This window comes from Mesoplodon mirus, assembly GCF_964341445.2.
Source record: "Mesoplodon mirus genome assembly, chromosome: 14".
NCBI classification, from domain to species: Eukaryota; Metazoa; Chordata; class Mammalia; order Artiodactyla; family Ziphiidae; genus Mesoplodon; species Mesoplodon mirus.
Window position 1 is genome coordinate 28,783,358 of NC_138990.1, and position 144,179 is coordinate 28,927,536.

Sequence of the window (144,179 nt, forward strand, 5' to 3'; positions counted from 1 at the left end):
GCTGTCCCTCCTGCCTGGAGTGCACTGCTGCCTTTCAGTGTGCCCTGCAGGGGCTCATGCTCTCTGCCTGCCTGGGGGGGTCTCTTGTGCCAGCTCCCTCCAACCACCCTCCTCCCACTTCCTCCCCTAGTGACAGGTCTCACGTGACTTCAGCATTTCCCTCCAAACTCATATGGCTCTATTCCCCCAGAACTTAAGTATGTAACTAGCCAACCCAGCCAACAAATTTGATATTTAAATTCATGTTAAGATATAAACTGGTCTTGCTTTTTTATTTCACTATCTGTTGTTGATATAGAGCCTTATTTAACAGCCTTTTGTTGTAAGGTTCCTTAACTCAATTTCAGGTACGGGAGGCTATAAATGTATCTAGTAAATAATTAAATAGATGCTGAAGGGTGGCAAAAGCTTGATGATGTACTTCAATATCACAGAGCGTTAGAGCAGGGAGCAACTTTGTAAGCCATTTAGTTTGACTTTCCCCGCATTGAGTTTCACATGACGTTAACAGATCATTGATCAATGAAGTATTCTGTGAAACACACACCCCCCCAAACATATGACAGGTTAAAAGTTATCTATAGAAAGATTATCAGAATTTTTATGGTGAATCACTAATATAGTGTTAATCGCTTTCTAAATGTATATATAAAAATTCTTGGTCACAATATAGCTATTTTATTTAAGATATTTTATTCCATAGAATTATAATTGGAAAATGCTATTCTAGTCCAACCCTTTATAATTCAGGTGAGGAAACACCAGAGAAGGGAAGTATTTGCCCAAGATGACACACTTGGGATCAGAGTTCAGATTTGAGTCCAGATTATCCATCAAGTAGAAGTCCCATTGTTCCATCCAGCTTCCTTTCCCTTTAATTTGTTTTATTTGAACAAGGGATTTGAAGGTCTTCATTTAAAGTACATATTTGTGACAATGGTTGACACTTGTGCCCTGAAATCCATTCTCTCTTACTCACATGGTAGAGTAATTTTTTATTTGGGCCCATAGCCACCTTGGTAAAGGCCACATTTCCCAGCCATCTTACTATCAGGTACATCCTGTGACTAATCAGACTGGTTGTGACCAATCAGATGAGAATGGAAATAACCTGCCTGACATTGGAGTCACTTCCCTAAAAGGAAAAACTATGTTTTCCCTTTTTCTGCTCCTTCTGAATGCTTCCTGGAATAAGGATCTATTGGTAGAGGCTGAACCAAAATATGGGACATGTGTAGAGAATACAAAGGAATAAAATCCAAAAAGCCCATGTCCCAACAGTTCATGTGTATTGTCTAATTCTGGCTGATTTTGAGCAAAATTGTATAAGAGTAAGAGAAATTCATGCTAAATCTAGCTAATCTCTATGCAGAGATGAAATACAATGAAGAAAAATTTTGAAGGTTTCCGTGCAAAATTTGCTGCTTCAGATGGTCCCAAGGAAATCACCATATAGTTATAAGACAATGGGTGGTTAGAAATCAGAGACCAGTAAATAAAATCAGGCAGTCTTCAGGCTTAAGAACTGCCTTCATATCTATCGATGTGTTTTGACGATGATTACTGACATATGGAAAATACCAGAAGGAAAAAGTCCAGAAGATTCTGGTTATGGGTGTGCCCCTACAAAATTTTCATATATTGAAGTCCTGAGCCTTGGTACCTCAGAGTGTGACCTTATTTGGAACTAAGGTCATTGGAGTGATAATTAATCTAAGATCATGTCAAAGTTGGGTGAATCCTTAATCCGATATGATCCATGTCCTCATAGAAAGGGGAAATTTAGACATAGACATGCATTGGAATGGAGCTAAGTTGCCACAATCCAAGAATCTAGAATAGATCCTTCCCAGGAGTCCTGAGTGAGCATGGTTCTGCAGACAACCTGATCTCTGACTTCTGACATCCAGATATGTGAAATAATAAATTTCTGAGTTTTTAAGCAAGTTTGTGATACTGTGTTATGGCAGCTCTAGAAAATGAATAGTCCAACTGAATTTTTTTAACATCTTTATTGGAGTATAATTGCTTTACAATGTTGTGTTAGTTTCTGCTGTATAACAAAGTGAATCAGCTGTATTTGTACATATATCCCCATATCCCCTCCCTTATGCGTCTCCCTTCCACTTTCACTATCCCACCCCTCTAGGTGGTCAAAAAGCACTAAGCTGATCTCCCTGTGTTATGCAGCTGCTTCCCACTACCTATTTTACATTTGGTAGTGTATATATGTCCATGCCACTCTCTCATTTTGTCCCAGCTTCCCCTTCCTCCTCCCCTTGTCCTCAAGTCCATTCTCTACATCTGCGTCTTTATTCCTGCCCTGCCCCAAGGTTTTTAATAACCATTTTTTTTAGATTCCATATATATGTGATAGCATATGGTATTTGTTTTTCTCTTTCTGACTTACTTTACTCTGCATGACAGACCCTAGGTCCATCCACCTCACTACAAATAACTCAAGTTTGTTTCTTTTTATGGCTGAGTAATATTCCATTGTATATATGTGCCACATCTTCTTTATCCATTTATCGGTCGACGGACACTTAGGTGGCTTCCAAGTCCTGGCTATTGTAAAAAGAGCTGCAATGAGCATTGTGGTACATGACTCTTTTTGAATTATGGTTTTCTCAGGGTATATGCCTAATAGTAGGATTTCTGGGTCGTATGGTAGTTCTATTTCTAGTTTTTTAAGGAACCTCCATACTGTTCTACATAGTTGCTGTATCAATTCACATTCCCACCAATAGTGCAAGAGGATTCCCTTTTCTCCACACCCTCTCCAGCATTTATTGTTTGTAGATTTTTTGATGATGGCCATTCTGACTGCTGTGAGGTGATACCTCATTGTCGTTTTGATTTGCATTTCTCTAATGATTAGTGATGTTGAGCATCCTTTCATGTGTTTGTTGGCCATCTGTATATCTTCTTTGGAGAAATGTCCATTTAGGTCTTCTGCCTATTTTTGGATTAGGTTTTTTTTTTTTGATATTGAGCTTCATGAGCTGCTTGTAAATTTTGGACATTAATCCTTTGTCAGTTGCTTCATTTGCAAATATTTTCTACCATTCTGAGGATTGTCTTTTCATCTTGTTTATGGTTGCCTTTGCTGTGCAACAGCTTTTAAGTTTCAGTAGGTTCCATTTGTTTATTTCTGTTTTTATTTCCATTTCTCTAGGAGGTGGGTCCAAAAGGATCTTGCTGTGATTTATGTCATAGAGTGTTCTGCCTATGTTTTCCTCTAAGAGTTTTATAGTGTCTGGCCTTACATTTAGGTCTTTAATCCATTTTGAGTTTATTTTTGTGTATGCTGTTAGGGAGTGTTCTAATATCATTCTTTTACATGTAGCTGTCCAGTTTTCCCAGCACCACTTATTAAAGAGGCTCTCTTTTCTCCACTGTATATTCTTGCCTCCTTTATGAAAAATAAAGTCACCATATGTGCATGGGTTTATCTCTGGGCTTTCTATTCTGTTTCATTGATCTATATTTCTGTTTTTGTGTTAGTACCATACTGTCTTGATTACTGTAGCTTTGTAGTATAGTCTGAAGTCCAGGAGCCTAATTCCTCCAGCTCTGTTTTTCTTTCTCAAGATTGCTTTGGCTATTCAGAGTCTTTTTTGTTTCCATACAAATTGTGAAATTTTTTGTTCTAGTTCTGTGAAAATGCCATTGTTAGTTTGATAGTGATTGCATTGAATCTGTAGATTGCTTTGGGTACTATAGTCATGTTCACAATGTTGATTCTTCCACTCCAAGAATATGGTATATCTCTCCATCTGTTTGTCTCATCTTTAATTTCTTTCATCAGTGTCTTATAGTTTTCTGCATACAGGTCTTTTGTCTCCTTAGGTAGGTTTATTCCTAGGTATTTTATTCTTTTTCTTGCAGTGGTAAATTTGAGTGTTTCCTTAATTTCTCTTTCAGATTTTTCATCATTAGTGTATAGGAATGCAAGAGATTTCTGTGCATTAATTTTGTAATCTGCTACTTTACCAAATTCATTGATTAGCTCTAGTAGTTTTCTGGTAGCATGTTCAGGATTCTGTATGTACAGTATCATGTCATCTACAGTCAAGTGACTGCTTTACTTCTTTTCCAACTTGGATTCCTTTTATTTCTATTTCTTCTCTGATTGCTGTGGTTAAAACTTCCAAAACTATGTTGAATAATAGTGGTGAGAGTGGACAAGCTTGTCTTGTTCCTGATCTTAGAGGAAATAGTTCCAGTTTTTCACCATTGAGAATGTTCTTGGCTGTAGGTTTGTCATATATGGTCTTTGTTATGGTTAAGTAAGTTCCCTCTACACCTTTGTACTGGACGGTTTTTATCATAAATGGGTGTTGAGTTTTGTCGAAAGCTTTTTCTGCATCTATTGAGATGATCATATGGTTTTTCTCCTTCAATTTTTTAATATGTTTTATCACATTGATTGATCTGTGTATACGGAAGAATGTTTGCATTCCTGGGATACACCCCACTTGATCATGCTGTATGATCCTTTTAATGTACTATTGGATTCTGTTTGCTAGTATTTTGATGAGGATTTTTGCATCTGTGTTCATCAGTGATATCGGCCTGTAGTTTTCTTTCTTTGTGACATCTTTGCCTGGTTTTGATATCAGGGTGATGGTGGCCTCATAGAATGAGTTTGGGAGTGTTCCTCCCTCTGCTATATTTTGGAAGAGTTTGAGAATGATAGGTGTTAGCTCTTCTCTAAGTGTTTGATAGAATTCACCTGTGAAGCCCTCTGGTCCCGGGCTTTTGTTTCTTGTTAGATTTTTAATCACATTCTCAATTTCAGTGCTTGTGATTGATCTGTTTATATTTTCTATTTCTTCCTGGTTCAGTTGCAGAAGGTTGTGCTTTTCTAAAAATGTGCCCATTTCTTCCAGGTTGTCAATTTTTTTGGCATGTAGTTGCTTGTAGGAATCTCTCATGATCCTTTGTATTTTTGCAGCATCAGTTGTTACTTCACCTTTTTCATTTCTAATTTTATTGATTTGAATCTTCTCCCTTTTTTTCTTGATGAGTTGGTCTAATGGTTTATCAATTTTGTTTATCTTCTCAAGGAACCAACTTTTAGTTTTATTGATCTTTGCTATTGTTTCCTTCATTTCTTTTTCACTTATTTCTGATCTGATCTTTATGATTTATTTGCTTCTGCTAACTTTGGGTTTTTTTTTGTTCTTTCTCTAATTGTTTTAGGTGTAAGGTTAGGTGTTTTTTTTTTTTGAGATGTTTATTTCTTGAGGTAAGATTGTATTGCTATTAACTTCCCTCTTAGAACTGCTTTTGCTGCATCCCATAGGTTTTGGGCCATCGTGTTTTCATTGTCATTTGTTTCTAAGTAATTTTTGATTTCCTCTTTGTCTCCTTCAGGATCTATTGTTTATTTAACAGTGTATTGTTTAGACTCTATGTGTTTGTATTTTTACAGTTTTTTCCTGTAATTGATATCTAGTCTCAGAGCATTGTGATCTGAACAGTTACTTGATATGATTTCAGTTTTCTTAAATTTTGCCAATGCTTGATTCATGACCCAAGATATATGATCTATCCTGGAGAATGTTCCATGAACACTTAAGAAGAAAAAATATTCTGTTGTTTTTCGATGGAATGTCCTATAAATATCAATTAAGTTCTTCTAGTTCAATGTATCATTTAAAGCTTGTGTTTCCTTATTTATTTTCATTTTGGATGATCTGTCCATTGGTGCGAGTGGGGCGTTAAAGTCCCATGCTATGATTGTGTTACTGTCAATTTCCTGTTTTATGGCTGTTAGCATTTTCCTTATGTATTGAGGTACTCCTATGCTGGGTGCATAAATATTTACAATTGTTATATCTTCTTCTTGGATTGATCCCTTGGTCATTATGTAGTGTCCTTTGTCTCTTGTAATAGTCTTTATTTTAAAGTCTATTTTGTCTGATATGAGAATTGCTACTCCAGCTTTCTTTTGATTTCCATTTGCAATGAATGTCTTTTCCATCTCCTCACTTTCACTCTGTATATGTACCTAGGTCTGAAGTGAGTCTCTTGTAGACAGCATATATACAGGTCTTGTTTTTGTATCCATTCAGCCAGTCTATTTCTTTTGGTTGGAGCATTTAATTCATTTAATTTTAAGGTAGTTATCGATATATATGTTCCTATTATGATTTTCTTAATTGTTTTGGGTTTCTTATTGTAGGTCTTTTCCTTCTCTTGGTTTCCTGCCTAGAGAAGTTCCTTTAGCATTTGTTGTAAAGCTGGTTTGGTGGTGCTGAATTCTCTCAGCTTTTGCTTCTCTGTAAAGGTTTTAATTTCTCTGTCAAATCTGAATGAGATCCTTGCTGGTTAGAGTAATCTTTGTTGTAGGTTTTTCCCTTTCATCACTTTAAACACGTCCTGCCACTCCCTTCTGGCTTGCAGAGTTTCTGCTGAAAGATCAGCTGTTAACTTTATGGGAATTCCCTTGTATGTTATTTGTTGTTTTTCCCTTGCTGCTTTTAATATTTGTTCTTTGTATTTAATTTTTGATAGTTTGATTAATATGTGCCTTGGCGTGTTTCTCCTTGGATTTATCCTGTATGGGACTCTCTGTGCTTCCTGGACTTGATTGACTTTTTCATTTCCCATATTAAGAATTTTCAACTATAATCTCTTCAAATATTTTCTCAGTCCCTTTCTTTTTCTCTTCTTCTTCTGGGACCCCTATAATTCGAATGTTGGTACATTTAATGTTGTCCCAGAGGTCTCTGAGGCTGTCCTCAATTCTTTTCATTCTTTTTTCTTTATTCTGCTTTGTGGTAGTTATTTCCACTATTTGATCTTCCAGGTAACTTATCCATTCTTCTGCCTCAGTTATTCTGTTATTGATTCCTTCTAGAGAATTTTTAATTTCATTATTGTGTTGTTGATCATTGGTTGTTTTCTCTTTAGTTCTTCTAGGCCCTTGTTAAATGTTTCTTTTATTTTCTCCATTCTATTTTCAAGATTTTGGATCATCTTTACTATGATTACTCTGAATTCTTTTCGAGGTAGACTGCCTAGTTCCTCTTCATTTGTTTGGTCTGGTGCATTTTTACCTTGCTCTTTCATCTGCTGTGTGTTTCTCTGTCTTCCCATTTTGCTTAAATTACTGTGTTTGGGGTCTCCTTTTTGCTGCAGATTTGTATTTCCCATTGTTTTTAGTGTCTATGCCCAGTGGCTAAGATTGCTTCAGTGGGTTGTGTAGGTTTCCTGGTGGAGGGGACTGGTGCCTGCGTTCTGGTGGATGAGGCTGTATCTTGCCTTTCTGGTGGGCAGGACCACGTCCGGTGGTGTGTTTTTGGGTGTCTGTGGCCTTATTATGATTTTAGGCAGTCTCTCTGCTAATGGGTGTGGTTGTGTTCCTGTCTTGCTAGTTGTTTGGCATAGGATGTCCAGTACTGTAGCTTGCTGGTTGTTGAGTGTAGCTGGGTCTTAACATTGATGTGGAGATCTCTGGGAGACCTTTTGCCATTTGATATTACATGGAGCCAGTTGGTCTCTGGTGGACCAATGTGTTGAACTCAGCTCTCCCACCTCAGAGGCACAGGTCTTACACACAGCTGGAGCACCAAGACCCTGTCAGCCACATGGCTGCTAGTGTTGGAGGGTCTTCTGTAGAGGTGGGGGATGGCTGTGGCTCACTGCAAGGACACTGGCAGGAGAAATTCTGGGAAGTACTCCTTGGCATGAGTCTTCCCGGAGTCCACAATTAAACCCACCACAGAGCCTGTAGCCTCTTACTCAATTTTTGAGAAAATAATATTTCAAAAAAAAAAAAAGGCTTACCCAACTTTCACAAATCTGAGACTATTTGATGTTGCACCTCTGAGCTGCTGGTGATGTTGATGCACCAGTCTGCAGGGAACACTGTGCAGCCCCTCAGATGAGCAGAATTTCCAGTGAGGTTGTGATGAAAGAGGAGAACCTCCCTGAGGGGTAAGCTGGGGCAACAGAGAATGATGGATGCAGGAGTTCCTTCCAGGGAAGCATTGGCACCTGTCAGATGGGAATACTAGCGCTTCCTTCACTACCAAGTCAGATAATCACTTTCAAGAATGTTCCAACTTAAACTGATTATTGTTAAGGAAAATGACTGCTGTGTGGGTTTCTCATTTTTTTTTTTTCTTTTCTAAATGGCATTTTATATTGTGGCTCTCCCTTTTATAACAGATAATGGAATACTGGGTATAAATGGTAGATAACATAGTTTAGTTCAAAGCTAGCTGAACTGTTCAAAGCCACGTTCAAACTTGATGTAGGGGATGGTTCATCACCAAGATCCTGGCATTCAATCTAGATGATGTAACGGAGTAGCTGGGTGTTCTTTAGAGAGAGTGTGTCTTACATGGAAGAGGGTGAGCATAGTTATTGGGTGGATGAAGGTGTGGACTGTGTTAGACACTCCTGGTTGTCCCCTAGAATCCTCAATAACAGATGCCAGTGGAGCACAGGCAGAAGAAACATATGCAAGGTTAAGATCATGCCCACAGCATCCCCTTGTACCAGCCCCTTCACTGCCGTGTGGAAATGCTGAGAGATGCTAGAGCTGTCAGTCATCTTGGACCACGAGGTAGAAATCAAGTGTTGAGGCTGGCAGATCAACACAAAGTGAAAGGAAGCCCAGATAGAAGGGTCCTATTCTAAAGCAATAGTCTAGAGGAGAAAAGATGAGTTCAGGTGTCTCGGGGAGGTTAAATAAATTGTCCGCACCAATCAGGTTAAGTAAATTGTCCACTAGTTCTTTCTCTTATTGATTCTCTTTCCACTATACAAAGCACCTACCTCAGAATAAAAGTAAAAAAGAACACCATAATAAAACTAAATTTAAATGTGGATACTAGCTTTTAAGAACAATGGTCTTCAAAAAAAATATAGGAAGTTATATGACCGACCAATGGTATATATCCAAGGAATTTATACACATCGATATGGAAAGTACTAGTTTTCTATTAGGTAAGTGAAAATAGAAATGCTTGAATAAGTAATTAACCAAAAGAGAAATACAAATAAACAATAAACACTTGAACTATATAAAACTCTATAAACACAAAGATAAACAGTAATTTCATTGCTATTTATATTGGCAAATAAATCCAAAATCATCTAAATGTCACAAAAGTGATGTAATGTTTAAGTCATTTGTGATTCATAGATGAATGCAACAGTATTTACCTATTAAAAAATATGGTCATAAAGACAAAGTAATAATACAGAGATTTGATTGTGTTATAGTTTTAAGTGAAGACGCTGAAAAATAATGTGTTATGTATGATGTTAAGTCTTTCAAAACGTCGTGGAATAAAAGACACAAAGGGAAATTCTCCAAGTATTTTATGTCTCCTGACCATGTTCTTAGAAGGGGTTTTTATTTGCCCATGTCTGTGTTTTTCCTCATTTGCTGTAATAGCACATGATCAATTCACAGTCAGTAAAACAATGTTTAAAATCACCAATGCTTCCAAATTCAGAGCAAAGAGAATGTCACCCTGACATCTAGAGCTTTCACAGTGTGTCCCCCACATGTTTCTCCCAGACCTGTAGCAATCTCTTCCAGAACTTTCCATCCCCTGGCAATTACAGGATATTTGATCCTCCCTCAGTCTGAACTGTCCGTATGCTCTTTCCTACATCACCCATCTTCCCTCCTCCTCTGCTGAGCAAACTCCTTACAGACTAAAAGTTGCCTGGAAGGAAGAGGTAACATGACCTATGAGCGGCCTGTGCTCTGCTTCACCCGGCAGTACTCATGGCCTGGAGCAGGGGCCCTGTCTGCAGATGCAGGCTCCTCAACACAGCAAGTAAGGAAACAGAAACGACAGATTAATTTGTCTCTTAAATCTAATAATAATGATGGTGAGGATGATGTTAGAGCTTGTGTTTTTCATAGTATTTAAATCTTAATTTTCAATACATTTTATTTTGATTGTATTTTACAAATAATATCTGTCCACACAGATTGGAAATTAAAAAAAAGTAACAAAAGACTAAAGCAAACCCAGATCTGGTTCCTCACCACAGATACTTTGAGAAGCAGAGTGTTGCGGACCAAATCTCTGCAGCACATGAGAGAGAACGCCTTCTGATTAGATGGCCCTGAGCCCAGAGGAAGCTGCAAGGAAAACATGGGCAGGAATGACTGGAGACTGGATGAAGATGGCTTTCTCCGGATTGCCTGGTGGGGAAGGGAGCTGGGAAGGACGATTCCTGTTGAGAAAAGTCCATCCAGAATAAAAATCCACCAGCAACCAAGGGAATCTTTGTTTCCCTGGCTCTTCCAACCATGTCTTTCTAAAAGCTCTCTTTTGCCCTGTTGTAGGAGTGAAGTGAGTGCCCAGATGTGCAGGGAGATCAGGTTACCCTCCCAGCCCCCAGCACACACCCTCTCCCCTGGAAAAATGATACTGGATGCAGTTTGGAGGAAAATGCATGAACGATTTCACGTTTATGTCCCCAGGGCACTGGTAGACTAGGTGCTTCCTATTTGTTTGTTAAAAAGAACCTTATGTTTTTATAAAAAACAGAACCAACAAAAATCCCCTCAGTGCAACATCGTTGTTTTCCTTGTGCTGCATCATGGCTCGGCTCAAACAGAGGTAGGATTATGTTTGCCAAATTAAACTAGGAAAGTTTGTAAAATTTGATATTGATGAATAAGAGCAGAGAGTTATTCATTTCAATAGAAGTCACCCCAGCCCCTGAGATTGGAGTGATCCCCCTACTTTGTTATGGGATTAGATGTGGAATCATGGTTTTGTTTCTTTGAGAGTCCTGAAGTATCATGGTTCTCATTTTTATTACCTGCTCTTATCAGCTAAGAAGTATTATAATGCTTTCTACATTTTTCCATCATGCTGTCACTTTATTGCAGTGAATTTTGAATATCCCTGAAACTGTCTGGCAAACGGGAATATACTTCAGATTACACACACAAGTTGGGCCCCAGTGTCTCTGACCCCCAGAAATACAAAGAAAAGTGTGCTAACAAAGAGTGCCTTATAGCTGGTTTGTCCCTCTCACCAGAGGATGAAGTTAATGAGCCCAAGGTCAGGAGATCAATCACCATATGAGCCACTTAAGCCGAGGCTGGAGCAGAGCTCTGTCCGCCAGCCAAAGCTGCACCCTGTCATAGCCATCTTGTAAATGTCAGCCATCAGCCACAAATGGAACTAGAAAAGAAAAAAGCAGGGGTAGTTCTAAACAGTTTCTAACCAACAACTACAAAATAATTATAAAATAAAACTGTCATCATACTTGCTGTGATAAGATGTCTCCGTTTTTAAATTATTTGTGTACACATTTCTTCATTGTCTTTTAAATATTATTTATCACATCAGCCCTTTAAGGAGGTAAGTTAGGTGGTGTTGTTTCATTTTAGAGATGAAAAAACACACAAAAATGTTATTCAAGTGATAGATCCAGGACCTCAGTAAATATTATCCAAAAATGAATATTTTAGCAACAAAGAAAAGATACATAAAAGGTGAAACTTCCTTTTTGGTACAGTTTTATTGCAAGGACAGTGTATATTATCACAGAAGGTAAGAGCAAAATAAGTTTGGGGAAGGTCCTTCGGGCTACATGGAGACCGTCCTAGATATTTGGGTGGGCAGGCTGTGCTTGTGGGCTTGGAGGGGATGTGAACTTGCTGCTTTAGCACAGATAGATAAGGGCACACGGCAACTCTGTCCTGGGTATCACCTCAGGGCCTAATATTTTATGAGGGGACCTGGAGAAGTTGCTCACACTAGCCACTTGTCCCTGAGAAGTAGCTAGGGTCCTATTTCTAATGTCCTAATAGGAACAACAGGCCTGGCGTGGACGAAGATTCAATATTAGGAGAACATGATCCCAGGCTGGGGTTCTCTGGAAGCCAACTCAGAGTTTGGAGGACAAGGTATTTGTTAGGGATCAGTACCTCTCAAAGAAGGGGCAGGGGCATACCCTGGCCAAGGAAGAGTGTTACCCCCAGGCAGGCACGTGGCATCAGCAACCCTGCAGGGCGTTATGGACAATGGCCCCCATTATGCTAACAGGTCTGGGCCTTTACGGGTGACCACCAGCTGGGTTGCCCTGGGAAGGACCAGGCGAGGAAGCCATCCTCAACTCTGTGCTGAGGCTCTGTGCTGACCACAGTCACCACAACGGCAGCAGGATGGGGTATAAGTCAGCGTGTCTAGAAGTCTAACAGGACCCATCCCTGGACCTGGTGGGCTGGCACCCAGTGTGCACACAGAGGAGACAACTCATTCAAGCTCATGTAGGGTTGGCACAGGAATTTGAAAGTAAATCCACTGAGCAAGATAATATCTAGACACATAAATCCAAACAAGAAAAAAAAAAAAAAAAAAGGCTAGATTTAATGGCCCCAGACAAAAGGCCAAAAAGCAAAGCCTGAAGCTAAGTTGTGGACTAAGGCAGCAAGACAGAGCCTCCACATAAACACTCAGGGCTTATCCTCAATACAAAGACACCAGGACGTTTGTGAAAATAAGGCTAATTTCTAAGCCCAATGGCCATAGGGGCTAAAACTCCTAATCTCCTCCTGTCCTGAGACTGGCTAAATAATAGAGGTGGTCAAACTTCATAAAGGAAGACCCAGGTGATGGAACCCAGGAAAAACTGCCAAAAGTTGTTTCTTAAGACAATGGTGGAAGAGCCTTTATCAAAGTCTTCTTTATAAGCTCAAAGTCTCCTGACCTCCTCATACACATTAATGACATTTCCTTTCTTCCAAGGAATTAACAAGTGATGATTATTCTACTAAACTAAAGTGAATGGCACTAGGATCCTGTGTACATTTACCAGAAGGTTCTTTTCACAGATGCACCAAGTACAGTATCTACCATTGGCCAAGGTTCTGTGAGAAAAGTCTGCCGTACATGTGACAGCTTGTTGTTTACTGTCCATTGTTATGAAACAGAGTAGAATCATGGTAGGTGACAAAATGAGGCCATCAAACTGTATTCACCCCCATCTAATTGGACCTCATCACAGCCCATCATTTTCATCCTCAAAGAAATAAAAAATGGGTTGGAAATGTCCCCGTCCTCTTCATGAAAATCATCCAGTGCTGAGAAAAGTCCTGCATCCACTATTCCTCCCCCAACTAAGAAGTGGAGCGTGCAGATTGTCTAGATTTTGAGAGAATTCATCTTACTCTCAGGAGGGCTGAAGTCACACAATCTGGGAGTGGAAATCCATGTGAGAAAAACCAAACACAGCTCTACATGGTTTCAAGCAAAGGATCTGTGGTCAGTGAAATAGCCCCTTGATAGGTCTCTAGTCTCCTCGAATCCTAGAATTTCAACTCTTTGCCAAGTAAAAACAATAAACTTTAGCCTCAGTCTCTGCAAATGGTCATCCTTGGATTTGTAATCATCTAGGAAACTCAGAGTACATACAAGGAGAAAGCACGTTCCCGCAGAGCGCCAGCTGATCAGATACCCTTCACAATGCATCAATTCATTTGAGGTGACCTTGAAAAAGGATTTAACTCCAGTTGCTCTAATTATCTATCGATCAAAGAAGCTTTTCATTCTTGCTTGTGTTTTTAAGCAGTATTTTTCTACTGAGAGTGCATATGCTCAAAGCTTGACATAAACATGCTGCTCATTTACATTATTCATATTTAGCTAACACAGGCAGAATGCCTTCTAAGGGTGAGGTACGAAGACAGACGCTTTTACACTCACTAACACCAGGACCCACCTTTTGATACCTCAAAGCCTTCGGGGCTCTGCACCAAAGAAAAGATGATGAAGACTAGTGTGCCTCAAAACCTGAGTGGATCGGGACACATGCTGATTCACGCAAGTGATCACACAGGTACATTCAGGTCCAAGTTTTTACAAGTCCCCAAATGCCTTCTCCCCTTGTAGTATTTCACAGCCTCTCCCTTGGGTAGTCCTCTCCCTTTGCCATAACAACTCACATCACATGCAGTTGCCATGGCAAGCAGAGGAGGCATTATTAAGAAAGATAAGAGCTGAGACCTTAACTTCTAATTCAACCTTGGTAGTTTATTTTTTCTCTTGAGTTCTTCGTATTTTATGACCGACTTCATTTGCCTATGAACTCCAAATGGTTTCCAGATGGATCTGGACTTTATCAGATGTGTAGGCAGCAAAAGTCCTCCTCATCTTCCCTCTTATGCAGCAGCAAAAGATAAAAGTACCAACACCATAGAATCTGTGGGCCAATTATGACAGTGTGATGCAAAATTATTCTAAGACAAAAGAGCAACATATTTAGCACCGCTGACCTTATAAAGGGTTGTAAAAATGTTTAATAATGGAGAAACAAGTAAGAAAATCACAAATGTTAGTCAATGAAGCCTTGACTCCAGGTTTAAGTAGGGAATTCCAAATAATTCAATTCCAATCAAAAGCACTTTGTGCATTTGAATATGTCAGCTTCTTTAATAGGATAAAATAGCAACCATGTAACAAGCCTGGTACTGTCACATCCACCTTACAGGTAAGAAAGCTGTAATTCACAGTCATCAAATTACTTGCTCAGGACTGTTCCAAGTGATAAACAATAGACACAGATCTCTAGACCTTGATTCTGCCACACTTCAAGGCATTCCCCACTGCTTCAGCAATACTCTTCTTCATAGATGAATGCTTTGCATTTGCTGCAAGGTGGTCTTTTGCCAGTTTAAATAGCATGAGCAAGACTTATTGTTGCAAAGCCACCCCTGGGGGTGGCCCTGCCATGCAGAGCTGTGATATCACACCCTTAATCCAAGCTTCTCTAAGTGCCGCCAGAAAGAACCCTGAGCCTTGAACATTTTACTCCAAGTGAAAAGTGGATCTCACACTTGCTGCACATTGGAAACACCTACTAGGGTCTAAAAAGAGTGACTTCTTGATCCTAACCTCTTAAATTCACCTTTAATTGGTACAGAGTGTGGGTTGGGCACCAGGCTTTTAAAATCTCCCCAGATATTTCTAGTATGAAGCCAAGTTACAGAACCACAGCTCTGAAAGTTTCAAGGCAGGTTAGATTCTATAATGGTTTTCTCTAAACCCTGTAGTGCATGAGAATCACCTGGATATCCTGGTAAAATGCACATTCCCAGGTCCATCCTGTGATACTGATTCAGTGAGTCTGGGATGGAAATCCAATGGTTCTGATGTAGCTAGTTGATAGCTGGTGATCTTTGGCTCCTAAAATGTGGACACATTAGACACATGGCTTATCTCAGGCTCTTGGAATCAACTGAGCCCTCTTAACTATTATGACTTCCAGGTAGGTTTATTTCTTAAACTCAGTAACAATTACACATACTTTCCTCATCACAATTTGGCTGATCTCTTAGAGAGAAGAACACACTAGTCCCCAGTCCCCACCAGCCTATTTGAAGAGGACCATCCTATGTTGGCAGCTGTCACGCAGTGATGCCTGGTTCATCCAACCCTGGACATCTGCACTGAATCCACATCACTGTTTAGGAATTGCTTTCTCTCCGAAATACCTGTTAATTTCATTTTTTTTCCCTCAGTTGCTTCTTTATTCTCATTATTTTGACAGGAGGACTTGAGATATCAGGTTGATGCAAAACTTTTGGCAAAGCTCCTTATCTGCTTACAGAATCTTCCAAAACAAGAATCAGTGACTGGCTTGCTAATAAAATGTCATTGGAGATGTCTATCATCAGCTACTTCTCTATTTGTGTTATTTGTTTTTAATTTTTGGAACCACCTGTGCCCTCCCCTTTCCGCTCATGCCCCACCCTTAGGAGCCTGAGGCTAAATTAGCTTACTTCCCTCATCAAATCAAAACCTATTCTACAGAAAGGGCCTAAAACTCATTAGCTCCTTGATATGAGATCTTGAGAATAACTTAAAATGCTACCTCTCTTATGAAGTTCCTATTTATGCCTGACTACAAAAAGGTGTGTAAGAAAGTAGAACCCAAATTGAATGTTTATTGGACACCACCATGTACTCTGTGAGGAGCAGGAAGAAGAAGAGTGTGACAAAGCCCTGATTTTAAAAGCTTGCAACTCTGTGGGAGATACATATTAAGCCAAGGCATGTCCTGTGGTGAACTTGAACAGCAAAAGCTTTAAGAGCCATTGGTTTTGTCAGCCACGTCCCTTGTTTGCTTTCCCCTTTGGGAATTGTTGGGTCCACACTGCCTCTGATCCTTTACCCCAGATGAACAAGTTTCTTTCTTTCCATCTAGCACTCAGCAGTGGATAAATCAAGCTATGTTTGCCTAAATGCTGCTTAGGGTCTTGGGCCTGTTCTCATTTCGACTTTGCCCCACTTACCCAGATTTTTGGATTCTATTCTCCCACCCAAACTCACCCCTTGATCTTGTGGACTTGATGTCAGCAACTGGTACCCTCTACTTCTTGCCCCTTGACTCCAATTAATCCCTCATGGACTCTGCTGGGAATCCTCCTGTCCCTCCTCCCTTTCCGTCCTCCCCAGCGCTTCCTTCAAGATCTGGTCCCACAGCTTTCTGCAATGGTCAGATCTGAGCAGCTACCATCTGGGGGATTGCTTGAAGGGGCTAGATTGACACTCATTACAGAGACTAATTATAGGTATTCCTCCTTCTAAACTCAACTTGTAAGAGAGGATTATACTGAGTGTCCTGAAGGAGGCCATTCAGATCAGGAGGACCTGGGTTCTAAGGCAGATCTAGTGGCCAACAAAGCAACTTATTTCAGATTCAAGTGATGTCTGCCAAAAACACACCACAGATTTTCCGTGAAACTCTAGATGCATTGTCACCTTAATGCTTTCTTTTGGATTCAGGACATTAAGGCTGTATTAGTATATCCTATAGCTTAGGAATATAATGACAATTGTAAAGTACTGATAAATTATAGCTAAAATCAAAATATTTTCTGAGCTATGAAAGTTGCTATGAGCTGAATTGTGCCCCCTTCCCCCAAAATCATACATTAGAGTCCTCATCTCAATATGATGGTGTTTGGAGAAGGAGATTTTGGGAAATAATTAAGTTCAAATGAGATCATGAGATTGGGGTCTTCATGATGGGATGGGTGTTCTTATAAAAAGAGATACCAGAGACCTTGCCCTCTTTATCACCTCCCTCATCTCCATCTGTGTGTGTGTGAGTGTGTCTGTGCATGCTCACACAAACACAGAGGAAAGACCATGTGAGGACAAAGCAAGAAGATGGTCATCTGTAAGCCAGAAAGAGAGCCCTCATCAGGAACTGAATTGGCTAGCACTTTGATCTTGGACTTCCCAGCTTCCAGAACCGTGAGAAATCAATTTCTACTGTGTCAGCCACCCAGCCAATGGTATTTTGTTACTGTAGCCTGAGCTAACTAGCATAAAAGGTGATAAGAGCCCTGTCTTTTATAATAGGTCTGACCCGATTTTCAGTATTCCCACTTACTGGAATTATGTAAAAATAGACCCTTTGGTTGTTCTTTTGCTTTAGAATATTTCTTATTTGGGAACCAATGGACCTCTGCTCAGTCATAGCTTACTGCATTCATTCATCACCTGTCCTTAAAGAAAAAATAATAAGTTAACTGAATGGTGAGGTGTATTAAATTATTCTCTAGAGCTGTGGAGGGTGTTTCATGCTCCCTAGATGGTATATAAATGCCTGAACATTTGTATACAAATTGAGGAAACATGCAAATCAGTAATCTGAGACTAAAAAGATACAGAAATGATCTTGCAAATTGCATTTAAGAAAAAAAAATGGCAGTATCCAGTTGATAGACACAAAAGAACTTTGATGAAAGCAGCTGTTAAATTGTTAATTTAACATAAAGATGGAGCTGATGATTCAAAAATGATCAACTAGGTTGAAGATATTCTGTACTCTGAATAGCATAGACTGTGCAGCATTCAGCCTTATCCACTGCAATAATTGGGGGTTGCATTCTATCTGCATTAGCAGAACTGTTAATAAATCACAGAAGCAAGAAATGAGGAATTGAAAATCTCCAGGTGTTTGATAATGCCCCAAATATCCTCCCCACATGTTCCATAGAAGTCATGTGAGTTCATAAAATGACGTGGTGATCACTCACTCTGGATACAGCCTCACTTCTACAGGATAAATTAAAATACAGGTTAGGATCATTGCAATGATTCCTCTTGCCTAACCCTCAGGACTTTCTTAAATCCTTTGTATACATTAGGTATATTTGCCCCTTGGTCATTCCTTCTCTGACACTTCTTTTTCATTATGAAACACACACACACACACACACACACAAACTTGCACAGAGAAGATCTGAGCTGTGACTGGAATGGTAAAGGAACTAGTTATGAGAGATGTGCTTGTGTGATCTCCATGCTTCATGGAGAAGCTATTATTCAAAGGACTATGCTTAGTGTGATGACTGAGAAAGGATGAGCTGAAGGCTGTGATTAGAATGTAAACTCAAGCCTTGGCACCTAATAGTAACTGAGTAATTGAGCATCAGAAGTGAAACGGCTCATCAGAACCAATCTTACAAAGCACGTATAGTTTTCTGTGAGATAATATGCAAGACAGGGGACCTGGGGACATTTAAGATTCAGGTCTTGAGCTCTTGGGTTTTTTGCCACTGTATATGATGCCTTTCAATAATCCTAGGAACAAAACATTAAAAGGGCAGAGATGAACTGGTCATCACACACAGGTCGCCTGACCATTAGGACAATGCCCTTTATTCTTATCCAACATGATGTACAGTAAAATCTTCCTTTTCTTTTTCCAATCAACTTCTAAATAGAGGTAATCTAACCCTGATTTGTAAGTGTGTTTTCCAATGGGTTTTATAATATAATCTGCAAATCATCAAGAAATGGAAAAACCCTTGATACTTCTCAAAAAATGTGAAGATACATAAATCAACCCTCTTGACAAGATGTTCTGTACGCAATGCTTTCTACCCAAGAAGGATCATCATGTGACATTAACACAGGGCTCTTCCTGCCTTTGAACAGAGAGGGCAACTGCCAAGTGTTTTGTTTTGAGAAAGCACCAGAGTCCCACCAGTCCACAGCTATTCGCACCAAGTTGAAGATCTCAGTTTAGATTTTTCCTCTTAAAAAATTCTAAAAGTTACAATAGATCCAGGAAGGAAGGGGGTTGTCACCAGAAGACCCTCTACATTAAGTAGAGATGAAAGGAGGGGCCCTTCCCTCTTCATGTGGCACAGTTTCGGGGCAGAGCACACGCACACACCTCTGTACACATTCCCAAAAATATCTGATTCAACTAGCCATTTTCCTGGTGTCATGATGTTTATGCAACAACAGATGAAAGGCAAACATATTTTGACTCTAAGAGCATCTTATCAGGCAGAGATATGATTGTGAAGAAGTTGTTGGGGGTCCAGGATTCAGAGGCAAACTGCTAGTTTTATCTTCCTAATCCTCGTTACCCTCATTTACTCATTTTATAATCAGGCCAATAATAGCTTTTGCATTATGAGGATTAGATAGCACATTAAAGGACCTGTTGCAAAATAAGTACCCCGCCAAAAAATTATTAACTGTTTCTATCTCTCTCTCTATCTATCATCTTCTATAAACTTATATTAGAGAAAGATGTAAAATCCCCTCAAAAATTACAAGAATAAGATGATAGTGAGAAACTTGGATTTCTATTAAAAAGAAAATAATTCTTATTTAACTTGAACAGGTGCTTTTAAACGTAGTCAAGTATGTGTGGATAGTATTACTAGCATTTGGTAGAAAAATTGTATTACAGCAATAGCAATGATAGTTCTATTTACTTTAGCTAAACAGATCATCTCGGAGGACTACATCCAATTTTTATTTCTACTTATTAATATATATGTAACAGAGAGGTACAAGAACATACTCAAAGAAGAGCAACCAGGATAATTAAATTTCCAATCAAGATATGGAGAAACAGGTGCTGAGGATAAGGGTATAAAAAACATTCAGATGCATAATATAATTATCTTCAAGAATTTGTTAGACTGACATGGGAGAATGGTTAGACATACTTCAAATAGTTTTATGTAGTAAATGATCTGGAGGAAGATAAAAGAAACAGAAATGACCTCAAAATAGGGAGAGCATTTCTAATAGTTGGAAATATTTACATAATGCAGGACTCCTTGTAAGATATAAAAACTGTTCAGTGTCATTCTATTCAACAAAAGTTGTCAGATGCATATTCTTCACAAGGCACCCATTTGCTACTGTAAGGATTCAAGAAATCTACAAGGTATTGTTCCTTTCCTCGGGAAGTTTGTAGTCTTGCAGCCAAAACAAGTACTGAATAATTATGTGATTCAGCAGAACATGGTGCATGATGGAAGCAAGGTAGGAAGACAGTGTTAAAGGAGAGAAAGGGAAAATGTTTCTTCTGTATTCATTAAAATGGTAGATTTCTCTCCCTGTTCCCCAAAAGAAAAGTCTCTGAAGTTTAGGTGATGAAAAAAATGTTTTATTTAGGATAGAAAAAGATAAATGCTGAAGTCAGATGTAAGAATAAGACTTGACAATTAACAAGGAGAGAAGAAAGATAAGTATTTTTTTTTATTCTACATTGTTCACTATGCATTCTCAAAGAATGCCTTTTAAAGGATGTAATTAGGGGTAATGAGGTGCAAAATTTCATGTACAAAAATGATCTTGTTAAGGAAATTTTAGGCAGATAGTGCAACTGAAAAAAATTGAATTCTAACTCTCTATTAACTCAATGTCAATATCATATATCCCTGACTCTTCTTTATATCTAATTCCAGTGGAGTTTTAAGAAAATCGGGAATTTAAATAAATTTGCTATGCAAATCTCCCTTTGATCACTATTATTTGATTGCCATGTTTTTTTTCTCATTTAAGCAGTGGCCAAATGTTATCACAATCTCGAATAATCATAATTATGAATAATCCAACGCCTCTTGTTTGATACTTATTGATCAGTCACTTTCTTACCCATATTTGTCAAGTTCAAGAACTTGGACGAAGTAAGTGCTCATCACAGAGATTCTTTTTCCCCAACTGCCATCATGGAAGGAGTCAACCTGAGTGCTAACAACCTAACCCTCCATATCAAAGGGCAGAATACTACGTGGGCTGACACTCAGACATGGATGGTTCTGGGACTCTGTTTGCAAAACCTGTTTCTCAACTCTAACCTTTTAGTTTCTGTCAGTGGAAAGCTAAATACCCCAACATTCAAAGTCAAATTAGTATGCATGGATTTTGAACCATTATGGGGAAGCAGTTATCAGAGTAACATATATTATAAACCTAGAAAAGTGGAAAATATTCCAAAATGCCTCTAGAATTATCTTATTAAACTTGGTCTCTATTTGTGACAAGTCCAACAAAACTCCAGGTTATTCTTATTTTGGCATTCTTTTCAATAAGCATTTTATTGAATGTTTTCATTGTGCCAGGATTTGCCAGGCAATAGAAAAACTCCCACAAATACTTCCAGACTATGTGGGAGAAACATACAAGGACAAGGACATCAATGGCCCCCCTACGGCATGGTAAGTTCTGAAATCGAGATAGCATAGGGTGATGGGGTACCCTACCTAATGGGTCTCTAAATCCCATGGGACATGCAAGGTAAAACTTCCTGAAAGAGGTTAGACTTATACTAGATTTAGGGGGGAAAAGAGTTAGCAAGATTTAAAAAGAAAATATATATATAAAAGGAGGAAGGACAATCCTAGCAACTCTGTTATTCCATCATAGGCTATAGCAATTTATGACTCAGAATGTACATTTGCAAAAACCACTGTTTACTCAGAGCTAAGACACATCTCTGTCTGTTAGAATGCACAGTTAAGCATGGTAACAAGGGGGCAGGGGTCATTCATTCCACAGGTGCAGGCTGATAGTCATTGCAGGCTTTTGTTCATGGGAGAACCCATAGAACAACTGAGATGTAAGAAATTTATTTTATACTTAGAATGCTTCTTTATGATCAGAGTCAAATATGTGCGGAAATGACAAGAGAAGAGATTAGGAAGGTAGTAAGAAATGAGACTGTGAAGAGTATTGTGAATTAAGGATTCAGACTTTATTCCAAAAGCTATGGTGAGCTAACGAGGGGAGGTACAAAGATGAATAACGTTGCGTTGCTAGTAGAAATAACATCAAACTAATGCAAAACCATGCAGACAGTAAAAAGATCAGTGGTTGCCAGTGGTTGGGGCTGGATAAATAAGTAGAGCACAGAGGATTTTTAGGGCAGTGGAAATACTCTCTATGATACCATAGTCGTGGATACATGTCATTATTCCTTTGTCCAAACCGACAGAATGTACAACACTGAGAGTGAGCCCTAAGGCAAACTATAGACTTTGGGTGATCATGATGTGCCAGTGTAGGTCCATCAGCTGTAACAAATGGACCACTCAGGTGTGGGTTGCTGATGGTGGGGAGGCTGTGCATGTGTGGGGCAGGGGGTCTATGGAAACTTACCGTACCTTCCTCTCAGGTTTGCTGTGAACCTAAACCTGCTTTAAAATAATAATATCTAAAAAAAAAACAGATTGCCTTTCTGAAATTAAGAAAAACAGTGACATCGAACTTATTAGAATGTGTGCCCTTATTTTTGTCTCAGAAAGTCTGAAGAACATAGCTGTTCTCCCTGACTCTTCATCATATGATTCCAGCTGTCGTCCTGCTCTCTGCTCTCTTGGGAGACAGGTGCCCACTGAAGGTGGCACTGTCCACCCACCAGTGGGTGCGTGACCAGGGTCAGTACAGGTGAGTTATTTTTCCCTCCACGAAATTCTTTCCCTTCACTAGGTTCAACTGATCATATTCTTCATAAAAATACCTAGATATAGTATTACATTATTTTTTATAGCAACTGAAAACTTGGTAAAAATGTGGCTCTCTCTACTCAAGTAACCTGTAAACATGGTGTTGGTGGCCTGGGCATGAAGGAGAAGAGATGCAGATGCTGAGGAGGAACTAAGGTAGAAGAAAAGCATCAACGATGTCATTCCAGTAATAGCGACATCACATCGATCATTCTCTCCCCTTGCTCCCCCTTCAGTGCAAAGTGGGATGGGGCTGGAGGGTGGGAGGTGGAAACATCGGAGGTGTTAGGAGAGCTCACCTGCCAGGGTCACCGGATTTTCACAAACTGAAGCAATCGAGGAACATACAAGTTTACAGTAAAATATAACTATCCCGAAAAAGAAGGAAGTTGACAACCAACCTCCTGGCTGTGCTCACTGCCTGCAGAGCTGTGCCTGCATGGCTGTGTCCTGAGGACCTAGAGAGTGGAGGATGAATATGAAAAGATAATGACCTCATATCCCAAGGAACTAGACTCACATGAGGTGTGGCTCCATAGAGACAGGAGTCACACAGCCTGGAGGCTCTTGGAACCCACCAATACCTGAGATAGGCAGAGGCCTGGAGTGGGGACCTTCTTCAGTGTCTTGTTCTCTTCTCTCATGTTCAAGTAGAACATAGAGAAAGCAGTGTGAGCTTGAGTTACAGATCTGGACTCAAATAAAAATCTGCGTGGCATTTTGCAAATTGTTTAACCTCTCTGAGGCTCAGTCCCCGATCTGGGAGACAGAGATTAGAAAACTTTTTTCAAAGTGTTGACATAAAGTAAAATAGAGAATGTAAGGAACTTAACGCAGAGTCTAAACTATTCCAGGTGTTCCAGAATTTTAGTTTCTATCCGTTTCTCTATCCCTTCCTCTTCCACGAGAACTGGAAACAGAAAAAGTGCAGGTTTTAGCGTTAGAACCCATGCTTTTGTGGCTATTTTTTTTTGGGGGGGTGTTTGTTCTCAGAGAGATAGATTAAATCTCAAATTTAGTTCTACTGTATGCTTCCCTAGAAAATAAAACATTAAAAAAAGGTAGTTTTCTCTTCACAGGCAACTGAGGGGGAAATATCCATCAAGTTCTTATCTCTCGGAAAAATAGGTAGATCCATGATAACCCAGAGTGGTCTGGGCTGAAGTGGGATCCTTTTCTGATTACCCACTGCCTTATAAGCCATTACTGATCTTCAAAATGCTGCATCCTGTGAAATAATGACTACATTTCTGGAGTTTCAAAGAAAAATTCAACAGAAACAGTCCTGGATATATTGCATCATTTTAAAGGAAAACTGCACTTTTTTAAAGTTAAGACATTGGTTAAAAAGTACTATTAATTATATTTTTGGTTAATCGATTTACATTAACTTGCATATATCATATACTTACCTAAATTTTGGTCCAGTTGCCTGATACCATCTCTTTGGTTGCCCCTTTTAACTGTATAAACTCTTCAGCTTTAATATTCATTTCCTGTTTTGCATGTATTTAATATTACAAACCCTACAAAGTCCTCTTTTTAAAAAGAGTGAACATATGAACACATGTATCATTTATATTTATGACTGGATTTTTGGGGGTCATATGCATTATTTTTACTCCCTGCATATCTGGAAGAGGAAAGTGTGCCCTATTTCATTCATACACGCAGTGTTTTATTCATTACTATAAACAACGTTAAAAATAAGTACCTATTGTTTAAATATTGTTTGTTCAATGAAAAAATGCAGTGAAGTGAAAAGCCAAATATCTATAGAACCCAACAGTGTTATAAAGACAAAGTATGATAAGTATACAAAGAGTGTAGACCTTCTAAAGTTGCCAAGTTCTTCTAGAAATAGTGTACTGTGTACACCTCTCAAGACCCTAAGTACCACCACTTACTCACCATCCACTTCTTTTATTGTTTCTAACTAGCAAACATCAGAGCTGTCTTGGTAAGAACTCTGGGTAAAGCTAAAGGTATTTCCCATTATATACTCTGCTTTTCTTCTCACACAAATCTCCAGAAACACAAAAATGCTAGTGTGAACTCTGTGACTTTGAAGTGCTGCGGTCAGTAGCTATAGGTAAAGCTGTATTTAATAGTTAACCTTGAGTTAATAACTTTAGGTCACTAACCCTTGTTTGAACCATGTCGTGCCAACTGTTTCCACTTAATCATTTTCTCTCAAACAAAGGCACATCAGACTGATCGGTATTGCGGGTTAGTATAAGATGTACAAATAATAAATTGTTTTTGGCATTCTGGGTCTAGATTCACAGTGATTTTTAAACTTGGCTACCCATCAGAATTACCAAGGTGATTCCAGCATATAGTCGACTTTGAGGACCATTGATTTAGAGAAAGGAGGATAGAAACAAGCTGGAAAAAACCTTCTACATAGTGGTTCTGGCCATTCATGGCACCACGTGAATCCCAAACATGAAGACTGAGATACTTCTTTTAAAGAATTTTCTCTTCTGTATTTTTAGTTTTCCAAAAGATTCCATTTTGAAACCTAACCATAAGTATCACTTTTTGTCATAAAGCTGAATTTGCATTTTCCAAAGGGAATATCATGAAAGCATATGGATAGTAGTAGGTATAAAATGAGAAATTAGAAAAGCGAGGAAGATTCTCTTGGACTACGCTTCCTCGATAGACCAAAGTTAACCTAGACACTGAGGGACATAGAAAACAAACTGATGGTTGCCAAAGGGGAAGGAGGGGAGGGGGATGGATAAATTAGGAGGTTGGGAGTAACATATACACACAACTGTATATAAAATAAACAACCAGGACCTACTGTATAGCACAGATAACAGTACTCAGTATCCTGTAATAACCTATAAGGGAAAAGAATCTGAAAACTAACATATATTCTATTCTATTCTATTCTATTCTATTCTATATGTATGTATAACTGAATCACTTTGCTGTACACCTGAAACCAACACAATGTTGTAAATTAACTATACTTTAATTAAAACAAAAGGTCAGAAGATTAGTGGAATCACTGGCCTCACTGAGAACAAATAAGGTAAAATAAGTTTAAAAACAAATTAAATTAAGTTGATTAAAATCACATTGAGTCCCTGGTGGCTGTCTCCTGGCCCCAGAATTCCAAGGAGAAATTCCTGCTCCAGCCACAAGGTGGCACGTGGGCTTTGCACGGAGTCTTCCCAGAGGCCCCAGGAACACCCCTGGCCTGAGAAACTGGCAGTTCACTGAAAATTCAAAGAGGCCCCTAGCAAATCCCAGAGTGGGTAAACCGAACAGGGAAACAGAAACCCTACCACTCTGCAAAGCAGGACTGAGATTTAGAGAACAAGGTCTGAGCATTTTACATTGGGGGTTTAGATTCTTTGACAGAAACAACTTCAGTGGAAAGCTGGGGATGGTGCTGGTGGCCCTGTGATGGACTCCATCTCAGGCTCATGGTGTATTTAAAGAGAGTAAAAAAAAACCAAAAACAAACAAACAAACAAAAAAAACAACCCAAACCAACCAGTTCTAATTTTACTTTTAAAATAATAATAATATTAAGTAAATCTAAGTTTTTTTTAATTCTTTAAAATTTCATGGAAGAAGAGATTGAATCTTGATTACTTGCCATGTTTTCTCCAAGGATTACATAGTAATCAGCACACAACCAAAGTCTGATTTGTATTTGTGCTTGAGTGAAAATAGCACTCGAAATACTACTGAAAAAGAAAGAATGGCAAAGATATCATTTGAGTTGCCTCAGGAGGGCCTGGAATGTAATAAAAGCATAATCTGAATTTTGACCTAAGGTGGATCTGGGTTCATATCCATACTTGGCCACTTATCTTGATCTTGGACAAGCTATACGATCACTCTGAGTGTTTATTGAGCTTTAGAATGAGGGCTGGAATGTGTAATAATGCTTCTGTCTCAGGGTGGATGCAAAGATTAAAGAAAAAAAGAAGTAACATACATACCAAGTAGTAAGTGCTCAAGAACCAATAGATACCTCCTTTCCAAAATTTCAATCTGAGAAATACATTCTATGGTGCTAAACAACCAATTTTGACTTTGAGGCCAGAGCCATGCAAAACTGTTCTGTGACCTGCAAATAAATTTCCAGATGGCGGGAGTCGCTGGAGCATATGCTCTGACCATCTGGCAAGTTCCCATTGTGCCACTGCCAAGTGAGTGCCCCTTTCCTGTGCCTCTGAGAAGCCCTGGGACTTGGATTCACATACATTGCAGAGTAAGTGTTCCCTGAATACAGTGGAGCTGGGGCATTCTGTGAAAAGTCATGGTGTCCCAGCAGTTTGCCAAGAGTTAACCTGAATCTATCTCATACCAAGCCTCCTTTAATCTCACGTCGGAGTGAGATGATTGGACCTGTCAAAAGTATAAATGTTGAGAATCTGCTATGAATAAAATATACCTTTGATAGTTTCCATCTAATATAATGTTACATTCAAGAATTTAGAGGCTCCTGCATAATTTATCATTTTGCAAGTATAAGTGATCACTAATAATACTGCATTGTTATTTATTAACATTTATGCCCACCACAATTCTATTATGTAACTAATATAACAGATTGTCCAATTACATATTTAATACTTTGGGTGTTTATTACTAATAACTGAGCATATAGGACTTGATGCTTGGTGAAGAATGAAGATGAATAAAGAACAAGTCCAGTGAATGTTTTATGGATGGAATGTACATTTGGTATTTCAGGAGACATGTCCAGGCAAGATCAATGCTGGATGTCATTTTTCCAGAACAGAAGTAAAAGACAAAGCATGGCTTTTTAAGAGTCATAACTGGCTCTGAAAATACACAAGAGGCACTATTAAGGCAAAATATGGACTTTAGTCCATCGGTGCTACTTAACTGTCATTCATTCAGGAAATGCTTATTTGTTATGAGTGAGGCACTAAGAATATAATAATAACCAAAACAGACATGGTCACCAGCAAATACTGAACAAAATACTTACACAGTAGCAATGAGGGTAATGAAGAGGGCGGCCAGGGGAGCTATGGAAGGTCTTTTTAAGGAAGTGACATGTGAGCTGAAATTGGAAGGATGGCTGGAGATTAAGTAATCAAAGACTTGGAGAATGCATGTTCCTGGCCTGGGGTTGGACACAGTGTTCTTCATGTTTATGAGATGGATTCAGACAGACTTGTCCAAGCATTATATCCATCACTTATTAGCTCTGTTTGGTTTTCTAAAGTGTGTAGCCTCTTCCAACTCTATAGAACAGGGAATGTGGTCTCAGTCTTAAAGGACATTAGGGGGCTTTATAGAAAATAGGATGTATACATTTGCCAAGTATAACGCCTGGTGCAAAGTAGGTCATCAGTGTTGATTTCTTATATATCTTTTACTTCCTAATTTCTACTTATCCTCCCCGAAGCCCCTACTCCACACCATCCTCCTTTAACCTAGCTTCTCCCATATATGACCCATGTGCACATTTTCCAGTGTAGAAGATACGGATTTTTCTCCTATCTCCATTTTTCTTGGGTTTCAGATTGATCTAAAAAAGACAAGGTAACAAACAAAAATTCTTGGGGTAAAGGAGAGAATTCACTAATGTAAATGACAATACCTTTTGGAAGTTCACCTCCCCCGATATGAATAAACCCTCCACGTGATTTGTGAGGAGGTCTGACTGCAGGATTTCATTTTAGAGCAGGGGAGATTCGTGCTCTAAAGCCAGAGGGAATTTTCCCATCAGCTTCCTTCTTCAGGCCATTCATCACCTAAATGGCCCTCACAGGGCTTCCAAGGGGCTGGAAGGGACATCTAACCTTGCCAGCCTCCATTCAGGAGTGTTGGGTGCTGAGTGTCAGCAGCCTCCATCTGCCTTTTTGGTCCAGCACTGGGTCATCTGCATGCTGGCTGGAGCAAAGTCATTCTCAGTGATAGCATCTCAGTGATTTTGATTTAAGATGATCAGATCCACACACACTGTTATCTCAGCGGTAGACAGGGGCACCACCTTCCCCCAGCCCCACTCCCAGGCTCTGAGAGTGACGGTTGGAGGACCCTCTCCCTTGGACACTTCCCTCACCTCCTCCTTGATGGCCCCCAGCCAGCTCTGCCATGTCAGGTGAACACCATTAAGCTTGCTGCTCAAGGACCCTCCATCACCCAAGCCGAGGAGAGAGAGGCTTGGCAGATGCTTTGGCAACAAGCCAGGCCCCTACACACTTGAAGCCCCTGAAAGAACCAAGGCTCTGAAAAGGCAAAACACACAATAGGCTGAGCCTGGGTTCTTCTGCATTTGATTTGTTGGAGAAGGACATCTGCTGGTGGAAGTCAAATTCTGTGTTAAAGAGTTCCCTTCTCCGAATCTTGAACACATCAAACCAAAGCTTGCTGCACAGTAAGATAGCCTTTCTCTGGCCTGAAAGGAGAAACTGAGGGGGCTTTGGGTGACCCGGTATTCAGGTTGGTGGTCTCCGTGCCATCCCACTGCGTTGGACAGTGATTTTGATGAAAGGCGTCTCCGTGTGTCCTCGGGGACACTCATCTTGATGCTGCGTCCCCAGTGCTTCAGTGTTACATGTCGATTCATGACTTTTTAAATTCCCTTTGCTGTGCTTTTCCAGGACCTGATACAGTGTCTTTAAACATTTTTTAGTGATTTTTTAAATTGAAGTATAGTTGATTTAAAATATCGTGTTAGTTTCAGGTGTACAGCAAAGTGATTCAGCTATCTATCTATCTATCTATCTATCTATATATATATATTCTTCTTTAGATTCTTTTCAATTATAGGTTATTAAAAAATATTAAGTATTGTTCCCTGTGTTATACAGTAGATTCTTGTTGTTTATGTTATATATAGTAGTGCATATCTGTTAATCCCAAAATCCTAATTTATCCCTCCCCCCTTTCCCCTTTGGTAAACATAAGTTTGTTTTCCATGTCTGTGAGTCTCCTTCTGTTTTATAAATAAGTCCATCTGTACCTCTTCTTTTTAGATTCCACAGTGTATTTAAACTTTAAATAACATGGTTGATCCCGCCATCACTTTTTTCTTGTTCAGACTTTGAAGTTATCTCACTGCTGTTTGTGGTCCTTCTCAGATCGGCTCCAACTTATAACGGGGCATAATCGGTGTCACATCCCTGGGCACGTGAACACTGAGCAGGTACCAAGACAACCATTCTTGTCCTGTGCTTTCATTCACCATCTTTCATTTAGGGAAGTGACGAAAACACGTATCATGCCATAAACCCCATCCGAGGTGGAAACCTGAGAGAGGCTGCATACAATTTGGCAAACTCGACTGTTTGAGGAGGGGAGCAGGGCAGCGGTTCTCTGACACCTGCCCACGTGTGGCCTCCGACCACTGGGCCTCTCCCATTTCCCACTCAAGCACCCCCTCCCGTTCACTTCAGCTCTTTCCTCCCAATCCTCACTCACCCACAGTTTCTGTGGAGCCCGGCCGAGCACTTTTGTTATCAGCTCCAACGTGATTTCACTCCGTGATGCCCTCATTCCGTTAGTCACTCTAATCCCCAGGGCCTTTAATTCATTTATGAAACTGAACTGTATAATAGCATTTTCTCCTCTTATTATCCTCGGAGATTTACAGATGTCCGTCCTCTTCTTCAGCCCTTACTGGGTCTTCCGCCTCCATCTGCTTTTCTCATCATTTGCCAAAAATCTTGCAATTTCTCACAGACTTTCCCACTGTTTGGGATTTTCGAAAATTCACAAGTTAATGGCCTGACTTGAGAATGGGAAGCAGGACAGGGTTGTTCCAGGGGAAGAAGAGGTCTGTAAAATGCTGACACATGGACGTGACCGTGAATGGCATAGGGCTGTGCTGTCTAATACAGTAGGCTCTGACCATCATGTGGTTTTCCAAAGTAAATAAATTAAAATTGAATACCATATAGAATTCAGTTTCCTAGTCACACTGGTCACATGTGGCTAGCTATTATAGTTTTGGACGGTGCAGATCAAAACATTTCCATTTACAAATGAACTTGCTTTCAAAACAGAAATAGACTCATCAACATGGAAAACAAATTTATGGTTACCAAAGGGGATAGCAGGATGGGGGGAAGGATAAATTAGGAGTTTTGGATTAACATATGTACACTACTATATATAACTAAAATAGATAAACAACATGGACCTACTGTATAGCAGACAGATCTATACTTAATATCTTGTAATAACCTCTAATGGAAAAGAATCTGAAAAAGAATATATATATATATATATATAATATATATGTATATATATATATGTATATACATATATATATGTGTGTGTGTGTGTATAACTGAGTCAACTTGCTGTACACTTGAAGCTGACACAACATTGTAAATTAATGGTACTTAAACTTAAAAAATAAAATAAATGTACCACAGCTTCTTTATCCATTCCTCTGTCGATGTACATTTAGGTGGCTTTCATGTCTTGGTTACTGTAAATAGTGGAAACAGAGAAAGGCAGATATCATATGATATCACTTATATGTGGAATCTAATAAAAATTATACAAATGAACTTTTTTACAAAATAGAAGCAGACTCACAGATTTCAAAAACAAACTATGGTTATCAAAGGTGAAATGTGGGGAGGGATAAATTAGGAGGTTGGGATTAACATATGCACACTACTATATATAAAATAGATAACTAACAAGGATCTACTGTGTAGTACAGGAACTCTACTCAATATTCTGTAATAATCTATATGGAAAAGAATCTGAAAAAGAACCGATGCAGGTATATGTATAACTGAATCACTTTGCTCTACACCTGAAATTAACACAACATTGTAAATCAACTATAATCCAAAAAAAGTTAATAAAATAAAATAAAATATAAATTAAAAACTAAAGTACATCAAAATAACTTTTCCATCACCACAGAAAGTCCTGTTAGACAGCCCTTGTCTGAAGAAACTGCCCAGGTAATACCACTTCAGGGAGGTAAGGACTCAGCGGCTGGGCAGGAAGTTGGGACGGCAGCACAAATGCTCAGATTGCATCCCCAGGCTACAGCAGGCCCAGGGATGCTGAAAGGATGAAGGCAGGAGGATGGAGGCCGAGTCCTGAGCCAGTGTGGGAGCCGGAAAGGCAGCTCCGCAGCGTATAGGTTTGGTACCCAAACCACAGCCTCCTTGTGTGTACATGTGTATGTGTAAGGCAGAGGCACACATGTTGGCAAGGTGTTTCAGAATTCTGTCTGGCACATAGTGGCTGCTCAAAAAATGGATATTAAACAGAGAAGTGGCTCAAGTAAATGGATTAAATGTTTTTATTTGCACAGAAATCCTGAGACCCTGGGAAATTTTAAAGTGTAAAAATCCATCCTTCCTGACTTTAAGATCCAGGCAGCATAAATGCCTACCTGTTGCTTAGTCAGGATTAAAAATGCTCAGCTGGGCCCACCTTACCTTCAGGAATTGCCTTAGGTACTGGGTGTTCCTCCTTTGCAGTTCTCACCCTTGACTTGTTTTAACTATTTGGTTGGTTTATTCATTGATTCTTATATCCACTCCATAAGTAAGTAAGTACTGCATATTTATTTATATAAGATAAAACACAAGGCATAGGCTTTCTGTTTCCTCTGGGCTCACTGGGTTTCTGTTTTCTGCTCCAAGTCTCTCTCAGAATGTTGCCCACCTCCGTTATGGCATCGGGGTCTGCTCCCCAGCTCCTACTTTGGTGTCATACAGGGGTTCATTAGAAAGCAGAGTCTGGGGAGAGGAGAGTCTGGGAGAGAGGTAGCATGGTTTTAGGGGAGAAGTCGAGGAAGAGAAGTGAAAAATGAGGGTGTGCTGTTACCTGGAAGCCACTGCATGTAAGCTGGGGCTTGTTGCCGTGGGTACTGAAGCAGTAGGGAGTGCATCTCAGGACCACCCATCTGCAGAGAAAGAAGGAAGCATTTACCTGCCTGGTGCCCCTCACTTCGGAGTTGTACGTCCCTGAGTGCCATGCAGGGATCCCTTGGAAGCCACGCTGTACCAGCAGGAAGGAAGCCATGGGCAGGAGGTGAGAGGTACCATATGTTGGGAAGGCAGGGACTGTTGGGACACCCGCAGGAGCCGGGTGATGGACCTGGAGCAGCCACTGCTGGGGATTCCTCACTCACAACAGAGACCTCAGCATGACAGCGCCCTGTGAGTGTTGCTCCAGTGTTGGGGACAGGACCACCCATGGACCTGGGCAGCTGGTAACTGAAACTGGCCTCCCTCCTTCTCCTCCACTCTGGACTCAATATCAGGGGGCTGTGTCCTCCCCTGAGGTGCTCAGATGAGCATTCCATGCTTTGCTTTGTGGCTTCAGAAAGTTTTTTGTCATGGAATTCATGATATGAGGCCATATATAAACCAAGACACCTGTCATAGTGTTAACTGACTGACCCCCAGGTCAGAGTTGAAGTTAGCTTTGACAGGGATGAAACACACCATGAGAAGGAAAGAGAGGTTAACAGGGTGTTCCTGCCCCTTCTAACTCTGACCTGCCTATAATCCCAAAAGTCAAAGGGCAAGCCATGCTCCTCATTTGCCCCTTTCCGCCATTTGCATTTTTTCAAAATTTGCATTTTTGATGGTTTCTTGCCTAAGGAAGATTTGATTTACAGTGTGTGTCAGTAACATAAGAAAAGTGCAATCTGTACCTTTTAAAATAACCTTTTCCCCCATACTGAGTTACATGAGAAGTTAAAGAAAGTTCACTCCAAAATATAGTGAACTTCAGCATCATTGAAGAAATGGTTAGATCTGTGTCCTTTAGGTGTAACCACACAGTTTTATCATCACACCAAGGCTTGTGACTGCATGGTGGTTCCATCGCAGCAGCCTGGGATGTCCTGTGTCACTCTGGTTCATGACAGAACACCCAAGCCACTCAGAGCTGGCTGCATCTTCTCATCTGGGCTCAGTGCAGATTGTCCCCCATCCTGAGGATGCATACTGGCATGCAGGGGTAAATTGAGAGTGTAGGAAATCACAGTACCCAGAGTGAGACTTGTCAATGGAGAAACAGGGCTCTTGGCCTCTGGGTATATAAACAGAGAGAAAGTTCACACACACACACACACAATCAGAAATCTTGCAGATGACTCACCATATCATTGACAAGACTTTATTCCCCCAATAAGGTCACCAAATTTGTTAGAAATATGTATTATTTTAAGTTTTGTGAAATGTTAGCACTGAGGAGGGAATTGGAGCTTCCATCTCCCTCATTTCCTAGTCAGGGAAGCTGAGAGTCATCACAACAAATCCTCCAAGATTTCATTACAGTTCTTCAATGGATCTTCAAGCATCAGAGTTAGATTTCCTGTCTGATGAATGGGGAACACAGATTATGATAAGTACCCAAGGGGTTGAGTAAATCCTTCTGATTCAAGTTTTCTAAAAGTAGTACTATTAATTGCTTTTTATGTCACAACATATTAAAGTACTATAAATTCATTATAAAAGTATTGGAAGATATAGAAAATTATAAAGAAAATATAAATGATCTATAATCTCACCACTAGGTAAGTATGCAATTTTTTCCTTTCATTTAAATGTGTGTGCATAAAACCATGTTATATATACAATTTTATGTCTTGTCTTTTTCACTTAAAAATAATATCGTTAGCATTTTCCTCTTAGACTAAAAATTGAAAACCTCATTTTAATGTCATTATTATATTAAATATTTTACTTAGCTATAAATATGGATCATGAGATTGGTGTATATATATGTGTGTGTGTGTATAACTGAATCACTTTGCTGCACACTTGAAGCTGACACAACATTGTAAATTAATGGTATTTAAACTTAAAAAATAAAATAAATGTACCACAGCTTCTTTATCCATTCCTCTGTTGATGTACATTTAGGTGGCTCCCATGTCTTGGCTACTGTAAATAGTGGAAACAGAGAAAGACAGATATCATATGATATCACTTATATGTGGAATCTAATAAAAAATGGTACAAATGAACTTTTTTTACAAAATAGAAACAGACTCACAGATTTCAAAAACAAAGTATGGTTATCAAAGGTGAAATGTGGGGAAGGATAAATTAGGAGGTTGGGATTAACATATGCACACTACTATATATAAAATAGATAACTAACAAGTACAGGGAACTCTACTCAATATTCTGTAATAATCTATATGGAAAAGAATCTGCAAAAGAACCGATACAGGTATATGCATAACTGAATCACTTTGCTGTACACTTGAAATTAACACAACATTGTAAATCAACTATAATCCAAAAAAAGTTAATAAAATAAAATAAAATATAAATGAAAAACTAAGGTACATCAAAATAACTTTTCCACCACCACAGAAAGTCCTGTTGGACAGCCCTTGTCTGAAGAAACTGCCCAGGTAATACCACTTCAGGGAGGTAAGGACTCAGCGGCTGGGCAGGAAGTTGGGACGGCAGCACAAATGCTCAGATGGCATCCTCAGGCTACAGCAGGCCCGGGGATGCTGAAGGGATGAGGGCAGGAGGATGGAGGCCGAGTCCTGAGCCGGTGTGGGAGCCGGAAAGGCAGCTCCGCAGCGTATAGGTTTGGTACCCAAACCACAGCCTCCTTGTGTGTACATGTGTATGTGTAAGGCAGAGGCACACATGTTGGCAAGGTGTTTCAGAATTCTGTCTGGCACATAGTGGCTGCTCAAAAAATGGATATTAAACAGAGAAGTGGCTCAAGTAAATGGATTAAATGTTTTTATTTGCACAGAAATCCTGAGACCTGGGAAATTTTAAAGTGTAAAAATCCATCCTTCCTGACTTTAAGATCCAGGCAGCATAAATGCCTACCTGTTGCTTAGTCAGGATTAAAAATGCTCAGCTGGGCCCACCTTACCTTCAGGAATTGCCTTAGGTACTGGGTGTTCCTCCTTTGCAGTTCTCACCCTTGACTTGTTTTAACTATTTGGTTGGTTTATTCATTGATTCTTATATCCACTCCATAAGTAAGTAAGTACTGCATATTTATTTATATAAGATAAAACACAAGGCATAGGCTTTCTGTTTCCTCTGGGCTCACTGGGTTTCTGTTTTCTGCTCCAAGTCTCTCTCAGAATGTTGCCCACCTCCGTTATGGCATCGGGGTCTGCTCCCCAGCTCCTACTTTGGTGTCATACAGGGGTTCATTAGAAAGCAGAGTCTGGGGAGAGGAGAGTCTGGGAGAGAGGTAGCATGGTCTTAGGGGAGCAGTGGAGGAAGAGAAGTGAAAAATGAGGGTGTGCTGTTACCTGGAAGCCACTGCATGTAAGCTGGGTGTTGTTGCCATGGACACTGAAGCAGTAGGGAGTGCATCTCAGGACCACCCATCTGCAGAGAAAGAAGGAAGCATTTACCTGCCTGGTGCCCCTCACTTCGGAGTTGTACGTCCCTGAGTGCCATGCAGGGATCCCTTGGAAGCCACGCTGTACCAGCAGGAAGGAAGCCATGGGCAGGAGGTAAGAGGTATCATATGTTGGGAAGGTAGGGACTGTTGGGACACCCGCAGGAGCCGGGCGATGGACCTGGAGCAGCCACTGCTGGGGATTCCTCACTCACAACAGAGACCTCAGCATGACAGCGCCCTGTGAGTGTTGCTCCAGTGGTGGGGACTGGACCACCCATGGACCTGGGCAGCTGGTAACTGAAACTGGCCTCCCTCCTTCTCCTCCACTCTGGACTTAATATCAGTGAGCTGTGTCCTACCCTGAGGTGCTCAGATGAGCATTCCACGCTTTGCTTTGTGGCTTCAGAAAGTTTTTTGTCATGGAATTCATGATATGAGGCCATATATAAACCAAGACACCTGTCATAGTGTTAACTGACTGACCCCCAGGTCAGAGTTGAAGTTAGCTTTGACAGGGACTAAGCACGCCATGAGAAGGAAAGAGAGGTTAACAGGGTGTTCCTTCCCCTTCTAACTCTGACCTGCCTATAATCCCAAAAGTCAAAGGGCAAATCATGCTCCTCATTTGCCCCTTTCCGCCATTTGCATTTTTTCAAAATTTGCATTTTTGATGGTTTCTTGCCTAAGGAAGATTTGATTTACAGTGTGTGTAATCAACATAAGAAAAGTACAATCTTTACCTTTTAAAATAACCTTTTCCCCCATACTGAGTTACATGAGAAGTTAAAGAAAGTTCACTCCAAAATATAGTGAACTTCAGCATCATTGAAGAAATGGTTAGATCAGTGTCCTTTAGGTGTAACCACACAGTTTTATCATCACACCAAGGCTTGTGACTGCATGGTGGTTCCATCGCAGCAGCCTGGGATGTCCTGTGTCACTCTGGTTCATGACAGAACACCCAAGCCACTCAGAGCTGGCTGCATCTTCTCATCTGGGTTCAGTGCAGATTGTCCCCCATCCTGAGGTTATGTACTGGCATGCAGGGGTAAATTGAGAGTGTAGGAAATCACAGTACCCAGAGTGAGACTTGCCAATGGAGAAAGAGGGCTCCTGGCCTCTGAGTATATAAACAGAGAGAAAGGTCACACACACACACAATCAGAAATCTTGCAGATGGCTCACCATATCATTGACAAGACTTTATTCCCCCAATGAGGTCACCAAATTTGTTAGAAATATGTATTATTTTAAGTTTTGTGAAATGTTAGCACTGAGAAGGGAATTGGAGCTTCCAGCTCCCTCATTTCCTAGTCAGGGAAGCTGAGAGTCATCACAACAAATCCTCCAAGATTTCATTACAGTTCTTCAATGGATCTTCAAGCATCAGAGTTAGATTTCCTGTCTGATGAATGGGGAACACAGATTATGATAAGTACCCAAGGGGTTGAGTAAATCCTTCTGATTCAAGTTTTCTAAAAATAGTACTACTAATTGCTTTCTATGTCACAATATATTAAAGTACTATAAATTCATTATAAAGATATTGGAAGATATAGAAAATTATAAAGAAAATATAAATGATCTATAATCTCACCACCATGTAAGTATGCAATTTTTTCCTTTCATTTAAATGTGTGTGCATAAAACCATGTTATATACACAATTTTATGTCTTGTCTTTTTCACTTAAAAATAATATCGTTAGCATTTTCCTCTTAGACTAAAAATTGAAAACCTCATTTTAATGTCATTATTATATTAAATATTTTACTTAGCTATAAATATGGATCATGAGATTGGTGTATATATACGTGTGTGTGTGTATAATTTTTCTACAAGCATATAGTGGTTGGTCAACGACACTGGTCATGATGCTCCTTCTGTTTTTGGAGGAAAGTCTGACCCAAACAAGAAAAGGCAGCAGGACTCCCATTGGTGTGAAATAAGCAGGATGCCTTTTCTTCCCAGAATGAACCTAGACAATCCATCTGAATTTGGGAGTAGCACCAAGCAGAAGCTGATCCTTGGCTGATACAAGGCATGGGGAAAGCAGCGAGAGTGGGTCTTATTCAGCATTGCAGGCACCTTGGTTCTCCCTGTGGACCCTAAATCACAGGAGAGCTGGGAGCAGAGCTGCACAGAGGCAGTGACTAGAGGTGTAGGGTTTCCAGAGCTGGAGCGGGTCAAATCTTTAATTCTAAGACCCCAGCAGAGAGGGATGGAGGCTAATCTTCATTCACTTTGACTATAATCAGCTTTGAAAATATAATACTAATAAAAGCAAATAATTCTATAGTTGTGACAGTGTCCCAGAAACTGCTCTAAGCTGACTTACAGATGCTAGCTCATTTCATCCTCATGACACTCCCCTGAGGAAAGTGATGATACTATCCCCAAATTACGGCTGAAGAAACTGAGATACAGAGAAGTTGAATAATTTGCTGAAAGTCACAAGGCAAGCACATGAGGGAGGTGGGAAAGACACACAGACAGGACCTCTCCTCTCTCCTGACTCCACCCCCAACCTATGCCTACGATGTGAGGCAGAAGGGGACAGTCCGAGGTCTGGGGACCATGAGAACTTGCAGAAAGCAGAGGCAAAAGTAGAAGAGATGGTTCTACAGCAGCCAAGGGGGAAAAACAGCTTTCAAAATAAAATCTATAAATATCACTGCTACAATTAGGTTTAAAAATATTCCCGTTTCAGTGCAGGTTTGTGTAAGTGCCTGTAGGGGAGGGAAAGCGGGTGCCCTCTTATTATACTCTGAGAATAACACTGAGGAAGGAAGGAAGGTGTCAGGCCCTGTCCAGTGCTGTCCTTCTGGGTCAGTGTGCTCTCTCTGGCAGCCCCAGGCAGCGCTTTCTTATTCTCTGTGCTCACGTAGCTCTGCCTGCTTGCACATCTTCACACTGGGCCTCCAGCCATGTTGTATCTGTGGACTAACAGCAGGAAGGCAAAGCTTGTCTCTTACTCTCCTCAGCTGTGGGAGCCAGGAGCACCAGGCTGTACTCAGGCTCCTGGAAGACAGACAGCTGCAGAAACCACACACAGCTGGCACAGCGACTCAATCTTGTCTCCAGAGAAAGCTCCTTGCCTTCTCATCTGCAGTGGTCCAGGAGGAGAAGGACCCAGGAAAGGATAGAAAAAAAGCAAAATCTCCCCAGACCTCAAGCCCACCTCAACCCTCCCTTGTCTATGGAATCATTAAAGAAAATCCTCCCAAACCCTCCCTCTTAAGGGCAGAGATGCTCACATTTCCTGACCTCAGAGCACAGCCGCTGTAAAGTGATGGAACAGCTCTGCTCTTTTAGCATGCCAAGGTCATGGCCTGAGTTATAGGTGCTCTTTTGAAATTCAGCAAAAAATATTGTCACCAAGCTACTCCCAGGAGACAGACAATTCTCAGTGACAGCTAATGGAGAAGCACTTTTCTTCTAGGATTTTCTGCATGGAGGTATAAAATGATTATACCCCATCCTAATCCCACTCCCCACCTGCATCTTTGCCAGGTCATGAGACCAGTCTTCTCCTTTGGGAGTTCTTATTTTTATATACTACTAATTACATTGTCAGCACATCGCCAAATGAACAATGCCTGGAAGCATCCAGAGATTTACGATCAGTTTCCATAGCTTTCAAGAACGGAGATTCTTAACCACTGAAGGCTGAGCTTAATCTTCTTCCGAAGTTCATCCCATGAAAAAATATAAGAATACATCAGCAACGTTGCCATCAGCAGCATTTATGTGGCTAAACCCTAATTTCAAGGGAAAATAACAGTACTGGAGAAAATCAGCAAACTAATCCAGGTAGACTTTATTTTTATGGAATTACAGAAGGATACATAAAACACAAATTCACAAAATCCTTTGTAACCACGATGGTGATGATGATGATGTGGAAAACAATGATTTTTTTATGCTCCAGCTGCAGGAAGCTGCCTGGACTCCCAGGTAAATGTGTCACCCACCTTTGGGACAATAGCATAGGTGAGGAATCGAAGAAGGATATTTAAACCTGGGAGTCTTCAGAACACAGACAGCATAGGCAGCAAAGAGTCTGGATAAGATCACTGAGTAAATCTGCATAAAACAGAATTATTCTCAGATTTTCTTCCCATCTTCATTCTCATTACTCTTTCAGGGGTTGTATAACATGTATTTATGACACATTCTACAATTTCATATCATTCACTTATTCCACAAATATGCCTACCAAACCCATGGCATTCACATATTTAACATTCCCAATTCAGTCTTTATGAATATCTGAAGGTCCATAATGTATAGAAATGTGTCATTTTCCTGAGGCCTAAAAATGAATCATGTATGTAAGTTTCATGTGTAGAAACAAGTCATTTAGCAGCTGAGGAAACCTGGTTAATCCATGCCCTTCTGAACCCACTTTGTGTTTGGGTCCTCATATACCTTGGTAACTCTGGTTATATCAGTGTTAGTAAAACTGCCCATTTCTGAACTTTCAAGATGTTTCCTCATGAATATTAATGTTCTACTCCATTTTGGGGTAGAATGATTGGGAACCATATTCTGGATCTCCACCAGTTAGAAATTAAGTCCTGGCAACCAATTCCAAAATTCTTCCCAGTATTATCGTATACAGGGAGCTGGGCTAGGTATTTTGCAAGCTGCAAAGATAAGTAATTTCACTTAATTTGTTCTCAACTAATTCACAATCTAGTAGAAATAGGGCAGACATATGAATATACAAGGTGGAGAGTGAGAAAGGCCATCAGGAAGAGTGCTACACCTGATGTAGCTGGGTCCTGGGTGCTACCACTGATGCACCATCCAGGACCCTAGATTGGGTGGCTGTACTCTCTCCTCCTCCAGGGAAGACCCTTCAGTGAAATGTCCTTCCCAGGAGCTTAGGCAGAGCCCATAGTCAATAGCTGACTGGCCTGAGGGTCTAGAGGCTGACTTCCTGCCTCAAGGCTGGAGCAGCTCAGTGATACAGTTCATGCTCCAGAGTATCCTCTGTGGGCAGGCCAGAGCTGGCCAGAGGTGGAGTCCCGGTGAAACCATACCTGTCCTTGACTCCTCTCCAGCAGATCCCATCTCCCGACACCCCCTTCCTCTTGCTGGGTCTCCCTCAAGGAATCGCAGGCAGCTGAATTTCTACCCCAGTTTCTTCTTCTAAGGATTCTGTCCAAAGATACACACAGGTAAAACATAAAGGGAGTTCTTGCAAAATATTTCTGCCAGTGAGATGAACCAGGGACAGTGGTGATCATGGCAGATGTGGTATTTGGACTTTCTAAGATAAGACGATTCGGGTATGAAGGACGAATCCAAGAGGCCTACCTCATGTATGTCAATAGTCAGAAGTACACTTCAATCCCTCTAGAAAATGATGACCATGTGCACTTTAGTGCCAATAAAGCCAGGCTCTGCATAGGTCAGACCCAGGGTGGTGCTGAATTCAAAAGAACATATTCTACACTTTGCTGTACACCTGAAACTAACCCAACACAGTAAATCAACTATACTTAAATTAAAAAAAATAAACTGAATGTTAGTATAAGAATCTACTTCCCTTATCCTTGATTTCAGATTTTTGTGTTTATCAGAGGGGCGCTTTTTCCCTCATTGATTGATTTTATGATACATATGTAATGATTTTTAACTTAGAAAATAAATTCATGTTAATAAATAAAATACCAAAAGAACATATTCGAGGAACTAAAAACACTTTTCCAATAATTTGCCTTTCACTTACTTTTTTGCAAACACCGTGAAGACTCTGAGACCTGCAGCCATCCTGCTCTTCTCTCACCATCCCCATATCTAATTACCTCATATATGGCTCTTAATGCCTTCCATGTACCCCAGTAACCACAGCCTGCCCAGTCCCGGCTCTTCTCCTCTCCCTGTTTCCAGGCATCTGTATTAAAATCCTTCACTTGGCCATGTCTGGCAAGACAGAGGCCTCTGTCAAGAGCAAGGGAGGGAAACAGGCCCCAGAGGTCAAGCCAGAACAGTTGTTACTGGCCAGACTCAGGGAAAAGAGTAAGAGCTGTTTGATATGAGTCGTGTTTGCCTTATTGTCATTTTTAAGGACCTGCTAGATGCCAGGCACAAAGCTAGGTAATTTATATTTGTTGCATCTGTGCTTCACCCTAACCCTGTCACTACCTCCATTTTGCACACAAGTAAACAGAGCCTCACAAAGATGACTTGACTTTTCTAGGCCTTTCAACTCACACTGGCTCTTCCCTCTACACCATTCTACTCACTGTTTCTTTCTTGTTCTCAAACATCCCCAGGGAAAGCAACACCAGTTTCACTTGGCTCAGCGAGGCTTGAGTAGTTTGGGGCTGAATTTTTGCTGCAATTGAAAAAGAAAACAACAACAACAACAACAAAATATGTTAACATATGCATATTAATCTGAATAATTTCCATGTTTTAATATCTCCAAGTTTTTCATCATCACCATTAAGAAGTTTTGACTGTGTGCACATGACAACTTAGTGAGCAGAAAAGTAATTTAACCCTTTCCCTGTGGAATTTAGGCATAACCTAACAGTGCTTATTATCATTAAGTATGTAATTCAGTTTTATCCCATGATATCTATGAAAATATGGTCATTAACTATGACATTTTTATAGAACCAACAGATAGAAAGCAAATGTCTCTGTGTGAAATCAGAAAGACATTCAGGTGTGATATTTGATATTTTAAATGGTGCATTTGTGCTTATTATTCTGCATCTTGTTGATGTTTTATTAATGCTTCTATTTATTGATGCCTATACTGTCCCTTTTACTATATATTTCCACAAAATAAATTCATGTTTCACAATATTCATGTTTTTATCATAGAAATAAGACATTAAATTACAAATAAAGTATTTTATTATTTACTTCAACATTATACTTACTGATATTTTTCAATGTATTTAAATGTATTTTTATAATAAATATTTGTCCAAAATTATTTTAACTTGTTTCAGTTTTGTTTACACTGTTACATACAATTTTAAAAATTATTTGGGGAATTTTTATGTCATCATCAACTAGAATTTTTTAACCTGTTTTGAACAATAAACATGTTGTTATCTGCATACAGAAAAGGCAATGTAAAGGAGAAAACGGGTAATTTGTTTATTGTTTTATGGAAATCTGTGAAACAGATTGCTAGCTGTATTAGTAAAGAATTAAAGAGTTGAGATAGTAAGCTAATAAGTACTGTTTAAGCCATGCCTTTTTATCAAAATATGTCTTGTTCAAATTTAGAAATTATTTTATGATTAACTTACATTTTGTTCACCATGAGCCTCTGACAACGGATAATAATGACCTCACCATTTAAGTGAAAAAATTTTTAAAAAGTCTTGCAAATCTCTCCTGCAGAATATTTTGGGTTAATGAGATTTAAAAATAAAATAAAATAAAGTTTAAGCCAGCTATAGAATAGGTCTAGAACTGTCATGGGGATATTACTCACATTTGCTTCTAATTAATTTGGATCTAATCGAAGGAATTTCAAATGCTTGAAACACACTTAGAGGTCTGAGAAAACTGCATTTCTAAACTCATCCTGGACAAATTTAATTGTGTTATCATTAGAGCCTTGCCTTGTGACATCATCCCCTTGCCCACACCTCAGGGATGACTTCTTTCTCCTTGGAACCCAGCCTGCCAACCACACGACTGTGTGCCCTGGGTTTCCTGGGTGATGGATCAAGGCAGCAGCATCTATTCAAGGGGTCACTGAAAGACAAGGGTAGACTGGTGTGAGACGGACAGCTGGCATGTAGTAAATGCATTTAGGAAGCTAATAAACCGCTCATTTTGAATGACTCCTGAAATTGATTCCAATACGAGCAGTTGGGAGAGAAATAAGCTTTTAGGAAGGTCATTTGGTGTCATATAGAGTCTTTCTCTATAACCCAGTTAAACTGTTTAGCAATTTACAAAGCAAATCCCAGCCCAATTTTGATCTGGTAATTAATCGAGCCTTCTAGCCAAGCCAAGGCTGTACATAGGAACTGAACGTAGCCACACTTCTTTAGCCTTAATAATTCAGGACTTGAATTGCCAGATGGGATTTGACACAAGATAGCTGCTGAAAGAGAAGTTGAAATCATGTCACACATATAAGGCTTTTTAGGTTTCTCAGAAGCAACACATCAGCTGAGTATATGTCGCTTCACCCCCCTGCAAGTGTATCTTGTTAAATTCTCATATTAATTTTACAAACGTATTCTCAGGATTTGGTAAAGACTAAGGACATGATTAAAAGGGAATCTAACATTTTTTTCCAGGTCTTGCCTTTGGGAGAGAACCAGATTTCTTTCAAAAGTTTAGTGGAAAGAGCTGCATATCTGCACATGGAATGAGTGAAAGCAGAGGTCCCAGGGACACGCCAGCCACACAAGAGAAAGTCAGGGACAAGGAAGCGACAGTCACTCCAGTGGTGATACTGGTAACGTGATGCTGTTCACATCTGCTTAATGTTTATTCACACATCTTAATCTTTGCTGTTGCTTTTTTCTTTTGTTGTTGTTTGGCTTATTGTTGCAACGACAAAGGAGATATTTTCTGTGTGTAATATTGTTTAATGGAAAGTGCACTAGAACAGCATCCTAAGATCAGACCATCGAAACCTCAGGACCTACTGAAACAGGGGTGGCTATTTAGAACAGCAGTGGTCAATCATTCAGTAGTATGTGTTCTAATCATTTATGAATTGATCTGAAAAATCATTTAACGAAAATAGTGAAAGAACTGTTTACAAATGGTTAAACAATATATTAGTGTCATTGTCAACTAAAATTTTTGAACCAGTTTTGAACAATAGTTATGCTGTCATTTTGCATATAGAAAAGGCAATGTAAAGGAGAAAAAGGATCATCTGTGTTTTTGGTTTTTGTTTTACGGAAATCTGGGAAACATTGCTAGCTGTATTAGTTAAAGGATTAAAGAGTTGAGATAATACATTAATAAGTACTGTTAAAGCCATACCTTTTTATCAAAATACGTCTTGCTCAAATTTAGAAATTATTTTATGATTAACTTAACAGAGGCCGTAATCTTTGACAAGAAATGGTGGGAACTTCTTTCTGATTCATCCACTACCAGAAAGTCCTTAGCTTTCCCAAACTGTTGAACAAAATTCTACATCCTTGGTAGTGGATGACCTCAGAATGACCACTTTTTATGATGAAATAAGGTTATTAAGCAAGGTCATTCTCTCTGGAGCCATAAAAAGACTGACAAGGGAAGATTGAACCATGCTTTGTTTCCAGCAGGGATGCTGTGTGTCCCTTGTGCTCCCTGGGTCTGGGTCCAGGCAGTGGTCATTCTAATAGTGCTGTCCATTAGAGCTTCTGCTTGGATGTTTCTTCCTACTCATGTCTAATTATAAAGCTGTTTATCACCTCATTATCCCAGTTCAAGTGTTAATAACAAAATGCAACTGCAGATCAGCTTTAGAAACTGAGAATTGACCTTGGAACCTTGATGCTGCTTTGTTTCCTGTGCTTAGCACTTAGTTTCAAATCCTTCATTGATATTTTCATTTAAATATTTTGCACCTTAAAACTAACCATTTGCCTATATGTCTTTCGACCGTTATCAATAATGAGTATATTCAGTTCTAGTAGAATAATATTGCAATTTAAATACTAGGAATGCAGGTTCACATATTTTTTAAAAAATATTTTATTTATTTATTTATTTATTTATTTATTTATTTGAAATTTATTTTTGGCTGCGTTGGGTAAATATGAAGTAAAAAGACAAAATGAGGAAGGTGTTAAGAGGAAACAATAGATTTGGAGACTGAGATCGATGATTTAATGTAAAAATTGAAGTTTTTGCATTAAATGCTGGCACATGAAGAAGTGAGGTGAGAGTCAAGGGCATGATTGAAAACATTCACAAGTAAATAACAATGAGGGCTCAGTAAGTGGATAGAAATGGTTCATTGCATTTTGGAGAAATTAAGTAAAAACAAAAGCACTCCATCAGACCCCATGCCCCCAGTGTCTTACACAATATTCCCGAGGCCCCATTCACTTCAGTCTCACAGAGAGCGGACAGTTCTGTGCAAGCTCAGTGTCCAGCCTGATCAACGCTCCTGCCTCTTGTGGGTCTGTCTGCTTTTCCCTTCTCTGACTGCCTACAGTGCCTGAATGTGAGGAGGTTACACCCTCCCAGGGCAACTTCAACCAGTGGGAGATAGGAACTGTGGTGATGACTCCTGTCCATAATCCCAGGCACACAGTATTGAAAAGCCTCCAGAATGACTCATTCTGCAGAAAGAGAACAATCTCTCTCCAGTATGTGTCCAACTTGGGGAATTTATCCTAACTGGACCCAGTACAAGGTTTGCCAACCCAGTGCCAGGGGCTAGTACTTGAGATTCAGGATTGGCATCACTCAGCTCCTGAGGTCTGGCCTTTGGTCTCAAGTCATTTTTCCACTGGTGAGTTTGAGGGTTGAATGGCAGTTAGGACTTGATGACTATCCAGGTTTTATCTTAGAATGCAGGTAAACTTACACACAATTACATTCATTGAACATTTTTGGGGGTGTATTCTTGTAGATTGGCAGACTTATTAAAATCGTAGGAAACTAAGAGGTGGTGGATACTGTAAGCAAAATATAAATCAAGAAGATCTAAGGGGGTTCTCTGTCCCTATTAATGTCAGAATCATAGCAGGCTCTGTTCTCAAACAAACCTTAGGCATTTCACAGAACCACAAATCACATCTTCCCCTTTGAGTCCTTTGAAAACAGCTAGTAATAAAATTGCTTTATTGTACACTTTTAGACTGGGATCAGGATTTATAATTTAAACAAAGAAAGTCATCTATGCATACACATAATAAAAAGGAGTATTCTTAAATATCAAAGCAGGCATCTCACAAATTTCCTTTACAACAAATTTTTTCTGGCCTCATGGAGATTGCTGAATTTGCCATTTTTCTAAAAATCAAAGAGAATGGTATATTTCAGGCAAAGTTAATTTGATTTCAAATGCTTTCTCACTAGCCAGATTCTTTATTGGCATCAGATACAGGAGCATCTTTAAATTTCCCAGTTTTATAAAGACACACCAAAGCCCTGGTTGTTTTTGCCGAGTGTTAAAGTATGTGACAGCTGGATGGCCATACCTCACAGCTTTCAGCCGACTTTCCAGCCAAATACTTTAAGAGGGTGAAAGAGAGAACGGCTTCTATGACTCACAGGGCTTTCTGATGCTGCCTACAGTGGTCCCCAGCTCTCCTCCTTGTCTCCCTGGGAATGCCAGAGCCATCAGGTGTGCTTTGTCTCTTACAGTTCAGCTCAGCCCTAGTCCTTTCAACTCTGCACCCTTTAGACTTTCCCTAAATTGCATATTTATTGTTTTCAAGTTCCCTACTGAACTACTTGGACACAAAGATGTGTTTCCTGCCTCCATGTTCACCATCATTAAAGAAGTATTTTTTAGCAAATCAGCATCCACAGGACAGTTTGTATTCTTCATGGTTTTGCCCGTGCAGGCTTCTAGACTATAACCTCCTTGTCTCCTAATCTCTTCTTACAAGTATCCTCACCCTCACGCCGACACCTGCCAGGGGCAGGTGCCACACCTTAGCCTAGTCCCCAGTTCTGTCTTTTCCACACCAAGAAGTCTGCACAGCACCCACAAAGCCCGGAGAATCCCCTCTCCAAGGGGATCACTTAAGCTCTTTTGTACGTGTTATCAAGCCTGCAGGCTTGTCCACGCTCACAGTTTTACGTTACCTCTTTATGCTTTTAAACTGCTCCTTTACCCTTTTCTCATATATTTTACTTTCTTTTTTTACTTGCACTGACCACAGGTGGCATTCTGTCTAGTTACCATATCCCTGTTGCACTTTTTTTTTTTGTAAAGAGAGAATTTGAATTAAATCAACAACAATTAAAAATTATCTATCTCCCCTTTCACAGCCATGTGTTATCAGGCTTCCCTCCCTCTTGCCTATATATTGAGAGGGTTTTCCTGCTGGCTCAGCTACGTTTCCATGACGTATCTCCTTTCTTGCTTTAGGTCGCTCTTTCCCCTTTACAATGGATTTAATTATTTAAGCCCATTCCTAGGAACGAGGCCTGATTTCTGCCTTTTAGAGATCATTCCCATCTGTCTTTCACATGTCGGGACAATCCAGGGCTCACCCACCCGGCATCCCCTTACACTTCCTGCCCTTCCTCTGTGGAGCCGACTTTGTTTTGGTGCCCACAGATTTGTCTGATTAAAATGCACTCAGCTCTCCTTGTTTCCCAGATTTTCTTCACTGCAGGCCTCCTCACCAACGCCCTAGGTATTCCAGCATCTGATTTCTTATACTGTGAACTCAATCCTCCTAAGTTTCCAAATCCTTTCCTTCAGGTGTCATGGCCACAGAGGTTTCTTCAACAAAATCTTTCACACCATGAGAACCCATCATTCACCCTTCTGTTCCTCTTCCCTTTATCCAGAAATCAACTATAAAAGATTCCTTCCTCATGTGATTTTCCCAAGAATAAAGGTTACTTTCGGTCTCAATTCTGCATGATGATGAGTCCCTCTTGCTTGGAATTCTTTTTGCTCTTGACCTCCCCCCACCAAGGTCTTTCTCCTGGGTCTTCTCAACCTCCCCATCCAGGTTTTTACTCTTTCTCTACCACTGCTGTTTCCTTAAATGTGGGCTTTTATCCTCTTTGTGTACTTAGGTAATGTATTCCCCAGTGGGCAATCTGCCGCATCATGGCAAATTCTATCAATTCTCCACCAGCTTTCATATCTAAATCTCCAACCTGAACGAATGTTTTTGACAGTGAGCTGCACAGGTCCACCTCAATATGTCACAGGTTCTCAACTCAACACCTAATTTTACTAGCTAGTTAGTTTTAGTATGTAAGTCATAACTTTTCTGAGGTAGACCTTACAGATTATTTATCCCCTAGTCTTGGTTAGTTTGCCATGTTTAGCTCACCAAAAATGGTTCATATCACTGAATACTTGATATTTTACCTGTCACAGCCTACCCAATAGACAACCAAACAATAACAAGATGTCCAGAAATCACTCAAAGTCACAAAAGAGGCTTCTTGTTCCTATATATCCATTAAGTTCTCCACCTGACATAAGAAAGTTCTGTAGGCCAGCGGCTGTGCAGACACCGGAGAGATGCAAATTTGAGTCAGACCCCATCGTTCCATTTCAGAAGCTCACACTCTTCTAGAAGAGGCAGAATATTATACACCATAGATTGTGCTCTGACATAGGGCACAGTTTTAGAGGATGCCTTTGGGTTTTTATGAAGGGAGAAACATGGATGCCAACTGGGCACCTGCATGTCTCCAGCCTTGCAGTTCTCCACTCTGTACAAGTCGGCATGTACAGAATAGAGTTTATGTCTGCCAGCTTCTTATAAAATCCTGGAGGTTCAGATGGTTGTCTCAGATACGGTACAAAGCAAGTGATTAATAGGAGCATCCATGCACATATTAGGTATGGTTGAGACAGATAAATAAAAGAGGTATAGGAAGATGTTAGAAATTCTAGAATGGGTTGTCTAGGGAAAGAAGAAAGTTGTTACTAAACCACCGACTAACATGTATGGAACTGGAACACAAGCCTTTGCCTCCGAGAAGATGCTCCCATTCACATCTTTAGGCCCAACTCCTCTCTTAGTATCTAATGCCATGGACTTTCTCACACTAGGAGTTGGACCTTGGATATCCCTGAAAACATATAGTAATAATGTTTATTTTTTAAATGCAATATTTTCCGTGGAAAATATTTTTACCTTTCCTAAGTTTCTATTCACACAAGCAAAACCACCCCTGGAGTCTGTGTCAGGTGTGGAACCCTGAACTTATTTCCCTTTGGCCCAATAAGCATTTCTCAGATACATTCCTTTTCCTCAAGAAACCATCCTAGATCCTCACAACTAAACTTGAACTCTTTCCCTTTGTTTATTTCCCCCCATGGTTCCTCTTGAACTTGATTTTCTTCTTCTGCCCATGAGTCAGTCTCTTTACTGAATAACTTCTGGAAGAAAGGGACCATGTAAAGCTCTCTGGATATGAAGTGGCCCTTGCCTAAAAGAGCATAAAGTCTCTTAGGAAAGGTAAGATATGTACATGACGAAGTGTAGAAGAGTACTCTGTTTGAGAAATTCCCCAAGAAGAGTAAAAGCCAAAGTTCTAATTGATAAGATGAAAAGTTTACTCCTGAGCAGGTAAAGCAGATTTCACGGAGAAATGGCATTTTAGTTTGGTTTTGAATCTATTAGAGAAGGCAAAGGAATGGGAGCCATCGGTTAAAGGGAAAGCATAAGCAAAGCATCATAGGTAGAATAACTCATGCTGTCACGCTGTGGTAAACATTAGGATAGAGAATCGTGAGTCTATGAAGGATTAGATGAATGGGGATAGGAATTAATGGTATTTGGAGGGACAGCTGGAAAGAGCATTCATTCAATACTAGGCTAACATGTTTGAATTACATTTGCATGAGAAGAGAAGTTATACTTTCATTAGGGCAAAAATATGATCTGATAAAGTTATTAAGGCAAAAATTTGCCCTAATCCATTGTTTGTATTTTTTTTTCTAATTAAGTGTTTTGAAGTGAAATTAAAAAAAAATTTGAGGAGATCTAATTTATCATATTTTTCTTTTATACTATGCCTTTGGGATCGAATCTAAGAAATCCTTGTTGAACCCAACATCTTGAAGATTTTCTCCTATTTTTTTTCCAAAAGTCCCGTTGTTTTAGCACTTTCATATAATCATGTGGTCAGTTGTGAGTTAATTTGTGTGACTGACATGAAGGTCCACATGAAGGTCCTTGTTTTGCATGTGGAGACCAGTTGCCCCAGCACTAGTTGTTGAATAGACTGTTCTTTCCCTGATAATCACCTTTGTGTCTTTGTCAACAATCAATTATCAATATATAGATTTATTTTTGGACTCTCAATTCTCTTCCATTGATATCTCAAATTCTGCTCCACTGATCTATACATCCTTATTTTAGGACCACACTATCCTGATGACTATAGCTTTATAAGTTTTGAAAATGTGAAGTGAATGTGCTCTAACTTCGTTCTTTTTCAAAAATGTTTTAACTACATCAGGAACTACGTTTTTGAACAGAAATATGTATCTCTGTGCATATACATATGTATAGATTTTTCGCTGAGAGGATTTAAAGAGAAATTATCTATACTTCATTTTAGAAAGTTATTGGAAAAGGGAAATAGAATTAAAGAGATTTTTATTCAAAATATTCTCTGTGTTTTTCAAGAAAAACTAAAAACCAAAAATCTTTCCCAGCTTATGTTTCTGAACCCAGAAGTCAGCAGACATGACTTTCTTCCCTAAACCTTGAACTCTTAGCTCATGCATGGACCTCAGGAGGACCATCCTCTCTCCTCACAGGTGGTGCTTCAGCACTGACCAGAAGAAAACAGACTCTTGGGAGGAAGTCAAATTGACTAGAAAAATAAATAAACATTATTAAAACAAATAGACTCATACATACCCTGGAGATAGCTCTGTGCCCCTGTAGTTACGAAAAAGTAATGATACAAAATTTAACCCCAAAATTCAAATCAGTTATGTAATTGGAAGAGCACCCCAACCTCTGAGCTCATTCTTCTTGTCAGATCTGAGGCCCAAATATTTCTTGATCTAGGATCATCTAGGAGGTTGGTCTTTTCTCGTGTGTGTGGCCAGATTAGAGCTTGATTCCCCTGCCTCCACCCCCCGACATCTGTTTCTTCACATCACCATCTGTCTTACTATGAGAATGACTGAATTGTTCCGCAGGATCCTAAACTATCAAGCTCTAACCATTTCTCCCCATGATCCTGTCCTCTTTAGACCCAAATACTTTTTCCTTTAGATGCAGATAACAACTAATTTAGAGTATTTTTTTTCCTCCAAGATTGAAACTGTCCCTGTGCATCTGCTTTGATGGAGGAACTATTCCTTTCCTTCTTTCCCAAAGGAAAAGGCAGACCCTAGTCTTATGAGGCTACTAGAAGTCTTCCCAGTATCTTTATTCCTAATCCTCCCATAAGTTAGGCACAAAGAGACTGTCTAAAAAGTCAACTAAGAGCACATTGTGCCACAGGAAAGATTATTCCTCTTTATTGGCCTCTCTAATCTTGTTCACCCACCAACAGGTACCCAGGTAAAGAGGGGTGTGTGTGTGTGTGTGTGTGTGTTGGTAGGAGGGGGAAGTTTGGGAGGGAAAAGTAATTTGAGTGGAAATTGCCAGTAAACAGTTGGAGATGTGATATTGACACACACTCCAACTTTTTAGGGATAGAGTTGGAGTTTGCCAGGAGGTGATCCTATAGTTAATTGTTGTAAAAGAAAAACAACAAAAAAAAGCTGAGTAAATAAAGGAAGAAGCATTAGAGAAGTCTGGTGAGCAGTGACCCCTGGTGAGAATGGGAACACAATTCAAAGGAGTAAATCATCAACCAAAACCAAGACAAGTGCTCAAAGGAAGAGCATGGGGGGCACAGATCCAAAGATAGTAAGAACTAAAAAAAGCTATTTGACCTGGCAGTTCATCCATCATTAGTGCCTGGGGAAGGCAGACGCTACCAACTCGTGGGTCTCCCAAAGACTCTTCATGCAAAATGCACACTTGTCCCCCAGAATTATCAATGAGGTAACCAGCATGATAGTGGTGGAAATCATACTGCAAGGAATTCATTGTGAAACATGAGTAATTTATGTGTGGACTATGGCTTGCAGACTTTGGGTGATTCTTTTTTAAAGAAAACTGGCTGGAAGCAAGAAGAAGGGAAAGATGGCTCTCAGGATAGAGAATACAAAAAGCTTTTAAGCTGTGTGGAAAGAAGTGCAGAGTTAGACATTAAGTACTTAAGAAGAGAGAAAAAAATGTGTAGAATTTTCAACATAGGTTCTAATGTAAGGTGATTTTATGTATATGTATATAATATTTTGATGAATATATATATATATTATAAGTTATATATATATATATATATATATATATATATATATATATAACTTATATTCATCAAAAATATTTCAACATATACAATGTTCCTTTGAAAAGTCTTGTTTCTAGGTAGGATTTCAGGGTCCTTCACTTTCAATATTATAAATTCAAGCTGTTGCCGACATCATGGCATAAAGACCCAAATGTCTACAAAAAAAAATCATGGAGAAAACTATGATGGTGAAGAATTGCCCTTGAACTGAAATGTTATTTTTGGATTCATTTTCTAATTAATAATCAGCATAAAAATTAACTCAGATGTATAGGGCAACTCACCTTTCCAAATACTCAGAAATTCTATAAAAACACAAATATATGAGTATCTTGAAGGCCAGTACATTTCTGAGTTTCAAATGAATCATGTCTGAACAGAATGTGGAGGACACGTATGCACTGAACAAGGGCTACATTATTAGATTTTCTGAGTCTTCTTAATTTGATCATGCCTTTATGTCAGTGACTATAAGACACTAGTGCATTGTGTCTTTGATCCCATTGTCAGGGTCTAAAAGGTCTATGTGGTCTTTACTTTTAGAAAAGAGTAAATCTCTTCCTGGGTAAAGGTATCCCTGTAAGCCAGCTGCCTTTCAAGTCAAAACAGAAGGGATTGTTTTCAGGCTGACAGATAACAAGCCTTCATTTTTTCCTTTCTTATGGTGGCATTGCCAGATAGCACTTAAGTGATACAAAGAGTTTCTCCTGGGCTATATTACCCTGGCATGAATAAAACTCAATGCATTATTGTAAATGGCAGAGATGTTCTGATTTTGGTAGCATGAGGGCTTCAATGTGGAAGAACAAGAAAGTAATAATGGTAAAATGAGAAGGCTGGCCATAATGAAGGAAGAATCTCGCTGGAGAAACTAGCAAATTATTGTGTGAGACAGAGACACTTTGGTGAGACAAAAGAATCGCATTGGCTGAGTCACCGAGGATCTCGAGAGTAAATCATTACAATCAGGCCTCTCTCAATTTTTAACAGACCCAGGCTGCTTCAAGTCCAGGCAAGCCAGAAAGAACGCTGTCTCTAAAAGCCATTTTGTATGGGTTTATACATCCCCGAGTTTCATTTGTTTGGTGCTTGTCCTTGCACAAAATGGATATCTGGCTCCTACTCTTACTAGCCTCAAGTCTTCACTGTTTGACTTTTTCTATCGCTTGTCTTTATGGGGGCTAACACACTCACCCATCAATTACTCTCTAGGCAGACTAAAAAGCAAGGCGTGCATGTTACAGAAAGCAATATTACTCTTGGTTCCATCCTGTCCAGAGCTAGTTTGCTTTTATCTTCCTGATGATACTCTTGGCTCCAGGCCCCATCCTCAACCCTGAATTAGCCAGTCCCCTTGACTTTTGTATGTTTGGTTGTTTTTCCTTTCAGTTTTATTGAAATATAGTTGACATAAAACACTGTATATGTTTAAGGTGTACAGCATAGTGATTTAACACACATATATTGTTAAATGTCTACTGAAACAAGTCTAGTTAACATCCATCACCTCATTTAGTTAAAATAATAGTGTTTCCTTGTGATGAAAACTTTTGGATCTAGTCTCTTTTAGCAGCTTTTAAATACACCATACACCAGTGTCACCTATTGTCACTAGGCTATGCACTGCATCCTCAGTTCTTACTTATCTTATACGTGGTAGGTTGTACCCTTTGACTCCCTTCACACAATCCCTCCTACTCCTGCCTCTAGAAGCCACCAATCTGCTCTGCATTTCTATGAGTATTTTTTTAATAGATTCTACATATAAGTGAGATCATACCGTATTTGTCTTTCTCTGTCTGACTTATTTCACTACTTTGACTCTTCTCTGAGCATCTTGAATATTAGTGTGGCTTTGTAGTTTTTAGCTTGTTTATCCTTCTGGCCCAATATCCTTTATTTTCCAGGACACAACTTTTCCTTTTACAATGTCATCCATAAAGAACAAGAGTGCCTACACTATGGTATTTTACATTTACCCCCAAATAGATGTAAAATTGACCAGAACCTGGGATCCCTAGCTCTTTTTCATAATTTTCAATAGCAAACTCAGTGAATTTGGAGACCATGGGGAAGCATTATTTAGCCTAGTTCTCAGAACTTAGAGACAATTCGTGAAGGTCTTCTCAGTTGAGTTTAGAGACCAACTAGCAAAGAGCTATCATCAAAGGAAGTCTGGAAAAGGCAGAGTATTCAAGTCCTGGAATAGCATTACCCAGGGAGAATAATGTCTGATTTAACTTTTTTTTTTTCCACTCCTATCTTTGCCTTCTGTTTGTGCCTTGAGAAATCTGGGAAGAAATCTGACAGTGTATACTAGGGAAGAAATCTGACAGTGTATACTCAATGTCTGTAATGTTCAAATACACTAGCCTTCAAAGTGAGATGTATTGAATCACTTGATGATGTGGTTACAGAAGATGTGGCTGTGATGCCAAAGAGTGCCCTACATGTAGGGTAACCATAAATGTCATCCAAATGATGCTTAAATGATTATCCAAACTGGGAGAATATTGAGGAGTAAGAGACCTTGTTGTTAATAATCATGCCAGGACAATGTGTTTAGGGACTATCCCAGGAAAATCAGGGTATACATTCACTTCCTATTAAAGGAGTTTGTTAAAAAAAAAAAAGAAAAGAAAAGAAGAAAGAAAGAAAAAGGAGAAAAAAATGGCCCTTTGTCCAAACTATACTTAAATAGCTACATACCTTGGATTTCATAGAAACAATGGAAAACACACTCTAAAACATGGACTACAATATTTTTTGAAATATCAACCAGTACCGGCTTAAGGCTGAGACAAATGAACTAGCAACCAATACAAATCAGAGAACAAGCTCTCAGAGCTGATATACAAGGGAGAATGGACCCTGTCTTCAGGTGAGGAGTGTCCACAGGTAAGTGGCTGTGGGTTTGTCATTTTGCATAAACTACCTATGGAAATGGGCTCAATTTTCATTTGTTCTTGGAAAGTGGGGAAATAGTAAGTTACATAATATATAAATATATGTTATTTAATAAATAAAATAGTAAAATATGTTATGTAATAAATAAAATAGTAAAATAGTTGTATATACAACACTGATCTGATATGGCTTATATCTATATGTGAGAGTGTGCAGTGCAACCTTCACTTCAACATAGAGAAGGGTGGTTTTACATAATAATATAATAACAATAATAATAGGTACCATTTTCAAACAGGTACTATGTGCCATATGCTTTTCATCTTCCATAATTCTATAGATGTGAAATCGTAGCACAGAATAGTTTAGTGACTTGCCTAAGAGCATAGTATGATTAGGAGTCTAACTATTGTATTAGTTTGCTCAGACTGTCCTAACAAAATACCATGAACAACAGGAATTGATTTTCTTACAGTTGTGGAGGCTGGAAGCTCAAGACCAAGATGTTGGCAGGTTTGGTTTTCCTGGGGCCTCTCTCCTTGGCTGGCAGGCAGCTGCCTTCTCTCTCTGTCCTTACATGGTCTTTTCTACGTGCTCACTGTCCTCTGGTGTCTCTTCCTTTTGTTATAAGGCAACCAGTCATATTGGATTAGGGCCCACCCTAACAGGCTCATTTTAACTTAATTACTACTTTAAAGGCCCTGTGTCCACGCACAGTCACATTCCGAGGTACTGGGTGTTAGCGTTTCAGCATATAAATGTGGGGGTTTGTGGGGAACTTGATTAGCCCATAACAGTGTCCAAGCTGAAATTCAGATTTGGTCTGAGTCTAAAACCCATGTGTTCTCCCCATCAGCTTGGATCCAGCTACTGGAAGCAAGCCCTCTGCTTTATGCTTTATTAAGAGAATTAGATCTACAGGGCACTGTCACTATCCCCTAAAGCTTCCCAATCGGTAGAGAAAGGAAACAAGTCAACCACTTTCCCTAATGCAAAACAAAATAAAATGACAAGTTAATGAGTGCTCAGAAGATGGTGGGCATAGTAGATCAAAGCACTGCCTCTGAAATCAAAGTACTGGAGTTCAGATCTTAGTTCTGCAATTAACGTAGATACAAGAAAATGAGGATCAGAGCATTCATTCAAAAACTGTGTTGAGATCCTCCCATGCACTATGTATCATTTTATCTTCTTTGGCTACATCATACTGTTCTAAGTGTATTCAAATATTACTCAGGAAAAAAGTAAGGTGAGTTTTACAGAAATGTCTCTTGTTTTGTATTATCCTTATGCAAGGTCTTTGTGGATAATCAAAATTAGCTGCTTTGAAGATTTGTTTATTTTTTTTTTTACTAAAGTTAAATGGTTATGGACTCTGGTGTTAAGTTTAGGGTATTTATTTTTAATAATTCCTTCAAAGAAAGAATAAAATATTCACAATTAAACAAAAATTGGTGGTGATACCCAGCAGGACTTTGTGGGGCTCCTGAGCACAAAAGCCTCTCTGTGTCCCCCATTTCTTGATTACAGGAAACAGGCTTCATTCAGTCTCCATGACCTTCCCTGAGTTCCAAGGAGTAGGTTCAAAGAGTTGCTAATTAGGGAAGGAGGGGATGCGAGACATGGGAGGAGCAGTCAAGAGAAAACACAGTGCAGCCTTGAGGCAGGGTCCTGGTTCTTCCTCAAGGGATACACACAACAATATCTTTGAGCTGTTTTGCAGATACTGAAACTCCCTCCAGGTGGGAGAAGTTAACTGTCTGCTGCCCACATAGACCCCAGGCCAGTTGAAACCAGATGATCGGTGATACCGACTCCCACTTACCATCCCACCAGCCAATCAGAAGAATGCCCATGAGCTGATCACTCCCTCTTTGAACCATTGCTACAAAACTTCTCACTACCCCCTCCAGGGACACACAGCTTTGAGGGCATTTTCCCGCTGTGGCCCCCTTTGCCTGGCAAACATTTAAAGCTATTCTTTTCTACTTCACCCAAAACTCTGTCTTTGAAAATTAATTTTATGTTGGGGTACAGAGGCTGGATTTGGCTTCAGTGAGACTGACCAAAGCACTGGAAGAAAGCTTTTTGGTCAAGTAGCTTTTAAACATATATAAAGACTGACTTAAAATTTGGCTCCAACTGTAGAAGAGACAAGTTTTTATAAAGACTGGCTTAAATCTTAGCTCCCACTATAGAAGAGAAGAATTTGAATGAAAGGAAACAAAGACATCTTTGAGATAAGTAAAATCTGAAATCCTGATTCTCCATCAGGATCCGCAGCTCTCCCTCGAGGTACTGGGTCAGTCTCCCCAGGCCTTTCAGCACTAAACATATTGTCAAGACGTTCTCTAAAGTGAGAGGCTTATGCAGCCTTGACGTCCAGCATAGAGAACAAGTGGATGGTTTTCCAGAGCCTTCCATATATATATATATATATATATATATATATATATATATATATATACACACACATAGGTAGATGTTTATCTGTTTTGAAGCAGACACCAGGATTAAGATAAAAGGGGTGTGTCTCACTGGGTCACACTTTGGAGATCAGAGTAGCCACATTTTTCTACAATTTGAAGGATGTGAGACATCAGACAGCTTCCTAGACTTTCAACTAAGACCACAGAGCCCGGAAGCTCTGCACAGCATTCAATTCAGCCATCTAATAAAACACTCTTCATAGTTGTCATGACAACACCCTCATTCTCCCCTTGTGAAGTACGCTTCTTTCCTCCAGCTGGAAGTGTTTACTTGAGGTCTATTGGGATGGTGTGATTTTTTTACTGGAATATACCATCAGAAGGGCACTGAATTGGAATTCACCAAGCTTTCTTTGAGATTACAGTATATGAATCCAGGTAGCACACAACACCTTCTTGGTGTCCTCTTCTCATAGCAGCCAGAGACTTGTCACATCTCTTTGGAAGCTTTAATTTCTCCTTTTAGGAGAAATTATTTTAAAAGGCTTGATTCAAAGCCCTAGGGTCTTTAACATTTTCAACTTTGTTCTTCATCCTTCCAGGACCAGGTAGCCAGCTCCTGTGAATTAGGCTTATACAGTTTTATGAAAAATTAGGCTTTATGATGCTGGCAAAGGAGTCCCAAATTTATTTATCAGGAAACGGCAATCTGTTCTTATTTTTTATTATTGAAATCTAGTTGATTTACAATGTCGTGTTAGTTTCAGGTGTACAGCAAAGTGATTCAGTTATATATATATATATATATATATATATATATATATATATATATATATATATATATATATTCAGATTATTTTCCCTTATAGGTTATTACAAATTATAACCTTTGCTATATAGTAGGTCCTTGATGTTTATCTATTTTATATATAGCAGTGTGTATCTGTTAATCCCAACCTCCTAAATTATACCCCACCCCTCCCCTTTGGTACCCATATGTTTGTTTTCTATGTCTGTGAGTCTCTTTCTGTTTTGTATATAATTTCATTTGTATCTTATTTTTTTAGATTCCACATAGACGTGATATCATATGATATTTGTCTTTTCCTGGCTTATGTCACTTAATATAATAATCTCTAAGTCCATCCATGTTGCTACAAATGGCATTATTTCATTATTTTTTTATGGCTGAGTAATATTCTGCCATATATGTGTGTGTGTGTGTGTGTGTGTGTATACATATATATATATATATATATATATATATATATATATATATATATATATATATATATACACACACCCCACAACTTCTTTATCCATTCATCTGTTGATGGACATTTAGGTTGCTTCCATGTCTTGGCTATTGTAAATAATGCTGCTATGAACACTGGGATATGTGTATCTTCCCGAATTGGAGTTTTCTCCCAATATATGCCCAGTAGTGGGATTGCTGGGTTGTACGGTAGTTCTATTTTTAGTTTTTTAAGGAACCTCCATACTGTTCTCCATAGTGGCTGCATCAATTTACATTCCCACCAACAGCGTAGGAGGGCTCCCTTTTCTCTGCACCCTCTCCAGCATTTACTGTTTGTAGACTTTTTGATGATGCCCATTCTGACTCTTTAAACTCCCATCAAGGACTAGATTTCTTCTCCTGACAGAGAGCTGCTCTAGGCTGGTAAACCTAGCTGGTGCTGAAACAGTATGTGTGATGCCATGGGACTCTGGGGTTCTCCCCAATTGTCCCTTCTGAATGTTTCCTTATCTGCCCACCCTCCTCCAATACTATGATCTTAAGAATTGCTCATCCAGGAAAAACAAACTTTATTCAAAGGCAAACAATAATCAAAGAGGATTTTGCTGTGATTTCCTTTTAACTATTGAATGTATATGAAAAGAAATTAGTAAAATGATATAGGAATGAACACCATGAAAACAAAAGAAAACAATTAAAAAATTTCCATGTAGCAAGAAAGGATCTCATAGCTTTAAGCTCAAATAACCAAATAAAATATCCACCTCCATAAACTCAGAGCTGAAATCAGATACATCATTGCATATGAGGTTTGTTGCAGGATTTTTATATAAAATAATATAACATTTATGTATAGTTCTTGCCTTTCTAATATTCTGATATTTTTTAATGTTCACTTTTATTAAATACTTTATTCTGTCTCTCTTGAAATCTTTATGTAATTTTTCATCCTTTATTCTACTATATTAATATACTAATGAGGTTATCTGATGTCAAAAATGTAAAAATGTGTTATGTTTTTATACACAGTTTTATTTAGTTAGCTAATATTTAGTTATTCCATAGATAGATAGATAGATAGATATAGATATGCTTTTTTTGGTATAAGTTCTATTTAGACTGTTTTTAAATTTTCTAAATTTTCACCCTTGATTCTCTTCCTTTTGATTCAAGTTTGGAGAACTTTTTTCACCTACTTCTTGAAACTTTCTGTGTCTCCGGGGAGTTTTGATTAAAAATACAAGCATGACTGTACATATATATGTACACTTACATATACATACATAAATTTTATTAAGGTATTATTACATGTCACAAGATGAATTCTTTGTAAGTCAATAGTTCAGTGAGTGTTGAAAAATCTATATATACTTGTAACCACAACAACAGCTAAGACACATTTCATCCCCCAAAAAGTCCTTCGTGTACCTTTGCAGTCAAACTCCCTTCTTCTCCAATTCCAGGCAGCCACTTACTTGCTTTCTTTCACTATGGGATTTTTTTTGTCTTTTGTAGAATTTCATTGCAATGAAGTGTATAGTGTGTCACTTTTTACATTTGGCGTCTTTCATTTAGCATAATGATTTTGGAATACATCCATGTTATTATGTGTATTGCTGATTTGTTCACTTTCATTGCTGTGTAGTGTTCCAGTGCATGAATGTATCACATTTTGTTTATCAGTTTACACACTGATGGATTGTTTCCAGTTTTTGATCATTGTGAATAAGTCTGACATTAACATTCATGTGCAAATTGCCGTGTGGTGTGTGGGCATAGTTTTATTTCTCATAGGTAATGACTTTGAAGAGGTTATTTGCTTTACGTGTTCATTTAACTCTATTAAGAAACCAATAGATTATTTTTGCGATCTTTCTAGAGCATCACTTAGAAAGATTTTTGGCCTTTCTATTCTCTCTCAATTCTGTTCTCAAAAGTAATATCACCTCCTGCATCTAATTTAACTTTTCATTTTTGTATTTCTATTTTTTTATATTAAATCTTTTTCTTTCTCCATGCCCTTGGGAACTGTTTTATCTAGTCTGTCCAGCCATCAATTTGTTCTTCAGACATATAGCTTTTTAATATACCCGTCTATGAATATCTTTATTTTAACTACTAGATTTTATATAGTAGTGAAAATACTTGCTTCAAATATAAGATATTCTCCCTAAGAAAGTTTACTGTAAATTCCTGATCTCTCTGCTTTCATAATTATGCTATATCTGAAGTACTATGCTCAGTTATTTGTCTCAAAATGTCCTATTATTTATCCTTATGAGTTTATAATCACCTGATATTTTCAGATGTGTGTGACTGGGAAGGAGGGATGCTGACGGCGTCCTCCCCTTGTCCTTCCTGGTCTGGGCCACAATAAGTGAAGGTCGATGCCTAATGCAGAGAGTCTCTGGAACAATCACCTGCTTCTCACACGTGCCCTGCTCTGCTCAGTCTTTTCATGTGTAATCAAGCCTCACTTGATGGCTTGAGGCTGTTGGTATTGAAGAGCAAATGCTCAGAGGCTGGCATGATGTTAACAAAATTTTCTCTCTCGTATTTTTTTTTTTTTTTTGTCTTGAAAGAGTGAAAAAGCAGCCAGTGATCTCCCAAGGTAACATGGAAAGAGAAAAATGTTCTCTCGCCCATCTCCACACTGTGACCTTCAGCCAATTCAACCCCCAACATACACTTAATGGGGGGCTTTTATAATTCTATTTAGTTTGTTGTATTGTAATTGATCAACAGTCTTTCTTCCCGTGGAATCTTCAGAATTGAATTAGGGAGATGAATGGAGCACGTCCAATTTGACCTTCTTGTAATATACAAGCAAATTTCTTTAATACTTCCTTCATTGTCAGACTAATATTTATTTTAGATGTTATATTATTCTAAGACAAGTTTCAAATCACTTCCATCTTCCTAAGCAATTTCCTTGCCTTCCTCCTTTCCTTTCTTTCTGTGTTGTCTTTAAAACTACCTAAATTACACTGGTTTTTTTTATGCTTACTAATTTATCGTTAAGGGCATTATAAAGGATACAGGTGGACAACTACATGAATGGGTACATAGGGTGAGGTCTTCAAAGGGCTTGAGTGCAGGAGCATCTGTCCCCATGGAACTGGGCTGAACCACACTCTCCCAGCATGCAGATGTGTTCACCAACCTAGAAACTCCTGCACTGCGTTTTTCATCCAAAACCTGGTTTCAAGACCTGTCTCTGTCACTGTACAGCTCTGTGACCCAAGTGTGAAATAATAACTACCTGTGAGTTCTGTTAAGTATCAGATCTCTCCTTTATAACATGGGATTAATAATATTTACCTCATTTAATTGCTTTGATAAAGTAATACAATGCATGGGATGTTGCAAAATGCCATCCAGATCCCCAAGATGAAGGCACTGGAGGCTCACTGTTAACCGGTAAACATCTATTCAGGAATTGCCCTTGCTCCTTGCCCAAAAGGCATTGTCTCCCCCAGGATGTAACTGGGCTTAGGTGCGTCCAGTGACTGGTCCCTGGGGTACAAATGTCTGGTCCCTTGCTTAGCCTGGGGACAACTGTCTGGGCCATCCCACTTCCAGAGCCCCTTCCCTTATTAGCTGAGTCTCTGTTGCAGTGACACCATAGCTCAACCATCCTTCTGTCCAAGTGCTTCCCTAACTGCCTTACCGATGATTTTCTGAGTGCGCACCCCCAAAATCTCTTGCACATAAATCTCTTCTCTTTTTTTTTTCTTTTTGTCCACTCCACGTGGCATGCAGGATCTTAGTTCCTCGACCAGGGATCTAACCAACACCCCCTTCAGAGGAAGCATGGAGTCTTAACCACTGGACCACCAGGGAAGTCCCATAAATCTCTTCCTTTAAAGTCATTTTTGGGGAACCAGACATAAGCCAGAAGTTTGTAAATATCAAACCACCATATATGGCGAAGCTGGTATCTCCTCCTGAATACTGCATGGCAAGCATGAAAACGAGACCTACAGAAATAGAGTACATAACGGGAAATATCACTGTGGAAGGAGGATCACTGTGAGCTCCTGAATTGAGGTAGGGTTAACCAACAATGTGAAACATGACCTTCACCTTGAAATAAGGTGAACGTCTAGAGACGTCGTGCCAACATGAAACCCATGTTGCATCTGCCTCTGAAGCTGCAGTTCCGGCTTCTATAGCGTTTACTCCAGCTGGCTCCTTAAGCAAGACTGAGATCATTTCGTTCATGACTTCAAACTCGAACACACCCTTCAGTTTACAAGTGACATGACCTGGACAGGCCCCTGTAATGGTACCTTTTGGCAAAGCCTCTGACCTGGACTGAACCATAGATACCATCATTTTCATTTTAAATATTCAAGAGTAAACAATGCCTGTCAGCTCCACCAGGGCTCCTCCAAGTGGCTGGACATTTACACAAAATGTGCCTGGGTACAACATCTGTAGGAGGCAGTGTCAAGCACAAAGCCTAACCTGTGTGAGCATCGGGGACAATGAGCCATCGCAAACACTTGGCTGAGGCAGGACGAATCTGTTTTTTTTGAACACTGCATGTTGGCTGTATCAATACAGATAGGCTAAGATGGGAGACGTTTGCTTGATGCAACCACGTGCCTGAATGCTTTTATGGTGCTAGATAGGCACCATAAAATATAGCACTAAAAAGTTCAAAGAATGCATTCATAACAAATACTATACATATTAATCCAAAGTCCATTCACTCATTCTGAAAGAGCACCTACAAACAAATGACACACAAGAACCACGTTTAAGTGGTTGCAAAAATGGGATGGTCAAGAATAGATCATGAGTATACGAGAAGATGCAAATGATTTTTTTTTAAAAAGGACCTTTGCACAAATCGGTGACAAAGGTGACCTGTGAACTGAAGAGAACCATTAACTCAGCTTCTGCACCTGAACGGTAAAGACTCCGAAATGCTGAATGGAAGACCCTGTGAATAAAGGTCAGATACACTCTCCTCTAAGGAACTGGAGGCTCTTGTTCTGTGTTAAGTCAATCTAGCCCAAGGAGGAAGAGATACTGATACAGATCAAAGGGAAAATGGGCTCCAAGGGAACAAGAAAGCCAGCTGGGGGAGAGGAAGGATCCTCCTGTTGAAGGAACGCAGATACTGAATCATACAACTAGAAATTCTCTCTTCCTTCTCTCACTTTTTCCTTGAATGGACAACTGCCTCTTCTACTTCATCTTCCCTTAGGTCCTTTTGATGGGTTAAGTAGACTTGTGACCACCTCCTGCTTAGGATGCCCCTAAGCAAGGGCAGGTTTAAGTGCAGATGGAAGATGGGCAGGCATGAGGAGGCCCCTCGAGCCAGCTTCTCCTGTAGGGTGGCTCATCTGTTACTCCAGTCGGGAAACTGTGCTGCCATTAGGTACTGGGGAAGATCCTGACCTAGGGGAACTCATTTTTTAAAGCTTTACTGTGATATATTTCACATACTATGAAACTCATCAATTTAACGTATACAATTCAGTGGCTGTTAGTATATTCACAGAGTTGTGCAACTATCTCCACAATATAATTTTAGAATATTTTCATCACTCAGAAAGAAAGCCCCTACTCATGACTGGTTCTTCTTTCCTGCTCCCCACCCCCCAGCTGCAGGCATCCATTAACTTAATTTCTATGTGTCTATAGGTTTTCCTGGGACATTCCATATATGTAGAATAATACAACATAGAATCTTAGGGATTGACTTCTTTCATTTATCATAGTATTTTCAGGATTAGCTATTATCGTATAAGCTTAGTAAGTCGCCCAATAAAAGGACCAGCATATCAAGCACAGACTGTGTTTCTGTTGTAATTGCTTACCTACTTTGTGCATTGCACTTTGCTCTACCTCTTAAATGATTTTTGTTATTCTTGTCTCTACCCAGTGACCCTGAAAGAAGGAGCATATTTGCACTACCAGCAACCTCACAATCAAATGGCTTACCCTGGCTTGTGTGATCCCATTGAGTCGGTTAATACCATGGATGTAGCCAGATGGCAGAGGGGAGAAAGAGGAGAGAAATTAAAAAAAAAATTAAGTCATGTCTTATATACTACAGACACTGTTAGTCTCTCTATTCACTAGTAAACTAATGCTTATATTTCCTCTATCCCTTTTTATAGTTTATATACAGAGTATGGAGTTATTTTGTCCATCATGAGAGGAATTTCTCTCCTTTTAATTTGCCTCCTAATATTTCTTAAGACATTTTATAAATAAAACCAACAGGAGACTCACACATGAATAGATGAGGTTCTAGTTATGTTAAGATACTTTAAGTTATTTGATGCATGTCTTTGACTTCACCCTTTTTTCACCAAACTCACCCTTCTGGTGTAAATACACACATCCAAAATGACCAAAAATTAATTGTTTCTTTGTTAATTTGAATTCAAGTGACTGTGACCTCTTTGTTGTCCAGAGCCTAATACTGGCATCTATTAAGGCTGGCATGTAGCAGCTTGTCACCAAGTGTGGAATAAAAGAAGGAAAGGGGGAAGGAAGGAAGGAGGGAGCAAAGGAGGAGCCAAATAATGATTAAAATAAAGCAATCAAACCAGTCAGCAAACTGAGACTGGGAGATCTCTTAGACTGGTTCATATATCAATGCAAATAAGTCTCATCTCTCGTTGTTTTCATTGTATTTATCTAAATGTTCTTAAGTGAGATATGTTTCCCTTTCCAGGAAAATGTGAAGCAAGTTAAATACTGAGTATAAAGCAATTAGGTAAAGTGAATACAAGCAAACTTCAAAAAAATAATATTTCTGGAGTTGATTCCTCCATTCTTCCAGCTTTCCCCAGTTGCAAAGGCACTCAGAAATGTCCACATTTCCTAAAGTGACCCTAGGTGCTGACGCTGAGTCCCTTGCTTGTTCACGCTCTCTTCCACTGAGGAATTCCGACGACTGTAAGAGGACTCATAATTAACACCTTTACATGGAAAATAATTTGTTTCAATGTGGAATTGTTGTAAGCACCACACTTTTGGAGTCTGTGCTCATGAATCTATAGTGTTGTTAGTCTAATTGCTTTTTGTGAATGGAAAGTATCATAAGCTAAGTTTTTAACAGCTAATATATACATCATCAACATTATGCCTATTTTAATAAAAACCTGAAGGACTAACAAAAATGATTAGAAATGCAGCAGTCCATTTCATTTTAGGGTCACCCAACAGCATTCCCATCTGTGTGAGTCGCTATTAAGTTATTACCCCAGATAATAAATATATTTGGAGCTCTCATAGATGTGATGGAACCCTCAACTCCATGTGACCCATTCTGCGGACAAGAAAATGAGCTGTAATTCCAGTTCTCATCTCTTTGCACTGCCTTTATAATTTAGAAGTATCAGCGTTTAACCATTTGGTTTCCAAATATGTCAGAGACCTGAAAAGAGGGGGAAAAAAAGTTATAGAAGAATCACTAAAATGATACTATTTCTAGGCATAATTGTTTTTAAAAACTAGTCATTTCTATCTTCATCAATTCACAATTATGAAAATTTTCTGATTCACACAATTGACTCAAATACTTTAAAAAAGCAGTGACTATAGTTAAGAGAAAAAAAAAGCTTGAAAAATATGTATAACATGCTTCTACTCATTAAAAATAAATTTAAAAGCTGATTAGGAGGCTCTTTATAAAGCTTAAAATAAACATAACTAAAAAAATTGTGTTTGGAGTTAGGCTTGATAAAATTATTAAAAAGGAAAACATGGTAAATAACTATAAAATTCATGATAGTGATTACCTCTGATGGGAAGACAGTAGTATGGGCTTGGGAGGAACATAAAGATAGTTTCAGCAGTTTTTTTTTTATATAAAGGAAAAACAGGCACACATATTTTGGAAGACACATAAATACTTGCTAATAGTGATTGACTCAAAAGAAGGAGGTTTGGAGGTTGGGTAGAAGACTTGATGTTTAGTGTATATTCTTTGTATAGCTTAAATATGTACATATATATGTGTTTTCAAACTTTAAACAAAGAATAACTCATGAATCAAAGAAACTAAGAAACAACAAACATATTTTAAGCAACTACAAGAAATACAAAGCATGTTAGAGCCCAGGAGATCATAGACATGATAATAATACAATAATAAAATTAAAATTAAAAGAATATCTAACAAATATGGAGAATTTTCTCTGTTCCAGACATTCTTCTTTTTTTTTTTAATTTTATTTTATTTTATTTTTTTGCTTTATAACAAATTTAATCAGTTATACATATACATATGTTTTCATATCCCCTCCCTTTTGCGTCTCCCTCCCACCCTCCCTATCCCACCCCTCCAGGCGGTCACAAAGTACCGAGCTGATCTCCCTGTGCTATGCGGCTGCTTCCCACTAGCTATCTACCTCACGTTTGGTAGTGTATATATGTCCATGCCGCTCTTTCACTTTGTCACAGCTTACCCTTCCCCCTCCCCATATCCTCAAGTCCATTCTCTAGTAGGCCAGACATTCTTCTAAACACAGATTACAGATTAATGTTTCTTAAATTATCAAAGCTTTATTAGATAAATAATTCTATTTTTTTCCATTTTACAAATAAACTAATACTTATGCAATCATATAATTTGCCCAAGACCATACAACTGGTAAATGAAAAAGCTGAGCTGTTGAGCTTTTCTGACACTAACCATCATGCATACTCCCTGCCTACAAGGAACTGCATTTCTGGAAAGTCACTCCAGTTCTTAAGTGCTCTGACCATGCTATTTTTAATTCTGCTTGGAGAAATGGCAGAAACCATACCTCTTCACATTGTGCCCAGAGGACATTCTCTAGGGGTTGAGAATTCAATCATAAAAACAAGATAAAGATGGCAGAAAAATTACCACAACACTGGCAAGCAAGCCTTATCAGAGTAAACTTTGTAAACTCCCAAGAGGGAGCCATCTCCACAGCCTGCAGAGTTGCAAGGAGATGCAGTTTTTTGGTTAAATAAGAAAAAAATGGTGGTCATGGTGGTAGCTTCTATAGGGCAAGTTTGGGGAAAAGAGTGTTACCACAGGCATAGTGTGTTGTGAATACAGTGAATAAGTCACCATAGAAATTCACCAGCATAACCTTCACCTTCATAGAATGCATTTGGTGAGGAGATCAAGCCCCATAGAATTTGACCAAAGTTCAGAAAGCATCAGAGATGTCTTTAAAAGATGGAAAGTTCTGGAGATTTTACTGTTACTGTCAGCCTTGCCTTAGTTTATTTATTTCTTCAGCTTCATTCTGTTAGGAATGAGCAGGACAGGAATAAGCAGCCAGGAGAGGAAAAGAGGAAAAGGAAGAAACTACATTGAGTTGAGTGACAATGGCTGGCCAAGGTCCATGGTGTTGCCCATTTCCTGCCAGCTCAGCAACTCTGCCAGCTGGTGGCATAATTTGTAGGAAGGACTAGAAGGTAACCCATGTGTCAGGGCACCTCCCAGGCCAGATGGAAGGAGGGCAAAGAAGAGAAGGGAGTCATGTATGGTTGGCGTGGCAGCCCCTGTTCCATTTGGCAGGGAACAGACATGGATTGATGGTAGGACCAAGGGGATGGAGAGCCCCATACATCTCAGCAGAGTGCTGGTCCCCTGATGGGCCATCTGGTCAACCATCACGAAAAAACCTGCACTCTCTTCTCTGAGAACTGAGATTTGGGGAGTGATTATTCCTCAGTTAGAGCCTTTTCACATTGCTGATATACTAATTTCTTTCCCAGATACAGAAAATACTATTAACCTGTGCACTTCCTCAATTTTTAAGAAATTTGTATTTAAACAATTGACTATAGCACTATTTTTGTCACATAAACAGATAGTTTTGAAAATTTTACACTATTTAAAAATTACCCCCCTTGGGCTTCCCTGGTGGCGCAGTGGTTGGGAGTCCGCCTGCCGATGCAGGGGACGCGGGTTCGTGCCCCGATCCCGGAGGGTCCCGCGTGCCGCGGAGCGGCTGGGCCCGCGAGCCGTGGCCGCGGAGCCTGTGTGTCCGGAGCCTGTGCTCCGCAACGGGGGAGGCCGCAGCGGTGAGAGGCCCGCGTACAGCAAAAAAAAAAAAAAAAAAAAAAAAAAAAAAATTACCCCCTGACTACTTCCTTGAAGCTGATATAGTCTATTGAATTCTAAATTCATATGCAAGAACTCTTTTAAAGAAATTGATCCTTGACCTAGTGAGGCTTTGACATGATGTGTATTTTCAAGTCTCCAGTGCTGATCTGCATAACTGAAACGTCTCATGGTAAACATTGCTGAGCATTCTTCACTGGCAATTTTCAATTGCTTTAGAAAATGGCTTGGATGAGCGTTACAGTGATCGACTAAAGAGGTGTCTGAACTCCTAATTATCTCCCCACTAATGTATGTGCTTAGGATGGTGAGGCCTTTTCATGCACTGAATCGTGATAATACTCCACAAAACAGACAATTTTAAAGAGCCATTTTGTGAAGATGTTCAGTGAAATCCCTCCACAACATTGAAATACACAAGCTTCCCTCACCTCTTGCCCTGTGATATGTGCTTGTCCAGAAGACAGCTCCATGTCTCTGGTGCCCCGTTCCAGCTGTGCCCTGAATCCAATCAGAGGAGCAGGAAAGTGATGGGAATGTGGCCTTAAGGGTCCCGTACCTGGGGCTCATCTTATGGATTTTGGTCCTGTTTTCCTTTTACGTATTTTTCTATCTTATCTTCAGGTGGAAAAAATCCAGACAATCAAAGGCTGAGATTATTGAATTTGGGATAAAACGCCTTGGGTACTTCATTCTAAAAGATGTCAATCATCTTATATCTATCAGAACTAATGATTGAAAACAGGCTGATATGCGACACAGAGAAGAAAACTTAGCAAATGTACAGCCCACGGTCATATGTTCAATTTCACTGTGACAAAGAAATTAGGTATAAGAGGATTATGAGTAGAGTTGTTCTCCTGTGTTGGCTTTACTGAGGCTGTATTCCTGCTAAGGAAAGTGGACGGTACTGAACAAATTAAGCAGAATTCCAGTTTCTAAAAGCACTAATGAATCTGTGACTAGATTTTCTTTTTCAACAAAATATTATAGATCTCTGATTCATTATTTTGACAATAAAATGATAGCTATTTCTGAGTCTTTCATATAATCTGACACATTTGCATCCAGAGAAATACCCTGCACCAATCGGGATTGGTACCTGCCTTGTTTTTAATAGTTCAAAATAGGCAGCATCTCTGGATCTCTTCCCTCCCTTCTTTCTTGTCGCTTCCCATTCCTTGGTTCCTTCCTCCTTTCCTATCTCTCATCCTCAGTTCTTCTCTGTCTCCTGCGTTGGTTCTATCAGCTTTTCTGACCCCACTTTCCTCTCCACCTTCTTATCCCTGCTTTCCATACTTCTTTTCTTGCTACTCTACTTCCTTGTTCTATGTCCCTTCCCTTTCTTATCCTCTCCTTTATTTTTAGTAACAGCTGCTGTTTCATGAACGTCTGACACTGCTTTCCTGGAGGCTCTGACCTTCAAATGATTCGGGCCACTTTTTCCCCTCAATTCATCTGAACTTCCTCTGATCTATTCAAGATGCTCGAAAATCCCAAGCCTCTTTGTAGCTGTCTCCTTGGGAAATTCTGTGGAAAGGAAAACTGAAAAAAGGATGGGCCTTGGCAGAAGAAAGCATTTGTGGGGGGGACCTCAAGCCATCAAAACCCCAACCTCCTTTTCTTCTGATACCTCCTTTCTTCCCCAGTCCCTCATTTTCTATGTCTTGACAATTTGTAAGATTTTTAAATGTAACATATATTCTAAATAATTTTGACGGAGGCTGGAATCAGAAACAGGGGAGTATCTCTTCCTGTATCTTGGCTAGATGGTGCAATATTTTAACAGTAATGTATCATCTATGGAAAGGGAAATATGTTGGCATTTCTGAGGGCAAAAATTTCTGCAGATCCCAAGTTTTTGTTAGTTAGATGCCTGGAGCCAGCCTTGAACTTCTCAGTGAACTCTCATTTATTCAAGAACATTGGCCTTCCCATTCCTTGCAAGTTCTTTTACCATTATCCAAATTTCTGTTTAATTGAGTGCTACCATATATGGTGAAATTCGAATTGTTTGTGCTATTTATGGCAATATTGTTATAGCATCTGCTCTGGTAAGAGACAGCTATGGATCTGTGACCCATTCCAGTTCGCACTTCCTTCCAGCAAGTGTCTGGCTGCAATTACAGGATTTTCATCAACAGAATTCTATGCCTTTTGAAATTCAGTTACCTTCTGAACCTATTGATCTGCCCCCATGGGCCGGAGATCAACCAGAGGGCACATCTTCCACTCTATCAAAGTGGTCTTGAGAAATGAGAGAGGAGTAGTTGCTTTTAGTTTTTAAAAATCTGTTATATCCTAGAGTTTGAAAATACTCACACTCGTATTATAAATGTGTGTGTTATCTAAACACATCAGTATCATATGGATACTTAATATGAATAAATGCATACAAGTTTTTAAACTTTGCTTTAATTTAGAAGACATTACTTCTTCTCAAGGCAATTAAAGCCACCTTTAGTTATCCTAGTTTTCATAAGCCAAGATTTGAGGAAAATGTTTTTGCATGGAATTCTAAGAATCTCTTGATTTTTCAGTTGGTAAAAATGTTAGTGACAACACATTTAATATTAATAATAGTCATAATATTATAGAATCCATAATCATAAAAGTCAAGGAATGTTACATCTAGAAGAAATAATGAGAGCAAGAAAATTTATTTCAGAGTCAAAACTTTTTATATAATCACCTTGTAATAATAACATGATGTTAAGTAAGCAGACAATTATAACACAATGTACTAAATTCCTTAGCACTTTCATGTACTTTATTTTGAGCTTATATAGGCATTTGAAAACATAAATGAACAAATAGGTGACATATTTCAATTCACAAAATAATCTTGATTCCAAAATGCATTCAAAAAGTCGTTGCAAAAATAAAAAATTGTAGTAACTCCATATTCCACTGTGCACTAAGCCTTTGCCTCCTGATGTAAACACTCCCACCCACAAGATGACCCAGAGCCACACGTGGCTCCAGTTTGCTCAGAAGAATAGAAGAGGGAGTGGAAGCTGGCCATGGGCAGCAGGGGCATTCCTCGCCCACAGCAGGGGCTTGACAGCCACACAGGTACCATAATCAGCACAGGTGCAAGAAGAGGAGACCCACAAAGGGCAGATGCAGGAGCTGCCCTGGACTAAAAGCTCCTGGAGTAAAACCAGAGGCCTTAAAAGTAGTCAGTACCTTTTCCAATTCACAATTTCACAGGCATAAACACAGACCAGTCATAAGAGCCACCATAGCCGAGAAAGCCCAAAGCCTAGTGTCCATCAGGTATTTACAGCTTATTGGTTGTTCCTTCCAGTCCAGATACAAGGTGCAGTCAGCCGCCATGTTATCCTAAGGAGGGTTGCTTAGTAAAGAAAGTAACAATCTTACTGTTGCCAGGTTACCAGGGAAACTGAGCCAGACAGTGTAGCCAAAGGTCAGCCTGGAACCACAGATCAGGAGCAGATCCTTCTGGGCTGAAGAGGAGGTGAAGCCTCAGCTTTCTTGTCCTGGGATCACCTGGCCAGCTTGTGACAGACAGGAACTGGTTCTGGAACTCTGGACTTCTTATCCTAAACTTATGTTGCTGCACGATATTCATATGAAATATTATGTGAAAAGGTACAATGCACACGTCACCTACGTCAGAGCACAGCCCCATGACTGTGATTATATTTTCAAGTTATGAATGAGCTTGTATTAGGAGGCAGATGCCAAGGCTTTGTTCACGTGGAGCTAGGTTACATTCCTCATGTCCTTCAGATTTATCAGAGTCGTCACTCGGTCCTATAAAGTTCGATTTGAATTTATTAAACTTCTTGCTCATATTAAGACATTCTGAGTGTTAACAGGTATTCACTAGCCTATACTGTGCTTAATACAGAGATTCCAAAGTGACTTTCAATACATTAATAAATGAAGATTTATTTAGTTATTACTATGAGCAAAACATGATCCCAGTCAGTTTGTAAAGAAAGGCAGATATTAGACTAAGAATCTTGTTTGTACAGAACTTTCAATTTAGTTGAGAAATTAAAACATATGAGGGAATTAACTAAATGAAAGAGAATATATGCTAAGTACCATCTACAAATACTCTACTACAAGCATATGTCATTTTATTGTGTTCTGCTTTATTGTGTTCTCTACAAATTGAAGGTCTGAGGCAACCTTGTGTCTTGTGTTGAGCAAGTCTATCAGCATCATTTTTCCAACAGCATTTGTTCACTTCGTGTCTTTGTGTCACATTTTGGTAATTCTCATAATACTTCAAACTTTATTATTATATTTGTTATGTGATCTGTGATCAGTGATCCTGATGTTACTATTGCAAAACAATTATGACTCACTTAAGATTCAGATGATAGTTAGCATTTTTTAGAAATAAAGTATTTTAAATTAAGGTTTAACACTGTTTAGATGTAATGCTATTGCACACTCAATAGACTACAGTGTAGTGTAAATATAACTCTTTTTTTTTTTTTTTCTGGTACGCGGGCCTCTCACCACCGTGACCTCTCCCATTGCGGAGCACAGGCTCCAGACACGCAGGCTCAGTGGCCATGGCCCACGGGCCCAGCCACTCCGCGGCATGCGGGATCCTCCCAGACCAGGGCACGAACCCGTGTCCCCTGCATTGGCAGGCAGACTCACAACCACTGCGCCACCAAGGAAGCTCCAACATAACTCTTATATGTACTTGGAAACCAAAAAATCTGCGTGACTCACTTTTTTGTGATAATTGTTTTATTGTGGTGGTCTGGAACCAAAACCACAGTATCTCCTGGGTGTGTCTATATAGGATAGCATACCTACAACAGAGATACAGCTATAGGATAGTACCAACAATAATTGCTGTAAAATCTATTAGAGATAGAGATTATTTTGATCAACATGAATCCATAAAAGTTTCAGGTGTGTTGTGAGAATTGACACAATATTTAAATAATGAATTGATGACATCCTGGAATGATGCATAGGATTTATGTAGATTTTCTATAGACTTAATGGAAATGGTGCTGTATTTCCAGACTCAAAACATAAATGGAAGTGAAGTTTCAGGCTTGGAATCCAGGGTATTTTCTTTCTTCTTATTAAACTATGGGAAATTAATCACCTGTCTCAAGGAAAAGTGGAAATAGTGGGGAACACTAGACCTTCTTTGTCTAAATACACAATGAGAGGGACTTCCCTGGTGGTCCAGTGGTAAAGAATCCACCTTACAATGTAGGGGATGTGGGTTTGATCCCTGGTCGGGGAACTAAGTTCCCACACGCCACAGGGCAAATAAGCCCGTGCCCCACAACTACTGAGCTCGCGAGCCTCAACTAGAGCCCACGTGCTGCAAACTACAGAGCCCAGGCACCCTGGAGCCTGCGATCCACAACTAGAGAAGAGAAAACCCACATGTCACAACTAGAGAGAAGTCCGTGAGCCACAACGAATGATCCTGCATGCCACAACTAAAACCCGATGCAGCCAAAAAGAAATTAATTAAATAAATAAATAATAAGTAAATCTTAAAAAAAGGTTGAGGAAGTTCTTTGAAAAAATATATTTTTAAATAAACACACCATGAGAATGTGAAACCATGCCTTTGCATCCATTCTGATGTCTCAGGATTACTGACAATCTTCTGCATCTTACAAAATATCTATTATCGTACTTTCTAAACTATGCAGCATTATACTGATTCAAGCTCTTTATCCCCATTACATATCACAGTGCTCATCATGTATGAGGTACTTAATGTCCGGTGAACAGACCAGGAAAAACAAGATAAAGATTCAGTTCATGGCACCTCCCTCAATACCTACCCAAGGGTCAGGTTCTACATCATGGTTAGGGTTTCTCAAAATACCAAGGATAAGTTGGTTGAACATACTTTCTGGTTTTCTAGGGAGAGTTCCAGTTACACCTGTCTCCTTGCAAAACTAATAATAATCTCCCTTTTCACTCATAGTTGTCAGAGTTTAGACAATAAAGTATATGGACATCCTAATTATAAGGCTAATTCTAAGATGGAAAGTGTCATACATTGTCACTTATTCTAACATCATGATACAGAGATACCCATTTTAAACAGGTAAATCCTTTCTTCATTAAAAAAAAGTTTAAAAATCTAAAGTCAGACTTCATGTATAAGTCTTATATTCTCATTTTCTTTGAATGCAAAATACCCTCTTGTTTATGAAAGGAGCAGGTGCTCCAGTGGTGTGATGAAGATGACCTTCACAAGCTCACGTGATGCAAATAGGGACATATCATCCCAAAGATGCATTCACTGATGTCACATTGTACACTTTAAATAAGCCACAATGGGAGAATTTACACCGTAGAAATTGGTAAACACTACAGATCAGAGATCAGAGTTTGTTTTTCTTTCTTTCTTTCTTCTTTTTTAATTTTTTGGAGAGTCAGCTCTTAAATATCAGCATGATACTGGGTGCTTATATAAGACAATATAAAAAATTGATTGTTGATAAGTACAAAAAAGAAAAAATACCCATAATCTTACCATTTGGGGATCCCTGCCTTGTCAATGTTTCAATGTTTTCCCTCTTATTTTTGTATGCTAACACACATACTCACACATCAAAACACACAGTCATTGTAAAGTAATGGATGTATTTTGAACAGATATCACAAAATATATCCATGTGAATAGGTATCATCCTTGGAAATAATCATCCGATGAGTCTGAATGTCTCTTCCAAGAATGATTCCATGGCTCTAAATACTTTTGGATCTCCTGTGTTGTGACTGTCACAGAACGAGTTTAAGAGACCCACAATGAAATCACATCTGACTTTCTTAAGGCTAAATTAGAATTCCCAGATTTATCACTTAATTTATACAGGAGACTTGACTCTAAATGAAATGTTTTTTGTTTTTTGTTTTTTCCCCAAATATATCTGTAAAATGAAGACTAAAGCTATTCAAAACAATGTTTTCCAAACCCCGAAGACAACTTCGAAACACAGAAGTCATGTCATTTTGAAGGTGGTGGTGCTGGGATAACAGGCAGAGTGGGGCAGTGTGCTTGCACTGTGTAAGGGCCTTGCAAGTTGTCTATTTTGAAACAAAAATTCATTTGGGGGTAAAATTTCTATTATGAATCTTAAACATCTATCACATTATTTTATAGATTCATCTTCTGTATGAGTGTATTTATGTATAAACAGTTGCACATTTTAATAGATAATTTCAGCCCTGATTTATACATTTAATGCAATTCAAGTTATGTTTTACACATTTTAAGTTTGATAAAAATTCAAATGTATTTTCCTAAGCTCTTTTCTCCATGACTTTTAATCCCACGTGCATTTTAGAGGAAATGAATTCCGTGTGTTTCTTATTCCATACACTTAACTCATCAAACAATGTTTTGTAAGGACCCTTTGATATCCAAGAAGCTCTTTGAGTCTTTTTATGAGACTTTTTAAGCCCTTCTCCTCAGAAACAGGAAGTCATGTTTGGCCAGGACCAAAAGAACTTGCATACCAAATGGTTTAAGTTTAGTTTGAAAAGGCCACACCACTGAACTTGGATAGGCTCTCAACCTGGCAACACATGTTCTCCAGTCCTAGAGGAAATGGCCATGTAGGGCTTGATCAACTCAGAGACCATGAATTAAAGAGTATATACATAACATTTTGGAGTTGCTTAGAAATTTTAAGAGATGGCAGGATCATTTTCAAATAAAAAAAAATCTTTCTAAATTCTTGAGGTTTGACTTGCAGAAATTTTATTTACTTATTTATGTGTGTTTTATGAAAAATGACACTGCTGAGCATGGAGATGCATCCTGTCTATGGCATCTCACTTCCATATGATTACATTCAAGGCAGTGTGCATAATTTGTTATTTCTGATTCTTTTTCTTCCCACACACTGCTTTCAACTTTCTGTTCTTCTGCCACAATCACAAACCAACACCCAGTAGGGGTAAATTCTTCAGGGAAATGCTATTTTTTAATCCATGAATTCCTACAGCTCATTTGAACAGAGCTATCCATGTCCAAATTTTAAAATGCCCTATTAGTTTGTGATTCTGTAAGAATGGTATAAGATGTTGGGAAAATCTTAGAGGTATGTATACATTTGCACATAAATTAAGGAAAGATAACTTCATTGAAGCCTAAACCATGCTGAAAAATAAATTAGAATCTCTTCGTGTTCAGTGTCAAAATAACGTATCTGCCGACATTCTCAGAGGGTGAGAGATACATAAATAAACATATGTCCAGTTCAATACTAAATAATAAAACAGGTTTAAAAAAGTACAGTTTGTGTATGTTATGTTAACTGTATGTTAAAGCAAGAGAAAAAGGACCATATTATATAATAGACCAAAAAAAAAAAAATCTCATTTGAGGTTATAAAAAAAAATCTGCAAATTTTCTCTAACACACCTATATTGAAAAATATAAGGATAAAAGACAAAAGAGGTTTTAATACAGAACCACCACTGTCATTACTGCTGTGTCCATAGGAAAACATCAGCGAGTCTGTTTTCCCCAGTGTTCCCTCTCTGGTGTCAGTAAAATGACCATCAGGGTCATGAATCATATAAGCTTACCTTTGGATATTTTCCAAATGCTTTCAAACCTATTATCTCATTTGACCCTTATAAAAACCTCTAGGTGTGGATAAAATGGGTATTAATATTGACATTTGACAAGAAGAAAGCCAGTCACGGGGAAGTTAAGCAACTTCCCTAAAGGTCATAAAGCTAATTAATGGCTAAAGGAAAAAGCTTTATGGAATATCGATACTATGTGAGGACCTTTCCATGATTCCTTCAGAATGACCCCGCAGGATAGTTGCTATCGATCTGAGAGCAGGAGGCTGGAGTTCTGAGAGTTCCTAGAGCATGATGAAGTCTGCATGACCAGTGAGCGGGTGGCGCCCTGACTCCAAAGCCCATCACCATGTTTCCTGCTTACATCTGAGACTGGAACTCTGTACATGTTTCTAACTGAGATACCTGTTCTGCCTTACTGGAGTCCACCCTTGAGCACCCCTCACGTTCCCAACCAGGTCGTGGAAGCCTCCATTTGAGCTGCTCAAATGCATGTTTAAAGTAAACCCAAACTAATGGCATGAATTCATTAAATTAGCTCTAAATGATACCAAAAGTGTTTTTATAGTTTGTGAATGGATGCAAAACTATTGAAAAATAGATTATTAGTTGAACAGTTCAGAGGAGAACTAAAGTTATATGAAATCATAAGGAACAAAAAAAGCCATCAGCTTCCATGAAGGACATGTAAGGCTGCGAACAGGACTGCACTGCAGCCATGCCAGCCTGCTGGGAGTCCCTAGATGCCCTTTCTGGCCACAGGATACAGGACAAGTCGCTCCCCTCATTAACTCAACTGGAAGACAGGGATTTAAAAAAATAGCAATAACACATGATGGGCCTGTTGAGGACGTTATGTAAGTTAACTGAGTATCTGAAACAAAGAATGCAGGTTGAAATGGTTGCAAAGAGGGTTTTTTTTTTTTGTATTTTTGTTTTTTCCTGTAGAACCTGAAATGAATGGGTGTCTTAGCATTTACCCTCAAGATAACACTTAAAGAGAACATTAGTGGGTCATGCATTGTAAGGGATTTATGCAAATAATAGTCATTTGACTATGATGTCATCAACCTTCATCACAAAGTAACCAAGAAATACATCTTTGGGAAAGTCCAAATAGGGTCCAAAAGGTATCTTTTCACTGACTCCAGGGGACCTACTCTGTCATGAAATGGAAAAGAAAACAACAAAACAGCTACAAAGGTGAGAAAGGATGTCATGTGGACCTGCCACTTCGAGTCCAGAGAAAATAGGTAACAAGTTTAGCATGCACAGAAAAACAGGATTCCTTATCAAAGTAGAATCCAGAGGTACATGTTCTAAAAACAAAAAAGAAAAAAAAAATAAAAACATTTGGAAAGGTCAGTATACATTGGTGACTGGTGACAAGTCTTAAATATGGATTATTCTTTTTAAGGGAAGAAAAAAAAAAACCTTTGCTTTAAATTCAGGCACTAAGAGTTGCCCAGTGGAAATCTTATGGAATTAAAGAAAAGGGAAGAGTGATCACTTTTTGAAATGAATGTTTCATTCAATCACACTGCAATCATTCATGCCATCAGCATCCCTTAAGTCCTGATTAGAAGCAGGTCCTATACCCAGGGAAGGGAGGGAAAAATGTTTAACCAATGTTAATAAGGAATGGGAACCCCATTCAAGGAACTCACAGTGAAACAGGAGAGACAGATGAGCCAGTAACTAACTCAAATGCAATGTAATAAGGAGCCTAAGAAAGGTAAATTCAAAGTGCTCTGAGAGTGGAGGGAAGTGACATTTGAGCTGAATCTTAAATAGTGAGCAAGAGTTCTCCTAGTTGAGAAAGAAGGAAAGAGCATTTCAGAAGCAACCACGTATGAAAAGATATAGAAATTGGGAAAGATGCAGTGTGGCTTATTCACAAAATAAAAAATAAAAAATAAATATTCGGTATTGTTAGAAACAGGGCATTTGATGAGGAACGTGTTAAAGAAAAATTATCCTGACATTTGCTGAGATGGTAAAAAAGAATTTATTCAAGATTATTGTATTCAAGCTCAGTTCCTAATATAGCAAAGACATGAAGATCCACAGCCAAAAAGCGGAGGGAGGGGTCAGTAGATGGAAAATTATGGGAGAGGGAGTCTTGTTACACTGGCCAAGGACTTAGATGACAGAGGTAGGGGATGAAGAACCTGATCAGATATCAAGGGGGAGAGGATGACAGTAGGATTCTCTGCTCAGGCTGGGCTATGCAGACCAAAGACATGATGAGGGCCCAGGTCCAGGCTCAGCTGAGAAGGTTGACAACAGCTAGACTGAAGTCTGATCAAGAAGAGTCTTTGTCAAATAACAAGATTTGGGCTCTGATGAAGATCTAAGCTCTGGGACAGGCTGCATGTATGATGGGTTGAATTTTATCATCCAGGAAAAGAGAAGCCATTGAAACATTTGGGGTTTTAGAAACATATTTTTAGAAATTCTTTTCATTTTAAATTATTTAAGTTAGGAGTTTGGGATTGACAGTTACACACTATTATATATATAATAGATAAACAACAAAGACCTACTATATATAGCACAGGGAACTATATTCAATATCTTGTAATAAACTATAATGGAAAATAATCTGAAAAAAATATATGTGTGCATATACATATATATATAACTATATATATATAGTCACTTTGTTGTACACCTGAAATTAACACAACATTGTAAATCAACCATACTTCAAAGAAAAATTATTTTCTTCATTGTGATATTTAGAAAAGAAAAAACTTACTAACTGAAGACCTGTATCAGTCACACACCTATTTGAAACCATTAATTTCATAAGGAGTAATCAAGCTCTTTTCATATATCAGCTGCAAGCACCAGAAAACTAAGTGGAGGACCTTTTCTTCAAAGAAGTCAAAGTCCAGGCCTCACCATTCTGAAATCCCAGTGAAGATGAACCTACATGGGGACTGCGTGGGAAGGGCTTGTTGGAAGTACAGGATCATTTTGGAAGGTTGTTGAAAGTCAGCCAGGAAGTCCCCACTTGCAGAACCTGAGCTGGTCTGTGAGCTGTGGACCACTAACGACCTGCATCCTGCCCCTCAAGCCACTTCTCTCTTAGAAGACAGAGGGAAAGTCTCCTCTGGTACCCAAGTCCCTTCCTTTCCCCTCCCCTCGGGGTCACCTTGCCACAGTGCTGACTTTGACACCCCAGGCTTCCAGGTAGCAGGGAATAAATTCCCCTCAATTTGGTAGGAAACCTGTATTAAAGAATGCAGGTCACTGGACCAACAAAACAGTGTGTCCAACAAAGACACACCTAAATGCGTGAAGATGGGCTTTTGATGGTCATACTGAACTTTACCCAATTGTCAGAAAACCAGAATAGATTGGGCAGCATTAAATAAAAAAAAAACAAGAAAAAAATCATGGACTTGGTATTTGGACACCTCTTTGGACACCTCTTATGTCAACATACATCTCTGCACCAGTCCTAGCTGTATGACTCGAAGGTACTCAGCAGGTCCAAAATCCAGTTTCTTTATCCGTAACACCTAATTTGTGGTTTGCTGTGACTGAATTAAGTGATCCTTCAAAAATCCTTAATACCTTTCTCATGATAGGCATTCAACCAATGTTCATCTCTCGGATGTGAAGCTGGGTCACATTTGTCTCTGTTTAGTCCCTTTGTCTGTCTCTTTTCTTCCAAGTGATTGCACTAGAAGACTGGAAGCAATCTCCCTACTTTTTACACAAGAGCCCAGTTCTCTTGTGTTCAGAGCCCATAGGACCTTCTCTGAATTCTGGGGTAGAACAAACACTCCGTTGATAAACAATTCTTCCCTCCCACCTCTCACACTACATGGATCCACCCTAGAAAAAAAAAAAAGAAAAGAAAAAAAAGAAGTCTCAGGAGAACTGAAAATGAATTTTTAGAAAGAATAAGTGAATAAATATGAGTTTAAAGCGAGAGTCTGCTCAATTCATAATTGAAGTGTGCAAACTATAACAAGCAAGCACAGCATTAACTGCATGGATATTAAAACTATGGAGCATGCTTTCCATCCATTGTATTTGTGAGGTCTTCTTGAAATGGTCTATAAAACCTGGGAACCTGGACATCTTTCCCTAGGGGATCTAGGGGACCCATAAAGTGTTACAGCTGATACTGGTAAAAAAAGGTCATATGGAACCTTAGAAATTACAGCTTGATTTGGCCAGTGTTTATTGCCTGTGTAATGTACAGAAACAGTAAAACAGAAAAGCACAATTTTCCATCTGTGCCACATTAGAACGCCATGCATGAGGAGAAGAGACATTTTTCATTGAAAATGGTGGCAGCCCCATAGGCCTTCTTCCTTTGATATCCTATGCTACCACACATGATACAGCACAAACAGACTGACAATAAATATGAATCTTTACAGTCCTGAAAGCTGAAACATTCCAACACTCACACCTCCACCAAATATACCTTCCAAAACATGAGTTAAATCAGGTAACCGTTATTCTCTCTCTCTCTCTCTCTCTCTCTCTCTCTCAATTGCTCTCTCTCTTTCTCTGATTTTCAAGCTGATTCATTGTGTTTTCTTTTCCTCTTTAGGGACAAAAGAAAAAAAAATACAACAAACATCCCTCCAAAGAAACCTCTGGTGTGCCCAGTTCTCTGTGATACTTAAGGTCGACAGCAAAGCACACTTGAAAACAAGGCAGGAAAATAAAAACACTGTTACTGGCCATTGAAGAGTTAAGTCTTCATTTTATATTCTGAAGCTCTGCTGAGTTTCTGAAGTCTCAGATTCCCTTTAAGCCTCAGCCTGAGTGATAGGAAAGGAACCCTATCCTGCCTTATCTACAGCCATTTGGAAGGTGAGAAAGCAGGATAAAGCAGATGGCCATCCATTCTGAACAGGGATTTTAACAGCTTTTTTTTGTCCTGGTTGTTTTAGCAAGCCTCGTGGCTAGGCAGAGTTTCGAAAGCTTTGTTATTCCATCTGGGACTTTTCAAGAAGTCAAGTGAAAAGGAGAGTCAAGTTAAAACAAACAAACAAACAAGCCAAAGAAAAGAAAAACCCTATCCATTTTAAGTTTCCAGAAGTGAGAGAGCTAGGAGTGGGGACCACTGTCTGCCTCTCCTTCCACCTAAATATTACAGAAGTGCTTCTTTCCTTTGCAAACACACACTTTGTATTTGAAAAACAAAAATCCTTTGCTGCATTTGAGACCTGAGATTTCCATTTTCGTTTGGTTGAGCTCATGATGGCTCCTAAAGGATGTTATTAGACTTGAGCTGAAAATTTCCTTGGAGATCATCTCGTAAATTAAGTCATAAAGAGGTTAAATATGCCCAAGATTATGCAGTTGAGAGTACCAGAGCTACTATATTTTACAGTAGAAGGGAAAAAAAAAAAAAAGGAAGAGACATTTGGAATCAGTTTAAATCATAGCGCTGGTACACACAAGTTGTGTAATCTGGGGGAAATTATTTAAATTATCTGAGCTTCAGTTTCCTTACCCATAATAGTGTAAGGTTGTCATGAGAATAAACGTGATCTCTGTATGTGAATGCTCTGTGTTGACTGGGTCTGGGGATTGTCTTAAGGCTGTGAACAAGACTTTAAAAAATATTTCGTGTAGTTTCAGTCTCCTTAGTTGAAATCCTGTGTTATCAGTGAGACAACCTGTCTCTTTGTTCTGGGAGAAGTGGCTTTGCTGGTTGGCTTTCAGCCCAACCACTGTTCTTTGGAGAACTCCTTGTCCTTGACCTGGGCTTAGTTGTCTTTCCTGGCATCCCGGCCCCTGTGCAGGCCATCCTCGACAAAAGTGTTGATACAAGACGGCTTGACAAGGAAAATGGAAGCTGGGTTCAGCCTGTGGGCTCTAAGTGTAGAGAAATCTAGAAGCAGCTAGATGGACTGTGTCAGGTTTCAGTGAATAAGACCAACAGTGTATCAGCCAGTGCACGTCCTCAGCTCACATGGGGGCACTGCCCCCAATTGTGAAGGAAGAGTGGGCAGCCATGGGAGGGGATGGGGCAGAGCAACCCCACCAAGGACACAGGATAGAGCTGCCAAGAGCTGACCAGCAGAAGTCAAACCATGTCAGGAAAATGCAGGTGCTCCCTAGGGGTTCCTTAGGGACCTGAGAGGAGAGCACAATGATCTTACCTGAACATGGGAAGAAATAAGATGTTCTTTCTCTTTTGTCTCCTCATTCCACTCTCTTAAAAGCTGACATTAAAAAAAATAAAAAAATAAAAAATAACTTTATGCAAGGAATTCACAACCATTACCTATTCTCCTTCTCTGTTGAAGACACAGCCTACATTCTGGGAAGAGACAAACATTGTTGCTGCACCTGGATCAGGAGTAATAAACCCAGGTTCTGCTTCCCTTGAGAAGAAAGATCCATCACAGGATGATCTCAGAGGGCCTCAGTTCTTACCAGGAATTTTCCCTGGTCTATCGCATCATATTCCATCCACTTATTATTTATTAATTATATTTCCAAGTAAGTGACCAAGCAGGGCAGGTAGTCTGAGAAATAACACTTCATCAGACCTTGTCATTTGAAGTAAAATGAAAAGAGGTACTGGTCTTTTTCTAGCTTTATAAAATTATCTATTAAATTATAATGATAGTGAACTTAGGACACACCAGCCAATGATCAAATTCCCAGGGCCAGCAAGCAAACTGGGAAATACAATCCACAGTCTCAAACTGGTCACTATTTTGACCAACATACTATTTAACAAATCTGAATATGTTTTCAGTGGTTTTGGTAACCCTCAATTCCTTACTTTGAGAGACAGAGAGCTCTTGAGCTGAGGTAAGTCTCAAATTATTTTTGCTTGTCAAATTCTGGTCACAAGTTTTTACCTAAATGTGTTATTCTTTCTAAAATGCACCATTTAAGGATATATGTATATCAGATATCACCATGGCTTTCACTTCTTTCTTCAAAGTTCTATGATTAATCCTTTGTATTAAACAGTCTTATTCATAGTTATATCATTATTAAATGTTTGAAGAAATGGTTCCATGAGAGAAAACAAAGAAAATACAATCATTTTGAAATAGATAATATGTGTCAGTTAATTTCATAGGTACTTTGTAGCCATATACCATCTAATGTGCAAAGAGTTTCTGCAAAAAGTTTGATTGTTTTCCTTTTATAGGTTAGAAAATGAAGTTAGGGAGTCTTAGTGAGAGTCTAGTAAATCCCAGAGATCAGATTTGAATCCAGGTTTTTCTGACTCAAAGATTCTTCTCTTTTCCTCTAAACCTCCTGGCCTTTCTATGAAAATCAGTGTTTCTCTTTGCAACTAAGTAGAGAGACATTAAGTATGCTTTATTTGGCTTTTTAATAAAAAGGTACTCTCTTTGATACAGACTTTTGGCAAAAGATTTATTTTTTTTCTCAACTTTAAATGTTGATAAAGCACTGATATGCCTCAAAGGAATATTAAAGTGCTAGGTTTTATTATTCCTAAGAATCTTCAAGTGTATACATCATGGTGAAAGTATAAATGCCTCATTACTGCTTTTCTTAAGGAAGCCTAAGAATTTGGTAGCTACAGAAGGAATGCATATGTGAATTTTTACTGTGCAACCTCCCAGAGATCCAATTATATTCCAATAATCACGTATAGATTTGAGCCTTTTAAAAATAAGTCATGAGACTAACATAGCGGCAGAAAGATTTATACCATTTGTCTAACTTCAACATGAAAAGTGACTGCCTGCACCCAAGATAGACTAAATAAGTAGTAGGGCCCAATGTAAAGTGAAAATATAAGCCTCTTGTTCAAAAGGAATTAGGAATTTCAAGATAATGAGAGCAGAACATTAAATCCGACACAGGGTCTTTGACCCTGGGGCTCTGTGTGACTGTGTAGGTCACACACCTTGAAGCTGTCCTGCCTGACCCTATGGAGAGAGGAGCTGCCTCTTGATCTGAGGCCTAGGACCTGAGTTCAGGTCCAACATCGTTCTTCCTTCATTCACAACATCATCAGTTGACTGCTGTTCTCTGAGCCTGTTTCCTCATCTGTATTCTGAGAATAAATATTTCCCTCTTAAGGTTAGTTTTAGGATTAAGATAAGATAATGAGTGGAATGTTTGGTCATCAACACTATGTCACACCCAGTATAACTTTTGTCCTTAATAAATTGTGTATATGTTTCAATTATTTTAAAACTGGCCAGAGGAAATGCCAGAGGGAAAGAAACTAGTGTCTTATTCTCCTTCCCATCCACTATGAGACTTACTATGGTAGCAGCAATAAGTGGGCATGAGAGAATGTTTGCTGATTTTCACATGGTTTTCTCTTTGGTACCTCTATTTTTATAACATAAATATAGGCCTAAAAATTGAAATTCTACATAATCAATTCTTTTACTCCATTGCTGATCTTTATAAAGTTGCATTTTCTCTTCTATACTCAGCATGCTTTTGGCTATCTTTGCCAATTCCATTTTCTATCAATAAATACAGTAATTTAAGAAGAAAGAGCAGCAGACATACAAAATCTTTTTGAGCACAAACCAACCACACTTCGTTTAAACAAAGGTCTCATTGACAAATACCAACATCTGTAGACACCAGTATCCTCATTTGTAAAAGACAATTCTTGTGTTTTTCCCCTAATTATGCTCTAACAAATGCTGAAGATTCATGAAGTCCCCTCAAACAGCCTACAGACTAAGAGGAAGGCAATGGAGACCAAGGTGGTAGCTTTAAGTATTCTCCTCTCTAGGTTCAACACATTGTACATGGGTGAAATACTACCCTAAATGTTAACTAGGGTCTTCCAGCCATCCAGCTGTCTCACGCACAATACACTTAACACACCAGGAAGATCAGTGTATTAGTCTGGTAGTGCTACCATTACAAAGTACCACAGACTAAGTGGCTTAAACAACAGCAATTTATCATCTCCCAGTTCTGGAGACTAGAAGTCCGAGATCAAGGTGTCAGCAGGGTTGGTTCCTTCTTAGGCTGTGAGGGAGACTGTTCTGGGCTCTCTCCTTAGCTTGTGAATGACCACCTGTTCCCTTGTGTTTTCACGCCATCTTCCCTCTATGTGTGTAAGTCTCCAAATTTCTTCTTCTTATAAGGGCACCTGTCATATTGGACTAAGATCCTCTCTAATGACCTTATTTTGACTTATTACATCTGCAAAGATCTTACCTCCAAATAAAATGATATTCTAAGGTACTAGGGGTGAGGACTTCAGCATGTGAATTTTGAGGGGGACACTTTTCAAGCCATAATATGTCACAGCAGAATATCCAAGACTGAAAGGAGTCAACTTTGGCTTTATATTTTCAAAACCTTAATCCTGAATTGGACGGAGGTGTGAGAGGGAAGGACTTAAGTGGATAGAGAAAAAAAAACAAAACAACAACAACAAAATTTAAAGACATGGTTGGAAGAAAGAGAAAACATTCACAAAGCTGTGATTTAAGGTTCTAGCAGAATCTACAGGAGGTTTGTAGAATCCAGGGAGAGCACTAGGTTGAGACCCACAGAAGTGGCAAGGCATCAGCATAAAAATGGTCATGTCAACAGGTCTTAAGGACCCCCTGGGAATTCCCTCCAATACACCATGACACAGGGGCAGCCAAGAGTGTCTCAAAAAGAAATTTGTTTGTCTCTTGCCCTCAGTTTCCTCTTCTGTGAAATGAAACGGTTGGTCCCCAAGGCCTTTAAACCTGAAAGTATTGTGATCCAAATATTCACTGTGTCCTATGTTGAAAAGCAATGTTATAGATTATTTTCACAATTAGATTTCTCTTCCATTTAAAAAATTATATCCTAGTGAAAGAAGAATCTTCCTGTAAACTCAAGCTCTTTCTAGCATCAGCCAAATGAATTAGAACAGTAGGTAGATTAGTAATCTATTAAGGGAAGTGTTTAATGAATAGATTTAAGGACTCTGGGAGGATGCAAAGAGAATGGCAGATGGCAGGATGGCGCATTAACACCTAAAAATAAAACAAGAGAGGGAGAGGGAGAGGGAAAGGGAGAAAGGGAGAAAGGGAGAGAGAGAGCAAGTGAGAAAGAGCAAAAAATAATAATAAAATGATTCAATAGAGAAAAACTTTTCTGTGAGCTTTGACAAAGACACTCTTTGAACAAAATCTAGCCAGTCCCCTCTGAGCCATCTTCGAGACTAAACCTCAACCTGGGCCTATAAGGACCTGAGCAAACATGAACATCGTTTTTAACAACTCAAGGCCATATCCCATGGATGAGCCTGGGTCTCCTTAAAGTGCCTGAAAACACTCCAGGCTGCCAGAAGAGCTGACTGTGTTGCGCCAGCCAATGCTGACGACAAGGCCCCAAGTCCCAGCTTCTGCCGGAGGGCAGGAGCCCCACTTCAATAAATGCCAGATGGGTTTCAGACGGGCCAAGCCCCTCTTAGTATTTTGTATACTTTTCACATCCCTGATGCTCCTGAGCCCCTGCTCCCCTCCCCCGCATCCCCCAATTCTCTCTTTAATACTCCCAGTCACCTCTGTACAAATGCAAGTGGAGTTCAGTTCATGCTGGACTCATTCTCTCACTGCAACAGTATATCACTGATTAAAATCTTTCCTTTCCACTTAAACTAGTGTCCACCATTGTTTTTTCTTTGTCTGGGGTTCAGAGAAAATCAGAGGGCATCATTCTGCTGGAGAGCCTCAGCTTCACAGCATCCAGACCCAACTTGCATTTCTGTTCAGAAATAGCAGGACCCTGGGAAGACCAAAATCCAGGCTTCTCCTGGCCATACACATTGAGTGAGCTTCAACCTGGGCACAGGCTACTTACACTGGACCAGTGACCACAAAGAGGCTTTGCCTTTTATTCTAATAACTCAAGGTGTTGGTTTTTCTGTGGTTAGCAGCCCAAGAATGGAGTTATATTGAGAAATTATTAATAGGAGTAGGACATAAATATTATGATTTCTGCAGTTTTTATTTTTCAACAACTTGATCTAATTGTTTATCTCAGTTAAATAAAGTGAGACATGAAATTGATTCAGGGTCATGTTTACATTGATTTAATGGAAGTAAATTTTCCAGATTTAAAAATCACAATATATCTGGAGGGAAGATAGAAAAGATCCCTCTTGTAGTTTCCAATGCCTAAGGGAAAAGTAGATTTAACCCACCAAGACACCAGCCTTACCTAATTAGGACACATCCCTGCCTGCTGGAGGTTTCCTATGCTCGGGCAGAGAACAGTCCCAGAGACTAGGGATCATGCCCACCATGGCCAGCTCCACAGGAAGACTCATGCTGGCTGGGTGAGTGCTAGTCCCAGAACACGTGTCTCCAGGCTTCCCTCAGAATACAAACACCCACAAATGCAAGTCATTCTTTCTGTTAAAGAGAGTCTTTTAAAATGTTGCATTGTCCAAAAAATTTTGTACAGAAGAGTCATGCTGAGAAACCTATAAACAAGAGATTCTTTAGTCAGATAGGTGGAAAATCCTCCCCAAGCATGACAGCCTAAAGAGCTGTATACCAAAGACAGACCCATACTCTCTGATGGACAGAGAATCTGGAGAGAACCCAGAGTATGAGAGACTGCTGGGTGTTTTAGATTCCCATCTCCTCCAGGATAAAGATTTCCAAAGTTATCATCACTCAGAACCTGTTCCAACGACTTAAATTCTCTTAGCCTTATTTTCCACACTTGTGATGTTACCAAAGGAACAGAGCGTCTTTATATCAGTGCATTTATGTGGTGGTTTAAAGTCATTCCTCGTGGGGCTTGTCTGATGATTCTTGCACATTCTACTCTCTCCTGGCACAGAAATATCTGTGAAGAGTAACCGTCTGGGTCCTTGTCACTATCATCATTCACATATGATATGATGGGGAGGTGAAAATACGTTGAGTCCATAGAGGTACCAGCTCAATGGTCTTGCTGACCATGAACCATCACCATCTAACCTCAGTGGACTCTGCAACTGACCCACAATCCATTCTGGTGCTTCCAGCACCTTCCTTTAACCCAAGATTTTCATCAGATCCATTCCTAGCAACCAAGCAGGGAAAATAGTCCAGGACTATATTCTGGAATGCTTAAGCTATTGACAAAACCAAGTGGTTAGAAAAAAAAAAAAAAAAAAAAAGGAAAAAGAGAAAAGTTTCTTGATTAGGATACCACAGATTTATAGGATTCTAGAGTTGTAAAGGCTCTCAAGAGCACCTCCTCCACTCCCTTCTAATCCCACCTGAGGCTGGAACCTATCATACGACAGCTCCCCCATGGAACCACCTGCCTATGTTGCAGTGGATCCTCAGAGGAGGTGGAGCCCTAGTCTCAAAGAAAATAGATGTGGCCAAGGGTTAATTACTTTCTAATAATGCTCTCCACACTGTCTTTAGAAAGAAACTTCCTGCATTCCAACGACCCATGGTCGCAGAGAGAGAGGTTTACGTTTTGGTGCTTTGAGGCACCTCAAAATTAAGTTGAACTAAGTCGACTCAGGTACAGAATAATCTAGTCCATTGGATTAAGTGCACTGATTGGCTGAACACAGAACCAGGATGAAGGTCAGAGGCATGCCGCAGGCTTATATTCCAAGGTTAAACGGTGAGCTCTCCCGACTTGTACAACTGCAAAGTTCATAAAGTTTGCTGCTTTCCCATTTCTCCCTGAGAACCTTCCAAATGGGTAACCAATCTATCCAACTGAAATATTTTTGAAGTGGAACTAAACTGGTATGTTTCAGACTGGAGCTATGTATTGCATTGATTCCTAACTGCGTGGCACTGGCACTACTCTATCAAGCTTAGTTTTAGTATAATTAATGTGGACCACAGGGCCACTGAGTTGATTATTGTGCTGGCTGCTGGATTCTTTCCATTCTCTCTGTGCTCGTTTTACTCCGAATTCTTGGGCTCATCTCCCTCTACTTTAATGGTAAGTGCTACTGTCCACTGCTGGTATACTATCTCCCATCTCTATTTCTCACTCTTACCTGTTATATAGTGGGTTTTAATGCATTATCTTGGAGGACTGGAGACAAACCCCCAACTGGTAAGTAGAGCCATGAATTTATTTTGCTTTCATCTTACTTTGTATTTGTTGTATGGTTCATGAATCCACAATCTTCAGGTTCCTTTGAGCTTTCCTAACCACTTTTGCTCTATGTTGGTTAATATCTTCTAGGGTCTGATTAACAATCCTGACTGGTTGAAGGATTGCATTCTTTAGTACAGGGCCCATGACATCTCTGGAGTGATGTCATTCATGGTCCAGACTAGAGAGCTGCACAGGAACCACCACATTGGTTGCTCTGACCATTCCCTTTCTCTCCAGTCAATTTGGAGAATTGAGCCCTAATCACCTCCCACCACACTGGGAAGTTTAAAGGGACAGGGAACAAATCTTCTAGACTAAATCATGTACAGGAGATGGTGCCCTTGGGAAAAGCCTTCCTCTAGTCTTGTCCTATCTCTCATCAGAACTTTCTCCTCCCTAATAATTCCATCTGAAGGGCTATATAACAGCTCTTCCAGAAGAAGAGAATAATATCACTCATTCAACAAAGATTTGTAAATGCTTCTAAGTTCTTTGATTTTTGTCTGTAACTTTTCATTTGCTTCTAGTTCAATCTTCTTAAATGAGTTTGTCTTGATCTTGACAATAGTTCACCTTGACTTCTTTGTACCCCAGAACAAGCATTGACAACATCATCCTTCAGGATTAGGGATGTCGTCTGTGGTTATGGTATGGCAGGTACCATGTGACAGATGTAGGGATCTCACACTGCTTGCCTCACCACTAAGTCCTCTGCAGGACTGAGCCTAATGTTTTCCCTTAGAATGGTAACTTTGCAATCAAATGTAAAAACTAAGAATATAATATACAAATCTTAAATAAAATAATATATTTTTTTTTCTTTTTTGTCATTTCTGTAACAATATCCTACCAAACTAGGCACAATGTCCCATGAAACTTTCACTCCCTCAAACAAAGGAACAGTTCAGTATCAGCCCTATTTCATTTCCTGGCCTCAAACTCAAGTTATGCACCATATTAACTGCAAACAGCAGGGTCTTAATCATTCTTAGTTGCCAAATAGCCTAGCAAATTACATATTGTATTGGCTCTGGGTACTGAAAGAGGAAATAAATGCTTGTGTTTATGTGGAAAATATGATCATATCACATAATTGGGGGTATTTAATTTTTTTCATGAATATATAATTTCCACAATGAGAATGATGGGTATTGTTGGAGAATTCTTCAGAAAAAAAAAATGAATAACAGATTTCCCAAAACTGTTAGAAACTGATCAGTGATTAGAGGCAATTGCTTTTATTAACACCAAAATAGAGCAAAATAATCAAGGTATTCATTTGTCTTCAACCATTTTGTTCCCATATGGTATTTCCATTAAAGCAGCCTAAAGTTACTTAACATTCAAATCTGCATTGTGGGGAGAGCCATACTCCTAGGCAAGACCAGCCCAATGGTGAGGCATATGGGAGATTCACTCCTTTTCTCTGAGCAGATGGAGACCAAGCATGTCATAGAAATAATGTGTTTTGTCTCTGGAGGGAAGATACTGGCTGCTTTGTTCTTAGATGACATTGCTTGCCAAGCCTTCTGCTCAGGTTAGAACTTTTACATGTGGGGTTTCCACTGACTTTGCTTCTTTTGAAAAGGGTTTCCACAATAGAGATCCAGAAACACAAAAATACTTGCTTTGCAAAGTTCCAAAAGTCCAAAGGCCATACATTACCTTTAAATTCTTCTAAAGAGTGCAGTCTTTTCACATTGCAGGCCAATTTCATCTTACAACTTCCACAGAAGAGCATGAGGCAGGAAGCAGGTGGCCCTCATACAGATGGAAAAGTTGAACTCACCTATTTTAGTCTATTCTAGCTGCTGGAAAAGAAAAATAAAGAAAGAAGCCACCACAGGTTGAGAATGTAATAAACAACAGACATGTATTTCTCACAATTCTGGAGACTGGAAGCACAAAAATCAAGGTATCAGTGGGGTGGTTTCTTCTGAGACCTCTCTGCTTGGTTTGTAGATGGTTTTCTTTCCCATGAGTCCTCACATTATTCTTGCTCTGTGCGTCTGTCTCCAGATTTCCCCTTTTCGTAAGGACACCAATGAGATAGGATCAGGGTCCGCCCTCATGACCTCATTTTAACCTGATTGACTCTTTAAAGACCCTCTCTCCAAATACAGTCACATTCTGAGGTTCTGGGGCTTAGGATTCCAACATACAAATTTGGGGGGAACAAAATTTAACCTATAAAAACACACACCACTTCTTAAATTAGTTGTTATGTAAATATTCTGTGAGTGGATTAAAGGATTCATTTATTAAATATAAAAAATGAAAATTACCATAATTTTGTATCCTTGTTTTGCACTTAAGAATGTTACTGTGGAAGATTAGGAACAAAGATGGCGGAGTAGAAGGACGTACTCTCACTCCCTCTTGTGAGAACACCAGAATCACAGCTAGCTGCTGGACAATCATCGACAGGAAGACACTGGAACTCACCAAAAAAGGTACCCCACATCCAAGGACAAAGGAGAAGTCACAATGAGAAGGTAGGAGGGGCACAATCACAGTAAAATCAAATCCCATAATTGTTGGGTGGATGACTCACAGACTGGAGAACACTTATACCACAGAAGTCCACCCACTGGAGTGAAGGTTCTAAGCCCCACATCAGGGTCCCAACCTGGGGGTCCAGCAATGGGAGGAGGAATTCCTAGAGAATCAGACTTTGAAGGCTAGTGGGATTTGATTGCAGGACTTTGACAGGACTGAGAGAAACAGAGACTCCACACTTAGAAGGCACAGACAAAGGAGTGTGCACATTGGGACCCAGGGGAAGGAGCAGTGACCCCAGGGGAGACTGAACCAGACCTACCTGCTAGTGTTGGAAGGTCTCTGCAGAGGTGGGGGTGGCTGTGGCTCACCGAGGGGACAAGGACACTGGCAGAAGAAGTTCTGGGAAGTACTCCATGGCATGAGATCTCCCAGAGTCCACCATTAGCCCCAAAAATGAGTCCAGGTAGGTTCCAGCCCCACCCATCAGCAGTCAAGTGGAATAAAGTTTTACTGAGCTCTGTACACCAGGGCAACAGTCAGCTCTACCCACCACCAGTCCCTCCCATCAGGAAACTTGCACAAGCCTCTTAGGTAGCCTCATCCACCAGAGGGCAGACAGGAGAAGCAAGAAGAACTACAATCCTGCAGCCTGTGGAACAAAAACCACATTCACAGAAAGATAGACAAAATGAAAAGGCAGAGGGCTATGTACCAGATGAAGCAAAAAGATAAAACCCCAGAAAAGCAACTAAATGAAGTGGAGATAGGTAACCTTCTAGAAAAAGAATTCAGAATAATGATAGTGAAGATGATCTAGGACCTCGAAAAAAGAATGGAGGCAAAGATCTAGAAGATGCAAGAAATGCTTAACAAAGAACTAGAAGAATTAAAGAACAAACACACAGAGATGAACAATACAATAACTGAAATGAAAACTACACTTGAAGGAATCAATAGCAGAATAATTGTGGCAGAAGAATGGATAAGTGACCTGGAAGACAGAATGGTGGAATTCACTACTGCAGAACAGAATAAAGAAAAAAGAATGAAAAGAAATTAAGACAGCCTAAGAGACCTCTGGGACAACATTAAATGCAACAACATTCACATTATAAGGGTCCCAGAAGGAGAAGAGAGAGAGAAAGGACCTGAGAAAATATTTGAAGAGAATATAGTCGAAAACTTCCCTAACATGGGAAAGGAAATAGCCACCCAAGTCCAGGAAGTGCAGAGAGTCCCATACAGGATAAACCCAAGGAGAAACACACAAAGACACATAGTAATCAAATTGGCAAAAATTAAAGACGAAGAAAAATTATTGAAAGCAGCAAGGGAAAAATGACACATAACATACAAGGGAACTCCCATAAGGTTAACAGCTGATTTCTCAGCAGAAACTTTACAAGCCAGAAGGGAGTTGCCTGATATACTTAAAATGATGAAAGGGAAGAACCTACAACTAAGATTACTCTACCTGGCAAGGATCTCATTCAGATTCAATGAAGAAATCAAAAGTTTTACAGACAAGCAAAAGCTAAGAGAATTCAGCACCACCAAACCAGCTTTACAACAAATGCTAAAGGGACTTCTCTAAGTGGGAAACACAAGAGAAGAAAAGGACCTACAAAAGCAAACCCAAAACAATTAAGAAAATGGTCATAGGAGCATACATATTGATAATTACCTTAAACGTGAATGGATTAAATGTTCCAACCAAAAGACACAGGCATGCTGAATGGATACAAAAACAAGATCCATATATATGCTGTCTACAAGAGACCCACTTCAGACCTAGAGACACATACAGACTGAAAGTAAAGGGATGGAAAAAGATATTCCATACAAAAGGAAATAAAAAGAAAGCTGGAGTAGCAATACTCATATCAGAAAAAAATAGACTTCAAAATACAGAATGCTACAAGAGACAAGGAAGGACACTTCATAATGATCAAGGGATCAATCCAAGAAGAAGATGTAACAATTATAAATATATATGCACCCAACAGAGGAGCACCTCAATACATAAGGCAAATGCTAACAGCTATAAAATAGGAAATCGACAGTAACATAATAATGGTGGGGTACTTTAACACCCCACTTACACCAATGGACAGATCATCCAAAATGAAAGTAAATAAGGAAACAGAGCTTTAAATGACACAATAGGCCAGTTAGATTTAATTAATATTTATCAGACATTCCATCCAAAAGCAGCAGATTACACTTTCTTCTCAAGTGCGCATGGAACATTCTCCAGGATAGATCACATCTTGGGTCACAAATCAAGACTCAGTAAATTTAAGAAAAGTGAAATCATATCAAGCATCTTTTCTGACAACAACGTTATAAAATTAGAAATGAATTACAGAGGAAAAATAACGTAAAAAACACAAACACATGGAAGCTAAACAATACGATTCTAAATAACCAAGGGATCACTGAAGGAATCAAAGAGGAAATCAAAAAATACCTAGAGACAAATGACAATGAAATCACGATAATCCAAAACCTATGGGATGCAGAAAAAGGCATTCTAAGAGGGAAGTTTATAGCTATACAAGCCTACCTCAAGAAACAAGACAAATGTCAAATAAACAATCTAACCTTACACTTAAAGGAACTAGAGAAAGAAGAACAAACAAAACCCAAATTTAGCAGAAGGAAAGCAATCATAAGGATCAGAGCAGAAATAAATGAAATAGAAACAAAGAAAACAATAGCAAAAATCAATAAAATTAAAGCTCATTCTTTGAGAAGATAAAATTGATAAACCATTAGCCAGAATCATCAAGAAAAAGAGGGAGAGGACTCAAATCAATAAAATTAGAAATGAAAAGGAAGTTACAACAGACACCACAGCAATACAAAGCATCCTAAGAGACTACTACAAGCAACTATATGCCAATAAAATGGACAACTTGGAAGAAATGGACAAATTCTTAGAAAGGTATAACCTTCCAAGACTGAACCAGGAAGAAATAGAAAATGTGACCACACAAATCACAAGTAATGAAATTGAAACTGTGATGAAAAATCTTCCAACAAACAAAAGTCCAGGACCAGATGGCTTCACAGGTGAATTCTATCAAACATTTAGAGAAGAGCTAACACCCATCCTTTTCAAAATATTCTTAAAAAATGCAGAGGAAGGAACATGTCCAAACTCATTCTGAGAGGCCACCATCACCCTGATACCAAAACCAGACAGAGACACTACCAAAAAAAAAAAAAAAAAATTACAGACCAATGTCACTGATGAGTATAGATGCAAAAATCCTCAACAAAATACTAGCAAACAGAATCCAACAACACATTAAAAGGATCATACACCATGATCAAGTGGAATTTATCCCAGGGATGCAAGGATTCTTCAATATACACAAATCAATCAATGTGATACACCATATTAACAAATTGAAGGAGAAAAACCATATGGTCATCTCAATAGATGCAGAGAAAGCTTTTGACAATTCAACACCGTTTATGATAAAAACCCTCCAGAAAGTAGGCACAGAGGGAACCTACCTCAACATAATAAAGGCCATATACAACAAACCCACAGCAAACGTCATTCTCAATGGTGAAAAACTGAAAGCATTTCCTCTAAGATCAGGAACAAGACAAGGATGTCCACTCTCACCAGTATTATTCAACATAGTTTTGGAAGTCATAGCCACATCAATCAGAGAAGAAAAAGAAATAAAAGGAATATAAAGTGGAAAAAAAGAAGTAAAACTGTCACTGTTTGCAGATGAAATGATACTATAAATAGAGAATCCTAAAGATGCCACCAGAAAACTACTAGAGCTAATCAATGAATTTGGTAAAGTAGCAGATTACAAAATTAATGCACAGAAATCTCTTGCATTCCTATAAACTAATGATGAAAATTCTGAAAGAGAAATTAAGGAAACACTCCCATTTAGCATTGCAACAAAAAGAATAAAATACCTAGGAATAAACCTACCTATGGAGACAAAAGACCTGTATGCAGAAAACTATAAGTCACTGATGAAAGAAATTAAAGATGATGCCAACAGATGGAGAGATATACCATGTTCTTGGATTGGAAGAATCAATATTATGAAAATGACTATACTACCCAAAGCAATCTACAGATTCAATGCAATCTCTATCAAATTACCAATGGCAGTTTTTATGGAACTAGAACAAAAAATCTTAAAATTTGTATGGAGACAAAAAAGACCCCGAATATCCAAAGCAGTCTTAAGGGAAAAAAACGGGGCTGGAGGAATCAGACTCCCTGACTTCAGACTATACTACAAAACTACAGTAATCAAGACAATATGGTACTGACAAGAAACAAAAACATACATCAATGGAACAAGATAGAATGGCCAGAGACACACCCACGCACCTATGGTCAACTAATCTATGACAAAGGAGGCAAGGATATACAATGGAGAAAAGACAGTCTCTTCAATAAGTGGTGCTGGGAAAATTGGACAGCTACATGTAAAAGACTGAAATTAGAACAATCTCTAACATCATACACAAAAACAAAATCGAAATGGATTACAGACCTAAATGTAAGACTGGACACTATAAAACTCTTAGAGGAAAACATAGGAAGAACACTCTTTGACATAAATCACAGCAAGATCTTTTTTGATCCACCTCCTCGAGTAATGGAAATAAAAACAAAAATAAACAAATAGGACCTAATGAAACTTCAAAGCTTTTGTGCAGCAAAGGAAACCATAAATAAGACAAAAAGACAACCTTCTGAATGGGAGAAAATATTTGCAAATGAATCAATGGACAAAGGATTAATCTCCAAAATATATAAATAGCACATGCAGCTCAATATTAAGAAAACAAACAACCCAATGCAAAAATGGACAGAAGTCCTAAATAGACATTTCTCCAAATAAGACATACAGTTGGCCAAGAAACATGTGAAAACTTGCTCAACGTCACTAATTAGAGAAATGGAAATCAAAACTACAATGAGGTATCACCTCACTCCAGTTAGAATGGGCATCATCAGAAAATCTACCAAACAACAAATGCTAGAGAGGGTGTGGAGAAAAGGAAACCCTCTTGCACTGTTGGTGGGAATGTAAATTGATACAGACACTATGGAGAACTGTATGGAGGTTCCTTAGGAAACTAAAAATAAAATTATCATATGACCTAGCAATCCTACTACTGGGCATATACCCAGAAAATACCATAATTCAAAAAGACACATGCACCCCAATGTTCATTGCAGCACTATTTACAATAGCCAGGTCATGGAAGCAACCTAAATGCCCATCGACAGACACACAGATAAAGACGATGTGGTATATATATACAATGGAATATTACTCAGCCATAAAAGGAACGAAATTGGGTCATTTGTAGAGACGTGGATGGATCTAGAGACTGTCATACAGAGTGAAGTAAGTCAGAAAGAGAAAAACAAATATCGAATATTAACACATATATGTGGAACCTAGATGAACTTGTTTGCAGGGCAGAAATCAAGACACAGATGTAGAGAACAAATGTATGGACACCAAGTGGGGAAAGCCATGAGGGGGTGGGGATGGTGGTGTGATGAATTGGGCAATTTGGATTGACATATAAACACTGATGTGTATAAAATTGATGACTAATAAGAACCTGCTGTATAAAAAAATAAATTCAAAAAAATTCAAAAATTAAAAAAAAAAAAGGTTACTGTGCCCATAGGCACTGTGCTGTTTCTTCAGAGTTCAAAATTCTGATAGGTTCTAAGCTTTGTTAGCACACAAGATGCCTTTAGTTTACATTGGGCATAAGACCACACGTCCTGCATTCCTGAGCATTTGTGACTGGTGAAAATGAAAGTGTGCTTGATTTAGGACATGGCTGTTTTGACGTGTCAAGGAACCTTCTCATCTTCTGCCCTTGACTTGATAAAACCTCCCAGAGAAGCTGTATTGCACCAAGGTAGGGGTGGGGTCCACACCCAGGTTCACATCTTGTCTTAGACAAACTACAGCATGGGCTAACTTTGGATCCATGACTTACGCCATGTGGGATGCAGGTTTCTCACTGAGCTCCCTATGATAATTTCAAGAGCTAACCTGTAAAGCTTCTGAGACAGAGCACACATTTGACAAGATCTAATCTCTAGCCTCATGCCTCAGTAAGTGGAATAGTAACAGCTACCTTTCATTGTGTCTGCTAGTTCCCCGAGGCTTTATATGCATTATCATATATAATCATTGTAATCATCCTGCAAGATATATATTATTACACTGTTATATATGAGGAAACTTAGCTCAAAGAGATAACATATAATAGTTATTTTTTACAAATGGAGCTGGAATTTGAACCCTGGTTTATAAGGTTCATGGCCTTTACAAACAGACTACCTTACCCTGGAACCAGTATTTTTTGTTTGCAAATTCCCTTTTTGTTTTTCTCCCACATTATGTATTTCTAAAAATTAGTCAAAATTAGTAAAAATTTAAGGGATTGCTATCTATTACTAGAGATTGTGTAGGTAAATTATACTGCTAGGCATTATAGGATAAGTACCCTTTAAATGCAACACACATGCACACACACACCCACACACACATTTAGACAAGCTTACAGTACAGAGAGTTGATTTCAATATGTGATCAGGACAGCTACTTAGAGAGAAAATACTTGAACAGATCCTGGACAATATTTATATAGTAGGAATTTGGGACCACGGGTGGGTATAGAAGTAGATTTCAAATAGAAGAAATGATGTAGATAACAATGTCACTATTTAAACCCACCTCATTGTCTGCAGATAAAAAGTAGATTTGAGTCAATTTGTGAGACTTTTGAACACAAAACAATAGCACAAATTCGGGGTTTGATGAGCCTCCTGGGGTCCTATAGCTGCTCTCACCAATACGTTCACCTTTCAACTCCCTTGTCACCTACTGTACCTGCCCATCTCCCATTACTGTCATAGCACTTAGTATGATAGGTGTTCCCACAAGTTAATAGATGAAAACACCCCTTCATTTGAGATATCCAGACCCTCTACTAAACAGCTATTTTATTCAACTATGTGGACCCGAAAGTGAGGAAACCTCTGAAGTTACAATTTTATAACTAAAATACAAGTCTCAATCAGCTATACAATGCCAGGAACTGTGTTAGCATTTTCACATAGTGTGTCTTAATTTAATCCTTTCAACAAACCCACAGGTAAATTTTATCATCTTCTATTAGATTGTAAAATCTGCTTAGAGATGTTGTTCAATGATATAAAAGCTTGACAAAGGTACACACAAATTCTCAACTTTCTTTAAGCAGGGCAGGTGTTGGAAGCATAAACATAAGCATAACAATATATCCTCATGCCAGACATCCACCTCTGATTTGAGCACTTAGAATTTTGTCAGTAGGTTATAGAAGAATGTAGAAAGAGAAAGCATGTTATATTTTTTTAAATATGCCAAAACCGGGGGGCCCAGGATTTCTTCAAAATGCATCCATGTACCTTTTTTTTTTCCTTTATCTTTCGTCTATCCATATTTTCCTCCTAGGTGCTTTCATCCATTTCTCATCAATTTCTATGGCTTCAAATAATAGATACAGACTGTAAACTCCCAAGTTTATAATACTAAATTCTGAACAAAGTCTTCCTACTTCTGATAAGATGAAAGACAGGCCAGTCAAGAGTGCTGCTTCCTGGTTTTAACTGGTGCTGTGAATACGATGTGAGTATCGTCAGCGGTGTCTGGGGCAGATGGAATATGAGGCCATTATGAAGCCTCCTCATTACTCCTTGTCAGTGCTGAGTTCCATTAGGAAAATTAATATATTGACTGTTTCTCTTGAGATAAATCACAAGAAAATGACCCATGCAAAAGCAGGTTTCAGAGTATCTAATATTTATGATATATCTGGTGGTAGTTTTGGAATATTTGGTGTCCAAGAATCCAGGAGTCTCTGTAACCTTGACAACCCAATCCTGATTTGCTGACATTAATGCCAGCTCTCCTAGTCAGAAAGCTCCCTAACAAGCAGAGGTGGAGTTTGTCCACAAGAGAATGCTTTATAGATGCATAACTGCCACCAAAGCCTCATTTATCATTTTAATAAACTTTCCAAGAGAGAGGAAGGAATTCCCTAGATCCTCTTTATCTTTGGCATGGAAGCATAATGGGTAATCAAGTATGGATCAGTGTTAGGCCCGTGTTAATCTCTCCTAATCCCCATGTGAATATTTTATTTTTATTAATAATCACACTAAAACCACTGAGCATTGTTTTTCTTAATGATGTGTTTGTTTAGAGAAGGAAAGCCTAGTCAAATAATAAAAGTTTAAACCCAAAGTTCAGGTCGAATAAACAGAGCAGATCATGAGAAAATCAAAGATACAGACATCCATATATTCTGAAAAATGTAATCTTAATCTTGTAAGAATCTGAAGGAGGAAAAAGGGACTGAGTCCTTACTGAGTCTCTGTGATAGGTCAGATGCCTTGTACATGTGACTTTATTTCATGCTACAATGTCATAGGGTATATTTTAGTTTCAGAATGGTAAGGTAAAGAAGCTCAGGCTCAGAGCACTACCAAATTGCCATGTCAGATCTGAATGCAGGTGTAATGCTTCAGCTTATGGTCTCTCCATTGTGCCGTACTGCTTTTTCCGGGAATGGTAAAGAATAATTTTATTTCTCAGTTATGAATGAAATTTTATTTCCATAATTTCTCCTCCCAAACTCACCTTCCCAAACCTTCTGTCCAGCCTGAAATGAATCATAATCTGTATTCCTATGAAACTATGTCTACCAGGATTCCCAGGTCCCCTACTAATATCCAGTCCTATGAAAATTGCTTAAATATGTCAGGAAACTAGACTGAAAAATGCAAAGTATGGTTCCTGAAAACTCTGAGCTTCCCTTGTAATGGAGCCATGGGAGAAAATCTCTGGTACCCTAAGTAGACTGAAAAATTAAGGAGGTGGGTGTCCTTGGAGGGAAACTCACCAGCCTTGGTTTCTCATGGTGGCCAATGAACTGGTTATTCCACCTTCCCTTTTGGCCTCCAATTGCTGGGACCATTCTTGAGGGGACCCCTAGAGATTTATATTCTCCTTGTTTGCATTGAATACAAAAGTAACAGCCAAATTTAGGAAACTGGGAATCTGTGGCCAGAAGCCAGAAAAACAAAACAATCAAGCTTAAGAGGAATGAGAAGAATTGGAGAAGAAACAGTGGAGGAGCAACAGGAGGGAATGACATGAATGAAGCAAGTGGTTGCATAAATAGAAGACCCTGGACCCTGGACCACTCTGTAAATGTTGGCTGGGGCTCGTGCAGTGAGTGCAGTGAGTGCCCGACTCCTAGGAGATCAACAGAGGTTCAGACAGTGAGACAGTGAAGCCAAGAGAACAAAAAAGGTGCTATTGAAGAGAGGAAAATGGTGGATCAGAAAAGCACTTTCGATGATTGAGTCTCTACCCCATGCGGGACATTGACTCCTGTTCCCTGGGAGCCTGGGTCTGGGCTGTGAGGCGCTCTCTGAGACTCAGGTGTTGGCTAGATCTGCATTTCCTTTGTAAATGAAATTCTCACACTGTTTCAATACTGTCAATAACACCAGCACCTTAGCCCCTGACAAATGGGGCCAGGTCCACTACATTACAATGAAATCTTGTGTGCTGTGATTTCCCATTTCCCACCCTGTGGTTAAGAGAATGTTGGTACTTTGGCTGTGAACTACTACATCAGATGGCTCCCTGCCTTGAACGTTATTGCCAGGCATCATGGAGACAAGTGCTCTCTCCTCCTCTGGGTTTCCATGGAGCTCTGCGTGCTTGTCTGTGGCACTGAAGGGCCTCCTTTCATACAATATAAGTTTGATTATGTAGTTGGCCACTGCCATTGAGAGCCACATTTCATGGGGCTAGAAAAATAAATTGACAAAAGGAAGAGTCACATATTTCCTTGCTGGTAATGAATCTTGCAAAACCAAGAGAAGAAGAAAGAAAATGACCCATTATCCTGCCAACCAAGAAAAAATTGCTAGTTTCTAAGCAACATTTGTCATCATTTAATTAATAAACATTTCTCATTGAATGTACCATCCTTTCCCAGTTATTCTTCATAACAACACCCTGATGTAAGTCACCATTATCATTTGCACTCTACAAGTGAGGAAGTTAATTCCTTCGCTGGCTCTTCCTAACAAAAACAGACAAAGGGTCTTCCTCTCAGCCTTGCCGTTCTGTTCCCTGATGCTGCTGAAACCTCATCTCAGCAACTGGGGATGAAGTCCTAGCTGAGAGGCAAGGATGCAAAGACAAAAGAAGGCCAAGGTCATCCTGACGTCACTGCTTTCTGAGGAAGCCCAGTGTATACACATGAGAAGAATGTGGCCTAGACATAAGCTAGAAAGGTTTTCTGAGACAAAGCCTCATCACGGGCACTATTGTCAATTGTCTGCCTTGAAATGTGGCCTTCATTTTCAGCTCCTGTAAGTCAAAGGAACAAAGGGAAAGGCTCATTCAGCTGGCAGGGGAAGATCCTGCAAACATTAATATTTTCCTGGAATATTTCTTGTTAACTGCCAGAAGAGAACTTGAGTTCTACAGGACTTAGCTAATTCTGAATTTTGGACTTTTTTAGTAGTTAGCTTTTTGTAGTCACTATTTTAATGGAAGTTTGAATGCATATCACAATGTAACACATTGGGGTGTTTAAGTATGCGTTAGCACATTTTAAATATACACATATGCCCGTCATAAAAAGCTGTGAGAAAATCATGTAACAGAAAATGGAATAAGATAAACAGAGAAAAAGAGTCTTTACAGATGTACAAAAAAGTCTTTTCTTTATAGACTTCTTTAGGCAGTTAAAAGCAATTTGCTTTTGATAGGGCTACTCCCCTTGATATTTATTCTTGAGTCTAAGTTGATGATATGCTTCCCAGACTAATTCTCTACTTAAATCATGCTGATGTCTGGGCCTGCAAACGTTGACACAGGGCTTAGCAAAAACTATAAAATCAATACCTCATGGGTCTATAACCAAAGATGAACTCAAAAACAGAAACAGACCACAGAGGTGAAATACAAGAAGGTGTTTTAAGACATTAAAGGAAGAGTTCTTTCTCTTTTTCTTCTATTTTCCTGGTTTGTTTTGGTGATTTATGGTTTTTCTCTCCAGGCAGGAGGATTTAGCATTTATAGAGGGAGACCAATTTAATGTTCATAAAAAGTTCTGAATGGACTAGCACAGACAATGCGTGTCTCTATGGTAAGAAGGGTATATATCATCACAAGGGCAGTAACCAGCTTACTTCCCCTGATTTTTTTTTTTACATCTTTATTAGAGTATAGTTGCTTTACAATGGTGTGTTACTTTCTGCTTAATAACAAAGTGAATCAGCTATACATATACATATATCCCTATATCTCCTCCCTCTTGTGTCTCTCTCCCACCCTCCTTATCCCACCCCTCTAAGTGGTCACAAAGCACTGAGCTGATCTCCCTGTGCTATGCGGCTGCTTCCCACTAGCTATCTATTTTATATTTAGTAGTATATATAATTCCATGTCACTCTCTCACTTCATCCCAGCTTACCTTTCCTGCTCCCCATGTACTCAAGTCCATTCTCTACATCTGCACTTTTATTCCTGTCCTGCCACAAGGTTCTTCATAACGATTTTTTTCTTCTTTTTTTTTTTTTTAGATTCCGTATATATGTGTTAGCATACAATATTTGTTTTTCTCTTTCTGACTTACTTCACTCTTTATGATAGACTCAAGGTCCATCCACCTCACTACAAATAGTTCAATTTTGTTTCTTTTTATGGCTGAGTAGTATTTCATTGTATATATGTGCCACATCTTCTTTATCCATTCATCTGTCGATGGACACTTGGTTGCTTCCATGTCCTGGCTATTCTAAACAGTGCTGCAATGAATATTGTGGTACATGACTCTTTGAATTATGGTTTTCTCAGGGTATATGTCCAGTAGTGGGATTGCTGGATCATATGGTAGTTCTATTTTTAGTTTTTTAAGGAACCTCCATACTTTTCTCCATAGTGGCTGTATCAATTTACATTCCTACCAACAGTGCAAGATGGTTCCCTTTTCTCCACACCCTCTCCAGCATTTATTGTTTGTAGATTTTTTGATGATGGCCATTCTAACTGGTTTGAGGTGATACCTCATTGTAGTTTTGATTTGAATTTCTCTAATGATTAGTGATGTTGAGCGTTCTTTCATGTGTTTGTTGGCAATCTGTATATCTTCAATGGAGAAATGTCTATTTAGGTCTTCTGCCCATTTTTAGATTAGGTTGTTTGTTTTTTTGATATTGAGCTTCATGAGATGCTTGTAATTTTTGGAAATCAATCCTTCATCAGATTCAATGCAATCCCTATCAAACTACCAATGGCATTTTTCACAGAACTAAAACAAAAAAATTCACAATTTGTATGGAAACACAAAAGACCCCGAATAACAAAAGCAATCTTGAGAAAAAAAAATGGAGCTGGAGGAATCAGATTCCTGGACTTCAGACTATACTACAAAGCTACAGTAATCAAAACAGTATGGTACTGGCATAAAAACAGAAATATAGATCAATGGAAAGGATAGAAAGCCCAGAGATAAACCCATGAACATATGGTCACCTTGTGTTTGATAAAGGAAGCAAGAATATACAATGGAGAAAAAACAGCCTCTTCAATAAGTGGTGCTGGGGAAACTGGACAGCTACATGTAAAAGAATGAAATTAGAACACTCCCTAGCACCGTACACAAAAATAAACTCAAAATGGATTAAAGACCTAAAGGTAAAGCCAGAGACTCTCAAACTCTTAGAGGAAAACACAGGCAGAACACTCCATGACATAACTCACAGCAAGATCCTTTTTGATCCACCTCCTAGAGAAATGGAAATAAAAACAAAAATAAATAAATGGGACCTAATGAAACTTAAAATCTTGTGAACAGCAAAGGAAATCATAAACAAGATGAAAAGACAGCCCTCAGAATGGGAGAAAATATTTGCAAATGAAGCAACTTCTCCTGATCTTTTCAAGGACTTGAATGAGCTGTGAAAGGCCTTCATCTTCCATGAGTATTTCATGTCTCAATCCAGAGAGTTGTGGTGAGATTTCTCTGTTCTCAGACATGGCAGCTCCACTGAGTGTGGAGGTGGGAAGTCAAATCCAGATGCTTTTAGAATCTTGAACCACTTTCACCTTTCAGACCAAGATCTGGGCTTGACAGTTAGCTACCAAATTGAGCCTGCACAATTTGGCTTTATTATTAATTCTACTATTTATTTATCTAAAGAAAACAATTGATCAGGATCCTTTTATGTTCCTAATTCTGTGCTGAGCAACAGTACAAAAAGTGGAACAATGTAAATGTTCTAAAAGTGTTTCATGGATAATTAAATGAATGAATTATATAATATGTTATTTTTATGGAAGTGTGTATTTAGTACTTATTCTGTGCAAAATATTAAGTAGATGCTAAAGTAATATTGAGAGACACAGTTTACATGTTCTGACCTTGAATTCCACACAATTTAGTGTAGGTAGATGACACAGATAAAACAGAATAAACTCTGTGAATTAATAAAAGTTCAAGAAAAATGTGGTGTGAGTAGTAAGAAAGTTATCATTAATTGCAACCAGGAGGATTGGGTAGAACAATGTCAGGTTTTAATCACAAGATAACATGTGAAATTGGAGGGCATTCCTTGTGAAAGGAATTGAATGAACAAAGGAGGGAATTAAAAGGCATCAACAGAATTCCCTGTTAATCATTGAACACTTCCAGAATGTCTGGCATTGAACCATGAACTTTACATGTATGATCTCATTTGTAAATAAATAAATAAGGTAAGTTCTTTTATTATCTCTATTTTACAGATGAGGAAACTGGGACTCAAAAGAGTCAATCCTTTTCCCAAGTAAGTACTAAAATCCAAACCTTTCTGAAAGCTAGAAAAGCCCCAGAAGGGAGTAAGAGATTCTCTGGCAGCTGGGTCCATTGAAGAGAAGGAAAGAAGGATGTTCTTGTGTTCAAGACACTTCTGGTACAACTGAGGAATGTACACATGATGGATAACTAACTGTACAGGGCAGTAATAATAAGTGGCAAATAAATAAATAGGTAAGCCAGACTATACTTCACCAGTGCACCGAGACAGGAGGCCAAGAACAGTGACAGGGGCAGGAGACTGGGGGATCTATGAAGTCAGTCTACTTTTGCGTAGTCAGGGAAACTTGGAGCAAGTCACTTGATTATTTTGGTCTCTCTGCCTCTCTCAAATGAGGAAAATTTCTCCATGTCCTTTCAATTCTAAATTCTGAGTCTAAAAATATTAACATGGGTTGGTAAAGAAAAAGGAATGTACAAGGGAAAATGTAGCATATGATAATATTTGAGGATAGACAAAGGGATAAAGAATAGAATATAAAGCACCAAGAGGGTAGAGTGTGTGCAAAATCTCACACTCTCTTCCTTCTGCCTCCCAAGCACTCTTCCTTAGACTCCTCAGTATATATTTTTTGAACTACTGATTGTCAGCCTCCCCAGCTGGGCTGTCGGTCTGCTTGGGTAAAGACTGTGTCTGTTTTGCTTACCTTTGTACTTTCAGTGCCTAGAACAAAGGCTACAAGAAATACCTCAGGCACTTAAAAAATTGTCAATGGAATTTTTAAAAAGCAATAATTATGTTAGTTTTGATTGAATGTAAATTGACAGCTAGAAGATTAGTTATCTGACCCTTCAGTCATACAGGGATATTATAGGGTAAAAATGAATTCATTTAATGAGAAGAATTCTGGAAGAGAAGACTTGTAATATCAGTAGGGCTAGGGTTAGGGTTAGGAAACCAGGAAAATAATAAAGCTCTTTACCAGGCAATCAAGAGGTTAGTTGAAAGAAGTGTTTTGCAACTTTTTGAAGGGTTGCAGAATTCTGTCTACTCAAACTAGTTAAAGTTGAAAAATAATTCTGAATTAATTAATGAGGTTGCAATATCAACCCAGAGGTAAAATTAGAAAGGAAAAAATATGAAAAGAAAGAGAGAGAGAGAGAAGAAAGGGAAGAGTTCCACTGTGAGTTACTGCTGCTGATTTCTGCCTTCAGTGGCAAGAGGTAGGCAAATTTACTCTTAGTGTCACAGGGCAGAGGCAACTGTAACATGGTAAAAGAATTCCCAGTCCCTCCTCTGATCTTGTTACTAAACTCCCTTGTGGTGCGATGTCTCCACAAGTATAACAGGTAACAGCCTCTTCCTCCTCTTTGTGTTTTTTTAGTTTCTCCAAGGTTAATTTTAGAGAATGAAGTTCTAGCATCTATGCCAATTATCCATCTTTTAGAAACCAAAACTCTGTAGCCAGTTTAACATATGTTTAAATGCAGAATTACCAAATGCTATAACAAAAGGGGGAAAAACTTCTGCGAATGATAGAAGAGAGATGTGTGTTCTTAAAATAGTAGAAATCCTTTTACTTATTCTTGGGATGTACATTACAAACTTAAAGATTTTCATTTTAAAATGTCTCAGTTATTGTCTTGAAAAGTGAAATATTAAAACTTTCTGGATTTCCATCTGGCTCTCCTTTATATCTTCAACTATTTTTTTTTCTGAGATTTTCTATTTCTTATTGAAGTTCTATTTCTCATGTTTTTCAAGCATGTTTGTAATCGGTCATCAAAGTGTTTTAATGATGGCTACTTTAACATCTTGATCAGATAATTCTAACATTATCTCTTCCTTTTTTTCCCCACATGTATTCATTGTCTTTTTCTCATTCAGTTTGAGATCTTTTAGCTACTTCATATGACCTGTGATTTTTAACTGAAGCCTGGACAGTTTAGGCATTATATTGTGAGATTCTGGATCTTATTTAATCCTTCTGTTTTAGCAAAACCTAAAATATATCAGTGACAAATAGGAGCATTTTATATTGGTAAAAAAATAAAAGTTATAACTGCTAAGAACATATATGCCTCAAACAATATAGACTTAAATTTTATAAAGTGACAACAGAAATTTATAGAGAAATCAATATATCTATATTTTTATTTAAATATTTTAATATATGCTTCTCACAAATTGATCAGGAAGAAAATTATGAGAGTTTAAGTGATTTAAATAATCAAATTTCAAGTCATTAGACCTTTATAAATTAAAAAAAATATATATATGTCTATTACACAGGCAACATGCTATGGGCATAATACAATAAAATTAAGAGAACAAGAGCAGAGAATAGTGTTTCAGATACTGTTACCTGTCCACCAAAATTTGTTTTTCCCTTCTGCCTGTACACATGATTACATTTCACTTTCCAATCTCCTCTATAGATATATATGGAAAAGATTAAATTTTCAATAAAATTTAAACATATATGATGTATACCACTATGACTCTTGTGACTTACCACTGTAAATTCATATCTCTTTCATGTTCTTTCACTTTTACTTTTTTCAATTGAATGCAACCTAGATGTGGGGAACCTGGATATAGAGGCAACCCAGGTTCAATCATGTGAGTGAGAGTATTGCCATCCTGGATGCTGGAAGGGAGACTTGGACCTCATGCAGGTGACTTCCTGCAACACAAAAAATGCAACCCAGCCTCCCAGGCTAAGATGTCCACCTTACTACTACGTAAGAAAAAAATAAATTCACTATTCTTAAAGCCACTGTATCTTTGAGACATTTTGTTATAAAAATAGCCTCACCCTAATATGTATAACTAAAAATCTAATATATAGCCAGTAATTTAAAACATCAATAATGTACTGATAAACTCTAGTAGAGTTTATTCCAGTAATACAAGATTTGACCAATCTGTGTAAGTTACAATCTTAACAGAATATAAAAGAGAAAAATATGATTATAACCATTGATGTAAAAAAAAATGTTTGACAAAATCCACACCCTCTTAAGAAACAGGAATAGAGAATTCCTCAAATTGATAAAGGGCAAGAACAAAGAACCTATAAATAACAACATCCTTAATGTTAGAGACTGGACACATTCTTCCAAAAATCAGGAACAAGGCAAGGAAATCTGCTATGAACATTTTTATTCAATGTGGCACTGGAAGACCTAGTAAATACAATAAAACAAGAAAAAAAGGCAAGCATAATTTTTTCAATATTTCAACAGAAGACATGATTGTGAACATAAAAGGGCCCTCTTCTGGGTCACAGTCTTCTCGCTGTGTCCTCACCATGTGAAAGGGGTAAGGGGGTTCTGAAGTCTCTTTTATAAGAGCAGTAACTCCATTCATGAGGGCTTCGCCCTCATGACATAATCACTTCCCAAAGGCCTCACATCTTACTACCATCACATTGGGGATTAGGATGGCAACATAGGTATTTGGGGGGAGGGGATACAAACATTCAGACCAGAGTGATAGTCCCTCTTGTTCTGTGTCTAGGGCTCTGACACTGAATCCAACTATGAGCTTTGGAATCAAATTTATATGACTTTGCCTTTCCTTTACAGCCTAACAGCTTTGTGGTTCTAAGTTACTTAGCCCTGCAATGAGCTCCTGCAACATTACTCCTAAGATGGAATTAGAATGCTCGCCTCAAAGAGTTTTTAAGGGACTTGAGAAATGACATATAAACTGCCTGCCATACAGCATGTGCTAAACAAGTATAAATAGCAAACTGTCCTGAAGCTGTCTGCCTGCCTGCAATGTCCATGTGAGCTTGCCTCTTCTTTTCTTTCTGCATTGCTACACTCACCTGCTGGAAAGACCACAAAGCTTTTTGATCCCTGATGTCACTAATAGTGAATTCCCTTCCACAGGTGCCCTGTCTTTCAGATGGCCTCAACTCCTGACTATTTTCCACTAACTGTGTCACAAAATAACTAGATCTTTCCCTGGAACTGTCACAAGTGTTGTGAGGCTGCTGTTTTTTGTCTGTTGTGTTTTTGTTTTCCTTTCCTGCAAAATTCTCTGTATCTGTATCAGAGACTGCCGTCCGACTTTCACCACCACCTCTCCTACTCCTCTGTGGCTTCCTGAGCTGACTGTGACATGGTTTCCCAAAGTGTTAGGATACATTTCCTTAGTTGGAAGACCTACTTATGGTTAGTGCTCTTTTTTGATGATCATGTACCATTTTGTCACATAAGAATATTCTAGATCTTATTACCGACACTAATTTGATTTCTCACCTTTCCTGAATCTATGCCCTTTGATATGTAATTTGGAGTTCCTCCCATAAAAGTGGAATACATTTCCCTATCGTTTGATTTGGGGCTTTGTCTTGTGCCTTGCTTTGATCAATAGAATAAGAAGGAAGTCACAGTGTGTCAGTACCAAGCTAAGCCTTTAAGAAGCTTCATGTGTTCTGCTTGCCCTCTCTAACTTCTGCCATCCCTGTGAGAAGTTCAACACACCTGGACTGCTCTGCTCATCTCAAAAGGATAATTAAAAACAATTGGAGACTATTGTAATACAGCTGCAATGAACATTTTGGTAAATGACTCTTTTTGAATTATGGTTTTCTCAGGGTATATGCCCAGTAGTGGGATTGCTGGGTCATATGGTAGTTCTATTTTTAGTTTTTTTAAGGAACCTCCATACTGTTCTCCATAGTGGTTGTATCAATTTACATTCCCACCAACAGAGCAAGAGGGTTCCCTTTTCTCCACACCCTCTCCAGGATTTGTTGTTTGTAGATTTTTTATGATGGCCATTCTGACCTGTGTGAGATGATATCTCATTGTAGTTTTGATTTGCGTTTCTCTAATGATTAATGATGTTGAACATTCTTTCATGTGTTTGTTGGCAATCTGTCTATCAACAGACTAATGGATAAAGAAGTTGTGGCACATATATACAATGGAATATTACTCAGCCATAAAAAGAAATGAAATTGAGTTATTTGTAGTGAGATGGATGGACCTAGAGTCTGTCATACAGAGTGAAGTAAGTCAGAAAGAGAAAAACAAATACCATATGCTAACACATATATATGGAATCTAAAACAAACAAACAAACAAAAAACAACTGGTCATGAAGAACCTTGGGGAAAGACACGAATAAAGGCACAGACCTAGTAGAGAATGGACTTGATGATACGGGGAGGGGGGAGGGTAAGTTGGGACAAAGTGAGAGAGTGGCATGGACATATACACACTACCAAACGTAAAATAGATAGCTAGTGGGAAGCAGCCGCATAGCACAGGGAGATCAGCTCGGTGCTTTGTGACCACATAGAGGGGTGGGATAAGGAGGGTCGGAGGGAGGGAGATGCAAGAGGGAAGAGATATGGGGACATATGTATATGTATAACTGATTCACTTTGTTATAAAGCAGAAACTAACACACTGTTGTAAAGCAATTATACTCCAATAAAGATGTTAAAAAAAAAATGGAGAAGCACTGCCTCAGCAGAGTCACCTGCGGTGCCCGTTCTAGATCAGCCATCTTCCAACCAATGCACCAAATCATGACTAATAATACTATGACATGATGTGGTTTTACACCACTTAGCTTTAGGTGGTTTATTTTATAGCAAAAGTTAACTGATATAAAGTATTGTGGAGATTCAGCATAACCTGCCAATTACACAGGGATTTTGTACACTTTGCATTTATTATTGTTGATGCTAATTTGGAAGAGGGATATAAATTTTGCAAATATGATTGGGTTTGGTAGGTCAGTGGAATAGCAAATCTGATTCCAATGGTCCTTTTAAATGAAAAAGATTTTCCTAAACAGCCAAGTCTTTCTGTCTTGTCTTCTCACTTTCCTTTCTACTTGTGTCTCCTGTCACACTTTGTTTCAGGAACACGTTGAATGAATATCAGCTTGGGTTGCATCTTCAGAACAGAATGAGTTCTTGAGAGACCTCCCTAGAAAACTGATGGTTTACAAAATGCCAACCTGATTGAAGAGCCAAAAGGAGAAATGGACTCGTCTGGTATTTGCTGCCTTTCTCTATATGATGTGTCTGTGATTGTGGAACAATGAGGAAAATTGCTAAATCTGCGATTTTATTCAGCACGCAAGTTTTTTGAGGTTACAGTGATCACCCAGGTTTCAGTATTTTACAGGAACTTGCAATAGAATACATTCAAAGTGAATTCTGAGTGACCAAAAGCTACCTGATCAGAAGAATTCAATTTATGATAAGATTCACCACTTCAAAGTCAATTCTAGGTCTTTTATTATCCAGAGGCTACAGAATGAATCATTTTCTGTGGATTGAAGTAAGTTCATATGCTAGATACTTACAGGGTTACAACTACTAAGATCCATGGTCTGAAACAATTATTACTAGAACCACATTTTGTGTCGCTCCATGGTACTGCCATGCTCTCAAAATTGGAGTTTCCTTTAATTTTAGGTTTATGTGCCCAAACTTTTAGACACTCTCCTGCTCATCACAATTCAACTCTGGTACACATCATTCCTTACCTGTGTACCACATACTTCCCACTTTCACATATGCTACTTATTTTGCAGCCAACTCCTGTAACATTTCTTACACACAATATTATACCAAACCTGCTCTTGCTATGTGAATCATGGCATACATGTTGTATACTTCAGCAGAACCTAAGGGAATCCCTGAGGGTCACCCCACTCTCCTATCAGCTCTCTACCACGCTCAAGCCAAAGTCTGTTGCAAATCAGAAGACATGGAACAGAAGTAGAAAATGTAGTCCTGACCAAGAAAACTGAGTTGATTGAAATTATTTGACTTTATGCTTATTAAGTTCTAGGCAATCAGGTAAAATGTCTATTGTGATACAAGTTAAATTCAGTTGTAGATGCTTGAGAACTCTGTACCTACCAAACTCACAATTCCAATGATAATATCCTGGGATCAGTGATATTATATAGGAATGTACATACTGTTAAAGCAACGTGGAGGAGAGGGGAGCAGAGTGGTGAGGGAAGACCTTAACTTAGGTAGTCATCGTCCTCTTTTAAATTGGATAAAATGTGCCTAGAGTAGGTTATGTAAATTTTCTGGGGTGAAAATGCTAGTTTTTACTAGAACCACTATTTGAAGCCCAGTAGGTTTTAACTAAATAACCATGTTCTTTCTCTTTTACTATGTTGGGGAGAAGTCTAAATACAACCTTTCCAGTTAGTATATATTTGACATTTAGATATCTTCTATTTTTTATTAGACTATGCATATAATATATTTTTCAAACTAATAGTGCAAAAGATGATTTTTGCTATATAGGTAAAAAAAAAAGACATTTCAGACCTCATTTTCCATGAATTTTTTTCACTCATAATTTATTTGTTTTTATCAAGAACTATGCATAGATGTTTCTGGACAAGGGGGAAAAAGGATACTGTTGTCCCCTTAACACCTTCTGAAGAAGATTAATAAAATTAAGTAGTAGTTTATAGCCCAGGGAAGGGTAGTTTTAACTGTGGCACAAAAGAAGACTATTGCAAAGAAAAGGCACCAGTATACATAAATGTCAAAGTCACAGAGCAGTAATTTAAGCAGCACGAGCTTCGTCTCACACAATTTGTACACCTCTGTATCCCTGCAATTCTGTGAATCCACAGGGAGCATTAAACCCAAATGGAGATGGCGAGGCATTTTAAATCAGAATCAAACTCACTGTTTTGGTGAATTGCTTCAGACTTGAATTAAGTCTCTTGTTTAATCAAGATATTAAAGTCAAGGAGGCACCAAGAGCCTATGCCTTGTGCATTTAAAAACACTCTCTCAGGTGAAGTGGCCAGGTGTGGACTCATTGACAGATTGCTAAGATTCAGACTCACAGGTTCACGGACACTCAGCAGGATACTTGAGGAGGCCATTAATGCCGAGCACTGAGAAACACAGTCTTAAATCCAGACTCTGCAGTTATATGCTGTGGACATATGATAAAGTTAGTGAAACTTGCTGACCCTCTGTGTCCTCACCTAAGAAAGGAATCAGTTATGCCATGTGTTTACCTCACAAGACTGGCACTTGGAGGGACTCAACAGATGGCAGTTGTCCCACGGTGACTGCTTTCCCTCAGGAGGAAAAGGTTTCCCTGTTTACACACCCATGTCCCTGGACATGCTGTAGAAAGGGGCGAGAGATGCTTATTCATTGGTCAAATAATAATCTCAGAGATGTGATACCAGAAAGAGAAAAATATCAAAGTAATCAGAATACACGCAAACACAGTGATGAACACAAGTCTTAGTGGCTTCTCGGAAAAGAGTCATACCCAGTTGATAATCTATTGTTACCAAGGACCAGTTCTGTGTTTTCTTTAAAAGTGACAGATTTTATTTTAGATTCCTTTTAATGGACATTCGTATTCCTAGTGTGTGAGAGGGCTAGGATGTATCCATTATGGAGACATCTCTGGAGTGGCAATTGTTTTCAAGTGAGTCAAGGAAAAGAGCCAAGGGAGCTGTTGGCTAATAACAAGAAGTACATTCCACTCCAGCTACAAGTTCTGAACCAGCAGTAAGTGACCCACCCTTTCAGACATGTGACCTGAGCCAAGAACCAGCTCTCTGTTCCTGCTAAGCCAGGATCACCAAATGCGCAGGCGAACCATCCCCATCTTCAGAGGCAGCCCTCCAGGACACAGAATGGCGGCTGACATCTTCCACCAGAAAGGAGATCTGCTGCTGAAAATGTCACCAGTTGCCTGTCCCTAGCTGAGGGATTCCTCTCTAAAGGATTTCAAGCTCTTAGTAATCATGAAAGACAATAAGAAAATTCAGGTAAATTACCCTTCCCAAACCCCATGGATGTCCTGTGATGAGTATCATATGCATTTTAGTATTTTAACATCAAGACAAATGTGCTGGGACTTCCCTGGTGGCGCACTGGTTAAGAATCCGTCTGCCAAGGGGCGGGACACGGGTTCAACCCCTGGTCCTGGAAGATCCCACATGCCGCAGAGCAACTAAGCCCATGCATCACAACTACTGAAGCCCACATGACACAAATACTGAAGCCCGCACGCCTACAGCCTGTACTCTGCAACAAGAGAAGCCACAGCAATGAGAAGCACATGCACCACAACGAAGAGTAGCCCCCACTCGCCACAACTAGAGAAAGTCTGTTCACAGTAACAAAGACCAAATGCGACCAAAAACAAACAAACAAACAAACAAAAACAAAAAAACCCCACAAATGTGCTATTTGGGGATGGGAGGGACATATCCATAACCTTTTCTTTCCCAGATGTACAAAATTCAGCATTGTGGATTTTTTGCTAAAAAATCGAAATTTATTTGGAGATCGAGAGGAAAAAGGAATCAACCCAAGTTACTTTGAAAGGGAGGATTTGGCCAGGACACAGGTTGTTTCTCCATTGTCAAGGGCTGCTTTCTCAGCTTTTAGAGTGCAATGAGCAAAAAGGAATTTAAATATCATCTAAATAACAACACACCACATTGAACTCTGCCTCAATCTCAACAGATATCACTTTTTTCATAAGTCCTTATTGTCCATCAAATGCTACCATGGAATTAGTCAGAGTAACAGCAGTTTTATAGACCACGTTTCCACAAGTCACACCATTTCCTGATTACATAGCAAAGACATTCACGATGCCAACCGATATGTCAGCATTTAAATGAGGCATTTTGGAAAAAAAAAAAAAAAAAGGAAGTCAGACAGTGTAAATGTGACTAATGCTGCAGCATTAGAAACCACGCTCTGATAGAAATGCAATGTACCTGTGTCCCCCATCAGTCGCGTGACGTTTCTTTTGATGAAGCAAGACTAACTCCTCAACATTACCTGTGCAGGTGAGATTATGGCTCCTTTTAAGAATATACACTAGAAATATCTGCCAAGATGAGCTCATTCCTTCCTCCTTTTTAAACACCTTCCTTCTTTTATATCCAGGGCTAGTTTCAGGTAAAACTGTGAAGGGGTCAGATTTGACTTCCAGAACTGTGTTTTGAAAGCAAGTAGCATACTACTTAGGAAAGTACTGGGGAACTAGACAGATCTGGGTGTCAATATTCTCTGTCATATACTAAATAGATGACTTAAGGCAATTCATTAGATCTCTAAGAACCTCAATTTCTTCTTCTGTAAAATGGAAATAATTATGTCAATTCCCAAGTTGGACGTGTCTAAATTATATGACTCCTAAAATGGTCACATAAAGAGGCCTTTTTCAGATAACAACCTTCTTCATTTTGTATAGTCACTTTTACATTTCTCATCAATTTCCATATTTTAAATGTGTTTATTTCACCTTGTTACCAGATTGTATTGTAGCTTCAGCAGATCCACGAGGAAAAGGGGAGACTGTGTAAGTAAGCGGAAATCAAATGCCCACAGGTTCTTAATTCTCATGATGGTATAAAGAGCTGATAACTCCGTGCTGTGTGTTTCCCAGCGGGATATGCATCTTCACTGATCATTAAACCCAAGGGCTGAAGTTCCTACAGTGAACCTCAGGCACAATCAGAAAACACGAAATCATTATGGACGTGGGGAAGGAGTGAAGCTAGGGGAGTGTCTGGTCCCCTCCAATGTCTCTGAAATCAGACCAGATGGGAGAGCGCTGGCTCCATCCTCGAGTCAGGCTGGTCCTGCCAATATGAGATATTGAAACCACTGAGATTTCATCTGCCTGGTTGAATAAAAACTGAAAGGATCCGTTCAAACCAGATGGACCGGGAAACTGCAATAATTGCCGACGAGGGTTTCTGTTCGAATTTAAAGAGCACAGTACCAGCAGGGTGTGAGGGGGCAGAGTAACCCCAAATACTGCCCTCTAGGTCACTTGTCACCACCAAGATCTGAACTACATTTTGGAAGGGACTACCAGCCACCCTGCTGCCTCCTGAAGCTGGATTCACAGCTTCTGGAGCTGGACTTATGGTGAGTTTAAGAGCTGGAGCAGAAACAGAGAAATAGATGATGGAATCCTGGTGGCAGCTAAGTCAACTGCTTCCAGGGACGTGTAAGGCTCAATCTTGAAGAAATTAAATCCAAATACCAAGCTCATTGACCAGAGATGGGAGAGGAGTCATTGAATTAGGACCCTGATGGAGAATAAGAAATCTAGAACAACAGGAAGACGCAGGTGCATTCTGGACGCCATGGGTGGTTGTTACAATGCTTTGAGTGTCAACAGTTCTCCCTGTGGGGCTGTGGGTATGTGGCCTCTGCTGAGCTGGTGTCACAGCCTAAGAAATTACAGGCTTCTTCTTCATGGTCTCCTCTTCTGGGTGCAGAAAGCATGGCCCTTGAATAGGGTCCTGAAACCTAGAAGTGAGGACAAGCAGAAATTACCAACAACCACTGAGCAATGAGGAAAGAGCACCATGAAATCCCATGGACAGAGTTAAAGCATCGTGTGTAAGGCCAGGGGGCCAGCTTGGGATGTGTCATGGACCGCATTTGTGTGTCCTCTGCACTTTCATATGTTGCAGTCCTAACCACAAATGTGACAGTGTTTTGAGTCAGGGCCTTTGGAAGCTAAATAGGGTCAGATCTGGTAATAAAGGACCATCATAATGGGGTTAGTGTCCTTATAAGAAGGAAGAGAGAAAGATCTCTCTTTCCCAAGTGAGGACACAGAGGGAAGGAGGCCGTTGACAAGCCAGGAAGAGGGCTCTCACCAGAACCCAGCCCCATTGACACTTTGACCTTGGATTTCCAGCCTCCGTATCTGTCAGAGATAATGTCTGTTGTTTACCCCACTCAGTCTGGGGTATTTTGTTATAGCAGCTGGAGCTGATGATCAGATCACAGGCAAAGCATCAGCAGAAAAGAATAATTCAGCTGGGGGCTGTGGGCAGGAGGCATGGGGATGAATCCACATTTCTTAGAAGAAGGACCTGTTCCCTGTACTTTCCCTGGGGGAGGGGGAGGCATGAATATAGAAGATACATATTTTGAGGAGTACATAGAAAGCCAAATATTTGAAGCAGAGCAGCAGGGAGAGAGCTCTGCCACTTCTACCCAGGAGGGGCTTGTTCAGCAAGGGTGAGACACACCACCCCAGCCCCGTTCGAAGAGATCTGTGTGGACTGAATTAAAGGTTATAAATAGATGTGTGAGGCTGGACCAAGAAAGTGGCTTCATTTAGGGAGGAGGTTGTAGGAAACTGAGCCACACCTGTCTGGAAGAAGCAAGGAGTTGGAGGAAAGGCTGTGCAATGATGTGAAGGGAAGAGCCCATCCCAAATCACCCATGGAGGTCAGTGTGGGGACCAGGATGCCGATCCCAGGAGATACACACGTACTCTGGGGAGAGGGACAAAGGACAGCAGAGAGGCAGTTACAACAGCTCCACGTGAATGACAACCATGAGCCTTGGAGGGAAGAGGAATGGGGCTGAGGAACTGAAGCGGGTGGCAGAACTCACGAGGTAGAGAATGAGGAAACACAGGGCCAAAGGGAGAATTACAGGCGATTTCAAAGAGGGAATAATATTCCCTGTACACAAATATTCATTCAGAATTGGATTGGAATATCCAACAATGGTTTCAGGAAAATAAATACGCTAATTGTGATCAAAAGAAGCACCCTTGTGTGAAAATACAGAGAATGTGCTTCATTTATTCATTTGTTCTTTCTCATGTGTGGACACCTCACAATCTCACAAGCTCATGGTCACCATCTTATTTTAAATAATAATAAAAAAACCTCAGAAATGTGACATTCAAAGTTTGAGGCATATGTTCAAATACCCACAGCTACCTAGGAATTGGCCTGGTACAAAGCCTGATACTTAACAGTCTCTTACTAAGCAGGTGGAATTTGGATTCTTTTACTCTAGCCTAGTAAAAATTTACCATTAAATTAACATTTATCAGAAATTACAAAACTGTTGTTTAAACTCTGTATTTTATGAACATATTAAAATAGAGATATTATTTCAAAATATAAGTAGATTTAGTGGAAAAGCCGGAAAATAACTGTATTTGTGGTCAGTGACCATAAACAAGTTGTTCCTAAGTTATCCAAAACCATTCAGTTTTTTTGTAGATCTTTTTATATATTTTGTTATTACAATAAATTTCTAAATCTTTCATTTGTTGTCAGAAACTTATCTTTGTATCAGCCTTGCCAAAGCGAGCTTCTGGTAAAATTTATTTAATTCTAAATGTCTGGGTAATTCTGTAATTGCCTTCTGTAATATATCCTATTAAGAGCATATTAATTCAGTAGATTTTTTAAAAATTAATGAAATATCATAGAAATCAGTAAGTCCCAAAGTGATAATGGATAATGGAATGCATTTAATGTAAATCATGTTATCCAAATCAAGTCTCTGGTTTCATATATTAAACCACCTACCCATAATCATAAATTTAAGAGTGATAAATTTTATTACCTGATTTTAGAGGTATCAGCTAAAACTTATCATTGTTCATTTGGCTACTTTTTCCTCTGTTAAATCATTCTCCTAATATTTACTATCAAGTGTACGTAGCATTTCAAAAGTGATGTATTATTCTGGTTATTATCAAAAGCTGGTTTTCTGATAGTTTTACTGAGTCAAATAAGCTAGATGATACTTATGTACAAAATGTATGTCATGTCATTTCATTCTCATCTCAAAGCCTATATAAGTATATATATATATATATATATATATATATATATATATATATATATATATATATATATATATATATATATATGTAGGGTATATATATATATATATATATATAATGTTATATGCAAGACTCTGTTAAATCTTTGAGGAAAGAAATTTGACCCCCAAATCCTGTCCTGTACCTGTGTGCCAATGTCACTGTCTCTTCCACGTGCATCATGGTGACCCTCCTTCTCCTCTTTAGCAAAGTATTGGCTGACCAACTATATATTTTTAACATTACAGGCCCCATTGTCTAAACAGATCATCTAAATACTGGATAACCAAGATAATGAACACAAAATGTTACAAGGTAGGAAACCAAAATAACAATAATTTGCACTAAGTGAAAGATATAATATGAAGCCAAAACTCTGAGAGAGAAACTTCAACATCCAGTAGCTTTGGAGGCTAAGAACAGGAAGTAGAAGCAAGCAGATGGAAGCAAATTGCACAAAACTGAAGCCATGACAATCTGAGAACACCTGACGCTGTTGCTGGCTAATAAAAATGACACATGTCTATCTTCCCTGGGATCATCCCCGCTAGTAGTAACTTGCCTGCTTCCATTTGGTTTCTATTCACTATGTTGTTGGTCCACGTATCAATATCTTGTTTCATGTTTGGAAAAATCAGTCATCATTCTGACCATTTCAATGGCTTTCAACCACCTCACACAATTTCACCCAATGACAGAGAAGAGAGTCCTCCTTGTGATGGAGGCAAATCTTTCTCTAAGTGCCTCTGTTGGTTTCTCTTCTTTATCATTGTCTAGAACCAGGTCCCATGGACATCCTCTGCTGCAGAAGCAGGGAAAGGAAGAATCTAGCTTTGAAACCTCTGTCCCAAGAGGAAGTTCTATCAGTGGAAAAGAAAACCAAGGGAAGGGATGTTGATCAGAAGCCCAAAAGTCTCCTCCACACCCCAGAGAATGGCCCTGTGATGGGACAAACAAATGAAACAAACATATTTCACTCACATTGTATTTTCCAGAACTAGTCAAACAACTAGCATGGAAATGGAAACAAGACGTACCTCTGCCCTCAGCAGGAGATGAGAACTTGTTACAGCTTGGAAGTGTTTACCACTAGACTCAAACAATAGCTGATTCAGTTCACCCCAGGGCAACCTTATGATACTAAATGGGAGTCCTGAGGAAATCATACCCTGCACACACAACGATGGTTCTGGCTTTTCTAGAAAATGTCTAGAAACACTTGTCCTGCTGGTGCTAGAAGAATCAATTGGGGGCGAGGGGCAGCTTCAGGGTGAATATGATGCACTTATAATAATCAGTGGAGAGGATTGCAAAAAAAAATATTACTGGAGTACCAAGAGGAACAAAACTTTCCATCCTAAACACTTACCCTATACAAAAATATTTTCATAAACTTTTCATGCTTTTAATTTTGAAAAAGTTAATTGGTATTTTTATAGTCAAAACACTTTTCAAAAGAACCTCACTATTAATGGTGATGTAAAATGGAGAAAAGTGCTCTGTTAGAAAAATCAACCATATGGTTCATATTTTTTTAAAACAAACCTAAATATATGTCTTTCCATTTGCATTTCCATCCAGTCTCCAAAGAAAAGAGGGGAGAAAACTAATAGTGTACCTGGTGAATGGCCTATTAAGTTATCCATTCTCCACCTATCACAGGAGCAGTTCTGGCCCTGCCTGGCTTGCAGCTCCCACCCAGCTGGAAAGTGCACCCTGTTTAGTCTGCAGCCCTCCGAGGTCTCTCCATGTCAGCACCTCCTTCCACCCACCTCCCAACCATCATCAGCACTCCAGAGCACCTATTTCCTGACTGCTTTACAAGCTGCTGTCAGGAATTTAGTACCTTAAGGCTGACTTCAACACCTTTCTTTCATGTTTTATTTTTTTTCCAGTTTTATAGTCATTACACAGCTGCAGAAAATAGCTACAAATCAGGGGAATGACAACGCACTGCAGGGAAGAGGAGAAAACGTCCATGCCTCTCCACAGTGTGCTCTCAAAAATTGGGCAACATTTATTACAGCAGAAAGTAACATTCTGGCCTGCAAGATGATGCATATTCTGTTTTCTCGGTTGTTTATTGTAAATAAAGCGAATGTCTCTTCCCTGGGTGTGGTTTGAGGGGAAGTGGTAACTGCTCAGCACTCTGCTCAGGTGCACCGGGAAGGCAGCAGCCAGCCTGGCTCAGCGATGCTCCATCCCCAACACAGCCTCTGCCCTGGGGATGATGCTCCTCCCTCTCCAGGGATGGTTGGTCCTCTTAGCAAACACATCCCTCACTGTCAAGTGAGAGCTTTAATTCAACATTGCCACAGAAATATTGGTAGAAATGTTACCTTTAAAATTTTTAATTTTCTCATTTCACTGTCTTACCTGTAGTGTATCTGAACTTCTTTTTTCAAAGAAAGTGGGATTTGTACTTGACCAAGCACATGGAGCCTCGTGGAGCAGGCTCAGGCAGGCTTATTTGCCTGAGGATTTAAGAGCTCCTAGGGGAGCTCCTTCCTGAAGCTCTTTCCTTCCGGAAGGAAGGAACCAGACATAAAATATTCTGAGGGAGAGGGCCATTCTGAGTTCAACATGATACCTACCACTTGAATTTATAACTTTGCCAAAGCTCTGTCTGAAGGCACAAGCTCTATAGGAAAAATGCAGAGTTACTTCAGGAACAACTCTGTAGTGCTGCATGTTGGTAAAAAGAGAGAGAGAGAGAACTGGGTCCCTCTGTCCAGGTGTGCAAGCTAGAGCAAAGATGCCCGGGTGTGTCCTCGGGTCCAGTGCCAAGGCGAAGGGGACAGCACATAAGTGGACAGGGCAGGACATTCACGGAACTACCATCTAGATGGGGATGCATGTGAAGTGAGCACATAGAAATAGAGCCATCATTGCAAATTGTTCAAGTTCTCTGGAAGAGAAAATCACAGGATATGAGAAGGGGAAATGTTCATGGTGGTGTTAACGAGGTGGAGAATCAGGAAATGCTTCTGAAGATGTGACATTGATGCCGGGACCTGGTGGGTGAGTAGAAGTTTGCAGGGTGAAGAGTGAAGAGAAGAGCTTTTAGGGTAGAAGGGTGGGATTTGCAGAGTCCCAGGGCCAGGAAGGGCCTTCTGTGTGGTCATGTTACATGTTTTCTCCTTTCCCCATCTTTCTGTTCCTTTTTTTTGCTTTCCCCAGTAGGAATCCACTGGAGCGTTTGAAGCAGGAGAGAGACACAATGGACCATTTCCCCATCTAAATCCTCACACAGTGGACCTTAGGGAAGCACAGAACATCAGTATGCATTAGTTTCCTATTGTTGCTGTAACAGAATAACACAAACTTAGTGGTAAAAAAACAACCCAAATTCATCCCTACAATTCTGGAGATCAGAAAGCTAAAATCAAGGTGTCAGCAGGGCTGTGTTCCTTAGGAAGGCTTCCAAAATCTTAAGGTATTCTAGAAAAACACATATCATACCAAAGCAAATGAAAATGCATATTTAACATTTACATAATAATGATAAATTCCATACTTATGTGTTCATCACCAACTTTCAGAAATAGAAAATCGCCAGCAGATTCAAAGTTCCTTATTTGCACTTCTCATAATGTCTCACCCTCTCCTATCCTGGAATAATTACTACCTCTATTTTGTGTTAATCCATTCCTTATTTTTCCTTATAGATTTATTACCCAAATGAATAATTATATAATTATAATAATATTAGTAATTTCCAAGCTTTTAGCCTTTTTACAAAGGGAATCTTAAATATGTACATTATTCTTTTCTTCACTGTTTCACCCATCATTACATTTTCTCAATGCATCTATATTGATGTATGGAGAAGTAGCTGATTAACTGTCGTTCAGTACTCGATTAATCATACAAGAAGTCCACAGTTTACTTATACATTTGATAAACATTTAGGTGGTTGTTTTCCAGTATTTTGCTGTTAAAAACAATGCCTTGATTATGTGTTTACATATCTTAATTCTCTGTGCTAAAGTTTTTCTAGGGTGTCTATAGAGAAGCAGAATTTCTGGATTTTAGATAATACAACTCTTCAGCTTACTATGGCACTGGTGAGAGACTAATTTATTTATAGCTCCCCAGGAAAGGTATTAGAGTTCCTGCTGCTCTGTATCTCACCAACACTTAATATTACCACACTATTTCTGCCTTCCCCCAATCTCCTGGGTGTTAAGTAGTAACACATTTAGGATTTGATTCTCATTTTTCATGACTATTAATGAAGTTGAACACTTTTTCATACATTTATTCATAATTTGTGTTTCTTTTATAGGAAATGACTATATTTTTCCCTATTTTTCTGGTGAGTTTTGTCTTTTCCACATGGAGTCATAAAAAAATTAAATATACATTGTAATAATAAACCTTTTTGATTACATATGTCATAATGATTTTTTCCCAAGTAATAGCTTGTCCTTCATGTGTTTCGATTAATAAAAGTTCTTAATTTTAATGTAATGAGATACATTTTTGTATTCTTTTCATGGCTTAATAGCATAAAGATGTTCTAAAAGTTTCAAAATTTTTGCCTTTCCCATTGAAAGTTTTCTCCATCTGGAATTGATTTGTCTGTGTGGTATGAGGTAGGGATGCAAGCTGATTTGTTTTTCGTTCAAATAACCAATTATTTCAGCAGCATGTGTTGAAAACTTCACATTTTGCCCACTCTCCATCGATGCCAGCCCTGTAAAATACCACTGTGCATTTAAAAGAGTTTGTTGGGTGTCATGTCTACCTTGCTTCATTAATCTATATGTCAGTATTAATATTAATTAATGAAACAATAAATAATACTTTATAATAAATCTCAATGCTGAGGGTAGAAAGAAAACACCTCTTTTTCCAGCTAATTATTTTTCAGGAGGACCAACACAGTAAGTTACATCACAGGAATCCTTCTGGCAACAAAATATAATAGAGTCAGAAGACAGCTTCAAATTCAGGGTTTTTTTTTTCCATTTATCAGATGAGTAATGATGGGAAGTTTAATTAAGCTCTAAATTTAGTGTTTCCTCTTGTAAAATGAAGAACTTATGCTTACCCATCCAGGAGTAAAAATGCAAACCTCCTCCAACAGCATCTGTCATATGAATGGGACTCATAATATGACAGTTTCCTTTTGTCTCCATATTACATTTTCTGCCCTCAAAAAAAGGTATTTTTCTGTCCACACAACATGTAGTATTATCATGTCCCCATGAAAATAAATAACTAAATAAATGTTCCATTGAGCCATTTCCATGGAATAATCCAAGCCGTAAGCAATTGCGTTTTATTCTTTTCTGTAGCCTATACCTATGTAATCACATTATGCTATTATTTAAATATCTTTTAAATAAACATAAAGTTGACCCAATAGGAAGAGTTTAGTTAATCAAATTCATATACATGTTATAATTTTCAGAAAGACAAAACCTTCTTGCAATTACTCTATGATTTTTTTTCATAAAATAAAAACTATTGCAGTTCAAAATATGATTTAAAAATTGAAGACATGATTTAGTCATGAATATTTTAGTTATAAAGCACTCCTGGGAAATATATGGCACATGCAAATTCAAGAATGGACAGGATATTTACTCCCAAGTCCTTGTTTATAAAAATAGAGGCCGTTGCTGTTAGTCCTATTACCTTCACAGATGGTGAGTGGGCCATTGTAAAACCATGAAGGAAACCTCTACCCACACATGGGAATAGAGTTCTCTGCCCAACCTCTCCACTCCCACAGTCTGAGAGCTAATACTCATTGAGTCAGATTCTATGCGTTAAGAATAGTGTGAGATGCTTTACATATGTTATTTCATTTCCTCTTCATAACTGCAGTCTATCTTTATTCCCATTTCAGAGGTGATCTAAGTAGGTTTAGAGAGGTTGACTTGTCCAAGCCTCAAACTTTACTTATTAGTGTCCTAGAGCTGCTATAAAAAACAACCACAATTTGGGGGCTTAAACCAATAGAAACTTTTCTCATAGTTCTGGCAGTCAGAAATACGACATCAAGTTGTCAGCAGGGCAGTGCTCCCTCTGACACCTATAGGGGAGGATCCTTCCCTGCTTTGTCCTAACTTCTGCTGTCACTGATGATATTCAGTGTTCCTTGGAATGGAGACACATCACTCAGTCTCTCCTTCCACCATTACATGGCAGTCTCCTTGTGTGTCTGTGTGGCATAATTTCCCTCTTCTTACAGGGAAGCCATTGGATTAGTGTCCACCCTAATTGAGTATGACCTAATTTTAACTTAACTTGTCGACATCTATAAAGACTCTTTTTCCAAGTAAGCTCACATTCACAATGCAGGAGCATAGAACTTCTTTTGCGGGGAACACAATTAAAACCACAGCAAGTTAGTAAATGACCTCTTTTTTCTGAGTGTGAATCAGAGAGTTCCAGGGATATTTTTTATACTGAACTATGAGATAATGTGCATTTGTGTCTTCATTTCTTTGAAGAGCAGGAAAGGAAAGGAAATAAACACTTCCAAATAACCAATCATCCTAAAAATGACTAATGTGAGAATTATCTAATGCCAAATTACAGAAGTCCAAAAAGCTAAGACTGAAACACTGTTGTGGAGAAAATTGTATGTAGTAATAACTTTTGATGGTCAGGTTTATAGACTGTAGTCCACAGCAAGCTTACTAGGGAACAACAGTGTGTTATAATTCTCTGCACAAGGTTTATATGAAGTTAGCATTAATAGAGGAGCTTCTAGAACTCAAGTGAGTCCTACTCTGTCCTATGCTGAATAAACCATATCAGGAGTAATATGCTCATTTTGGAGCATGTATTCTGTCAAAAATAGGCTAAGTTGGTACAACAAATAGGTGCAAACATGTTATCTCAGACACAGCAAAAATTGATTCTCTATCATATAACAAGACAGAATGCTATGGACTGAATATTTGTGTCCCCTCTAAATTCATATATTGAACCCTAACCCTTGATATGGTGGTATTTAGAGGCAGGGCCCTTGGGAGGTAATAAGGCTTAGATGAGGTCATGAGAGTGGTGTCCGATGATGCAGTTAGTGAATTTGTGCCTTTTAAGAAGAGGGAGAGAGTTTAGAGCTCCCTCTCTCTCTCCACAATTGTGAGGACACAGTCAGAAGCAACCAGGAAGAGAGTATCCACCAGGAGCCAAATCTTACTGACCCTTGATTTTGGATTTTCCCACCTCCAACACAATGAGAAAATATATTTCTGATGTTTAAATCACCCAGGCTATGGTATTTTGTTATGACAGCCTAGCCAACTAAGACACAGAGGTAAGAAGATGATGCAGAGCCAATAGGCAACTTTGTTCCATGTGGAGGGACAGGGACCCAGGGTCTTTTGCTCATGTTGCTCTGTTTTTCCAAGACTGTTGACATATTGTTCATGATCAGAGCAGAGATTTTTCATTGTTCTCCAGAATCTATTCTTCCTTTATTACTTTTAGTAACATAATCTACATATTTCAGTAGGGCAGTGATCATCCAGCTACAGACTTCATTTCCAAGCTCTGAGCCACAATTGTACCAATGAAATGTGAGTAGAAGTGAGTCTGTGTCTCTTTCTGAGAACAAATGGCTTGCACTTTCCCTGCTGGATCATGGATGGGGTTTGGGTAAGTCAGCTTTGAGCATGCAAGTTGCAACACTTTAACAATATATTGAGACCAATTACGTGTGGTTGGAACAGTAGGGTGTCATCTTTTAGAAAGAAGGGGAACAGAAAATTAGCCACCATATGCTCTCAGAAAGGAATGGTTATTTTCAAATCATTTCAAAGACAGACACAAACTATTTCCCTACTTGGCCACCTCCTTTATGTTATGATCTTACTCCATTCTCTTGGTGGACACTCTCCTCCAACAATTGGAAAAATTAAAAAAATCAAATGACGAATGAATAATGTGGGCTTATGACTTCTTCTATCCTCTTTTTTACAAAATAATCTTCAAAATGGAAAAAAAAAATTGAACTCAAAATCGAAATAAACCGATGTGTTTTATTGCAAAAAAGAAAACTTCCTGGGGGCTTCCCTGGTGGCGCAGTGGTTCGGAGTCTGCCTGCCAACGCAGGGGACACGGGTTCGAGCCCTGGCCTGGGAAGATCCCACATGCCGCGGAGCAACTAAGCCCGTGTGCCACAACTACTGAGCCTGTGCGTCTGGAGCCTGTGCTCCGCAACAGGAGAGGCCGTGACAGTGAGAGGCCCGCGCACCACGATGAAGAGTGGCCCGAGTGACCCCCGCTCGCCGCAACTGGAGAAAGCCCTCGCACAGAAACGAAGACTCAACACAGCCAAAAATAAATAAATAAATTTAAAAAAAAAAAAGAAAACTTCCTCCTTTCATTGTGAAAAATAACTCATATTTATGGGGAAAACTTTAAAAAGACAGAGAGAAAGCAAGAGAGAAAGAGAAATAGAGAGATGGAGAGAAAGGAGAAAGCAAACCTTGGTTGAATATATAGAAAAGCTACCTGGGACCAGGCTAAGAGCCAGTAGTAACTATTCTGCTTATGTTTGCCTTTTCAGAACGAGAAACTATTTGGAAAGGCCGCAACTCCATTTTTTCCCCCAAGGCTGAAGACTAGTCATTATCTTAGTTTTCCCACTATCATCTTTCATATCTACAAAGAGAACATAATGTCCAGTATGGCGCATGTGTCCTTTGAATTCTTTTTAGTCAGGCAGCTAGGAAATACAGATGGTCTCAGCTAACATTTTTTCCCTGCAGCAGCAGCCCAGGGGATTTGCTACAAGATTGCTCAAGGACTCAGCAGTGAGATTTAGTTTGACCATCCTGGATTGAGAAGGGAGAGAGATGGCACCAAATGAGAATGGGGTCTCAGCCAAAACAGATTATCTCTCCCTCAACCCCCCCAATTCTCCACACACAGGCAAAACTCAGTACTAGACACAGAGTCCCATTTGAGGGTAAACGTCTGTTACTCTTCTATTCAGTGAGGCTTTTTGCTGCCTAGGTATACAGTAAAAAGAATTTCAGGATATTAGCTTTCCATGAAAATCAAGCAGAAATAATAGAAAGGAGAAGAGGCTTCCAAATGTGACAATTAATGCAGTTACACATTGTTATTTTCCATTTAAATAGGTATTCTTTAGACATTTATGTTCATATTCACAAATAGAGAAGCTAAAACTCTGTTTTAAACTTAGGTTTACTAAGATATCTAAGAAATGATAGTCACCAATTGACTTACCGTTGCCTCATAACAAGATGTCCTCAAAATGTAGTGAATTAAACTAGCTATTTTATTTTTCTCTAATTTTTGACAAGGAATTTCATGGGCTGTTCTTACGGGGGATCTTTCACATAGAGGCAATCAGACTCAGGGGAGGGAATATCAATCCCACTTCTCAATGCAGAAATATCAAAGGATTTGTAGACATCTTTTAAAACCATCAGTCATTTATATTATGACATTTCACAAAATAGATCTTCCATCTTTGCCTACATTTTACTCTTTTTCTTAAGTCATTTGGCCCAGCCCAAGAAAAAAATGAGGTTAACTCATTTATCAGAAACGTTATAAACCACAAAAATTTCACACCCCTTTTCTGGACCTATATTCTTACAACAACCTTTTCATAGTGTTGAAAGTAGGAAGTAAGAAAAGTAAAAAATGAGCAATTAGCAAAAATTTTTTAAAGTTCACAAAGTTTTTTCCATTTCTGTGTCTGATCATTATAATGTGATGTTTCCCAGGTTAAAATATGACCCAAGCAAAATGCCTAATTTGTGTCTTTCCAGAATCTATTCTAAGAGAAACGAGGAGAAAACATACTTGAAAAGGCGGTGTATTTGTTTGCCAAATTATATCTATTATAGCAGCTTAAAACTTGAGATCTGCTTAACTCAAGGCGTGACTTGGTCCGTCTGAGTCTATAAAGGGGAGATTCTAAGAACTGTCCTCGCCAATTCACAGGGTGCTCAGAAAAATGGAACAGACACAATAGAACCTGTTCTTCAGAGCAGCCAGCTTCTGTCCAAAGACGAAGACAAAGATTCGTTTATTTACCTTGTTAATGAAAGTCCACAGATGTGAGCTCTGATTTCCAACTGGATTCTCATTTTACCAAATATTAAAACACAAGTTATTTTTGAATCAGTTCTTCGATTCTGAAATCTTCCTAAACTCCTTCCAAGAATTCATGCCCCTGTTTCTAACTTTTCTTCCCTTTCGGAAGTAAGTAGAGTGTGCTGTGTGTGACGTGAGGTGTGTGGCGCGGTGTGGTTAGTATGATGTGGAATGGCCACGTGGTGTGGTGTGGTGCCATATGGTGTTGAGTCCTGTGGCTCGAGAGCTGGAGAGGTGAGAAGAGGGGCATCATTCCTCCAAATTTCTGCTCATATGCCACTAAAATTACTTTAAAATTCTACATACTGTGTCATATATTTTGTTATATTTAAATTTTTCATTATAAATTATATAATTGCAAAAGAAATGGTTTCCAAAATATTAAAATATGGGTACTTTAAAATAAGATGATTATCTCAGGCTAAAAAGTTCCAGTGGAACCCAAATACCATAGAAACTCATCACTTAACAAGCTTTTCCTTTACCAGTCCAATATTTTACCTGTTCCTCTTCCCCTGGGGCTGGTATTTTATTTCTCCTTTTCACACAAATTTTATCTTAGTACAATATGCTTTTCGTTCTTGACAGGCTTTTATTAACATTCCCTATTATACTTCAATAAAAATATATATGAAAATTAAGATTAATATTTTCATGTCCTTATAACTATGGGCATAAATGCTTAAAAATTATTCTGGTTGAATTATTATTAAAAATATTCGTAGTATGCAATTGAACAGTAAAGCATAAAGATATTAAAATTTTATGAGTAATTATTAACATAAAAAGTAAACTTTTATTGCAAAAGCATCTCTTAATGAGAGGGATTGGGTTGGGGGACAACTAGATGCTTTAATTAAAGGAATTACCAAACCGTGCTTCCTTCATCCACTCATAGCGTTAAACTCCAAAGGGACACTCGAGATTCATGCTATTCTCTCATAAAATATGAAAAAGAGGTTATGAAAAGGGGAAGTTCAAGAGTAAAAGCTCCCTCTCAGGTCCATCCTCAGTGGATCAACTAAGGAAAGAGTAATATGAATGTTGAATATCTGGAAAGTGATTCCCTTAAACCACCCAGGCATATTCTTTGGAAAGGCTCCCGTTCAAAAGCCTCAGTTTGCAAGAAGTTGCAGTGGAGAATCTGATATAAGAAGATCTGTTCAAACTGCCTGGAGACACAGGGCCCAGGGGGGATTCTGAAGACTAGGCTGAGCAGAGCTCTGGGGTCTGCAGAGGGTCCACTGAAGATGACTCAAGGCAGCACTCCAGGGCCAAAGGTGAGGGTGAAAAAAAGTGGGTTTGGAGGCAATGTCACTGAACCAGGCTGGGGCGAGAGGCAAACACAGAAACCAGAGAAACTGCATGTGACAGAGGATGTAGGAAAGAAAGATTTCATGAGAAGGGATAGGCGGGTGTAACTGAGGGAGGAAGCACTTTGTAAAGGAGTCCACCCTTCATCTGGCACAGAGGCATGAGCACACAGGGTCCACACAAGCATCTGAGACCACATTCCCAGGTCAGCATCAGCCTAAGCACCTCTACACCAAAGTTTTAGGAGATACAACCCAGTCATTTTAGGGAAGGTGTGGTTTTGGTTAATTTTATTGCCAACTTGGATAGACCTCTGGTGCCCAGGGATTTGGTCAAACACTAGACTGTGTGTTGCTAGGGAGGTATTTTTTAGATGTAATTAACATTTAAATCAGTAGCCTTTGAGTAAAGCAGTGGCCTCATCCAATCAGTGGATAGACTAAAGAGCGAAGAATGGGGTTTCCCAGAGAAGAAGAAATTATCTTCAAGAATGTAACATAGAAACCCTGCCTGAGTTTCCAATCTGCTGGTCTGCCCTGAAGGTTTTGGAACCGCCAACCCACAAACCTATGAGCCTATTCTCTCTCTCTCTCTCTCTCTCTCTGTACACACACGTGTGTGTGTGTGTGTGTATATATATATATATATATATATATATATATATATATATACATATATATATGTGTATATATATATTATATGTATATATGTTATATGTAGGTTATAGATAGATGAACAAATAGGTATTCTACTGATTCTATTTAACACAGACATCTTGGATTAGAATGCCTGCCTCAAACTGTCTGTCAATTGCTAATAATTTGACCTTGGGCCAGTCGGTGACTCTAAGTCTCACTTTTCTCATCTCAGATAGGGATGATGCTGTTGCCCACCTCCTTGTACTGTTGTAAAGGACAAGTAAGGTCATACACATGCAAGTCCTGGCACATAGAAAGTGGTTGGTAAATGTTAGGATTTTCTATCCCATTTCTTTCTTGTGAAGAAAATTAACATGACTCCTATTGCCATTCACAGGGTTCCTCGAATCTGGCTCTCCGTGCATCTTGCAGAACATGGTGACATTTGTATGTGTAACTCCATTCTGTCGACTAGGACAATGTTAGTATGCATTAAAAAAAAATCACATGGTCCCACAAAACAAAACAATAATGATAACAAAAATAAATAAGTAAATAAGTATGATGTGTAAATAAGTATGATGTGTAAATAAGTATAATGTCTAAATAAGTATGATTCATTATTTAAAGTTTTCCATTAATATTCATCTACAACGTGTTCATTCATTTGTCATCTGCTATCACAGAGAAGTACTAGCAGGTGCCACAATTAAAAATATATATGGAAGGAAAATCTGGAAGTGAAAAAATCCTCTCCATTCATTAAATATGTTTCTGCCAGTTGGAAAAAAAGAATCAAAACTACTCCACTTAGCAGTAGAACATGTCTACTCTGTGTAGCTCATGCTGGGAAGGAGTTTAAGAACCATTGTCCTCTTCCTTAAGATAATACTTCCTTTAAGATGCATTCACTGACATTCCAGACGAGGCTGGTCTTCTTAACTTATGAAAACTACCTTCACAGTATTCATCACACCTGTGATAACCTGATTATATCTGTAATAATTTATTTGATGTGCATCTTCCCCACTAGACTATGTCCTCCATATTTTTGCTCCTTTTATTCCAGGACCTCCACAGTGTGCCTGAGTATCAATAAATACCTTGCAAATGCATGAATCAAGTGTAGATGCTTTTGCTTGACTGCCATATTACTTCCAATTCTATCTAATCACCTATGGTTCCCTGGGAATGTCACACTTGCTCCATCTCCATAAATTTCCTCAGAAATTCCCTCTGCACCTTAAGTTCCCTCTGACAAATCCAAGCATCCCTCTATGTCCAGAGGAGCTACTAGTGTAAACTCCAGAGTCCTTTACTGCTTTCAGATACTCCTTTCAAATGAGGTTCTCTTACCTGGTGCTTGCTTCTTGTGGAAAACACTCCTGACACCAACAGCTAGGCTGCTGGGATCTCTTCGAACAAACTATAGCCAGGTTGCTCTGGCATTACAACTCCAGCAGAGAATTGGTCAGGAAGACTGAATTTGAATATTGACTCCACTTTGTGATCTTGGGAAAGTCAAGTCACCTCTCGGTGCCTCTGTTTTCATAATTGTAAACCAGGAATAATAAGAGATAACTGTATTATCAGGGACCTCCAGAGAAACAGAACCACTAGAGAGAGAGAGTTTTCAAGGAATTGGTTTACACAGTTGTGAGGATGACAAATTCAAATGTTTTAATGCATGCAGGCCAGCTGGAGACATGGAGCAGAGTTGATGCCGCAACTCAGGTAGGTCCCAAATCAATGGAGGCAGACTGGCTTCCTTCTCAGGGGATTTCCATCGTTTTTTCACTTAAGGTCTTCAGGCGATCAGAAGATGCCCACCCACACTGATTTAAATGTTAGTCTCATCTAAAAAATATTTCATAGCAAAATCTAGACCAGTATTTGACGGAACAACTGGGCATCATCGTTTAACCAATTTGACAAGTGAAATTAATGGTCACAGTAACTGATAGGGTGATGTGAGTACTAAATTATGTGACCTAAGAAAAAGTATGTAGCACATGCACATGATAGGCACTTAATACATGATATATCCCCATTCCTTTCTTCATATTAACAAGGCCATTCAGATGTAAGGTATCTTTGTCTAGGTCACTGGCTTTGTGACCATTGGTGACCTCTGGAAAGGACTCTTTCTCCAAGGAGATGGGAAGAAGAGTTTGAGTGGGGTTTGACCAAAACTGCAAAACTTTGCTTGATCTATTATTACCAAACAAACACAAACTTACACCTTCTCTAGACAAGATCTAATTCCTATGTACTTAACTTCTATAAAAAGTGGTCCCATGAAACCTTCAAATGACTTATAAATACATTCAGTTTGTCCATGTTTTAGATTTATATTCTATATACTGTAAATATGACAGACCAAAATCAATAGTCTAAAGCCACAACACAACTCAAAGAACATTATTTGGAAAGGATGTAGAGTGAATTGTCTGCAGAGTTTGCAGCAAGCTTTCTGATCTATCTTCATCAAGGGTAGCACTGATGCACCTTCAACCACATCCATGACACCTGTCCTCTGAAGTTCATTTTCTCCTCCACGTCAGATAGCTGAAGTTAAAATGCCAGAGTTCTCCTCACATGTTTGTTAAAAATTGCTATTAACATAACTGTCTTGAGTTAGAATTAGAAGCACAAATGGCAGTCCCACTCTTTCCCTACACATAAAGATTGCTAATTTCAATTAAGGAAAGTAGCCCAGCTATAATTTTCCTGGAGCTGCAAATTAATGGCTGCCAAAACCTAGCAACAATTTTAGGGATATGGATTTAATTTTGTCAAGTGTCACTTGGCTGTCATTAGCCATGCTTCCACTCCACTGTTAGTAATAAGAGCTTTTAGTGGTGTGCTAGCTATTCAGTCTTTTCTAGGGTTTTGCTACTTGGCTTTTGGAAGAATTATAGGGTTTTTATGTAAGTGAAAGGAAATTTCTCTCACTTCCACCATGAAATATGGTAGAATTATATATGATGGTGTCTACTCATGTACTTAGCAACACAACCAGTCATTATAAATTCACTGGTTTTGAACTCACTCCAGGAGTCGTTGTTGAATTAGGATAAAAATGGACGGCAATTTATTAATAAATTGTCAAACGAGAGAATACGAAAGTAATCAAGTTAACTGAGAAAGGAACGTGTGGAATCAATATGGAAAGGAGTGAACGTTTGCTGCTTAATTTTTCCACTGTGGTTCACCCCTGCTCTCCTGACAGTGGAACCCCCGGGTGTTCTTAGTCCCTCACTTAAAATTTTTCATTTTAAATAGTGGCTCATGCCCCCAGCTGGCCTTGAGCTGTATCAACCAGAAACAGAAATCTGTTTCAAGAAAAATTTCACATTTGATTCACTGAATCTAAAGGCAGATACTATGTGTTGATTTAAAAGGTACACCTTAAATGTACACAATTTTCTTTGTCAATTGTATCTCAGTAAAACTGGGAAAAAGTAATAGATAAAAACTGGTGTTAAAAACATCAGCATTTATGTTTCTGACTGTAAGTGGAAATATTGGAATGAATTGTTTTCTTTTTCAAAATCAGGCAACACAACTGGTCATAAAGAGGATGTCACAGGAAGTGAATTCTGCTCTCCCTCGTGTTTGCTGAATCTTTCTCACTTGTGAGGTCACAGTCCTCCATCACTGGGGCTGAAGCCTGAGAAGGTAACCCTGAGGGAGAGTGGAGTGATGTATCTCCAGACACGCTCTCTGCAATCACCTCCTGCATGCCTCTAGTGAACACACATGCCTTGAACCTTGTCCTCCAGAAAGGTTTTAAGAAATTCCCACTTCATATTAGGAAAAATATATCCCCCTCTAATAAAATTTAGCTCTTTTTTTCTGACGTAGTTTCCTAAGGTGGAAAGAGTTGTGGATAAGTCCAAACCCCACATGTGGAGGTTACTATTCAGGTATCCTATATTTATTAATCACAACAAAGGAAAAGAAAAAATAGACAAATCCTGAAAGTAAAGGCTTAGTTTTCTTAACCATTCAGGGGAGATTTCTCAGTGATTCTTCTTAGCGCCACTAACTGCTATAGGGGAGACTGGAAGAGACGAAGGCAACGCTTAAAATAAAGCATCTTCCCACCCCGATCAGACCCTGGAGGTCTGGGAACGGGCTTCATTCCTTACTCCTGTGTGACCCCTCTGGAATTAATTAAAGTAGTCAAATGCAGATAATCCTTTTAGGCAAAATGGTTGCATGAATAAATACCTACTTGAAGGAGAATTGTGAAAATAAAATTACAAATAAAATCAAATCTTTACATAAGTAAAGATGCTCTAAATGGGAAATCCCTTTGGCTAAACAGGCCTTTCTAATTATTATAATCATAATATCTGTGATCTATGGCCACAGTAACCTGGGGTAAAGCACAAACACAAAACCCAGTGGCTTAAGGCAATAAGTAGTTCCCCAATTCACAGGTCTAAGGTAGACTCAGCCATTCTTTTGCTCCCAGCTGGGCTCTGCCTGAATCTGCAGTCAACCGGGCATGACCCAGGCAGATCCACGATGGGGCTGGGCTGGCTGGTCAGCATTGCCTGGTCTTGGCCGAGAAATTGTTTCTGCTCCATGTCATCTCTCACCCACCAGCAGGCAATCTGAGCTCCATTTTATACCAGGGTGGCTTTTCAAGACCGTGAGTAGAAGCAGGCAAGTCCTCCTGAGGCCAGGCTCAAAGCCAGCACACTGTCACCTCTTCTGCATCCTCTTGGCCAAAGCAAGTCACAAGTCTGGCCCAGACTCAAGGAGTGAGAAAGAAAAGCCTCCTCCGGATGGCAGGACTTGCAAAGGGTGTGCATACTGGCAGGGGTGTGAAGAAATGTGACTACTTTTCAGTCTTCCATGCTGTTACAGACAGAACTGCGTCCCTTTCCAAATTCATAACACTAACCACCACTCCTCCCGCCAGGACCACAAAATGTGACTACCTGGAAACAGGGCCTTTAAAGAGGTACTTAAGTTTAAATGAGGTTGTTTGCGTGGGTCCTAATCCAATCTGATTAGTGTTCTTGTAAGAGGGATACCAGGGGTGTGTGCACGGGGGACAACCATGTGAGGCCCAGTGAGAAGGCCGCCATCCACAAGCCAAGGAGAGACCAAACCTACAGACACCTTGATCTCAGACTTCCCATCTCCAGAACTGTGAGGAAATTAACTTCTGTTGTTCAAGCTGCCTAGTGTGTGGGAGGCTGTTATGGAGGCCCTAGCCAACGAATACACACACTCATAAGTAGAGTATACATGTGGAACAGTACTAGAGTACTATGAATTCAAACTGTGTGGTAAATGTTGAGTGTCCTTTCTTGGCCTGGAAATGAGAAGGCCAAGTGCACACTGTAGCAGGAAAGAAAGTAACATTTGGGGGAAGATAGATAATCTTGTATCTGACATGCTCCATGAGAAACCCAAGGGCAATTTAAGGAATGAACACAGAGAAGGGCCAGAATACCTCCTGGTTTTACTACTTTATCTGGCACTTGTAAAACCTTGGTTTCCACATGGAGCATATAGATGGGTTGTGACTGTTTAATGGTCTATAGTTCTATGTATCTTAAACCCTAAATAAACAATATTTTTATATCTCCATCCTCAGATGTAGCTGAAACAATACTTCATAGAAAAAATATAGATTTCTTTTCATAATGGTATATTGGTCAGGATCCTTTGTTTAGTCTCTGCTGTGGTATCCAATAAACCCCAAATCTTAATGTGAGATTATAATAGAATTTTATTATTGTTCATATTAGCTCAAGGCAGATCAGATGACCCTCCCTTGTCTTGGGGTCAGGCCACCTGCCTTCCATGGTACTGAAGCATCAGAGACAGAATTGAAAAATGCCATAAAACAAAGGGAAACCAGCAAAAAGTATGTGGAAGATCATGTCCCCTAATTTTTATAATCTTATCATAAAAAAGCTTTCTTATTTTTTCATGCCTGTGTCCTTGAAGGACTTGGGATGTGGGGTACCCATTTAGGTTGCCTTTGCCATATGGTAAGAAGATATTAGAAGAGAGAGGAGACCTTGGCTATAGCTCTACCCTACATGCTAAGACCCAGTGACAAGAGTGTTGGGTAAGACTGGATATAAGGGGCAAAAGCCAGCCCAGAGCCCCAATTGGAAAATGGTCTTCATTTCCAATGCCCTCCTCTCATTCCTCCATCCAAGCTTAGCGGAGGGGCCTCATGCTATTTTGTGGTGCAAAAAGATGGAACTGCTGATAATTGTTTGAGGTGTTTCTGCATACAAGAAAACATATTTTGGTCCAATGTCACCATGTTAGTTCAAGGTCAACTGCTTCAAATCTCTACCGACAGCTGTGGCCTCATCTTTAATAAGTGTAAATGACCAAAGGGCTGGACAATGTGACAGATGCAGCCTAAACCTTCCCTCACCTATGCCTTCCCCTGGCATATACCACATGAGGGACAGCAAGTCATTTATCCATCCAACCAAAGGAGCTACCAGGTTTATGAACATGAAGTCATGTAACAAACATATTAAATACTTGCAACATCCAGACCCTGTGTTCAGAGCTTCAAAAGTATTAGTATAATTAATCCTTGAGACAACAAGACAAAGCAGGTTTTCCAGTTATCACTTTACAGATGCAATAATGCAGCCTCAAGGAAGAGCCAGTGTTAGGATGCTAAAGCAGGTCTGCCTGACCTGCGTCCTTTCTGTTAGGATACTTATGAAACTACTGTTATATTGTTGTGATAGGAACTAGTGCTGAAGTCCTAAATGCTGCAGAAACAAAGAATGGAGCTTTTGTAATCAGTTCTCTCCTCCAAACTTGACATGTCCTTGCACACTTTGAACAAGGCATAACCTTCTCGTCACAGGAACAAGTGTGCCCATCACTATATTAGCAGGATGGGGAGGCAGATGAGGGCTCACTGAGTTCACTACTATTTCCCTGAATTGAGCCTAATTCACCATTTATTCCAGAAGACACCAATTTTCTAGAGTACGATCTCCTCCAAGACATCCTCCCCATTCAATTATATGCAGTCAGTGACTGGGTCCAAAATCAGTGGGCAGACCAAATGACTCAGGCTTGCATTATTCATGACAGTAATGATTGATGTGTTCAAGGCAAGGCCCAGATTTATGGGTCTCCTTACAGATATGATTTACTAAAAGCCAGCTTTTATTACCTAAGAGCCAGCCGTGGACATGTGCTAGGTGCACTCCAGATAAATGGCTGGGGTGAAGCTCTGTGGGTGGCTGCCAGGAACAAGGAATAAGAAAGAGGGAAAAATAGAGAAGAGGTTTCACACATGAGACATTTGTCGAAAATGCAGGGGCTCCAGTGCTCCAGGAACAGCTGGAGATGAGGAGCTAAAAAAAGCAATGCCATTTGCAGGCAATGGAGAGTTGGAGGTCTTGTCACACTAACCACTGAGTGGGCAAGACTAATTTATGGATGGACTGATAATGGTAAAGAAATAAAGATTGATTTGCTCTAGAGCATGTTTGGAGAGTAGTGGAGGCAATAGAGAAAAAGGGGGAGGGAGAGCATGGATTCTGAGAAAAGTCTCATCTGAAGATAAATATACAGGACTGATCTGACAACAAGGAGATGATGGGAAAATTCATGATTATGCAAATCACCATCACGTGGGTGAGGACAGATTGCCAGGGATGCTATGATACCTGCACTCCAAGCAACCACACACACATGGCTGTGTTAATCTGTGCTCAGGGCTCTACTAGGTATCACAAATGTAGAAAGATACTTAAGACTCAGGCCACTTTCTTGGAAGATAGGCAGGATGACAGTGTGTCTGGAGAAAAAAATACATGAAACGTTTACAAACATTACAAGAGCCCTAAGGTACAACACTTCCCCTTGGACGGATCCTGGGCCAGTAGTTAATGCCTACTCATCCTTGTAGCCTTATCTTAGTCAACATCTCCTTGGGGAAACCAGGACAGACCCTGAAAGGTGTCATTCTACCTCATATACTTACATAAAACGTGTATTGCTTCTTAAAAAAAAGCACAATTGTTATTTCACATTGATCACTTTTTTTTTGTTTATTGTCTGCCCTCATACACATTATACTGTAAGTTTGCTGAGAGCAAAGAACTTATATTAATAGTCCCTTGCAAACAGTAGATGCTTAATAAGTATCTGTTGAATGAATTAGCTGCTCTACTCATTTATCTGTTCATTCAAAAATATTTGCTAAATGACTATCGTGCTGGGTGCAAAATACAAATACATTCAAAGGTGATATATGTAGAGAAGCAGAACATAGGGATAGAAATGAGGTGCTGGGTGGCTATTTTAAATTGAGGAATTGGGGGATGCCTATGATGTTTGAGCTGAGATTGCATAATAAGAAGAGGCTGACATTCAAATATCAGAAGGAACACTCGGGCAGAAGGAGTGGTAACCAAAACACCCTGAACAAGGAGTAATTTTTACCTGTTTGAGGAACAGAAAACAATATAGCACAACTAGAGCTAAGTTCATTCACTCATTTGTTTGTTCTTTCATTTCTTCATTTACTCACTCATTCTTTTATTTGATAACATGAGGTACTAGGTACACAAAACAAAAACACATAAAACATTAATACTGCTCGCTAGTTGCTAGCAGCCTAATGAAATAGCTCAGAAAGGTCAGAGAGAGCAGGACACAGTGGGTCTCAGGTGAGGTCTACAGACCCTTGGCATCCAGTGGAGTCCAGGCAGCCACTGCTGTTTTCATAATACATTAAAATGTCAGGTGCCTTTTCACAGTGGTGGCCTCAAGGCAATGGTGGCAAAACATGTTGGCATTTTAACCTGAATCGAGGCATTTGCACATACTGTATCTGTGGTCATTGAAACATGTTACAATAAAAAATGCCAGATATACTTTAGAATACACTTGATTAATCAGCAAAGTTATTACTTTTGTTAAATCTGATCTTTTAGTTCATATCTTTCAAATATTCTCCGTGAGGAAATGGGAAGGTCACATAAAGCACTTCTGCTGTGTATGGAAGCACAAAGTTTGTCTCTAGGGAATCATTTGTGTGACTGTTTAAGTTACAAGCTAAACTAGCCCCCTTTTCTCATAGAACACCATATTTACTGAAAAGAACCTCTGAGAGCAAACTTTGATTGTGGAGCTTGAGTTTTAGACATATTCTTTAAAATGAGCAGCAGCAGCCTGTCACTTCAAGAAAATCAATTAGCAATTATTGTTGCCAAACATAAAGTTCAAGCTCTCAAGAGAAAATGATAATTTTTGCAAAACTCAAATCAGCCGCTGAGATTCTGACAGCCTCCCAATAAGTTGAGAATTTTCTGATGAAATTGCTGGTGAAAATAGTCAATGTGATTTTCTAATAATGTGCAATAAAATGTGTTAATATTTGCAAGGACTGTATAATTCAAGTGAGCCAACAATTTTTCAAATGATCAATGCAAGATGTTACAAAATTATGCATGGGGAAAAGACACATTTAGAGTGCAAGACATACCAACGGATTGTAATATGGACATTTCTAAAACATAAGACTTTCCACATTTACATGAAAAGATTATGAAAATACTCTTCCTTTTTCCAACTACATATCTGCATGTTACAACAGATTGAATACAACAGAAATATAACAATCCTCTTCATTTCTATGAAGAGATATTAAAGAGGTACATAATACATAAAACAATGTCACTCTTCTTGCTAATTCTATGTCTTGAAAAAAGTCATTTTTCATTCAAAATTGTATTTATGCTAACATTAATATATTTATTATTTTTAAAAATAAATTAATAATAATTTTTAATTTCTCAGTTTTAATTACTAATATGGTATATACTGATAGATATAATCCACATAAACAAAACTCAAAGGATACTTGAGACCAATATGTTTGAGAACCATTGCTCTATGGTATAGTGAGAAAAAAAATTGGAACTATATGAGGTTAATAGTATATGGAATTTCTAATTGTTTGGATTCTTAGGCAAATCTGATGCTGAAGGTTACTTCCATTGACACATGTAGGTTTAAAAATAACTCTTCTAAAAGTAAGCAAAAATGTTCACAAAATTTTCCTAATATGAAAGTTGTTTTACCAAAATATATATTACGCATAATTTTACTAGAAAACATATCTAAATGTTGGTGGCTTTCTATGTACAAGGCTCTATCCCAAGAGATTTATATGTATTAATTTACTTAATTCTCAAATCAATCCTGAGAGATATATTATTATCCTCATTTTTTAGATGAAAAATTTAAACTAAAAAGAGTTAAACAATTGTCCCAAGGTTTCCCTTTAGTTAGTAATAGGTGCACTGAGACAGTGGACTCCAAAATCTGTACCACACAACGATATAGTTAATCCACAGAATATAGTGAACAAAAGTATGGTACACTGATTGATACATTTTCTTTAAAAAATGCAATTTTTACAGGCACATTGAAATTTGGGGTCACAGACAAAGCAGGCTCTCTGTCAATGTTTTAAGACTGAATTGCTTTGATCACCTAGACCTTCTCATATGATACTCACCCACCATTCACTGTATCTACCCTACAGCTCACACACACTTACACATGCTGAGAAGGAGAAGGCCATTCCTCTCTTTCTGTAAAACATTAAA